This window comes from Carassius gibelio, chromosome A5 (genome assembly GCF_023724105.1).
Source record: "Carassius gibelio isolate Cgi1373 ecotype wild population from Czech Republic chromosome A5, carGib1.2-hapl.c, whole genome shotgun sequence".
NCBI lineage: Eukaryota > Metazoa > Chordata > Actinopteri > Cypriniformes > Cyprinidae > Carassius > Carassius gibelio.
Genome location: NC_068375.1, coordinates 38,880,863 through 39,025,041, shown reverse-complemented (window position 1 = coordinate 39,025,041; position 144,179 = coordinate 38,880,863). Strand labels below are relative to the sequence as shown.

Here is a 144,179-nt window from a genome sequence, read left to right as displayed (position 1 = left end):
TATCCCCAGTTGAGGTCAACAGGTGCCCATCTCCACTGTAAACAGTGTTGGTAGGGCACTGCTTCCCCCTCCTGAGGCGTCGAGCAGTTTGCCAGAATCTCTTCGAGGCCAACCGTTAGTCTTTCTCCATGGCCTCACCGAACTCCTCCCAGGCCCTATTTTTTGCCTCCACGACTACTCGGGCTGCAGTCTGCTTGGCCTGCCAGTACCTGTCAGCTGCCTCCTGAGTCCCACAAGCCATCCATGCCTGATAGGACTCCTTCTTCAGCTTGTAAGCTTGTCAGCATCCCTTACTTCCGGTGTCCACCACCGGGTTCAGGGATTGCCGCCTCGACAGGCACCGGAGACTTTACGGCCACAGCTCCGAGCAGCCGCAGCGACAATGGAGGTGGAGAACATGGTTCACTTGGACTCAATATCTCCAGACTCCCTCGGGATCTGGTCGAAACTCTGCCGGAGGTGGGAGTTGAAGATATCTCTTAAAGGGGGCTCGGCCAAACATTCCCAACAGACCCTCACAGTATGTTTGGGTCTGCCGAGTCTGTCCAGCTTCCTCCCCCACCATCGGATCCTACTCTCTACCAGGTGGTGATCAGTTTACAGCTCCGCCCCTCTCTTCACCCAAATGTCCAAGACATATGGCCAAAGGTCTGATGACATGACCACAAAGTCGATCATCGACCTCTGGCCTAGGGTGTCCTGGTGCCACGTGATGGACACCCTTATGCTTGAACATGGTGTTCGTTATGGACAAACCATGGTTAGCACAGAAATCCAATAACAGAACACCGCTCGGGTTCAGGTCAGGGGGGCCGTTTCTCCCAATCACGCCCTTCCAGGTTTCACTGTCACTGCCCACGTGAGTGTTGAAGTCCCCCAGTAGAACAACGGAGTCTCCAGTCGGAGCACTTTCCAGCACCCCTCCCAGAGACTGCAAGAGGGCCGGGTAGTCCACACTGCCGTTCGGCCCGTAGGCACAAACAACAGTGAGAGACCTATCCCCGACTCTAAGGCGCAGGGAAGCGACCCTCTCGTTTACCGGCGTGAACTCCAACACATGGCGGCTGAGCTGGGGGGCTATAAGCAAACCCCACGTCACTCCTTCTGGCTAAGCGTGGCCGGGCCTTCCCCCATGGGCGCTCAGGCGCTCACATACGAGCCCAAACCCCTGGCTCCAGGGTGGGGCCCCGGCTGCGCCATGCAGGGCGACGTCTAGGTCCTTGATGTGTATGTTAACATAAGAGGTTTGTGAACTGTTCTTAGTCTAAACAGTGTTTTATGAAATAAAAAAATCACCAGTAGTTTTCTGTGAGGGGTAGGTTTAGGTGTAAAGGGGCCATATGATGTTGCTAAAAATGTTTATGTAGTTTAAGATAAAAAAAAACACAGTGTAGTGTATCTTTCAACATGGATCGGATATTCATTCAGTGATTACTTCTTGCTAATCACTGTGACTCCATTGTGAAAAAGGCCCAGCAGAGGTTGTACTTCCTTCGCCAGCTGAGGAAGTTTAACTAGCCACAGGAGCTGCTGAAACAGTTCTACTCAGCCGTCATTGAGTCTGTCCTCTGTACTTCAATAACTGTCTGGTTTGGTTCAGCAACAAAATCAGACATCAGAAGACTGCAGAGAACTGTTCGGACTGCTGAAAGGATTATTGGTGCTCCCCTGCCCACCCTTCAAGAACTGTATACATCCAGAGTGAGGAAAAGGGCTCAGAAAATCACTCTGGATCCCTCACATCCAAGTCACCCTATCTTTGAACTTTTGCCATCTGGCCGGCGCCTCAGAGCCGCAAACACCAGAACAGCAAGGCACAAGAACAGTTTCTTCCCCCAGGCAATCTACCTCATGAACAGTTAAATGTTCCCTACTTATGCTTATAAACGTGCGATATCCTTATATTTATTTGTTAACCCTCCATCCTAGAACATTCCTGCATCTCACTCAATCCTATTCCATTATCATTTATAGCACAATTGTTTATACATTTATTTATTTGCCAATTTGTAAATCTCTCTCTTTTTTTTTATATTTTTATTTTTTTTTGTCTGTGTGTTGTTGTCTCTGTGTACTGGAAGCTTATGTCACTAAAACAAATTCCTTGTATGCGTAAGCATACTTGGCAATAAAGCTCTTTCTGATTCTGATTCTGATTCTAATAAGAATGCACTCCTGCTTCACTTGAACTTGAGCCAAAAAAACGATTAATCGTATTTTTATTGTGATAACGATATTTGTACCACAGATATCCACCAAATAGTACAATATCAGGAATTTCAAAGGCTGAAGACACAAGCCGCAACTGGAAATAGAAAGAATAATTTGTAGCATTGAGTATTTTGCTGCCACAACCGACTTATGTTCAAGTACAACTGCAGAACCATATTTACCGTAGCTTGACTGTTCATTTCATTGACAGCGAGTTTGAGATGAAAAGCAAGCTTTTGCAAACTTCATTTTTCCCACAAGACCATGCGGCAGAGTGTATTGCAGCGGGCCTCAAAGAAGCGATCTCTGCTTGGAGTTTGCAGGAGAAACGGACAACGCAGCTAATATGATTAGGGCAGCATCTGTAAATAACTGGACGAGGCTAGTAATAGTTAGAAGTTAGTAATTTTTCTGATATTACAGAGACACCTAGAGTCATGAAGTATAACGATCGTATTTATTTTGACAAATCATCATATTACAGAGATTTATAAATGCTAAAGAAAAACAAGCTATTGACTGGTCAAAAACCATTAAATGTGAATGTATGTGCATGCATGTGTGTATAAGCAATTTAGAATAAGTCAGTGTGTACTAATATATAGTTAATAATAGTCTTATGTTTATGTGTACTACATAATTATGAAAAAAAAGATTTAGTGATGTTTACAGATGCACTGTCTGAAGAAAATTAAATCAGTGTGTCATTTGTAAAGCAGGTTCTTCATCTTTTCAACTTGTTAATCTTGAAAGTTAAGAAATTGACCTGTCAAGAGAAATAAAGTGTAAAATCCTGGAGTACCTAAATGAAAAATACAGCGACCCACATATCCAGGCTCTTCTGGACATGGCATCTACTTTGGATCCACTTTTTAAGATGAGATAGTCTCCTGAGGACAACAAAACATCAATACAAGCTAGACTGAAAGCTGAGATGCAAACTGTGGAAATGATGGTAATTAAAAAAAGAGGTGCACTGAGATTTATACAGAGATTTGTGACTCCTTAAAATGAGTTCTATATGTCTTTCGGCAAAGAAATACTTGTGCATACCAGCCACAAGCTCTCCTTCAGAGAGGGCTTTTAGTTCTGCCGGAAATGTAGTCACTCGCTTGCTATCTTCCCTAAAGCCAGATCAATTTGACAGGCTTGTGTTTTTAGCCAAAAATCTGTATAAAATACGTACTTGTTGGCATATAATTGGGCAGTAAAAAAAATGTGTTTCCATTCCATGTGATAAAAACTTCAAGCAAAATAATCGTGGTTATCACTTTTTCTTTTATCGTGCAGCCCTACTGCAGTACACTACAAAGTGTTCAACACCTGTTATAGATGATGTGTAAATGCATGAATAAAACATTTAGAAAGCTTTCTGCATCCCCCTAATCTAAAGTGTAAACTATTCATCATTTATAAATGTGTTACACATCATTTGGAGATCTTTCTTACCTGTTACAAATTATTTGTATATATGTACAAGTCATTTATAACATTTTCTGAGTCCCATAATCTAAAGTCTAATGTTTATTGAGATGACTATTCAAAACAAATTTGACATTAGCGCGTAACCAATGCCAGTGTTTCCTGTCATAGCTATGCAAAGATTTGATTTCAAAAACAGTATCATAGCTGTTAAACTATACCTTATGAATTAAAATCTGTATTTAAGCTGAAAAAGATCACAAAGTAGAAATAGCTGTTAAAGTCTGATGGTGGCTGTGCTTTACAGTTGAATTATTATAATTTTAATTCAAGTGCTTTTATTGAAATTTGCCAAAATGTAATTACATCTGTTATTAATTTCCATAATTACTTCTACATTTACAATTTTGATTCTATAACCTTAACACCTAAACCTTTAACACCAAACCTGTCATTAACCTTACACATGCACATAATCAGGAGACTGTACCTAACAATTAAACATTTTATATAAAGACACCTTATATAAAGTGGGAGCAAAATAGTGTACATCTATAAGCAAATTAGTTTTACCTATAAATAAATTGTTTTATTTATTTCTACTCATTTTGTGGTAAGATATGACATGGGTATGTGTTTGAGAGGTTTTGTGAGAGTCGCCCAGTGAATGTGAATGTTTAGGATGTTAAAGATATTGTACTTCCAACCATTCAGAAGAAGCAGTTCTCGTAGTTGTGAGATGCAAATAAATGTGTAATATATTTTTGTGTTTATAGAGTGACTGTGTTATTAAAAATTGTCGTATTGATGTCAAAACAAATGTGACAAACACAAACCTCTTGCTTTTATATAACATATTTCAGTTCAAGTTACCTTAGTCAAAATCGAAAAACTTTTTTTTTTTAAGTGTAAAACATTTGTGAAGTGAGTTTGATATTGTTCAGTAAACACACTGACACTGGAGGACTTGAATGCAGTTTAATATTGAGGATTGAAAGTATTTCAGTAGTTCCTCTCATTACATGTGTCGGTTATTAAATAAAGACAGACTATTTCTGTGTTCAGAAGGGCTTCAGCGGGTCATCAAAGGTTTTATTGAACTGTATTCCAATCACACTCAGTTTCCCTCCATTACAGGGAAGAGCCTGATGTGTCTTCACATGAACACACACTCCATCCCCATGTTCATCAACCAGCACCTGACAGAGAGAGAAATAAATTCTAATAGACAGACATCTGTTGACTACATTTAGGCATGTCCAGCAGTGCTACAAAGTTGAGATAATTTTGTGCAAATGCAAGCAGCATGTCTTGATGCATATTAACTTTAAGTGAGGATGGACAAATAACTTGACTCATCACTTCTGGTTAGGTCACACTTCCACAGTTGACTAGTTGATACTGGGTAGTGTGCAATTTATGCCTTGACTTACAGTGATAAAATCACTAGCTCATAATGCATAATAATGCAAATAAACAAAAACACTCACTTACCTTGACCACATAGTTTGTTCCATTCACAATCTGAGACGAGAAGACCACAGGAATGTAAGTCTTTCAATCGGGTTTATTTTTAATCTGATCCTCTATCGGCTTTTTCATCTGAATAAACAGATAAACATTCTTATTAATATGGTAACACATTACAAGAAGATACATGTATCAACAGTTAATGTAGTTAACTTTAATAGTAAACAAGTTATATTTTAATCATAAAAAATACATATAAGACATGTTTTGAATATTGTACATCACTTTTGATGAGCTCAAATCTTCCAATAAACGGTTAATCCAGAGCGATTATTCATCTGTGTTATTGAAGCTGAATTTATCGTATAAAGTTGGCAGTTATCATTAATGTAGTGGAACATGGACATAAAAAATTGTGAATTTAAAAGGGAAATGTGTACAAAAACAATACTACAGAACCAGAAAAATCCCATAACAAACAGTGTGTTTAGTATAGCAGTGATTTTCTGTCTCATACCTCAATGCAAATCTTTATCACTTCTAGAGTGACAGGCTTCACTTTGGTCCAGGCTCCAACTCCACATTCAAGTTCAACTTCAACTTCAGTCATGACTTCACCGGCTCTAACTTCAGCTTTAGCTTCTGACATGACTGAAGTGTACTGATGATCAGTGTAGAGAATCTGAAGTGACTTCAATCAGTCTGACTCCCACACATTTCAAGGCAAGATTTCAGATTTAAATATCTGTAAATTATGTCCATAGTACTGCCTTAACTGTATATTTATTGTACATTTGTAACATATTGTAGACACTGTATATTTTGTACTTACTGCTTATTGCACTTCTGGTTAAATGATAACTGCATTTCGTTGCCTTGTACCTTACATGTACAATGACAATAATATTTAATCTAATCTAATCTAATAAACATCTGAAATCACAACTGAAACCTTGCTTTTGGCTATTTTCTGGGGATAATCTTGAGGAAGTTTATGAGAAAAATTAATTTTGTAACCCATGTAACCCAGATTCCATTTATTTCCTTCTATGACTTCAAAATGAATTGAGGTCATTGTGTGTTCAGTTACACAGATTTTTACTTTCACACCAGGAAGAGCATTTTTAATCAGCAGTTCTTTATTGAAATTTGATTTTAAACATGCAGAAGTGTTTGGGCTGTAGTAGGCCTATTGCATTTCATTAGAATAGCCTTTGTGTTTAAAGTAGAACATAAAAATAATAATTCTTACCAATCTTTAACTCAAACGATATAATAATTTACAACAATAAAAAACTGAGTTACTAAATAGTCCATGAGGCTTGTGTGAGAGTTACGAGCAAATGTATTAAATTGCACCAGTAATGTAAAATATAATAATGTTTTTTTTTGGCCCCTTACATAAACATTTATTCATTTAGCAGACACTTTTATCCAAAAGTGACAAATGATGACATGCAATTTATCTTAATGTCCTGATTGTGACAGCTGAACAACCACTGCAATCATAAATATCTCACTAAAGAAATATTTTGCTCACAGATCATTATTAACATTTTCTAAATTATTATTATAATTTTTTTTTTTTTGCTGAAAAGACATAAAGGAAGCAGTCATCCCAGTCGTGTGCGTGGAGAGGTATTCATTCAGAAAGGGAAAAGACAGAAAGATGTGGAGGCAGACATTTGTAGCGGTCTGTTAGTTTAACACTTTTATCAAACATTAATGCAGTTATATTTTACAAAGCATTTGTTTTTTCTTAAACTCGTAATATCTAATTATTTTGGTTAATATATAACTAATATTGGAAAGGTTTCCGTGACCTCTCACAAGGTCTCGGCAAAGAGTCTCACGATTTATTATAAATAATCATGCATGATGGGATACACTTAGCCTCGAATAATGCCCCGGAGCGGTATTCGAGATAGTGTGGGTTTAGTGTGCGTTAAGGGCACTGTGCTTTGGCATTATTGAGACCTTGGACAGTCATGTACACACACCACACACTCTCAAGTGGCCAAGACTGCAAATGTGTGTATTTAGACAAGGCAAGGCAAGTTTATTTATATAGCATATTTCAGACACAATGGTAATTCAAAGTGCTTTACATAAAATAAAATAAAATAAAAAAGTTAATTTAAAAACTTTGAAAACGATTTCAAAATTTATTTAAGAGGTTTAAAATTAAATTAAAACAGTTAGGAATAGAAAATGATTATACATGATTATACATAAAATACAGTGCAATCAATCCTAAATGTAACTGGAATCCAGTGTAAGGACCTGAGGACTGGTGTGATATGCTCAGATTTTCTGGTTCTAGTCAGAATCCTGGCAGCAGCGTTCTGGATGAGATGCAGCTGTCTAGTCAAGTCAAGTCACCTTTATTCATATAGCGCTTTAAACAAAATACATTGCGTCAAAGCAACTGAACAACATTCATTAGGAAAACAGTGTCTCAATAATGCAAAATGATAGTTAAAGGCAGTTCATCATTGAATTCAGTTATGTAATCTCTGTTCAGTTAAATAGAGTCAACGATTTCGCTGTGGATGAAGTGACCCCAACTAAGCAAGCCAGAGGCGACAGCGGCAAGGAACCGAAACTCCATCGGTGACAGAATGGAGAAAAAACCTTAGGAGAAACCAGGCTCAGTTAGGGGCCAGTTCTCCTCTGACCAGACGAAACCAGTAGTTCAATTCCAGACTGCAGCAAAGTCAGATTGTGCAGAAGAATCATCTGTTTCCTGTGGTCTTGTCCTGGTGCTCCTCTGAGACAAGGTCTTTACAGGGGATCTGTATCTGGGTCTCTAGTTGTCCTGGTCTCCGCTGTCTTTCAGGGCAATAGAGGTCCTTTCTAGGTGCTGATCCACAATCTGGTCTGGATACGTACTGGATCTGGGTGACTGCAGTGACCCTCTGATCTGGATACAGACTGGATCTGGTGGCTACGGTGACCTCGGAATAAGAGAGAAATATTAGCGTAGATGCCATTCTTCTAATGATGTAGCAAGTGCATCGGGTGTTATGTGAAGTGTTTCCGGTTTACCTAATTAATGCAGCCTAAAAATCCTTTAACGGATTTGGATATTAAAATCATATTAGTATATTATGTGTAAGCCAGGTTAAAAAGATGAGTCTTTAATCTAGATTTAAACTGCAAGAGTGTGTCCGCCTCCCGAACAATGTTAGGTAGGTTATTCCAGAGTTTAGGCGCCAAATAGTAAAATGATCTGCCGCCCGCAGTTGATTTTGATATTCTAGGTATTATCAAATTGCCTGAGTTTTGAGAATGTAGTGGACGTAGAGGATTATAATGTAAAAGGAGCTCATTCAAATACTGAGGTGCTAAACTCAGGGATTTATAAGTAATAAGCAATATTTAAAAATGCTAGAAACGTGGCTTTCTAAGGAAAGATTGTGATCAAATAGCACACCTAGGTTCCTAACCGATGACGAAGGATTGACAGAGCAACCATCAAGTCTTAGACAGTGTTCTAGGTTATTACAAGCAGAGTTTTTAAGACCTATAATTAACACCTCTGTTTTTTCAGAATTTAGCAGTAAGAAATTACTCGTCATCCAGTTTTTTACATCGACTATGCATTCCATTAGTTTTTCAAATTGGTGTGTTTCACCAGGCTACGAAGAAATATAGAGCTGAGTATCATCAGCATATCAGTGAAAGATAACACCATATCCTGATGATATCTCCCAAGGGTGACATATAAAGCGTGAAGAGTAGCAGCCCTAGTACTGAGCCTTGAGGTACTCCATACTGCACTTGTGATCGATATGATAAATCTTCATTCACTGCTACGAACTGATGGCGGTCATATAAGTACTATTTAAACCATGCTAATGCACTTCCATTAGCCGCATTTCCACTGTCGGGCCAGTGCGAGCCAGGGCTTAAAGCGGGCCGGGCGGGGCTCATAGCTCTGGGCCAGTAGCACCGAGGCCAGAATAGCGCAGGGTTTCCACAGTGGAGCCTGAAGCACCGCTGCACGTCACTAAAACACGCCCTTTACATGTCTCTCAGAACAACGTCACGAAACCTCAAAATTTCATCAACAAAGAGAAGTTATCAGAAAACTAAGAAATAAGTCACTGGAACATGCGCGATCACAAAACGAACATGATAAAAGCGGCCGTTTGTTTACATGCTTTATATATTCAAATTCAAAAGCATCGATGTTTTAACTATAGAATAAGTGATACATTGATCATATTGATTTAATTTATCAGGACTCAAAATTAAATCACACATAAATGCACTTATTTCTATTTTATTTATTTATTTAGTTTTAATGCTCATTTAACGCTTATTCAGTCAAGTCTGTTTCTTTTTGTTTGTAGCCACAGTAGCCGTCACATTTAGAATGAATTATAATATCTTTATTTTTATCAAAGCTCCAGAACAAAAAACATTATGGGCCCTATCTTGCACCCAGCGCAATTGACTTTGTACACCGACGCATGTGTCATTCCTATTTTGCACCCGCGCAAAGCGCGCTTTTCCCTCCACAGAAGCACGTCGCTAAACTAGTGAATGAACTTGCGCTCCCTGGGCGGTTCAGCGCAAAAAAGGAGGCGTGTTCCGGTGCAAACAATCCCTGGTGCTATTTTGCTGTTCCATTAAACAATTGCGCCACTGACCAGAAAAAACCTAGTCTAAAGTCAGTGGCGCGTTGCGCGTTGTTCATTATGCTATTTTAAGGGCGCATGCTTGACCATAATGTATAGCGTGCACAACGCGCATACACTTTGCTCATGTTATCTACACAGATGCAACAGTTATTTTTGCAAATCATAAATTGTTACACTAAAAAAATATTAACACATGAGATGACGGAAGAGATGTGAAAAAATAGGCATAAATCTAGCTTACAAATTATTCAGGCTAATTGTAGTAATTAAGGATCAGACCTGTTTGAGGTCATATATGTATATAAGGACATCTGACAAATTGGTTTGTCCGTCAAGAACCAGGAAAAAAAATCGATGAAATAATTGTGGCTATTTCCTCCCACGCCTGTTTAACCGACGCTGTTTTGGGTGGGTTTCTCCCATCCCCATACAACACAACTTCTCTGTCTCTCACTGCTCTTACAAGAACATCAGTCTCCTCGGCTGTGAACCGCTCCTGGCGTGCGCCTGGTAAATACGCCATAATAATAGCAATCCATAATGGAACTTGCGCACCTGGTTTAAAGGGAATGTTGGATGACGCTCTGATTGGTTTATTTCACGTTACGCCCAAACCACACCTATGAATAATGAAGCTACTTCAGACCAACCCATTTCAGATTTGCGCCGGGCGCAAGAGTCATTTATCCCGCCAGGAAAATTTATCCCGCCCACAAACTTACTTGCGCTTCGCGCTTTGACACTTGCGTTTCAGATCGTTAAAATAGGGCCCTATATTTTTTCATGATAGGCAACGTGAGCTTAACTCTCGAGACGAGGCTTGTGACAGATAATATAAGTTACTTAATAAATACATGATTGTGATAGAGAATAAGAAGCTGATGTCTGATTTCTTCAAGCGGTCATATTTTACCATGTTTAGCCTACTATGGTAACATGTTTAGCGTGCATCTTTTTCATCTCTTATAAATATTTCTGCCTTGTACAGGATGGTGATTATAATCCACATTGGATCAAGTTATTTCAAACACTCGCTGCTGACTGAAAGTGAGTTTTGAGCTTGACTTATTTAAAAAAGTGTTTAATGCTGGTGTTAAAGCTGTTATCTTTCTGAAATGATCCGCGCTGACGCTCTCTAGATGCTGAGAAACTCCTTTGTTCATAACCCCTCCTCTAGCCCCAGCTGGCCCGCTTTGGCCCAAGGTTTTCGTCGGGCCAAAAAACCCTGGCCGTTGGCCCCGAGGAAGCCCCGGCGAGGCACGATCAAGCCCCAGAAGTGACAGTGGAAACGCGACTGGCCCTGGCACGCACTAGCACGCCCGGTTTCAGCTCGATAGTGGAAACACGGCTATTGATGCCAACAAAGTATTCAAGTCTATGCAAAAGAATGTTGTGGTCTATTTGTGTTAAACGCAGCACTAAGATCCAATAAAACTAATAGAGAGATACACCCACGATCAGATGATAAGAGCAGATCATTTGTAACTCTAAGGAGAGCAGTCTCAGTACTATGATACGGTCTAAATCCTGACTGGAAATCCTCAAATACAATTTTTCTGTAAGAAGGAATATAATTGTGAGGATACCACCTTTTCTAGTATCTTGGAGAGAAAAGGGAGATTCGAGATTGGTCTATAATTAACTAGTTCTTTGGGGTCAAGTTGTGGTTTTTTTTGATGAGAGGCTTAATAACAGCCAGTTTGAAGGTTTTGGGGACATATCCTAATGACAATGAGGAATTAATAATAGTCAGAAGAGGATCTATGACTTCTGGAAGCACCTCTTTTAGGAGCTTAGATGGTATAGGGTCTAACATACATGTTGTTGGTTAAGATGATTTAAAAAGTTTATACAATTCTTCCTCTCCTATAGTAGAGAATGAGTGGAACTGTTCCTCAGGGGATCTATAGTGCACTGTCTGATGTGATACTGTAGCTGACGGCTGAATGGTTGCAATTTTATCTCTAATAGTATCGATTTTAGAAGTAAAGTAGTTCATAAAGCCATTACTGCTGTGATGTTGGGAAATGTCAACACTTGTTGAGGCTTTATTTTTCGTTAATTTAGCCACTGTATTGAATAAATACTTGGGGTTATGTTTGTTTTCTTCTAAAAGAGAAGAAAAGTAATCTAGCAGTTTTTAATGCTTTTCTATAGGATAGGTTACTTTCCTGCAAAGCAATACGAAACACCTCTAGTTTTGTTTTCCTCCAGCTGCGCTCCATTTTTCAGGCTGCTCTCTTTAGGGTGCAAGTATGCTCATTATACCATGGTGTCAAACTGTTTTCCTTAACCTTCCTTAAGCGTAAAGGAGCAACTTTATTTAAAGTGCTAGAAAAGAGAGAGTCCATAGTTTCTGTTACATCATCAAGTTGTTCTGAGGTTTTGGATATGCTAAGAAATTTGGATACATCAGAAAGATGATGGTGATGGTTCTTCCATACCTGTCACAAGAAGTAGAATCTACAATTTTGGCTATATGAAGTTTGCACAGAACTAAATAATAATGAACTAAATAATATTATGGCGCATAATAATGATCTGAGATATCATCACTTGGCTGAATAATTTCAACACTATCAACATCATGGGCCCCAGTTTGTCAAGTATAAACACTAAGACTATTTGCCATATTTCTAGAGAGAAGAGTGGCGCATAATAATGATCTGAGATATCATCACTTGGCTGAATAATTTCAACACTATCAACATCAATTCCATGTGACAGTTTTTAAATCTAGAGTATGATTTCGACAATGAGTAGGTCCTGAAGGAGTTCAGAATGTCTATAAATGCTGATCCCAATGCATCTTTTTCATTATCGACATGGATATTAAAATCACCAACTATTAAAACTTTATCTGCAGCCAGAACTAACTCGGATGTAAAATCACCAAACTCTTTAATAAAGTCTGTATGGTGCCCTGGTGGCCTGTATACAGTACCCAGTACAAACATAACAGGGGATTTATCATAAACATTTGTTTCTCTGGATAATGTTATATGAAGTACCATTACTTCAAACGAGTAGGGAAGCCTGCCCTCTGAGAAATCCTGAAAATCTTGTTATAAATTGAAGCAACTCCTCCCCCTTTGCCTTTTAGACGCGGCTCATGTTTATAACAGTAATCTTGGGGGGTGACCTCATTTAAAATAATGTAATCATCAGGTTTTAGCCAGGTTTCTGTCAAATGTGATCATCTGATCAGTGATCATATTATTTACAAAAAGTGTTTTCGTAGAAAGGGATCTGATATTCAATAAGCCAAGCTTTATCATTTGTTTATCCATATTGCTTCTGTTTTTTATTTGTTGAACCTCAATTAAATTGTTAACCTTAACTTGGTTTGGACGTTTTTTGTATTTTCTAGTTCGTGGAACAGACACAGTCTCTATAGTGTGATATCTAGGTGAAAAAGTCTCTATGTGCTGAGAATTAACTGACCTCTGTGACGGGAGGCAGCTAGCAGACGGTCGGTTTAGCCAGTCTGTCTGCTTCCTGACCTGGGCCCCAGTTAGTCAAGTATAAACACTAAGACTATTTGCCATATTTCTAGAGAGAAGAGTGGCGCCACCCCAGGAGGGATGAACACCATCTCTTTTCAAGAGGGTCTGGCTGCAGGCTTGCACTTGCACTCTCAGACTTGCATTCTCAGACTTGCACTCTCAGACACTTGCACTTCTGCTAGTGACATCACTTGCAGTCTTTTTTTATTTTGTTGAATTTTTTTTATTACTTTTTGTTTGAATTTCCCAACATTTTATAACAGTAGCCAGGTGGCGAAGACAAGAAAAAAGAAACTAAATTACAATGTCACTTGCAATCGCTACTTGCACTCTCTGCTACCTGTGACGTCACTTGCAATCGACACAAATCGTGCATGTTGCCAATGGAGACAAGATGCTGTCGTGGTGATTAAATGATTAAAACTAATTTAGTACTATGATGTACAGGGTCCTGCAAGAAAAAGACAAGACCGGCAAATCCGTGGCCAGAACAGAAGAATATGAACGTTTGCGCAAAGTCTCTCGCTAAGTGTAGAAAAAAACACTTAACATGGCTTAATATATTAAGATGCTATTAAATTATCAAATTAAATATAAAGTTCATTAATATAATGAATATGTATATAGTATTTTCCTCACATACCGCAAAATGTGGCATAACGGACTAAGATGATAAAGGCCATACTCAGTATTGCTTCTCATTTTGGTCCAAAAATAGCAAAAACTACGACTTTATTCAGCATTGTCTTCTCTTCTATGTCTGTTGTGAGAGAGTTCAAATCAAAGCAGTTTGTGATATCTGGTTCATGAACGAATCATTCGATGTAACCAGATCTTTTTGAACCAGTACACCAAATCGAACTGAATCGTTTTAATCCACAAATGACTTAAGCTGTTCACTTTTTTAATGTGGCTGGCACTCCCTCTGGGCTCAAACAAACCAATATCCCAGAGTAATTCATTTACTCAAACAGTACACTGACTGAAGTGATGTGAAGAGAGAGATGAACACCGAGCCGAGCCAGATAATGACTCGTTCACAAGTCAAGAACAGGTTGCATCGGTTTTTTGGATCGGACAGTTCGATTCAATAAACCGGTTGAAGAAAACGGTTCACCGCTTCTGTTGCGCTCGACGTAATGATGTCATTGGCGATGATTGCAAAGCCTTCGGTTTACCTGGGCTCATAACATTAGCACAGAATCAGTTCAGAATCAATCACCAAAAGAATCAGTTCGGTTCAGATGCTCTGTGTGTCAGTCTGCTTCACGCTGAATCACACATGCGAAGTATCATCAGCTCCTCGGTTCACGAATCGGACGCGTCTGACAGAAATGGTTCTTGACTCAAGAACGAGTCAGTCTGTTGTTCGTTATCTGGCTCGGCTCAGTGTTCATCTTCAGTTCTCTCTTCACAGCAGTTCAGTCAGTGTACTGTTTGAGTAAATGAATTACTCCGGGATATTGGTTTGTTTGAACTCAGAGGGAGTGTCAGCCACATTAAAAAAGTGAACAGCTTAAGTCATTTGTGGATTAATGCTTATTGGAGACGCGAACCGTTTAAAACAATTCAGTTAAATTTGGTGAACTGGTTCAAGAAGATCCGGTTACATCGCATGATTCGTTCGCGAACCGGATATCACAAACTGCTTTGTTTTGAACTCTCTCACAACAGACACGGAAGAGAAGACAATGATGAATAAAGTAATAATATTTGCTATTTTTGGACCAAAATGTATTTTCGATGCTTCAAAAAATTCTAACTGACCCTCTGATGTCACATGGACTACTTTGATGATGTTTTTCATACCTTTCTGGACATGGACAGTATACCGTACACACAGTTTCAATGGAGGGACTGAGAGCTCTCGGACTAAATCTAAAATATCTTAAACTGTGTTCTGAAGATAAATGGAGGTCTTACTGATTTGGAACAACATGAGGGTGAGTTGTTAATAACATAATTATGATTTTTGGGTGAACTATCCCTATAAGCGTTTTGTTGTATGGGAGGACAAAGTTTGTGCATTGTGTTCATAGCCATCTGCTTACCTTGTAGTACTTTAAATAATAACTATATGTCATATTTGGTATTTTAATTGAACTTAATGTACCTTAATACATTATGCCATATTAAGTGTTTGTGTTTTCTACAGGAGGAAAACGCTTAATGAAAGACTTTGTGCATTGCGTCATATTCTGCTGTTCTGTGGCCACGGTCCGGGCTTGTCTTTTTCTTGCAGGACCCTGTACATTATAGTAGTAGGCCTACTAATTTAGTTTTAATCATTTAATCACCACCACAGCGTCTTGTCTCCATTGGCAACATGCACGATTTGGGTCAGCCAGACCCTTCTCTCTCTTTTCAACAGGTCAGGTCTGCCCCAAAAGCTTGTCCAATTGTCTATGAAACCTATGTTATTCTGTGGGCACCACTTAGACATCCAGCCATTGAGTGATGACAATCTGCTATGCATCTCATCACCACGGTAAGCAGGGAGGGGACCAGAGCATATTACAGTGTCTGACATCGTGCTTGCAAGTTCACACACCTCTTTAATGTTATTTTTAGTGATCTCCGACTGGCGAAGTCGAACATCATTAGCGCCGGCATGAATAACAATTTTACTGTATTTACGTTTAGCATTAGCCAGCACCTTTAAATTTGCCAAGATGTCAGGCGCTCTGGCTCCCGGTAAACATTTGACTATGGTGGCTGGTGTCTCTATATTCACGTTCCGTACAATAGAATCGCCAATAACTAGAGCACTTTCATCAGGTTTCTAAGTGGGTGCATCACTGAGAGGGGAGAACCTGTTTAATGTTTTGATCGGAAAAGAAGAGCGGTGTTTTGACCCATGACTACGCTGCCTCACCGTCACCCAGTTGCCCTGCTGCAGGGGCTCGGTTTCCGGAACTGAGCAATGTACATGAATCCCTGAGCTAGACGCATCCAAAGCCGTATCTAGAGCCCTAACATTCTTACTGTCCTCAATTAAAGTTTGGATGCATGTCTCTATTTCTGAATTCTTTTCTGTCAGCCTAACTATTTCCCTGCATTTATCACATGTGAATCCCTCATCAGCAGAGATGTATAGTAACGAAGTAGAACTACTTCACTACTGTACTTAAGTACTAAAAGGCGGTATCTGTACTTTACTAGAGTATTATTTTTTTCTCCTACTTCCACTTTTACTTCAGTACATATTTTCACTGAGTTTAATACTTTTACTCCGATATTTTTTTTATGTGCTGCATCGTTACTTGTTACAATTATAAAAATGTTACGAATCATTCCATTACAAACCCACATTACCACTGCCAGAACTGTAGATGGCAGGTTTGATGAAGCTGGCACATCATTGAGCGAAGACTGCGCGTGCTGACTGAACTGCTGTGAAGAGAGAGATGAACACCGAGCCGAGCCAGATAATGACTTGTTCACGAGTCAAGAACCGGTTGCATCGGTTTTCGGATCACCAGTAGTTCTTTCTGACAGTTCGATTCAATAAACCAGTTGAAGAAAAGAATTCACCGATTCTTTTGCGCTCGACGTAATGGCGTCATTGGCGTTGACTGCAAGCCTTTACCTGGGTTCATAACATTAGCACAGAATCAGTTCAGAAGTGTGTCGGTCGGCTTCACGCTGAATCACACATGCGGAGTATCATCAGCTCCTCGGTTCATGAATCGGACGCGTCTGACAGAAATGGTTCTTGACTCATGAACGAGTCAGTCTGTTGTTCGTTATCTGGCTCGGCTCGGTGTTCATCTTCAGTTCTCTCTTCACAGCAGTTCAGTCAGTGTACTGTTTGAGTAAATGAATTACTCCGGGATATTGTTTTTTTTCAACTCAGAGGGAGTGTCAGCCACATTAAACAAGTTAACAGCTTAAGTAATTTGTGGATTAATGCTTATTGGAGACGCGAACCGTTTAAAACGATTCAGTTCGATTTGGTGAACTGTTTCAAAAAGATCCGGTTACATCGAATGATTTGTTTGCAAACCGGATATCACAAACTGCTTTGTTTTTAACTGTCTTACAACAGACATGGAAGAGAAGAAAATGCTGAATAAAGTCGTAGTTTTTGCTATTTTTGGACCAAAATGTATTTTCGATGCTTCAAAATATTCTAACTGACCCTCTGATGTCACATGGACAGTAGACCATACACACAGCTTCAATGGAGGGACTGAGAGCTCTCGGACTAAATCTAAAATATCTTAAACCGTATATCAAAAATAAACGGAGGTCTTACGGGTTTGAAACAACATGAGGGTAAGTTATTAATGACATAATGCAAATTGTGCGAACTAACCCTGTAACCGTTTTTTGTTTACAAAAAGTTAGTAAAAGGAATTGTGATTGTTCTTAGGTTAATAATTTGAAATAGTAAAAACAATATGTTCAAACTTTTGACTACTTTCTTTAATAACTACATAACACAATACTTGTACTTTTACTTTCAGTACTTGAGTAGTAAATTTTAAAATAGACTACTTGCAATACTTAAGTACAAAAAATGTTGAATACTTGAATACTTCTACTTAAGTGTGGTGCTTAAAGAGCACTTCAACTTCTACTCAAGTCACTTTTTTGATAGAGCACTTGTACTTTTACTCAAGTCTGGGTCTCTAGTACTTTATACATCTCTGCTCATCAGCGACAGAGATAAATAAACTGTAAATGTGGCAAGAGGTGCAAATAACAATAGCAGGAGAAGCCTAATGGTCTAATGGTCTTCTTGGGAAGGCCGGTGAGGAGCCCATTACAATAGTCCACCCTGCTTGTGATAAAGGCATGAACAAGTTTCTCCAAGTCTTGGCTGGAAACAAAACATCTAATTCTTGCTTTGTTTTTTAGATGATAGTATGCTGATTTAGTTACTGCTTTGACATGACTACTAAAACTAAGGTCTGTCTCCAGAATCACAACAAGATTCCTGACTTGATTTTTAGTTGTTATAACGCAAGAGTCAAGATATGCATTCACCTTGAAAACTTCATCTTTGTTTCCAAATGCAATGACTTCAGTTTTATTCCTTGTTTAACTGAAGAAAGTTCTGGCACATCCAACTATTAATTTCATCCTTACATTGGCAGAGGGAGTCAATGGGGCTGTAGTCATTTGGAGATAAGGCTAGGTACATCTGGGTATCATCAGCATAGCTGTGATAGGCAGTTTGGTTCTTATTTTATTATTTGACTTAGTGGAAGCATATACAGGCTACACAAGAGCGGTGCTAGAATTGAGCCTTGTGGGACTCCACATGTCATGGACATCCACTTAGACACATGCTCTCCTATACTCACATAATAGCCTCTTCCCTTCTAAGTATGACCTGAACTATTTGAGTAACATACCAGAAAGCCCAACCCAGTTTTCCAGTCTCTCTAGTAGTATTTTATGATCGACAGTGTCAAACGCAGCACTGAGATCTAGCAATACCAGCACTTATATTTAAGCACAGAATTTAAGCGAGTATCATTTATTAACTTATTGGGTCTCATTCATGAAACACGAGCAGAATTAATTTTTGTGTAAATCGCGTGTAAAGTGGTTTTGGCGTAAATTTTCGGATTCATTAAAACATTCGTATTTTCCAAATGTTAGTTGGTACGAAAGAAATCTACACCTGCTCCCAGCCATGCGTAAATAGTGAGTTTAACGTCTGAACGTTTTGCTCATTAATACGGCTGCATTTTAATTCACCTTAATCGGGTACATATTTACACAGCATTTTGAAAAAAATATTTTATATATTAATTACATACGGTTTTTCTTTTAACTTTTATTATGAGAGCCAGTAATAGGATTTGTAATATGCTGCCAAACTTCCTTTTTTAGGACCTGATACGCCACTAGTACGCTTGAAAATAAAATTTGGCGTTTTGAATGAACTTCTGATAATAAAACTTCAATTTCTGCAGCTGAGAAATGTTTCTTTTTCAGTCGCTTTTGAGAAGAAATGTTGAAATCCTTCGTTTGGTGTCATAATATGATGCTCATATATAGTTGTCAGTCGGATTTAATAGGCGGGATTTATGGTAATTGAGAGTGAGCGTGCACGCGCGTCCCATTTACGACTGATTGGAATTCATTAACACGCACACACATTTCACTATCACATCTGGCGTTTACGAAGTTTTTGTGAATCAGGAGAAGAGTTTTCGGGAAGTTCTCTTTACGCGCAAATCACTCAGAGATTTACTCGTATATTTACGAATGTTTCATGAATGAGACCCAATGAGTGCTGTCTCTGTGCTGTGATGTGGTCGGAAACCAGATTAAAAATTGTCCAGGTATCCATTTGAGTTTAAGTATTTGTTTAGCTGATTAAAGACTACCTTTTCAATAATCTTCCCTATAAAAGGAAGATTTTATATTGGTCTATATTTGCTCCGTATGGTGTTATCAAAATTGCCTTTTTTCAGAAGTGGTTTAACAACTGCAGTTTTCAGGGAGTTTGGAAAAGTCCCAGAAGGAAATGAGGCAATCACCACTTCTAAGAGATCTGGTTCCAAACAGTTAAGTTCAAGTTCAAGTTCAAGTCTGCTTTATTGTCAATTTCCACATGTACAGTACATACAGAGAATTGAAATTGCGTTACTCTCAGATAACATTAACATTAAAGCTTAAAAGAAATCTAGATCAAATATAAAATGCAGATACAACTATACAATAAGGGAATGTAAAAAAAAGGCATATAATAAAATTAAAATTAAAGCTAAATAAAGCAGCGCAAGGCAAATGACAGATATAGTGCAAATCAATGAAGTGAACAACAGTGCAGATAAAAGATTTTTAGTGCAAAAAAATCCCTTATTAAAAATATCTTAAATATATTAAGTCTGATTAAAGTGACAAGTGACAAAGGGCTCAAGAGCAGTTATTTTATTTAACTGACTGATGAGGTAGTGAATTGACGTCAGTTCCATGCTGAATGAGGTAGTGAGCAGACCAATGCTTCACAAAGTGACTAGTGCATGCCATCATATATTTAGTGTGTGTGTGTGTGTGTGTGTGGGGGTTTCATAGTTCAGTGGTGACTGGGGCAGAAGAGGGGAGGGGGGGCAAGTTCAGGAGTGAGTTCAGCTTCCTGACAGCCTGGTGGATGAAGCTGTCCTTCAGTCTGCTGGTCCTGGCCTGGAGACTCCACAGTCTCCTCCCTGATGGCAGCAGGCTAAAGAAGCTGTGTGATGGGTGAGTGGGATCACCTGTGATGCAGAGGGCTTTGCGGGTGAGACGTGTTCCATAAATGTCCTGGAGGGAGGGGAGAGAGACACCAATGATCTTCTCAGCTGATCTCCCTATGCGTTGCAGAGTCTTTCGGCAGGACGCGTTGCAGGCGCCATACCACACAGTGATTCAGCTCGTCAGGATGCTCTCGATGGTGCCTCTGTAGAAGGTGTACAGGTCCCACTTTATATTAGGTGGCCTTAACTACTATGTACTTACATAAAAAATAAGTACAATGTACTTATTGTGTTCAAATTGTATTGTAAAACACTTTTGCGGCTATTGAGGTGGGATAGGGGTAAGGTTAGGGAGAGGGTTGGACGTATGGGTAAGTTTAAGGGTGGGTTAAGGTGTAAAGTATGGGTCAACAGTGTAATTATAAATGTAATTACAGAAATTAAATACAGATGTAATTACATGTAGTTTTTTAAATATAAGTACAATGTAAAAACATGTATGTACAGAATAAGTACATTGTACTAAATTATTAATTAAAATGTAAGTACATAGTAGTTAAGGCCACTTAATATAAAGTGGGTCCGGTGTACATGATTGGGGGTGGGGCTCTGGCTCTCCTCAGTTTGCGGAGGAAGTAGAGACGCTGTTGTGATTTCTTGGCCAGTGCTGCTGTGTTTTCAGTCCAGGAGAGGTCCTCTGTGATGTGCACACCCAGGAACTTGGTGCTGCTCACTCTCTCCACAGGTTAAATGGGTAATGGTAAGGAAGTTATGAAAGACAATTATACAGGTTCCCCTTGACTCTCTGTAAGCATTTTCACTATCATAAGACGTGGTATATGTGGGATCCTTTTAAATGAGTAAATTAGATGAACTACATGTCACTTGATGATGTTGGTTTATTTTAAATTGATATAATTTACAGCTCAAAGTATTGTAAAAGTATTACAATTCTATTTACTTCTATAATAAATAATATCCTTCTAACGTTTAAAACTTGTGTGAATTGTGTTTCAACTCTGATGTGCAATGTTTTGTTTGTGTGACTGAATCAAGTGACTCATGTGACTCATGTTTTATTTCTCATACAAAAAAGTATTTGTTTATTTTACTCAAAACAGATTGCTGAATGCCACTGCGCCTATATTTTATTAAAGTTCAAACTGGTGCCAATAAATTGCTTGACTAATAAGCACCGCCTTTCTTGAGAAATACGAAGGAAGAAGAGGGTAAACATTGTTGGTAGTGTTGGCAACTATGCCAACACGATCTCACACAGGAGTGAGGAACAAGGAGATGCAGGAGTATTACCAGGGCTCAAATTGAGGGGTGATGGCATCCCTTGTTCAAAAAAAGTGACAAAAACCATCCTCCCAAACATACCCTTTTGATTAATAATAGTGTTTATTTTGTAAAATTTAATGTGCAAATTAAATGTTAATATTCTATACTTATTCGTGAACTAAATAATGGCGACAGTCTCCACTCAATAACTGAGAGGCTAATGTATATTTCACTTTAAAGCTGTCACAAACCCGATCTTTGAACTTCCATACACACGCCAATCAGACATTCACCTAGGACTCCATTTCCCAAGATCCCCTCTGATTAGACACTCACCTGTTTCCAATAACCCGGAAACTATAAAGGTTGCTCTCACTCACATACACATGCTCAGTATTGTTTAGCCTGGCTACCTTACCACATTTACATTTAATAATTTAGCAGACACTTTTATCCAAAGCGACTTACAAATGAGAACAATAGAGGCATCCAGACCAATGAGAGAACAACAACACTATACAAGTGCCATGACAAGTCTCACTTAGTCTAGCACAGAACACTGTGCTGAAAGGTGCTCCACGCATTCTGTTTATTATTATTTTACTAATACTAGCACTTTTCTTTCTTTTCTTGTCTTTTATTTAAAAAAAAATAGACTCAGACTAACTGAGACTTGTCATGGCACTTGTATACTGTTGTTGTTCTCTTGTTGATCTGATTGCTTCTATTGTTCTCATTTGTAAGTCGCTTTGGATAAAAGAGTCTGCTAAATTATTAAATGTAAATTATTTACAGGCCTCCAAAATATTCTCCAGCCTTTGATGAAGAGGTCACAGAAATGTCATCAATGATTTCCTCAGAGTTTCAATTGTTTTGCTATTGCAGAGGTTTTTAATATTCACATAGATAATGCTGAAAACAAAACTACAAAAGAAATGATAACGGTTCTAAACACTTTTGACCTGATTCAGCATGTGCATGGACCCACCCACAAAGGTGGACACACTCTAGATTTAATCATCAGTAGGGGTCTAAACATTTCATCCATTGTTATTAAGGATGTAGGACTATCTGATCACTTCTGTATTTTCTTTGATATATTGATCTCTGCTACCACTGAATCTAGATCGGTCTCTGTCGGAAGGAGATGCATAAACAAGAACACAAGTGTACTATTAATGGAGGCTATATCTTTAACACCAAGCATTTCTGCAGACTCTGTTGATATTCTCCTTGATTCCTTCAACTCAAAAGTTAAGAATGTTATTGATGATATTGCTCCACTAATATTCAGTAAGAAAACAAACAGACAGAAATCAGTTTGGAGAAGATCAACAGCACTTCAGACTATGAAAAGACAATGCAGTAAAGCCGAGCGGATGTGGCGGAAGACAAAACTTGAAATTCACTATAGCATCTATAAAGACAGCCTTCATGCTTTTAATGTGGAACTAGCCACAGCTAGACAGAATTTCTTCTCAAACCTTATAAACAGTAACTTAAATAACACTCGTACTCTTTTTGCCACTGTTGAGAGACTGACAAACCCCCCCCCCCAAGTCAGATTCCCAGTGAAATGCTCTCAGACAGCAAATGCAATGAGTTTGCTTCCTTCTTTTCGGAGACGATTATCAATATCAGGAAGGCAATTGGCACATCCTCAAGCAATGCAGAGGTCAGACAGATTTGGCCACAATATCAAAAAGATACTATGTCTAATTTTGAAGCAATTGATAGCACAATTTTGGCAGAAATAGTGCGGCACCTAAAATCGTCAAACCTGCTATCTTGACACACTTCCCACATCTTTTTTCAAAAGTGTGCTTAAATGTTAAGAAGCAGATCTCTTAGAAGTGGTGAACGCCTCGCTTCTTTCTGAGACATTTCCAAACTCCCTGAAAACTGCAGTTGTTAAGCCCCTCCTGAAAAAGAGCAATCTTGATAACACCATTTTGAGCAATTATAGACCAATATCTAATCTTCCTTTTATAGGCAAAATTATAGAAAAGGTAGTTTTTAGTCAGCTGAACAAATACTTTTTTCAAGGTGAAGGCATACCTTGACTCTACGGTTATAACAACTAAAAATCATGTCAGGAATCTTGGTGTGATTCTGGAGACAGACCTTAGTTTCAGTAGTCATGTCAAAGCAGTTACTAAATCAGCATACCATCATCTAAAATCACTGCAAGAATTAGATGTTTTGTTTCCAGTCAAGACTTGGAGAAACTTGTTCATGCCTTTATCACCAGCAGGGTGGACTATTGTAATGGTCTCCTCACCGGCCTTCCCAAAAAGACCATAAGACAGCTGCAGCTCATCCAGAACACTGCTGCCAGGATTCTGACTAGAACCAGAAAATCTGAGCATATCACACCAGTCCTCAGGTTCTTACACTGGCTTCCAGATTCATTTAGGATTGATTTTAAAGTAATTTTACTCATCTTTAAATCACTCAATGACCTAGGACCGAAATATATTGCAGATATGTTCACTGAATATAAACCTAACAGATCACTCAGATGATCATTGGGATCGAGTCAGTTAGAAATACCAAGGGTTCACACAAAACAAGGGCAGTCCACCTTTAGTGGAATCAGCTTCAAGAAGAGATCAGATGTGCTTAAACATTAGTCACATTTAAATCAAGTCTCAAAACTCACCTGTTTAGCTGTGCATTTGTTGAATGAGCACTGTGTGATGTCCGAACCGATTGCACTGTATTTTACGTATTAATGTTATTTTATGTAAAATCATTTTCTATTTTTAACTGTTTTAAATTCATTTTTAAATAAGTCAATTTTATAATCATTTCCAAAGTTTTAATATTGCTCCTTTTTATTTATTTTTATTTTTCTTCATGATTATTTTAATTTATTTTATTTTAAGCACTTTGAATTACCATTGTGTACAAAATGTACTATATAAATAAACGTGCCTTGCCTTGCCTAATGTTGTATAAGGCAACTCAGTTGAGTGGCCACATTTGAAGCAAGATTGTTTGTTGTCCAAGAGGTCATTCTGTACAAAAAAACATAAAGAGTTGGTTGAACACAACTCGCTCAAGTGTCTTTGCAATGAATGGAAGAAGGGATACCTGTCTGTAGTTTTCTAGAAGTGCTGGGTTTAGAGATGGTTTCTTAAGCAGTGGGCTTACCCGAGGCTGCTTAAATGCTGAGGGAAATGTACCAGAGTAAAGAGAGGTGTTGATAATGTCAGTAAGTGAAGGTATGACTGAAGAAGAAATGTCTTGAAGGAGGTGAGTGGGGATCGGATCTAGTGGACAAGTAGTAGGATGACTGTAAGTGATAAGTTTGGAAACATCCGTCTCTGAGAGTGGAGAAAAGGAGAAGAGAAACTGTGTATTAGCTGTTATGAAGTTATCATCAGTCTGCAGTGCAGAGAATTGGTAACTGATGGTTCTTGTCTTATTTGTGAAGAAAACTGCAAAGTCATCGGCTGTAAGAGTCGATGAAGGGGGAGGTGGAGGCGGACAAAGAAGAGAAGAGAAAGTTTTGAAAAGTGTGAAAGAGTCAGAACAGTTAATTTTGTTGTGGAAGTAATTTTTGTTGTGGTTACCAAGCACTTCCTAGTTTCCTGTTTAGCAGTCTTGTTCCTTGCCTCGTTGTCTATATCCTCACCCATTTATCTTTCTGCTGATCGTTTGCTGCCTGCCTTGATCTTTTGCCTGTTTTTGGATTTTTCTCTTGCCTTGCCCTTTGGACTCTGTTTGCTGATGTATGGCCTTTGCCTGTCTAAATTCACTCAGTGTTTGATTAAAAGCTGCAATTTGATCCTACCTTGCTTACTACACCCTCATTATTACAAAAGCTAAAGTGCTACTAAGAAACTACTAGTGATCTGGACCGTTATTTTAAAGTGGAAAACATGTTAACCCCTCAGTAATTTTTTTTTTTTTTGTATCTGACACATATTGTACAGTCATACATTTGTGTGAAGCACTAATGATATTTTACCAGTAGGTCTTTTGGAGTAGGATAAATATTGAACTGACATGAAACAGTGCTCATAATTGTGAACTAATTCAATCATTTTTTAAGTAAAATATAATTTATATTATTGTTCTATGTTTAAGTTTGAAATAAACAAAGAATATTCATCCTTTGGTAAGAGTAGTAGTCACAATTTTAAAATGTAGCCGATTTATTGGCTAATTGGCTAATTTATTCACTAATTGTGAATTAGTTTCCACAAAGAACCCAACTGTTCGCTTTTAAGACTGTTATAATTAGCAATTAATTGGTTATCCTTTATTAACTGGTCATAGTTCGCAACAAGTTCTCAATGAGGATATTTTTATTTAATAATTATGAAATATCTGATAAGGAACTACCTTTGTTTTAAATTTGCAACTACTTAATGCTTAGTTAATCTTTGTTCTCTATTAGTTAATAGTATTATCTTAAGTGTTCAGGTAGTACTACCTATTACTTCCTGAAAAGTTAACAATGGAACATTATTCTAAAAAATCCTTGTAGTTTCCTTGTAGACCCGTGTGATTTCATACGTGTCAAGATTTACAGTTTAGTTTCAGAGCCCTATAAAAGAGCATCTTCTGCCTGATCCAAGAGACATCAGCTGCTGAGTTGTTATTAAAGTCTGAGGTCTTTACAAGAAAAACAGTGAGTATATAATTTAAAGCTCTATTTAATGTATTTTCCAAGGATGTGACAAGGAGTTGACTTCATGGCTGAACAGCCCTAATATTGCCATTTAGTATTATATTTCGAAGTATCTTTAATTAACTAAAATAAATTAAAATAAACAAAATACGTTTTTTATCTTTTCATAACAGCAATTAATGTATAAGCGGAAACACTTATATGTAGCTTAACTTCACACAAATCTTTTATTCTTACTTTTGTTTATTAGTTTATGTTTGGACTAGTTTTGCACTTGTACTTGACATCTATAATGTCGACTTAGAAGGTTGGATGGATGGGGGAAAAATCTTACCATATTAGCATTCTTAGGTACACATTAATTTCCGAAGTATTCAGTGCACCTGACTATTTACAGAAGATTTTGACCATATAGTTTTCAAAATGTCAACCCTTGTTTTACAGATGAGTGCATCCAAACATCAGGAAAGGTAATTAGCGTCTAAAAAAATATATATATTTTTGATGATTAATGACTTTAGACTTAATTGTATTGAAATGTAAAATATCCAGATATGTTGAATAGCGGCAAGAGATGTTCAGTACTGGTCAGTCTGTCTGTGTCTTTGCAGCAGTAGTGAGGTGAGAATCAAACACTCTCTGAATAAGGATGAGGAAGACTTTATAGTCAACAGAAGAAAATCTGTTCCAACCCTGGAGAACCTTGGGACACACTACAGTCAGGTTAAGCATCCTATGCTCTACTGTTTATCTGCCTGGCTATTCCTTCTTGAAATAATATTGCTAATGAATGCAGACTCAGACTGTGTGTATTTCAGGATGCAGTGCAAAACATTGCATTACTGGGTTCTGGAGGAGGACAAAGAGCCATGGTGGGTTTGCTGGGATCCCTGGTTCAGCTTGATAAAGAGGGTCTTCTGAAACGCATCATTTATCTGAGCGGAGTCTCTGGATCCGCCTGGTACAAACCCTGAGAAACCACAAACACACACACACACACACACACACACACAGAGAGAGAGAGAGAGAGAGAGAGAGAGAGATGTCAAAAATTACAGCAGCATGTACTTCAGTCTTGTGGAAAGCTATTTTTAAAAGTAGTGTATTACAATGTTGCGCTACTCCATACGAAAGTAGCTAATTGTATTTTTATTTATTTATTTTTATGGAAAGTAATGTGCTTCATCACTTTTTCATTACATTTTCTCATCTGGGCTGGACTTATCTGTTTGTTTTTAACATAAACAGAGTATTATTATTATTATTATTTTAGCAAATGTAAAACTAAAACTGAAATGAATAAACCAGTGAATAAACCTGTCTGAAGGAAATGTAAATTCATGTCTGTACTGTAGAGGAGACAGCTCAAACAAACTCTAGCAGCTGTGGTGCCATAAAAATAATGTTGCGTATGTCTAAAATAATTTTTTCATATTAGTACGGTTGAACTAGATTAGTGAATGTCAGAAATGAAGAAACTAGCTAATAAAATAGGATTATATACAGAAAGACTATTCAACTTTTAATTATTACAGGTTTGAATCATATTCTGAGCTTGTTTTTCACCAGATTTATTCATTTTGAAGAACACCAAATCTGTCTTTGTGCAAGTGATGAGTAAATGCATGTTCACATTTAGTCTTGATTTACAGTAATCATGTACTGTATATACTGCCTCTGCACTTACTGCCGAAAACAAAGTAACTGGTGTTACTTATTTGAAAAAGTAACTCTGATATTTTCTTGGAAATTAAAAAATTATGTGATTATTTTACTGTTAAAATAAGTTGCTGCTTTAAATTTTGAATTACAATCAACTTATTACATTAAACTGATTTGTGTAACATAAATGAAAATGGTTTAACTTACAGTATGTTCATAAAAACGTTGTCATGATTCAATAATTATATTTACAGTTTAGTTAATTGAAAAAAGTCATCTGGTTATGTATCTTGCACTACTTGTTATGTGTTAGCCACAACACTGTTCTTCTCTGAAGGTGCATGGCCTCCTTATACCAAGAACCAGACTGGTCCACCAAACTAGAGACTGTGAAGGACAAAATCATCAGGAGACTCAGCGGTCCTGCAGTCAGCTGGGGAGACGCATTTGCCAAACTGAAGAAATATTACTATGAGAAAGACCACTTCAGCTTGACTGACGTCTGGGCAGTGATGGTCGTCACAGAATATGTGAAAGAGGTCTGTAAATATTCATAACACAACCCTCCATGATTTACGTGCTACATGTTGAATGTTTTAACAGACTGTTATAGAAGCATTCAGCAGTAACAATGCTGTAACATTATACAGATATGGGTGTCGGACTCGGAAGAAATAAAAAATGTGGGTGTAGCTGTAGTACTGTAGCTAGCCTAGCAAAAACTTACAACATACTGTAAGTGTAACTGTATAATTCAGTGCTGCAGCAAAGACTACATGATGTCTTTAAAAGCAACAGGCAAACAAATGATGAACATTAACTTAAATAGCAGCCGGTTTAGTGACAGTATGTGAGCACACAGCCAGACCCACCTGGGACCTGTTCTTCGCATGTCGGTAACTCAGTTAGCTGGATCTGGTTGTTGATGATTTGGCATGATCTTGGATTATTTGGTGTTCCGAAGCACATCCTGGACTTGCTGTCATAGCAACAGGTCCATAAGCTTAAACCAGCTTGGGATCAGGCTTATTTCATGTAAACAGTATTCAGTTGCATATTTTCAATTGTAAATGATATTTAAAATCTATTTCTGATCCTTACAAAGATCCAGAAATTTGTTAAGTTTCTCATCAGGTGTCTTTTTTAATCATATGATGTAATTACGTTGTCTCCTTGCCGCCAGCCAATCACTACATTGCTGATCGTGGTTTCGTACATCTGCCCTTCACGGGGAACATGAGAACATGCAGTATACAACTCAATCCAGACATTTTAATCAGATCCGCAAATTCATTTGAAGAACCAAATTAGCCAGAGATCAGTTATCATGATTAGAAGATCTTGCATCTTTCCAATCATCTCAGATGTACAGTATTCAATTGTAAAGACATGAAAAAAAAAAAAAAAAAAAAAAGTAAATATGTAAAATGAATATGTCATAACCCACACGAACTACCAGCATCAGATATAAAAGAGCTTTAGGAAGTTCTGATTAATGCTAGATCTGGGCATGAGCACAGGACTGAAACGGACTGAAACAGCCTTAGAGATGAAAATTAGAGACAGAAAAAGAGAGAGGGACGTGGGTCAAATATCATTGGTCTTAAAAAGTGGGTGGGTCTTTGTTCACTCACATATCTGACACCCAGATTACAAACTATATCTACCTGGCATTATTTGGTATAGAAAACATTTACTCAGATACGTTCCTCTGCAGAGGATGATTTGAAGAACCTCAAACTGTGCCTTGAGAACCGTTAGATCATGTCTCTTCACCAGAAATATCAGATCCAGCCCCCGACACCATCCTGTCAGAAAATATCTGTTTTGTCTGGAACAACTAGTTAGTGGAACTAACTACCAAAATCTCTTAACAGCAAGTCTTGTCTGGTACTCAACACTGCATTAGCAGTCTTCTATCAGCCAGGAGTTTACTGAGTAAAGACAGAGAAGAGCAGAAGCAGGAGACATAGTGATGATCATAAAAAACAGTTTGTTGGATAATTTTATTTTCATAAGGTATTGAACCTTATGAAAATAAAATTATCCAACAAACTGTTGGATATAAGACTTCATCTGACCAGCACAAATCCAGCAAGTGTTAATACTTGTGAATAAAAATATCCCTTGAAACCACACTGACAAAAAACTACTTTGAAAATAATATAAATCAATGAATGAATCAACAAATAAATAAATGACAAATATAATATAAATGAATAATTTAATGAATATAAAAGAAAGCAAGCAAAACAGTTTAAACTCTCTTGAACCCACCATACACACACAGATAGGATCATAAGATGCTTCCGAATCTTTTCATTTATATAGTTAAAGACTGTAATTACTTTTCCTTATAGAGAGAACTTGTTGAATGTGTTTCATCCTTTGAACTTGTTTGTGATTTATTAAGCTGTCCTAATATTCTCTACTATAACCTACAAAACATATCTTCTCTTCAGATTGACGAATGCAAACTCTCAGAGCAGTGGAACCAGGACAGTAAAGACCCGTTCCCCATCTACACAGCGATCGACAAGCAATGCAAACAGCTCAAGGACGATAAAAGTCTGTATTGATGTACATTTCTAAGAAAGAAAGTCAGAGAGTTACAGTTTGTTTCAGCTGTTATATGGAGGTGTTTTCTGTCAGCAGATGCCTGGTTTGAGATCAGTCCAGTTGAAGCAGGTTATTCTCTCACTGGAGCGTTTGTGGAAACATCCAGCTTCGGCAGCAAGTTTGACAAAGGCTCAAAGACAAAACAGCAGCCTGAAGCTGACATGCTGTACCTGCAAGGTAACAACCGAACAGATCAGTGATGTACTGGTGATCAGCTCTATAGTAGTTGCTGATTTTCAAGTCAGAACTGAAATGCAAATAATGGCATTATGACTAGAAATGTTTAGGGATCAACAATTTGTGTATTTAGAGAGCTAAATTCAACAAAATTGAAAATTTCAAAATACTAAAAAACTAACACCCTACCTAGGGCAAAAAGCCACTTGGGGTACACAAAATTAACACTATTCCAGCCATCCATGACATTTTAATAATAATAAAAATAAAAAAAAAAAACTGCCATACAAAGAACCTCTTAAGGCCCTGTATAGTTTTTTTTTTTGTTTAGTTGGGGAAAGGATTCGAAAATGACATTAAGGCTGCAGTCCGTATGTTTTGCCACTTTGTCGCCATCTCTGCTTGAAACTTGGAATTGGAATTGTTTGTTGAATTGTAATCTTTATGTGGGTTGTGCACTTTATACAGTCTATGGTTGTGCATTTGCATGGCTCCTCTGTGCAAATGAATCTAACGTTTTCAGGCTCTGTGGCTGTCAGCAAAGACTACCGAATATACAATGTCTTAAAGTCACCGCACTTGTGTGGATATTTACTGTACTTCAGATTCACAGATTCTGTCTTAATGTCCAAAATTATAATTTTTAAAAACAGAAAATGTCATCTGATCGAGCAAGTTAAAATCGTCCGCCACTTTTGTTCTGACCTATTGAGAAGAAAAAGTGCTAAATTATTAAATAAATTGTGCTACCAATGGTGATTACTAAATCGAATGATTGCTTAGCTCGTATCACATAAAATCGTGCAAATTAAAACCGTGCTCATATCACATAAAACCGTGCAAAACAAAACATCAACATCTAATATTGTTATAATTTGACATTAGTGGACATTAATCTTATGAGTTTTAGCAGATGTTGGGTTTTGGTTACTTCATACTATAACTTAAATCCAACAAAACATCAATCTCAGCTGTCTTCATGTTCAATGTCAAAATGACATTAGACATTGTCCTGAAGTTTAATTTTGGTCGCTCAATGTCTTATGGCCTGCTAGGTGTTTGCGCTATATTTGATCACTGTAGACTGTCATAATACTATTTTTTATTTTATTTTTTAGATTAAATGTATTTGTTATATTTGTTTAAACTTCCTGTTGTCTGTATGATGTTTTCTACAGCTCTGTGCGGCAGCGCTTTAGCTGATGGAAAGAAGATGGTTAAATTCATCTGGAAACAAATAAAAGGTGCAGTTCAGTTTGTTCTGAAGATTCAGTTCTGACTCAAACTAACAGTCAGTTCTTTGTCATTTGAACTTTGTAATGTGCTCGTTTTGTTTCTCTTCAGATTTTTTACATCATGTACATCCAATTCTTGAGGAAATGGGGAAAGGTAAAGCATTTCTCATTGTCTTTCTTTTTTAAAGTTAAATAAGTTAAATAAAGTTAAATGTAAAATATTTGTTAAAACATTTTGGGGTGAGTTCATGTTTGTTCATTGTGTTTTCTTCGAAAGACCCAAATGACCCACCTGCAGAAAAGTATTTCCAGGTGCTCATGGATCTTGTGGACATGAATCTCTCTGTTTTGAATGGCACTGATCCTTCTGCTTATGACGAATCCATCAGAAAAACACTGAAAGGTAAGCTTTTACTATGTGCTTGAACTCATAAACAAAGTATTTGGTCCTAGCTATCATAACTCTCCCTAAACAGATAATTTTTTTAAATGTTATTGAACACCATCATTCCTCCATGATCCACCATTAAGATTTTTATATTGATCCATAATAAAATCATGCTGTGTTGAACAGACATACAAACTGTTCAGTGGATTGAATGGTCGTATCAGATCAAATTTTTTTGTATTTTTGTTTTATCAGTTGATTGATTTGAGGTACAGAACAGTCTATTAAATGGACTGTATGTCCCTCACAACATGAATATGCCTGCGCTTCATAGTTATCAAATTAAAACCCTGCTGTTTATTGACACTGATTTAAAGAGCCAGTAAGATGAAAATTCTAAGCTTCCTATCACTGTTTATAAGTCCTGTACATTAGGTTTAAATCCATCCAAGGTTAAAAAACATTGTCATTTTGTCAAAATATCATTTTAAAATTACCTCAATTCTCAGAGATCCCCAAACGGTTCGCGCGAAGCTGTTCAAAAGATTCAGTTTCCTTAAACCCCACCTTTCGGTAGCATACTGTGTTCTGATTGGTCAACTAACATAGTCAGGTTTGATTGGTTGTTCCGCACACACCTCCACGGTAAACTATGCGTTAGCATCTGTTTGGGGTGAATTATGTCTTATTCCTCTCACCGCGAAGCAAACAGTAAAATAAAAAACTGGAACAGTCTCTCACATAACGAAGGGACATGAAAAACAGACATCGCTTTGTTTTCATATAGATTACTTCATCACAGAATATCTGTTTTCGGCAGCACTTGTTTAGTTTTAAAGTAGACATGTCAAGCTTTCTATAGATATCTCTCTCATGTCTCTTCGTTGAGTATTCACAGAGTTACACTTCATTTTAATGACGTGTTTGTAAATGAAGATCAGCGCAGAGAAAGGCTGCAGACAGCGCACATACTGATAAGACGCTCAGGAGAAAACAGACACATAACTTCATAATCATACTTCGCGTTGTGATTCTGAGATGCTCGTTGTTCTAAATAAAGTTGGTAATGAACCCTCTTTTATGGCCAAATGCTTTGAAAATCCCTCTGTACTCACCGAGATTAGAAAAGCAGTCATCAGTGAAATGTTGTGAACACAACAAAAGGGATTTGTTGTACTGCTCTGGTATTGTGGTGAAAATGAATTTTAGCCATTGGTTCTTCTGATCTTCATTCTTTGGCAGTGAAAATAAAACAAACTTGCCTTTACAATTAAAAACACACTGTCTCCTCGACATGATGCTATCACACCAACCAGAGCGTCTGTGTGTGTGTGTGTGTGTAGGGGGGGGGGGGGGGGGGGCAGGTCAGAGTTTTGTTTCTCCCAAGACGGTAGGCGGAGATTATTATGCAAAGTGTTCCAGTGACGTACATAGAGATGGGCAAAAGATTTGAAATCTATAACGAATCTATTCAGCAATTCAGAGTCGACTCCTTACTTTAGAAGCCAATAACTTTATAAATTGTGTACTTTTTGGTTTAATTACTTTGCACATTGTTTAAACTGATGGACAGCTACATCATACACTGTAATACAGGTAATTTTTGATTTCCCATCTGTGTGGCTCTTTAAGAATACATTTTAATTTTCAAAATGTGAAATTCTGTTAAAAATAAGACACATTCTTAATCATATTTGTGTTTTACATGTAGTTTATAGTCTATTAAATGTATTTTCTGTAAAATAGAAACAGTAAAAATATTATGAAAAATAAATTATCAGTGGAAATGGACATGGAAGCATTAAAAAATAACAAACCAATATTTGGCCAACAAAAATATTGATTAGCTGTAAATTATGCTTATAGAAACTAGAATTTTATGTTGTCAGATAAGAAGATTTCATGATATTCAACTAATTTTATTTATTTTTTATTATTTTTTTAACAGAGCTGATTTTTCAAGTGGAAAAACTGGATCTCGCTAATAAAGAGGCAGCAAAACTATATATGGAACGGTACACCATGGACGTGTGCAACCATTTGAGTGATCGGTTCAGTCTCTGGCCATTCGGTAAGTTAAAGTCTCTTTAATATAATAAATATGATGTATTTCACTTCAGATTTTCTAGCAAGATTAATATGTCTACCACCTCGCCAAAAAAAATAATTTTCATCTGTTAAACAGCCATAACTGAACATCCATTTTAAACCAAAAGTGTTTTAAATAATGCCTCGTTCCATTTTACCAGAGGCTTCTAAAATAACCAAATAACAAATCAGGCCACTTGTACCCATTCCTGTAATAATTACGACCAGGTGTTATGTCCTAATCATCTGCTGACATGAAAACAAAGGGAGGAACGGAGCCCCAAACATGGCATGCAGGGGAAAAAAAATTGTTTAAATTAGTAAAATGTGAGCATGAATTTTTTTATTTTTTTTTTGCATATCATGTGCGGTGCACCATGAGAAAAACAGAAAGGAAAATAACTGAACACTGAAGAAGCTTTACTCTGAAGAGTGTTTGTATTACAGATGTTTGCATCAGCATTGGTAAATGCATGGTTCAGTGGATTTGGGGCAGGAAATATAACTTTCTCCATGACATGAAAGGTAAGAGCAGACATATTTGTTAACTTAAATAATAAACATACATACAATGCTGTGGTCTCACTCCAATACTGTCAGATGAAGCAGTGCTTCCTGTTCTTCTGGAAAGTGAGACGAGAGACTATATAGACGCCGCACTGTTGATCAACTCACCCTACTTCTCAATGCTGAGAGAAGAACGAGACATTGACCTCATCATTTCCCTGGATTTCAGTGATGGTGATCCTTTCATGGTATTATTATATGCTTGTATAATTTTCATAATATAATAAGGCACATAATCTGATAAAAGTTCATTTAAAGGAATAGGCAAGGCAAGGCAAGTTTGTTTATATAGTACATTTCGTACACAATGGTAATTCAAAGTGCTTTACATAAAAGAAAGTAAAATAATCATGAAGAAATATAACAAAAATATAACAAGCAATTTTAAAACTTTTAAAATCATTAAAAAAATTACTTGATTAAAATGAATTTAAAAACCGTTAGACAATGATTTTACATAAAAAAAAAAACAAAAAAAAAAAAAAACTGAAAATACAGTGCAATCAGTTCGGAGATCGCACAGTGCTCATTCAACAAATGCACAGCTAAACAGATGAGTTTTAAGTCTAGATTTAAATGTGACTAGTGTTTAAGCACGTCTGATCTCTTCTGGAAGCTGATTCCAACTCTGGGCGGCATAATAACTTAAGGCATAGTAATAAAATTTCTTGTTGAATAGATCAACAATAAATTTAAATTCATTCATTATTCATCAGGAGATTTTTTTTAAGAATTAAATTCTGCCCCCAGAGTTCAATTACAAAGAAAAATGCTGTGTACCATTTTAACAGAAAAAAGGAAACCATTTTAATTTTAAACATCTTAGAGATAGTTTTCTGTTAGCATTTCTTAGTGGGGGTTTCTCGACTTCTGCACAAACTCGATCTAAAGTTTTCAGTACACATACATGTTCAACCGAAATATCTATTTCACCCTTTTAATACAGTAATATGGTTGTGTTGCTTTTCCACCGCAGACATTGACACAAACTGCAGATATTTGCAAGAAACAAAAGATCCATTTCCCCGATGTTCCAGAGTTTTCTGAAGAAGAAAAAAAAAACCCAAAGGACTTCTATGTGTTCGAAGGCACAAACACTCCAACCGTGATTCACATGCCTCTGTTTAATGTGGTCAACTGTGGAGGCAAGTTCAGATTGTCTAGTTGAATAAAACTGAAATATATGTATACTACTCTATATGTTTAAGTGTTTTACTGTCTCTTCAGGTGATATTGAGATGTGGAGGAAGAAATATAGCACCATGCAAGGCCCTTACAACCTTAAGATGATCACTGATCTCATGGAGGTCGCTGGAAAAAACATCTCAAACAACAGAAAGAAACTGCTGGACTATATGTTGCGTAAAAATACTCCAGTCTAAACTAAACACACCTAAATTCAATACACATTTGAGTAAAGGCTAAACTGATCTGCATATCAGTCATTTTACAATAAATAGTTTAATTTCTTTAATCTTAATCATCACTTAATCATAAAAAATAAATAATCTTAATCATAAATCAGCATAACTTTTTCTGCAAAATGTGATTTAATTGCTCTTTAATATGTTAAAAATGCTTCTACATGTTTCAGTCTAATTCTTAATTGCTTAAGCATTAAATATCATTAATTGTTTATCATTAATGATCAACCCAACAATAGCAGACTAGATTAATACCATGATTGTTGATTAAAAAGACACTGTATTACTTTGCTTCTGTTCTAATGAACTAATAAACTGTTCTCTCTGAAAGTAAGGTTTTGTCCTATTCATTTAACAGCACACATTTAAAGGATAATAAAAATGACTTGTCCTGGATGTTTATTAGTGAATTCAGTGTTCCAGTTATGCTAAAGCACACCAGCTAGTGTGTATATCCGAATAACCTTTCGACTAAAGACTAACAGGTTTTGCTATGTGGCATGACACCACAAAGAAAGGGCAGAGAATTTGTGATCACAAAATGGACAAAACAGAGCATATCCTCCTCATATACTATAGGTTTAATGAGTGTTTCCAGATATATGGTTTCAGTGGTATCTAAAAGGGCTTTATGGTATATTGTTAATAAACACATTTATTTAGTTCAAATACAAATTAACAAAAATGCTAGCTTATAAGTTTTGTTTTTAATTTGGCCAATATTTTATTACTTCCTTACATTCAAAAGGCCTACATAACTACATGAAAGGTATTCACCCAAAAATTAAAAATAGTCCATGATTTACACATCCTCAGGGCATCCTATAGAGAATAGGAATCTATGTCACACCCTGGAGGATTTCGCCATGTTTTAGGTCACGCTCAAGAGCACAGTGTAAACACATGCAAACCCCCACAGAAAAACCAAACTGTTTACTAATATATAAATCTCTTTGAATAATAATAAAAAAAGCTCTGTTGTTTGTCTGAGAGGCTGCAAATATTCAATATTCATATACTAATACACATGGATACTATAGGATATCTGCTAAAACACTTTGGTTTGATTAGCTATTTTTTAAAGGGGAGAATACATAGCTAAATCTCAAACAGTGGATCATTTATCATTGTTACGCATCGTCATATTGCCCAGTAAAACTGCTCAGTGTAAAGAATTAAGCCAGAGGCAACAGAGCTTACTAGAAGCTGCTTAGAAACGATACGTATTGCGGGTGCTATGCAAATAAATATCTTGACTTGAATGAACCAAGATTTCGGCCGGAGCCCGACAAGTAGATTTTGATTGACAGCTTTTTAAAAGCCCGAACCTGTTTACAGCCCGACATTATTCAAATGTGCGCACGCACACTCATTTATACATGTTTTAACATAATTTATTCACGACTAACGTAGGAAGTTGGAATAAAGAAATAAAATAAGTCCTCTGTAACATTGTAATATCTCAGCACTCTAAATAGGCATAGGCATACACTTAGCCTATAAATAGACCAACACACCAATAAAAACGAGTCTTTCTGAACAAATTAAATTAGGATAAATTCTAAATTAAGATGGGTTTTGGCAATAACAAAATTAAGATAAAGGCTTGGGCGGATTTGCTCCGCCACTAGCTGACATTTGATAAAAGAATAATGCCAACATTAGCCTATATACTCTGTGTACATTATGCCTTTAAGACTCAATTAATACTTAGTTATCATTTGAAAAACGTTTACTTACAGAGATTAGGCTAAGCCTATGTTTTGTGGAGGAAAATGATTGAATCCACTGTAGATGTCTTCTGCGCGTTCCTGCGCTCACTGATGGTGTTTCATTATTCACTCATTATTCTCATTATAAACACAGTCAAAACTTTTCCACACCTCAGACTTTGCTTTAGCTACTCAGCATTCATTTTCGCATCTTTCTCGCGCTAATCGAAACACATCACATGACCGCTCGTTCACCTCGCAAACCGGAGCGCAAGCCTGAGCCCGTGTAAAATTATATAAATTAAGCCCGATCCCAAAACGAACTAAAAATTAACGTTAATTGATCAAATAATAAAAAAAAAACAATTGAACATGCAGCATTATTTTATTTAGAAAACAAAAAGGCAACTGAATAAGTCTAGAATCAACCCAGGTTGCTAGAATAAACAGAATTCAAAATGACAAACAAACACAAACTTGGACATGCTGTAATAATTTATTTAGAAAATAAATTAAAAAGTCAAATAAATAAGCCTAGAATAAACAGAATACAAAATGACAAACAACTAAACAAATAATACAATAAAAAAAATTTCATTGGACATCTATCAAATTAAATTTACCAGAGTTATTGTTATTACATACAAATATAATAAAATGTTTTTAAATACATGATTTCATTTCTGTGCCATGAACAGTGATATAGGTAGGCCTACATTATTTACAATGGCAGATCTAGAGTTTTATTCAGGTAGCCCATAGATCATGTGAAAAAGAAATTCTACTGTTACTGCTTATGTCACATTACCCAACATTAGCTATATCCCATATATACCCATGGGATATATTTCATTTGTAGGCCTATAATGTGCTATAATTAGTACTTTCTTTATTTGTTCTTATTTTATTACTGACTGTTTACTTGTAATTTTTTTATTCAGTACAAAGTTTGAAATCATCTTGTGCTACTTCAACAAAATGACCCCACTGTAAAATCAAAAATAAAATAAATGAGCAAAACGTTGTGAGATATTGTCACAAATCTGGTTTATGGTCTTATGTCCACTTGCCATCGGAGGTCGCCCTTCCATCATTTTGATTGTGGCACCACACTGGACTACAGTTCCCATCATCCATAGCACTTATACAGCTAAATGCACTAATCACACTACACACTTTAACACACACTCAGTTCCTGTTCAGATCGCAGAGTATTGTCTAGTGTTTATCATTCACCAAGTGATAGCTGCTTTACAGAGTCAAATTTCTCGTTCTAGTTAGGGCCCGAGCACCTCTTGGAATTGCTCGTCGTCTTCTTCTCCAAAATGTATAAAATTTTTGAGGGCCTAAACATGCTCCACAACTCACGAAACTTTGCACACATGTCAGAACTGGTGAAAATGTACATCTGATATGGGTTTCATATCATATCATATCATATCATATCATTTTTTAAAGAGATCTAACTTGGTGATGTAACGAGCAGAACCGATTTGATCAACACAATCCTCTATTCGGGGGAAGAGGAAAAGAGTCAGACTTAGTGATACTATTCAGTTTGCGGTAGTCAGTACAAAAACGATAGGTTGAGTCAGACTTTGGAACGAGCAAGCATGGGGTATTTCAAAAAGTGTTCTCTCCTCCCGCACAAACTCAACATATGTTTGTTTGCCTGATTTCAATAAGTTCCGGAAGCACTGGCGGCAGTGGCGGATCCAGAGATTTTTTCCTGGGGGGGGGGGGCATGAGGTTTCAGGTTTCATAATTTAAAAAGCTACGGTTTTCATTGAATGTATTTTGTTCTCTACACTACACACAAAGAGCTAGACTAACATTAGACGCTTATCTGACCTGACGATCATAGAAAAATTCAATGAGACAACAAAGTATTTAGGATGTAAATAATGTAACAATGTGGTTGTTGTAGTGTTAACTGTCTGCTGACCTCTAAACTCACTGCTAACTGCTTATCAACCTCTCTTCTCCAAGACACTGCTTACTGCAGACAGAAAAATGCACTGTGCAGCCTGCCCAGGCTGCTGCCACTGACAGTGTTGACAACTTCTTTCAGTAAAAGAAATGGAAAAAAGAGAGACCTCGTGCGGCAGCACCAAAGACTAAGGTTTGTCCAAGAAAGTCACTAGATTCGTCTTTAGGCGCTTTTTGGGAAAAAATGTGGATAAGGGGGTCTGAAAAGTCGCTAAATCTAGCGACAAAGTTGCTAATTTGGCAACACTGGCGAGATACGTGACACAGTCCACTGACTGGTGAAATTTCGATATTTCGAGTCAACGACCTGATATTTTTATTGGCTACTGAAGTACCATAAAAAGTTTTTAATATCAATTCAAATTGTGGGCGTACTCAGTAACGAACTATGATTTAAAAGTAACGAAGTAGATTATTTTGCTTGATTTGTACAAGTAAAAGTATAGCTTTAAAAATATACTCAATGTACAAGTCTCCGTAAAAACTACTTAATTACAGTAACGTGAGTAGTTGTAATTCGTTACCTCCACCACTGCTGATGACCAAATGAAGGCTCCAAACATAGATATGTATAGCTAAATATGGGCCGCTGTACGTATTCTGTACAGGAATGTTGGTGCATCTCCACTACAACTGTAGTTATATACATGTATGAATAATATATATCTTCAGTAGACTTAAGAAGATGCTTTTGCTAAACTAGTACAATACAACAAGACAAAGCCGTTAGCTAACAAGGCATTTAGGTTTTTTTCAGGAATTTTAATTCTGGCACTAGATGGTGGTTTTGAAACCAAAGTGCCTTTAAGGGTATTCTATGATCTTTGTTAATAGACCATTCCAAGATGGCGGACATGTCTACACGTCTGGAGCAATTGAGTGTAGCATCTGCCTAAAGATATCTACGGCTCTAAAGTCCAAATTTCTCTGCTTGAACACTATAGAACGGAGATTCTCTAGAAACAAATGCATCTCCTCACATCGTGGCGTTTGTAATTATTTTACAATAATGAGCATTTGTACTGTTTGAAATCAAATGACCAGGACAAAACATTATTTTCAGATAGCAGTTTATTAATTCATTGAAACACAAGCAATCATAGTTGTAATCACGTCTGTGGTATGGTTGATTTGATTATTAATGATCATCTATTTATTGCTTAATGAAAGTTAAGCATTAAGAAACAGACTGAAATGTACAGAGTGGTGTTTAACATGATACACAGAAAAAAGCTGTGATTGGCCGATAAACCCCGCCTCTTATTTCTATACAAGTCTTCTTCCTCAAATCGGTCTGAATAAACAAATTATAGTGTTATTGAGAAGCCTAATTAAAAGGTAAGTAAAAAATTCAGTTATATGTATGTCATGTCACATTCTTTCTTTTTTTTCTCTTATTAGAGAGAAATCGCCTCAGTGAAATAAAAGTATATGACACTTACTATGTTTATTGAGCTTTGATGACTGATGATCCGAAAAAATTTTTCTACTGAAAAGAACTGCTGATTGGCAGTTGACAAATATGCATGGAATATGAAATATGAAAAAAGGGTATGGAATTTAATTACACACCGAAACACACACACCCATTAAAACAAACAGTAATGACTTATTATTCAAATCATTATTCATGTCAATTTATGACTGCTTGAATCTGCTCCAGCAATTTCTCTCTGTTGTTTGAGATGTTTTTTCCAGCAACCTCCATAAGATCAGTGATCATCTCAGCGCTGTAAGAATCTTGAAGGGTCCCATATTTGTCACGCCACATCTCAATATCACCTGAGGAAATAGTAAAACACTTAAATACGAGAACATAATTGATTTCACTTTATTATATTCAACTAGACAGTCTAAACTTGCCTCCACAATTGACCACATTAAACAGAGGGATGTGAATCACGGTTGGAGTGTTTGTGCCTTTGAACACATAGAAGTCCTTTGGGTTCTTCAGGTCTTCACTGGGGATGTTGACTTCAGGGAAAGGGATGTTTTGTTTCTTGCACATCTCAGCAGCTTTTCTCACTGTCTGCAGTGGAAAAACATAGTAGAAACATTTCAGTTGAAATATAAGTGGTTATTCACTGAAATCATAAGTCTGAGATGAATGGGAATGCTAGTGGATATTCTCTCCAGGTATTATAGACAGATATTGTTCAATTTAAATCATATGCACTTTTGTTTAAATGGTTTTCTTACTTTCTTTTTTTTAACAGTTTAAAGGGTCAGTTCATCGAAAAATCATAATTATGTTATTAATAACTCAACCTCATGTTCATACTCCGGGATATTGGTTTGTTTTAACTCAGAGGGAATGGATTAATGGATTAATGCGTATTGGAGATGCAAACCGGTGAACTAGTTCAAAAAGATCCGGTTACATCGAATGATTAGTTCGCAAACCGGATATGACAAACTGCTTTGTTTTGAACTCTCTCACAACATACACGGAAGAGAAGACAATGCTGCATAAAGTCGTAGTTTTTGCTATTTTGGTACCAAAATGTATTTTCGATGCTTCAAAATATTCTAACTGACCCTCTGATGTCACATGGACTACTTTGATGATGTTTTTCTTACCTTTCTGGACATGGACAGTATACCGTACACACAGCTTCAATGGAAGGACTGAGAGCTCTCGGACTAAAATCTAAAATATCTTAAACTGTGTTCCGAAGATAAAAGGAGGTCTCACGGGTTTGGAACGACACAAGGGTGAGTTATTAATAACATAATTATGATTTTTCAATGAACTATCCCTTTAAATGATACACCGTACTTGTAATTATCTGTAAATGTTTTGTAAGGTTAGTGTGACCTCTGGTAGTCACGATGAATGTCATGAAGAAAAAGCAGCACGATTATTCCTGTTGTTTTCTGAAGAAAGAAAGTCATACAGGTTTGAAACTACGTAAGGGGGAGTAAATGATCATTTATAGGTGATCTATTCCTTTAACTTTTATTATAGTGAAGGAGTGGATGCCGAGTTGCCATATCCTTCATACTGATATTAATTGTATTATTAGATTATTTCTTGTTTGACTATTAATGAAATTATGGCAAGAGTGAAATGTGTAACCTTATGTGAGCTAATGAGATATTCAAGAATCCTGCTTTATGCTGAACTTATACTCTCTAAGATGATAGCTTCATAGTGTGAACCATACTGACAAAATAGCTAGGGCTAGGTGGCCTTGAAGTTCTGATAAGTTATCTGTGTATGTGTGTTAGCAGGGGCGAAAATCTCATCTAAATGTTGGGGGGAAACCAATAAAACAGGCAAAATTGTACTTAGGAATATGTGTACAGAGAGGAAAGCCTTACTATTGCATGGAGACCGTTCCATTATTGTATAATATATACAATTGTTATTATTATTATTATTATTTGCTTAACCACTTTAAAATGGCTTTTTGGCAGCTTTTAGTCAGAAACCATAAAGAAAATATATTCAATATCGCTACTCATTAAAAATACTTGGTAAATTATCAGCCCAGCCTCTCCGGGAGACGTTCAAACCATAGACTGTATAAAAACAGGTTCAAACTAATAGCATCTAATTTATGTCTCTATGATGGTTGGTTGATATTCCAGAAGGGAGGCTAGCATCCTCTGTGATGTTACTTTTTTCAGCACTCCTCAGCGCTGAAAGTGAACACTTGATGCTGATTTGTTCCCCTGGCCTCCCCCTCCCCTTCTCTTTCACTTAGCGGTTGTAATTACATCAGCAGATTCGGCACATTCGCGATAGAAAAGCGGAGCTTTCTTGTAATGGTATTACAACTGTGAAATTACAAACAAAAATATATACATTCTGAGACATGAACTGAAATGAATAGTGAATTTTATTAACATTAAATCTTCCTCATTTTCACCTCAAAATTTAAATGCGCACCTGCACTAGTCTAATCTAACATACAAGACTTGTATATGCGTACACTATGGGTGTGTCTAAGACGTTATTAAACAAGCTAGGTAAATGACTGTATAAAACGCTGTTATAATCGCTAACAGCGCAAACTACATCAGTGACAATAGTAAATTGGTACTCAATAATATTTTTTGGACACGACTTATTAATGACTCAGCATCATCTATATTAAAGAGAAAATAATCATGTCATCCGATGTTTAATGTGAATAAAGTAAACTAGACTTACGGAGTTTCACAACAACTGAAACACATTGTTTTCTCGCACCGGACTGTGTGTGTGTTTGTGTTGGTGGTGGTGAGGTAAAAGGAGAGCAGGCAGTGGACCAAAGCACTGTGAGGCAAAGCAGGGAAACTCGAGACGTTTAAAACTTTTTTTGTTGATGTTCAGTTTGCATTTGTATTGTTTTACTACTTACACAATTAGTTTGAATATAAATCATTATATTATTTACAATACACATATTTAAATTATATTTGGGGGGGGCAACCCTCAGATAGGTGTCACGGTTGGTAAACCATGATCTCGGGGTTTTGCACTTTGTGGTGAAGTCTGTGTGTTTTGCGTCTGCACTAATTAGCTTGTGGACGTCTCCGTTAATTGTCATCAGCAGCAGCTGTCACTCATCACTCTCCCTCTATTTAATGGCTTGTCTCACGTCTTGTGTTTGAGAGCGTTGTTTCATGTTGGTAACTGTTCTTTACTTCTGTGTTGTTCTGCATCTGGATGTTCGTGTATTCCCCCGGAACCTCATCCACTCATCGCACCTTCACAAGCATCACCACTTAGCTTCGGCTCGATTCCCCGCAGTTCCTGTGCCATCCTCTCCTGCTGCCTACTCACCACCACCATCTGGATTACTCACCATCTTCCACCATCTTGTCGTTTTTCCAGCGTTGTTTGTATTCTTGTTTGTTTTGTTTTGTTTTCATTAAATATTGTTCATACTCGCAGTTGTTTCCAGCTTCTCCTTCACCCAGTCGTCATAGAACGCTCTTACTACAATGGAAGCAGCGAGCACCGCCTCTTTATATGACTTTATCCACCACAGCGTCAACCGTATGGATCAGCAGCAGGAGAGCATCGCTAACACCGGACGTGCTATCCAAGCGCTGGTGGCACAGGTGTCCAAGATCACCCAACAGATCCACCAGCTCACCTCTCCCACTTTGCCCATCGCACCGCCTGCGCCGCCCGTACCCCAGGAGACCCCCCAGGATCACTTCCGGCCAGAGCCGCGACTTCCGACGCCAGAAAACTATTCCGGTGAGCCAACCTTCTGCAGAACTTTCCTTAATAAGTGTTCCATGCACTTTGCCTTACAGCCCTGCACCTTCGCCACAGAGGAATAGATGGTTGCGTTCACTCTGACTCTACTGTCCGGCAAGGCCGTTCTATGGGGGACGGCGGTGTGGGAGAACCAACATCCGTGTTGCGCCTCGTTCCACACCCTCTGAGATGAAGGGGGTTTTCAATCGAGCCGCGGCCGGCAGGGCAGCCACACACCAGCTCTCAGACCTACATCAAGGGACCTCCTCTGTCACAGGTTACTCCATCAGGTTCCGCACCCTGGCGGCCACGTGCCAGTGGAACGAGGCGGCACAGTGGGATCGATTGCTGCATGGGCTGGCCGACCGTGTTCAGAAGGATATCTACCTCCTCGAGCTGCCCCCCACACTCAACGGTCTCATCGACCTAGCCCTGCAAGTTGATGCGAGGATTAATCATCTGGGTAGACAGACCAGTCCTACACGCCATCCCATCTCTCCAGAAAGGGGCCGCTCGAGTCGAGAGAACGCGGTCGATCCCGTCGACGACCACAAACTCATGCAGGTGGGTAGAGCTCGGCTGTCCCGGAGGGAGAGAGAGAGCGGCGGAGGTCCCAAGGATTATGCTTATACTGCGGAGGCTAAGGACATACCATTTATTCCTGCCCGGTAAAAGAGCCAGTCCGGTAGTAAAAATGAGGCTACTATCAGGTGGTATCTCCGGTGGGAAGTCCTCAACAACATCACCGACTCTCCTTCCGGTGAAACTGCGGTGGGAGAATCACACACACAACTGTCAGGCCCTTCTGGACTCCGGAGCCGAAGATAATTTAATCGACTCACTCCTTGCACATCACCTGAACATTCCCGTCCTGCCTGTGTCTCTTCCCCTCCATGTCACCGCACTCGGCTCACTTCAGGCAATCATTGCGAAACCATATCCTTTTTTCTCATGGACTCCCCCATAGCTCCCATTGTCTTAGGTCACCCCTGGTTAATGAAACATAATCCACGAGTGGATTGGGGTTCCAACACAGTCACATTGTGGAGTGAAAGTTGTCATTAGTCATGTCTGGTTTCAGCTTGTCCTATTGTCCCTGTCGCTGTCTTTCAGAAGGAGAACATGGTATTATCAAACGTGCCCGTAGTGTATCTGGACCTGAAGGAGGTCTTCAGTAAGTCCCATGCTGCTTCTCTTTCTCCACATCGTCCCTACGACTGTGCCATAGGTAAATCTCCGCCTAAAGGCAAATTATACTCTCTTTCAATTCCAGAGAGGGAGGCCATAGAGAAATACATTTCTGATTCCTTGGAATCTGGGTTCATCTGCCCTTCCTCTTCTCCAGTGGGGGCGGGATTCTTTTTTGTGGGTAAGAAGGATGGTTCTCTGCAACCTTTTATTGACTACCGAGAGCTGAACAACATTACGATAAAGAACACCTATCCATTACCACTCATGTCTTCAGCTTTTGAGAGGTTACAGGGAGCATGCGTATTCACAAAATTTGATTTACGCAATGCTTATCAGATGGTCCGCATCAGGAAGGGGGATGAATAGAAAACTGCCTTTAATACCCCTAGAGGGCACTTTGAATACTTGGTGATGCCATTCGGGCTCTCCAACTCACCAGGGGTTTTCCAAGCACTCGTTAATGACGTGTTGAGAAATATGGTAGATCAGTTTATATATGTTTACCTGGATGACATACAGATTTTTTCTTCATCTCTCCAGGAACACGTTCAACACGTCAGACGAGTGCTCCAGAGATTGCTTGAGAATGGTCTTTTTGTCAAGGCAGAGAAATGTCTATTCCATGCACAGTCATACATATACATATGGACCCTGACAAGGTTAAGGCTGTGATAGATTGGCCATCTCCAGATTCCCGTAAGGCCCTACAGTGGTTTCTGGGGTTCACCAATTTCTATCTGGGTTTTATTCGCAATTTCAGCCAACTAGCATCACCTCTGACGGCTTTGGCCTCTCCCAGTACTCCGTTCAGGTGGTCAGACGCAGCTGAGAATGCGTTCACTAACCTCAAAAGCCACTTCGTTTCGGCTCCCATCCTTGTGGCCCCTGAACCTACACGGCAGTTTGTGGTGGAGGTCGACGCATCAGAGGTGGGGGTAGGAGCAGTGTTGTCCCAACGTGCTGCCTCGGACGATAAGGTACATCCTTGCACGTTTTTTTTCCCATCGTTTATCTCCTGCTGAACGCAATTATGACATTGGTAACAGAGAATTGTTGGCCATCAAATTAGCTTTAGAGGAGTAGCGTCACTGGCTGGAAGTCTCAGGGGTACCTTTTATGGTTTGGACCGATCATAAGAATTTAGAATACATTAGAACTGCCAAAAGACTCAATTCCAGGCAGGCTCGGTGGGCACTTTTTTTCCGGTTGCTTTGACTTTACTTTATCGTACCGCCCGGGTTCCAAAAATGACAAACCTGATTCTTTATCACGTCTTTTTGATCCCTCCACTCGCCCGGTGACTCCCGAGTGTATTTAACCTGAGAAAGTAATGGTCTCAGCACTCGTATGGGAAGTCGAGACGAAGGTTAAGACGGCCTTAGAAGGGGTAACGCTTTCCTCCGGTTGTCCACCGAACTATTTATTTGTGCCGGAGGAGTTAAGATCCAAAGTCATTCAGTGGGGTCACTGCTCTAAAGTTGCTTGTCATCCAGGGATAAGTCGAACTAATGGGTTAGTTAAACAATGATTCTGGTGGCCACTTATAACTCGTGACGTCCGCGATTTTGTTTTGGCTTGCTCAGTTTGCGCCAGTGGTAAGTCATCTAATCCTACTCCTGATGGGCTCCTTCAACCGCTGTCTGTCCCTTCGAGACCCTGGTCCCACATCGCACTAGATTTTGTTACCGCCCTCCCACCCTCTAATGGCATGACGGTCGTTTTTGACCGTAGTGGACCGGTTCTCAAAGGTGGCACATTTAATTCCCTTGCCCAAATTACCGACAACCAAGGAGACAGCGGTCACTGTCCTAGATCACGTCTTTCGGCTTCATGGCCTCCCGGTAGACGTGGTTTCTGACAGGGGATCTCAATTTATATCAAAATTTTGGAAAGAATTTTGTAAATTGCTAGGAGCGTCAGTTAGCTTGTATTCGGGTTATCATCCCCAAAGTAACGGACAGTCTGAGTGAGCCAACCAAGATTTAGAGAGGACGTTGCGATGTTTGGTCTCCAAGAATCCTTCTTCCTGGAGTCAACAACTCTCTATGGTGGAGTACACTCACAATTCATTACCAGTGTCAGCCACGGGCCTTTCTCTGTTCCAGTGCAGCTTAGGTTACCAGCCACCATTTTTCCCAGTCTGGAATCTGAAGTCGCGGTCCCCTCCGCTCACGTGTTTGCCCGCGAGACTCTGCTCCGGATGAGGGAGCGCACTAAGGTCAAAGCCGATCACCACCGGTCAAAGCCTCCCGTTTACATCGTGGCTTTCTACCAATAACATTCCTCTGCAATCCGTATCTAACAAGTTAGCTCCCAAATGTATTGGCCCATTTACTATCACCAAGATCATTAGTCCGGTGACAGTCCACCTCAAACTACCTCAAGCGTACAGGAGGATACACCCCGCCTTTCATGTGTCCAAAATGAAACCTGTGTTTTATGCACGTATTAATCCGCCTACTCCGGTTCCCCCGCCACCGCGCCTCATAGATGGGGAACTGACTTATTCGGTTAATCCCATTCTGGACTCGAGACGGAGGGGCGAGGATTCCAGTACCTGGTGGACTGGGAGGGTTACAGTCCGGAGGAGAGAAGTTGGATTCCTGCTAGGGACATATTGGATCACTCCCTTATTGATGATTACAATCAGCAGGTAGGCCCTTCTGGCAACTCCAGGAGGCGTTCTTAGAGGGGCGGGGGGTGGGTGTACTGTCATGGTTGGTAAATCATGATCTCTGGGTTTTGCACTTTGTGGTGAAGTCTGTGTGTTTCACTGATTAGCTTGTGGGCGTCTCTGTTAATTGTCATCACCAGCAGCTGTCACTCATCACTCTCCCTCTATTTAATGGCTTGTCTCACGTCTTCTGTTTGTGAGATCGTTGTTTCATGTTGGTAACTGTTCTTTGCTTCTGTGTTGTTCTGCGTCTGGATGTCCGTGTATTCCCCCGGAACCTCATCCACTCATCGCACCTTCACGAGCATCACCACTTACCTTCGGCTCGATTCCCCGCAGTTCCTGTGCCATCCTCTCCTGCTGCCTACTCACCACCACCATCTGGATTACTCACCGCCTTCCACCATCTTGTATTGTCGTCTTCCCAGCGTTGTTTGAATTCTTGTTTGTTTTGTTTTGTTTTCATTAAATATTATTCATACTCGCACTTGTTTCCAGCTTCTCCTTCACCCAGTCGTCACAATAGGGGGGGTCCGGACCCCCCCGACCCCCCCCCCGTGATTCCCGCCTATGTGTGTTAGTATCTGTCTGTACAGTGAGAAGCTAAGACAGTCCCTGGACAAACATGCAACTGCCAATGTCTAGCATATCAGATATACGTCTTTGAAGAGACGCATTGCTTTTGACCTCAGAACACTTGTCACCAAAATAGTTGTCAGAAAATATGTTTGAATCATTTACATCCATATGTGGAAACTTTATATAGGTTTTGGAACCAATCAGAATTTTGCACATTGATGCAATTAGTATACCTTTCAGGGTATAATTGTTGTTGATTTTGAGTTGTACACAGAGCTGCCTACGAACTCCATAGAGAGTACTGAAGCTGACTTCTGCTGATGAAACTTCAAACCATGTTCTTCAGGAAATTTGTATTTAATCGAATGCATCATATCTGGTCCTTGGGTTTTAACTGTACATTCCCCTACAATAGTTTGTGTTATATGTGTGTAAAATACCATAAAAGGATCGCCTTCACTGAAATCCAGGGAAATGATGAGATCCACGTTTCTTTCTTTTCTCAGCACTGAGAAGTAGGGTGAGTTCAGCAACAGTCCGGCATCTTCATAGTCTCTTGTCTCACTTTTCAGAAGAGTAGAAGGCACTGTTTTATCTGGAAGAATCACAGCATGAAATCAGTATATTTGTCACATTGAATTACAAATTTATTATTTTTATTTATTATTAATTATTTCAATCTGTACTCACCATTCATTTTTTGAAGAAAGTCATATTTCCTGCCCCAGATCCACTGAGCCATGCATCTACAAATGCTCATCCAAACATCTGTAAAACAAATGCACAGTGGTTCTTAAATTTAGCAAATGACGTTGTTGTTGTTGTTTTTTCATTCTGCATATTGTTTTTCAGGTTTTTTGGAGATTATTTTTTATGTTTATTTCGTTTCTTTAGCTTTATGTTTTAACAAAAAAAATATGTTGTGGCATTAGTCTGTTTTTGAAGCTTTCAGAGTAAAGCACTTATCAGTTGACGCATTAATCTGGTAAGAAAAAAAAAGACATACATAGTACAAATCCAATAGATTGTACAGCCAATTCAACCTACCGAAAGGCCAGCAACTGAACCAACTACTCAAATTATTACACACATCTTCAGTGTATTGCTTCATATACAGTGTTGCATCTTGTTTATCAGTGATATTCAGTTTTTCTGTAGGAAAAATCAGCTGACGTTTGCCTCCACTGAGCTCTGCAAAAAAATGGAAACTTGTGCATTATTTAGTTTTAGTTATCAGACAACATATAGTTCTAGTTATTATTGTTAAATAACTTTTTTGTGTCTATTCAGAAACTGATTTGTAGACTCTTAAATTAACTAGACTACTCTACTCTATTTGAATTGTAACACTCTTACCATTCAGTGTTTTTCTGATGGATTGATCAAGATCTGAAGGATTTTTGCCATTTAAAACAGCGAGATTCATGTCCACAAGATCCATGAGCACCTGGTAACCATCTTTTGCAGGCGGGGCTTTATGGTATTCTGAAGAAAACACACAATGAACACACTGCAGAATGTCTTGAATGTAAGTGATTTAGATCCCCAAATTCACGACGTTCAGATATCAGAAGTTGCCCTCAAGCAAATATATACATTTAAGATGCTTGATTTGAAGCTATACTGAATTTGATGGCATTCTCATGATCTATTAGATTACACTTTACAGTAAGATGCATGAGCAATATGTTACAGTATTTATTAAGTTAACAATGTTAGTAAAAATATAAGTTCATTGCTAGCCCATGTTTGCTTAGATCCATCGTATTATATTAACAGATACAACTTTTGATTTTAATAGGTATTAGTAAATATTGAAATTAACAAGATCTAAGATTATTAAATGCTGTAAAAGTATTTTTTATTGGAAAATTGAACTTTATTGGAAAATGTTACTACAGTATATATTTATAACTAGCAAGTGATATAGAATTAATTATGGGACACTATCAGTCTTTAAAATCAGATTACAGATTATCATCAATATAGCTCATGTTTCGTTTTTTCACCTTTATAGAGTTTCATGTTGTATTTGTCAGCAGGATGTACGAACAAGGCTGCGTTTCCATTAAGCTTCTTAAGCCTAAAAAGTTTGCAAAAATGATCGTACGACTGATCTTAATATTAGGGTTTCCCAAAAGCATCGTAACTTAAGTAGCACTTGAAAAACATTGTAGATCTACAAGTGCTCTGGAGTAATTGTAAAGCCCTAAGTGCATCTTAAGAAGACAGATTTATGCGGTCACCTTCAGGACATTCGGAAGATTACAACTTTCATTTTATTCCAGTGCAATGTGATAATAATATAGGCTAAGGATTTGATTGCACTTAATTGTACACTTTATAACTTTTTTATGAATTTATAAAGGAAATAATTTTAAAAAGTAATGTAGGAAATATGCTTCAAAGATTGGGAAAAGAAATCTTCAGTGACATTGTGTGTGTGTGTAAATACAGTCATGGCCAAAAATATTGGCACCCTTGGTAAATATGAACAAAGAATGCTGTGAAATTTCATCTGCATTGTTAATCCTTTTGTAAATCTTTTATTTTAAAAATTCCCCCCAAAATTTATCCTTTCATTGGATAATAAGAATTTAAAATGGGGGCAAATATCATTATGAAATAAAGGTTTTTCTCAAAAACTCCTTGGACAATTATTGGCACCCCTAGAATCTCTTATGAGTAAAATATCTCTGAAGTATATATTCCCATTCATATATACAATTTTTAGCCCTCCAGCATAATTATAAACATGAAATTATCCAGCAATGGCTTCCTGTTTCACAGAAATATAAAGAGGAGGGAAAACAAAACCCAAATTCCCTTAATCATCTATCACAATGAGAAAAACCAGAGAATATATTTCTGATGTGCAGCAAAATATAATTGAGCTTCACAAATCAGTGAAGTGGCTTTAAGAAAAGAGATAGAGCAGTGAAAATTCCCATTTCCACCATCAGGGCAATAATTAAGAATTTCCAATCAACATAAAATGTTACGAAACTGCCTGGAAGAGGACATGTCTACGCCCTCTGTTCCTTCGCAACCCAGTGATGTTGATGTCACCTTACCAGAATGGTTTGTTTTTTATACCACAAGACCGGATGTGCCAAAAATTGAATGGCCGGGTTGGCCTTAGCATTGAGGACTGGGTTGAGGAGGCCCAGGCTTGCATGCGTGCTCGTCACCTCTTTGATGCCGATAAGGCATTCTACTTGTTTGAACACTTAGAAGGAGAGGCCAGGGAAGAGATTAAGCACCAGCCAGAGGTAGAGCATAAAGACCCAGACAGAATTATTTTAGCTTTACAGGAACTGTATGGTTGTGTACAGTCACGTTTCATTGCAGGAGGCCTTTTTCTCGAGAAAACAATGGGAGGGGGAGAGCTTGTTGGAGTTCTACCTTGTCCTGGTGGGTCTCCTTGAGCAAATGAAACAACGATCGCCGCATGGTATGCAAAATACACATATTTTACTGCAAGACCAAGTTTGCCGAGAATGTTTTTTAATTAAAACAGTTGATACATTATTAACCTACGTTAACATTGTTGGAGATCCGTAGCGATGCCCTTAGATGGTAGAGAGAGGGAAGCACAAGGGCCCGAAGTCATTCTGTTCCCTCTGCTCATGGAATTCAATATGGGTGCAAGGGAATCCATTTGTTGGTGTGAGTAGTTCACCTTGGAATTCAGAGTTGGCTGAGTTGAGGGATATGCTGAAATGCCAACAAGAACAGTTAACTAAACTTGGACAAATTTTTGTCCAATAGCAGACCCCTCAGTCGTGGAGTCAACCTCCCCAGCAGGGGCCTGTTAGATGTAGAAGGTGTCAAAAGCCTGGTCATTTTGCTGTAGATTGTGATGGGGAACGTGCCCCTTCTTGTGCTCCGCTTCCCTCACGCTGACTGCCCTGGTCATACTGCGTGAGTGGGATCAGTTGCTGGAGAAAGAGGGGGTTTTGCATAGTCAGGTGTTTCGTTCTAATGGCGTTGAAGAGATTCTCCAGGTAGTTCTTCCTGCTGTCTTGCATAAGGACATTTTGACACAAGTGCACCAGGGACATGGGCACCAAGGGGTCGAGCGGACCACTGAGCTGCTGTGGCAGCGCTTCTACTGGCCAGACTTGACAGTTGATGTAGCCCAGTGGTGTCAGGAGTGCGAAAGGTGTCAGGTCGCCAAGGATACGCAGCAGGTTGCCCGCAGCTTTATGGGTCATTATTTTTAGCCTCCAGGCCAAATGAGATCTTGGCCATTGATTTTACTCTAATGGAATCATCTCGCTCGGGGCTGGAAAGTGTCTTGATGATGACTGATGTCTTTACCAAGTTTTATGTCTTTACACCCTTGTAGTTCCCACCCGAGATCAGCGAGCTGAGACTGTGGCCCACATACTGGTGGTGGAGTCGTTCTACAAACGGTGGTGGAGTCGTTTTGCATTATTGAGACACTGTTTTCCAAATTAATGTTGTTCAGTGCTTTGACGCAATGTATTTTGTTTAAAGCACTATATAAATAAAGGTGATGATAAGTTTGCTGCCCTGGTCACATTCATTCTGACCAGAGCAGCAGTTTTGAGTCTTCCCTAATACAACAGCTCTGTAATCTTTATCAGTTTGAGAAGTCCCACACTACACCATACCACTGGCAATGGGTAGTGCAAACGTTTTAACAGGACGCTGCATAATATCCTGCACACCTTAATCACTTCTGTTTGGGTGAGCGCGCATCTCTCTAGGAGGTATGTACCTAGCTGTTGGGCTGATGTTGTTGCTAGTATACATGCTCCATTAAAGTGGGGATGTATATGTTTTAGCCAGACTAGGGTTTGGATTTGTGCGATGTTGCTTTGGGTGCAGGCTGGGTGCAGGCTGTCCTCACAGTGCAGCTCATGCGTTTGATCAGATGGAACATCTGTGCATTTGCGGTTTGACTACACAAGACTATACAAGGATCACAGCTGGAGAATTGCAGAAAATAGTTAAGTCTCTGGGTCAGAGCGTTTCAATAAAAATTATCCTAGCTCATCCAAAAACTCCAGCATATTCACTTATCTGACTGGACTGGAACTTTAAATATGACTGGGTTCTATGGTCAGATGTAACTAAGAATGAGCTTTTTTAGCAGCAAACACTCAAGATTATTTTGTTTAGGTGTTGTGGGCCTATATTTCTGCTGGAGGTCCTGGACATCTTGTTTAGATACAGTACATTGCATCATGCATTCTATCAAATAGCAACAGATAATAAGTCAGTAAGTGACTGACTCTGTTAGAAATGTTCTAATGGGCCATGTTTTGAGCTTCCAACTGTACAATTTCATACATAAACCTTAAAAACAACATAGAAATGGGTCACTGAGCACTAAACCAAGCTTCCGCTATAGCCATTCCAGACCTCTGACCTGAACCCTACGGAAAATGAGAGGAGTGATTTCTAGCCTCATCAGCTATTATAGAAGAAAATGTAGCCCTTTGAAACTGGCAAAAAAACTATTGAATAAGATGATGTCCTTAATTGTGGGCATAATGTATTAGAGAAAAAAACATTTGGATTTCATAATGATATTTCCCCCCATTTTAAATTCTTATTATCCAGTGAAAGGATACATTTTTGTGATAAAAAAAAAAAAATTGATCAAAAGGATTAACAATGCAGATGAATTTTCACAGCATTCTTTGATCATATTTGCCAAGGGTCCTGAAATCTTTGGCCAAGACTGTATGTGTGTATATGTGTGTGTGTGTGTGTGTACACACACATACACACACACATATATGTATATATATATATATATATATATACACATACACACACATGTATATATATATATATATATATATATATATATATATATATATATTATGATGTAGAGTAGGCTAGTATATTATACACTTTACCATAATATAAAATAATATTATATTCAAGTTGTTTGGAATGCAGCATTAGGTTAACATTTCAATAACTGATTGTGAACTAATTATGAGCCATTCTATTAGGTAGGATTTCAGCCCTTTTTTCAAACGGAGAGCACAGCTTGACAAGCACAGCTATGTGCGATTACTTTTAGTGCATTTTTGGTAAATGCACGTGAAACTTTAACAAACGTTTTTGTAAAATGACTAGTAGGAAATATAATATAATGTAATATAATAAGTAGGCTACAATACAACATTATATTACATTATATAATATTATATTATAGTGTATAATATTATACTTTATACAATACTATATAATATACATTATTTCCGGGTCCAATACATGGCTGGTTTTCATGTCAACAAGTCATTGACAGATTTTTTTATCCCCCAGTCTTTATATATCCCCCAATACACGATTACTATTGCGTTCCCTCGATTTACTGTTACGTTCTATGTCTGCACAATTTATTTATCGAGTGAACGCAATAGTAAATCGAGGGAATGCAATAGTAATCATGTGCACGTTTTAGTACATTGAGGGAACGAATTAGTAAATCGTGCACATGATTTAGCCTTATATTTTTTCCTGCATGTCATGTGCAGGGTTCCGTAATAAAGTGTACTATAAAGCACAATCAAATCCTTAGATTATAAGATTATTATCACATTACACTAGTATAAAGTTAAAGGTGCAATCTTCCGAATGTCCTGCAGGTGACCGCATAAATCTGTCTTCCTACGATGCACTTAGTGCTTTGAGATTACTCCAGAGCATTCTTAGATCTACTATGATTTTCAAGTGCTACTTAAGTTATGATGCTTTTGGGAAACAGACCGTAATATTAAGATCAGTCGTGCAGGTGTTTTTACGAATTTCTTAGGCTTAAGAAAGACCCAAAAGATAAAATGTATCCATAAATGAATGCAGTAATGCAAAGAAATGCTTTACCTTCCATAATTTCCTCAAACATCTCCAACTGTAATAAATGTTTAAAGAAATCTGGGGAGAAAGTCAGATTTAATCAGGGTTCACATTATAATGAAATGATTTACTTCAGGCAGAAGTGAATCTTAAAATGCCACTTCACCTTTTATTTTTTGCCAGAGGATTTTCTTATTCTCGTCTCCATCAGCTACAGCACTGCCACAAAGAGCTGCAGAAAACACATTCCTGTTTAAAAGCGTTTAGAATTAATTAAACAAAAACATAATTTTAAAACAAAATATGCTATATATATGTACAAGTGCTGGTCATATAATTAGAATATCATCAAAAAGTTATTTCACTAATTCGATTCAAAAAGTGAAACTTATATATTATATCCATCCATTACACACAGACTGATATATTTCAAATGTTTATTTCTTTTAGTTTTGATGATTATAACTGACAACTAAGGAAAATCCCAAATTCAGTATCTCAGAAAATTAGAATATTGTGAAAAGGTTCAATATTGAAGACACCTGGTGCCACACTCTAATCAACTAATTAACTCAAAACACCTGCAAAGGCCTTTAAATGGTCTCTCAGTCTAGTTCTGTAGGCTACACAATCATGGGGAAGACTGCTGACTTGGCAGTTGTCCAAAAGACGACCATGGACACCTTGCACAAGGAGGGCAAGAAACAAAAGGTCATTACAAAAGAGGCTGGCTGTTCACAGACCTCTGTGTCCAAGCACATTAATAGAGAGGCGAAGGGAAGGAGAAGATATGGTAGAAACAAGTGTACAAGCTATAGGGATATCTGCACCCTGGAGAGGATTGTAAAACAAAACCCATTCAAAAATGTGGGGGAGATTCACAAAGAGTGGACTGCAGCTGGAGTCAGTGCTTCAAGAACCACTACACACAGACGTATGCAAGACATGGGTTACCAGGAAGTTTTAGAGCACTTCATGCTTCCTGCTGCTGACCAACTTTATGAGATGCAGATTTAATTTTCCAACAGGGCTTGGCACCTGCACACAGTGCCAAAGCTACCAGTACCTTGTTTAAGGACAATGGTATCCCTGTTCTCAATTGGCCAGTATTTGGGTATTGTGAAGAGGAAGATACGATATACCAGACCCAAGAATGCAGAAGAGCTGAAGGCCACTATCAGAACAACCTGGGCTCTCATAAATCATTATAATTAATCAAAAAAATTATCATCATCAAAATTAAAAGAAATAAACATTTGAAATATATCTTTCTGTGTTTAATGGATGAATATAATATACACGTTTCACATTTTGAATAGAATTAGTGAAATAAATCAACTTTTTGATGATATTTTGATTATATGACCAGCACCTGTATAATGCAGGGGTGTCCAAACTCGGTCCTGGAGGGCAGAGTCCTGCAGAGTTTAGCTTCATAATTAAACATACCTAAACCAGCTAATTAAGGTCTAAGGCATACTACAAACTTCTCAGCAGGTGTGTTGAGCCAACATGGAGCTAGACTGTGCAGGACACTGGCCCTCCAGTACCGAGTTTGGACACCCCTCTGGGAAATACCTAAGGTTGTGGGTTCGAGTCTCGGGCCGGCATTACCATGTCTTAGGTGCTCTTGAGCAAGGCACTGAACCCGCAACTGCTCCCCGGGGGCTGCAGCATAAATGGCTGCCCACTGCTCCGGGCGTGTGTTCACAGTGTGTGTGTGTGTGTGTGTGTGTGTGTGTGTACTTTGGATGGGTTAAATGCAGAGCATGAATTCTGAGTATGGGTCACAATACTTGGCTATATGTCACGTCACATTTTTTTTATACTTCAACTTGTCATTTGTTCAGAATATATATATTCTTTTCTGAATTGGGAAGTTTTATGTTGTAAAAATTGCTGATGTTAAAATTATATGATTTTTAACATTTCTATACCTGTAATTTTGCAAATATTATTAAGCTCTCCTGTGACAGAGTTCGTTACCTTGCAGGTACAGCATGTCTGTTTCAGGCTGAGGTTTTGTATTTGAGCCACTGTCAAACTGGCTGCCGAAGCTGGATGTTTTCACAAATGCTCCAGTGAGAGAATAACCCGCTTCATGTGGACTGATCTCAAACCAGGCATCTGCTGACAGATAACACCTCCATATAACAGCTGACACAAGCACATTACCTCACTTTAATTTTTTCAGACACCAACACAGACCTTTCTCCTCCTTACTCTGTTTGCATTGCTTGTCAATCACTGTGTAGATTGGAAACAAGTCTTCACTGTGCTGGTTCTGCTTCTCTGTGAGTGTGTGTTCGTCAATCTGAAGAGAATATATATATATAGCTATAACATCTCAGAGAAACCTATATAATAGGGTCCATAAGTACGTTGCCTCTAAGGTGACGTTCAGTCCACTTAGTTTTGTCGTGGCCACAATCATCATTTTGTCAAGGTAACGACATCCTTATGTCGTGGCCTCAAGATGTTGAGGGAATTGACAGCAATTTCTCGTGGCCATGACTTATGTTGAGGGAAAGACATATTTTTCTCGCGGCCAGTAGTTTAATGTGTAAACAAACCTGTGTGACCATAGCAACCTTGATTATCAGAGATGGATTCATTAATATTTTATTTTGAATAAAAAAATCATTATATTATTTATTATAGAAATTATTTGACTATTAAATTATAGGCTGACTATATTACGTGGGATCGTCAGCATTCACGTTTATCATGAATAAATAAAATACTGTACATAAAGTGCATGATATAAAATAGGCCTACAAGAAAACATTTTTATCCATCCAACAGTCTCGAAAGCCCATTAACTGATTGTCACAACACGCTTATTTGTCTCAGAAGTATGCCAATAAAGTTTTGACGTTATGATTGTATTTATTCCCATGTGTGATGATAAATGAGCATGTTATTTTATTATTTACAAATGAAACGTGAAATGTGAAAATGTGAATGATTAATTCCTCAATGAGTATGGTTAATGAGTATGCCCCCAATTATTATTGTGGGTTCCTCTCAGGTGTGTTTGTCATGTGTCCATGCCATGTGATGTTCTATTTAAGCTGCACCTGTACCAATAAACAAATGATTGTGTGTTCTCACTGCAACCTGTGTGAAGCCTGTTTGTCTTTAGCCGGTATCTAGCCAAACTCTGAACTTAACAGGTTATGGGCCCAGATACGCTGACGTTTGTGCAGATACGGCGTGAGTAAGGAGATAGTTTGCACATTTAAATTAGCGTCTCAAGGTTTGGAGTACCAGCACCATGAGCAAAAGGACAAATTCACGTTGGTCTCGTCTTGTGTTCGACGGAGACGAAAAGAATTATGAACTGTGGGAGACAAAGTTTTTGGGCCATCTACGGTTGCAGAAATTGAAGGACATCATTTTGAATGGGCCCGCCGTGGGTGCGGATGCAGGCGCACTGGCTGAGGGTGGATCAAAGAATGCTGAAGCATATGCTGAACTGATCCAATTCCTCGATGACAAAAGTTTGTCCCTGGTCATGCGAGAGGCTGCGGATGACGGGCATGGAGCACTCAAGATCTTGCGGCACTATTATGCTGGTAAGGGTAAGCCCCGCATTGTGAGTCTCTACACAGAATTGACTTCCCTGCAAAAGCTGAGTGGTGAGAGTGTGACTGACTATGTCATTCACGCTGAGACTTCAATCACAGCGCTGAGGAATGCTGGAGAAGTATTGAGTGATGGACTATTAGTTGCAATGGTTTTGAAGGGGCTGCCAGAATCATTCAAGCCTTTTTCCATTTTTGTTACTCAAAGTGCTGAGACTCTTTCTTTTGCAGATTTTAAGACAAAATTGGGGAGTTATGAGAGCACTGAAGGTATGCGCACAGCTGTGGCTGAAGACAATGTAATGGGGGCCCAGGCGAATTCAAGGAAGGCCAGTGCCCCAGCAGGTGTAAGGGTGCGGAGCACTGAAAGTGGGGGCGTTGAGTGTTTCCGTTGTGGCCAGAGAGGACACAAGGCAAGAAAATGTCAGTGTGATCAACAGCTTACAGCCAGGGTAATCGTACCATCAGCACCATACTCACCACACCAGAATGGAACTGCTGAGCGTAACTGGAGAACTCTTTTTGTTACCCAAGGAGCTATGGCCGTAGGCGGTCCAGACCGCAGCGGTGGTGAGGAATAGATGTTTTAACAACCGCACCAAACAGACACCTTATTTTATGCTGACAGGAAGGAAACCCAATATGTCCAGGATGCAGAAGTTTGTTACGGTGTGTTTTACATATAGGCAGGACAGGAAGAAGCTAGACTCAAGGTCTGACAAAGGCATCTTTGTTTGATATGATAAGAACAGCCCAACCTATATGGTCTATTATCCTGACAGTAGAAAGGTGATGAAACCCAGGTTGGTGAGGTTTAGGTCCAACATTGAGGGACAAGACACTGATGACGTGTCTGATGATGATGACATTGATATGCGTTATAGCACAACCAGACCTGACTCTGATAAACCCAAGCAATGTGACATTCTAGAGAATAGGCTAGGCCCAAACCAGATAAGCCTACAGTCAGCTGAGGTTAAGCCAGAATCACATTCTCCAGATACCCTGAGTAGAGAGAGGAGATACCCTGGTAGAGAAAGAAGGTGGCCAGATTTCTATGGCGTGGAGAGTGATCAGGTACAGATCAGCATTGATTATTCCTATAGGATGGTTTCCAATGTACCTCAGACTTTTAGAGAAGCTGTGACTTCATCCAACTCAAGGGAGTGGATAGATGCAATGGATGAGGAGATGAAATCACTAAGGGATAACACCACATTTATTTTGACCAACCTACCTGAGGGCAAGAAAGCAGTGGGGGTAGATGGGTGTATGCTATTAAAACCAATGCTGATGGATCTGACAAATATAAGGCTCACTATGTCGCCAAGGGGTATAGTCAGGAGTTGGATGTAGATTATGGAGAAACTTTCTCCTACTGCTAACCTTACCAGTGTGAGAGTGTTGATGCAGAAAGCTGCTCAGGAGAATTTAATTCTCCATCAGACGGATGTTAAAACTGCTTACTTGCATGCATCTGCACCTGTACCAATAAACAAATGATTGTGTGTTCTCACTGCAACCTGTGTGAAGCCTGTTTGTCTTTAGCCGGTATATAGCCAAACTCTGAACTTAGCAGAAACACTATAGTATTTATAATTATGGTCTATTAATTAGCAGAAATAAAATGAAATATGTTTAATTTAAAATGCATTCCAGCAAAAAATCCATTCAGCATAATCAAAGCTTGATTTACATGACTAGCATTCATGCTATTATCAGAACTTTAAGAGATTGAAATGAAGGGGAAAATGTATATAAACGAATATAAAAAAATATAACCAATACACTGTTAAAAATGGCTGTAGAAAATGTAAACATTTTGACAGTAACAAGCTGTTTTCCATGAGAATAGTGCATTCTGGATAATATTTGTCATTTTCGAGAAATATATGCTGCCGTATATTGTTAATTAACAGCATTCAAAGTTGACACTCAGCGGCTGTGTTTCAAATCACACCCTACACCCTCAAAATTCCCTACATGAGTTTACTAATATATTCAACCTGAAAACTAATGAGTGAATTCAGACACTGATGAACAGCTGCTGTTAACAAGCAGAATCATTGAAGAAAAGAGAAACAAGAACTACAACTGACTTCAGCCACAGCTTTAGATGAAATCAACTGAAGATTTAAATAATAAACACACAGTTTTACCAGCTTCACACATTACTAACCAGAGGTGCGTTTCCTAAAACCATAGTTGCTATCTAAGTTAGCAATTTTGTTGGTTGCAATGCAATTTCCCATTGCCAACCATCTAAGCTGCTAACAGGTTAGCAACTATGGTTTTGGGAAATGCACCCCAGACTGACAATCTTATTGAGAGTTTCAGCGATTTAGATGATGATGTTTAATTATTTTGTTTGATGCTACCATTGTGGACATCAGTGTTTGCTTTAGTTGCGCTCCTGACCCTTTACTTGTATCATTAGTATTTGTTTGAATGCTATAACTGTGTCTTTAAGGTACATCTGTTATAGCAAAATTTTTGTGTTTGGTCAAGGGATGCTGATTGTTCCTAATATCTATAATTGAATAGACTTAGTGTTGCTGGATTCATTTGGATCTTAGTTGTTTGAGAGGACTGTGTATGCTTCTCTTGTGAGAGTTACAGTTGAAAATTGATCATTGATCAATTGATCATTGATTGAAAAACAGTTTGGGTTTAAAACATTTTTACTACAATGTCTTTAACACTCAAAGAGAGACATCAACAATCAGCATATGAAACACAAAAATGGTGACAATCACACACTTCATGATGCAAGGCGTGCTTTGTACCATCAAAGGACAAAACTCATTTGTGACTCCCAGCATGCATTGCAGCATGATAAATTATGCCACTGAATTGTCCACTTATTTTCTTGAATGCTTACAATGTGCTGGTATTTTTGCTTCTGTTTTTGTCTAGAGATTTAGTAGCATATTTTGTGATGTTCAGTTTTCTGATTTAAGGAGAAGACGCAGAGCTAAGAGCCTTAAAGGTCCCGTTTTTTGTGCTTTTTTGAAGCTTTGATTGTGTTCACAGTGTGCAATATAACATGTGTTCATGTTCAGCGTGTAAAAAAACACAGTATTTTTCACACAATTCACCTATCTGTATACCGCTGTTTTCACTGTCATAAAAACGGGCTGATGACTTCCTTGTTTTATAAAGTCCCTTCTTCAGAAATACGTAACGAGTTCTGATTGGGCCAGCGGTTCCTGTGTTGTGATTCGACAGCAGCTGAGTGCACGCTGCCCTCCTGGAAACGTGATTGGGCTAGTTTTGGACTAGTTTTGAGAAGCAAGTGGGTAGGATTTGTTTTGAAAACCTGGCAATCCTGAATAACCCTGAACCATAGACAGTATAAGAACGCACGTGCTGGAGATGTACTTATGATCATAGGAGTGTTTTTACTGACGAGATGCGCATGAAAATCGCATTCGATTTTTATCGAACATCTATTTAGCAAAGCTAAACAGCGTTGACCTTTGTGTAATAAGTTACAGAAACTGTTAAACGCACAAACTTAAATAATAAAATACAATTACCGGTTGTGGTCCATAAACAACGCCTTCTCCAGACAAAGAGGGAACTGCTCCATCTTTCAAGAATAATCTTTGTGCAAATCCGGCATTAAACTGATTAAGATTGAGGAAGCAGTCCTCAGCAAAACGTGCTGCACATAGTTTTACATGTGGATTATAATTTTTCGGGAACTGAGTTAAACAAAAATTGTTACCATGAATCTCCAAGTACAGCGTCCCTGGGAAGGCCAAACAAAGATGATTGGACTCCGAGATAAAAATAACAGCATTTCGACGACATGGCGACAAACAAAACGCAAGTCTTCCTCTTCTCCATCGGAGTGCAACAAGACCACGCCCCCTTTTTTGTTGGTTAGTCAAACAACTGTTTTAGTGATGTCATTACTGCAGGAACTAGAGGGATGTAGCCAAAACAGGTTGTTTTTTGTAGGCGAATTCTGTTAAATAAAATATCTCACTTGGCATTAAACTTTGAGCATTAGAATTTTACAGATATTATTTATACTCTAACAACAACATTACACACTAACTAAAGTTTTAAAGTTTTAAATTGAGTTATTCACATATTCTTATTCTGTGACAATTTATTTACATTATGTGATGTTTTATTTTAAGTTGTGTACATTTTGGGATTTTTTATTGAAAAAACAAAAAGGTTCTATCTACAGAAGTCTATGGAACACAAAAACTTTGAAGCTCAATATCTCAAAACTGCTCAGAATGCAGATAGAACCTTATAATTCCAAGGGGACGAAATGTTAATGTAGTTAATAAAATCTTACTTGTATCACACTTGAGGTTGTTCATTGTTTGCTCATAACTGAAGTCCCCAATCATGCAGATTTGCAGAGTAGTATTGTGCAGTAAGAAAGTTATATTCCCTAGCCAGAAAATTTACATTCTTAGAATTGACAACCATTTGACACTGAGAGGTCACATAAATACTTACAGTGGATCTAAATATTTATAATTAATCATAAATGATAATGATTGATTATTCATGTTTCCCCTTTGAGCTGATTCAATACAAGTTCATTGTCACAACAGGCCAAAAAACAAAAACAAAACAAACAAACAAAAAAACATTAATGTTAAAAAGTCACGGTTGAAGAGCCCAACAAATGTACAGTAAACACTGATCTCGATCATGTTAGTAAAACAACATTAAACATCTGTAACTCTCAATAAGATCTTCTGTAGACATATGAAAGAAACAAAGTCAGACTGGTTACTAATGTGAAGCTGGTGAAGCTTTTTTAGCAGTTGTTTAATCAGATCTTGATAGATTTAATGTATTTTATTTCAGTAGATTCATCTAAGGCTTTGGCTGAAGTCAGTTGTAGTTTTTGTTTTTCTCTTTTGTTCTGTGATTCTGCTTGTTATCATCAGTTGTCCATCTCTAATGCTCAATCATCACTTAGGTAATCACAGAATTATCTCATTAACTTCACTGATTGAGTGTTTCTCTAACACTCTTTAGTGTGCAAACATTTTAATGTTCATTTAAAACTGATGATTTTGTTGTGGGGTTTAAAGGGTTAAAAATTTAAGTAAAGATTTAAAGATTTAAGAAAAAATCTGCATGAAATTTAATTTAACAGTAATAAACTGTCTCAGGTTACGTATGTAACCATAGTTCCCTGAGTAGGGAATGAGACACGTCCTCTAGGGGGCGCTTTGGGGAACACCTCGTTGTGACCCGTGTCTAAAGCATACATTGAAAAGACACCAACTTGTTGGCCGGCGACAGCCTCCGACGTCACTACTGGCGCGACTATAAATCAGCACCGGGAGAGCACATCATATCTTCTTCGTCTGAAGCTTGCGTCCGAAGCATGGCAGGGAGCTAGAGGACGCAGTATCTCGTTCCCTACTCAGGGAACTATGGTTACATACGTAACCTGAGACAGTTCCCTTTGCGAGGGAACTTTGAACTGCATCCTATAGGGGGCGCTTTGGGGAACAGTATACCAACGCCACCATGCTGAGTGGAATGCAGGCCAGAATCATGGCAAACACTAAGTACCAACTCTACCATTTCCATGGGAGTTGCCCCTGGGACGTTTAGACGGCTGTCTGGGACAGTACCCCTTACGGCCAAAAGGCCTAAGCTACATACCCAACTTAATTGTTAGGGCCTCAGCCCAGGGTAGAGCTGAAGAATCTTCAGCTCGGAAATCAGGAAAGATTCCTTTAAAGGGATACGGCTAAGAACCTATCATTTGTACCAAGTCTTGCCTGTCACAAAGGGGCTACCGCTAACTTACGCATAAGCTTGCTGAAAGAGCTGTCTCAACAGATCTCTATCAGCAACACCCTGTTTAGATAGGTATCCGAGGATACATAGGTGGAGTGGCGCCCAAGATGAACGGGGCTTTTACCAACTCAAGAACTCAAGGAAAGGCACGAAGCAACCGGCCGAAGCCCTCACCATGTAGGATTTTAGAAAGAACGCAGAATACTAGCGTGCAAACTTACCATAGCATGGATTTTCAAATACTGTTCTAAGGAGGGGTTCTCGTGGCACTCTGATAGAGCAGCTCATAGATGGAATATTGCATCTCAAAACAGTATGATTGAGAGTCATCAACTCGATTTATGGAAACAATACTGGAGCGCTCTGGGGAAAAAACAGAGAACTCCGTCTCTGCGTAGCGTAGCGCGTAACCCTTATCCCTCTTTAAACCATTCAGACAGATCCACCTGTATTCTCACGAGCTCATTTTCTTCCACGCCTCAGCTTGGACAGATCCTGAACCGCGGGAAGCAGATGGCTTGCCTTTTTTTTCTTTCAGAAGAGAGACGAACGAGAGCGAAGCTTTTTCCATTAAAAAAACACTCACAATGCACGCAGATTGCCTCCTCAAAGACCTTGCGTGCTTGCTCTTCACCCAAACAATTGACGCAAAGATTGCGTGTTTCATCGGGTGTCAAATAACGCCGACACGGATGCACACATCGTCTTAACGCTTGCTAGTTGTCGCCATGATAAACAGAGAAAGATCGCCCTTACCGGTTCTTTCAGATGCATGCTTCAAACAAAACAGTCTGTAAAGATGAAGAAGATAATGACGTGCTCTCCCGGTGCTGATTTATAGTCGCGCCGGTAGTGACGTCGGAGGCTGTCACCGGCCAACAAGTTGGTGTTTTTTCAATGTATGCTTCAGACACGGGTCACGACGAGGTATTCCCCAAAGCGCCCCCCTAGAGGACGCAGTTCGAAGTTCCTTCGAAAGGGAACTGTAATTAATTTACGGCAACAATGTGTAGAAAAGGTTTTTCTGTAGAAAAACAGTTATTTAGTGTCAATGGTGCTCCCAGCAAATAACTGTTTTTCTACAGTTTGTTGCCATTAAGGAATAAAACAGACTTAAGATCCCAATTCATGTATGTTTCCTACAGCAGTGGATAGTGAATATTTATGAGTAGTTACAGACCTCTTTTACATATTCTGTGACGACCATCACTGCCCAGACGTCAGTCAAGCTGAAGTGGTCTTTCTCATAGTAATATTTCTTCAGTTTGGCAAATGCGTCTCCCCAGCTGACTCCTGGACCGCTGAGTCTCCTGATGATTTTGTCCTTCACAGTCTCTAGTTTGGTGGACCAGTCTGGTTCTTGGTATAAGGAGGCCATGCACCTTCAGAGAAGAACATACTGCTCTCAGTTTTAACATTCAACCCAATTCAATCTCTGTGTTTGTGGTTTCTCAGGGTTTGTACCAGGTGGATCCAGAGACTCCGCTCAGATAAAGGATGCAGTCCAGAAGACCTGCTTTATCAAGCTGATCCAGGGATCCCAGCAAACCCACCATGGCTCTTTGTCCTCCTCCAGAACCAAGTAATGCAAAGTGAGGCACTTTATCCTGAAAGGCAAGGCAAGGTAAGGCAAGTTTATTTATATAGCACATTTCGTACACAATGGTAATTCAAAGTGCTTTACATAAAAGAAAGTAAAATAATCATGAAGAAAAATAATAACAAAAATAAAACAAGCAATTTTAAAACTTTTAAAATTGATTAAAAGATTTAAAAACAGTTAGAAAATGATTTTATATAAAAAATTAAATAAAACAGTGAAAATATAGTGCAGTCAGTTCGGACATTGCACAGTGCTCATTCAGTAAATGCACAGCCAAAAAGATGCGTTTTGAGTCTAGATTTAAATGTGACTAGTGTTTTAGCACATCTGATCTCTTCTGGAAGCTGATTCCAACTGCGGGCAGCATAGTAACTAAAGGAGGACTCCCCTTGTTTTGTGTGAACCCTTGGTATTTCTAACTGACTTGATCCTAGTGATCTGAGTGCTCTGTTTGGTTTATATTCAGTGAACATATCTGCAATATATTTCGGTCCTTGGTCATTTGGTGACTTATATACAGGTAAAAGTACTTTAAAATCAATCCTAAATGTAACTGGAAGCCAATGTAAGGACCTGAGGACTGGTGTGATATGCTCAGATTTTCTGGTTCTAGTCAGAATCCTGGCAGCAGCGTTCTGGATGAGCTGCAGCTGTCTAATGCTCTTTTTGGGAAGGCCGGTGAGGAGCCCATTACAATAGTCCACCCTGCTGGTGATGAATGCATGAACAAGTTTCTCCAAGTCTTGGCTGGAAACAAAACATCTAATTCTTGCAATGTTTTTTAAATGATAGTATGCTGATTTAGTTACTGCTTTGACATGACTACTGAAACTAAGGTCTGTCTCCAGAATCACACCAAGATTCCTGACTTGTTTTTTAGTTGTTTGACCCCTAGAGTCAAGGTATGCATTCACCTTGAACACATCTTTGTTTCCAAATGCAATGACTTCAGTTTTTTCCTTATTTAACTGAAGATAGTTCTGGCACATCCAACTATTAATTTCATCAGTGCATTGGCAGAGAGAGTCAATGGGCTGTAGTCATTTGGAGATAAGGCTAGGTAAATCTGGGTAGGCAATTTGGTTCTTTCTCATTATGAAAAACACACATTTTGACTTGGGAAATATTTGATGCTTGTCAGCAACAACACCATTTTTTTATCATTTCAAGAAAGATCAGACAGGCAGATATTAAGGGTTTAACGGTACACCAACATGTGGGCTTAGTATCATAGTCATAGTAGGTACAGCAGGGGAAAAAACTAATTTTTTTATTTTTTTATTTAACAGTGGTTTACTTACCAAAATAGTGTTCGGTCTTTAAATAAATTCAATTATAATATATATATATTTTTCTGAAATGTACCTCAGCTAATACAGAAAAGTACAGAGCCCAATTACTTGCCCATTTCAATAAGTTATAGGTTACAAGTAACAAAAGAGCTCAAACTATTAAATTAAACTATTCATTTATTTTATATATGATAATAAAGACTCAAATAAAAAGTATGCAAACATGTAAATCATACACAATGTAAATTGTGTCCTGCCCTCTGGACCCAATCCCCTCACACCTTCTCCAAGCAATCTCTCCTACAATCTTACCAGCACTCACACACATCATCAACACATCTCTCTTCACAGCCACCTTCCCCACTGCATTCAATCAGGCTTGGGAAACCCCACTGCTCAAAAAACCTACATTAAACATTTCACTTACAGATAGCTACATACCTGTCTCTCTCCTTCCATTCATAGTGAAAACCCTTAACCCTTTTTTTTTAAACCAGGTTTCATTTTTTCTTTCACAGAACAACAAACTGGACGCTAAACAGTCAGGTTTCAGGAGTGGTCTTTCCACTAAGACTGCACTACTGTCAGTCACTGAAGTACTGTGGATTGCAAAAGCTGATTCCAAATCATCAGTCCTTGTTTTGCTGGATCTATCTGCTGCTTTTGACACAGTATATCATCAGATCCTCCTGTCTGCCTTCTCATCACTGGGCATCACAGGGATTCCGCTTCGCTGGTTTGAATCCTGTCTCACTGGTAGGTCTTTCAGGGTGGCTTGGGGAGGGTAGTTATCCAAAGCACATCAGCTGGTCACTGGGGTTCCTCAAAGATTAGTTCTTGGACCCCTCCTCTTCTCCATATATACTCGGTCTCATCATGCAGGCACATACCTTCTCCTACCATTGCTATGCTGATGACACACATCTCTATCTCTCATTTGAGCCAGATGATCCAACGGTAGCTGCACGGATCTCAAGCTGCCTGGTGGACATCTCGGCATGGTTGAAAGAACATCACCAGCTACAGCTAAACCTGGCAAAGACTAATCTTCTTGTCTTCCCTGCCACTCCAACTCTACAGCATGATTTCACCATCTAGCTAGGTTCTTGTACAATTACCCCATCAACTTTGGACAGAAATCTTGGTGTAATCTTTTATGAGCAGCTGACCTTCAAAGACCAGATGGCAAAGACTTCCTGTTCTTGCAGGTTTGCATTGCCCAACATCAGAAAGATGTCGATGTCAATTTTATTTATATAGCACTATTAAACACAACCATGGGTTGTCCAATTGTTGAACAACAACAATAAAAACATTGCAATAAGACAATTAAAAAGTATACCATAAAACAGTACAGTAGAAAATTATCAGTTTCAAAATGCCAAATAAAAAAGGTAAGTTTCAACATAGATTTAAAAACAAATAGTGAAGAGGGGCTGGTTTTCAGTCAATAAGTCAGAAAGATAGGTAGGAGCCAGACTGTTTAATGATTTAAACACTAAAAGAAGAATTTTTAAATTAACTCTTTAGCGCATGTGTAGCCAGTCTAGCGAACATAAAACCAGTGTAAGGTGTTCCTGTTTTTTGGAGCATGTTAAAAGCCTAGCAATTGCATTTTGAACTATCTGCAAGTGAGATAGGGCTGACTGACTAATCCCTACATATATCAAATTGCAGTAGTCCAAACTAGATGTTATAACAGCATGCACTACTTTTTAATAATTTCTAATAGATAGAATGGGTTTAATTTTCGTTAGTAGTCAAAGCTGAAAGAAACAGGATTTAACAACTGAATTGATCTGTTTGTCAAATTTTAGACGATCATCAAAGATAACAACCAGATTTTTTTCAGAAGGCTTCACAAATAAGGTTATATCGCCTAGGGTTTCTTTAGGGGCACTAAAAGAATCCGATGGGCCAGCACTCATGTCTAGGATCACTAGCACAGCATCATTCCCAAGGTCACCAGTTAATAAAATAGTACGGTTTCAGTCGAGTAGTGTTTTACAAAACCTGATTGAAAAGCTTCAAATATCGTATTTTCACCCAGAAGGTTTTGCAGTTGTTGCAGAACTACTTTTTCTAAGATCTTTAAAATTAAAAGACAAATTTGAAATTGGTCTATAGTTGGCTAAAACAGAAGGATCTATGTTCAGCATCTTAAGCAAGGGATAAACTGTAGTATGTTTTAACTCATCAGGTTCAATACTAGTAAACCCAGCAACTCTCTTCCTACTCAAATCAGACACACTGAATCCCTTAGTATTTTTAAATGCCCTCTTAAAATGTATTTTTTTCCGGTTAGCATATATGTGATATGTTTCTCTGATGGTCAATCTCAATGTATGTTAATTTGTTTTTTATTGATTTTTTTTTCTGTATGCCTTGGTAAAGCGCTTTGAGATGTAACTTTTAAAGGCGCTATAGAAAATAAAGTTTATTATAGTATCCAAATATCGATTTATCATGGTCACAAAATAGGAACCCAAAGGTCTTCTGGTCTGGACTGGACTGGTCTTCAACAAGCCCAAAAGAACCCATGTTACACCTCTGTTTATCTCCTTGTACTGGTGACAGGTTGTGGCTCGCATCGTTCAAGGCATTGATGCTTGCATATACTGAAGAACAGCCACAGGATCAGCTCCCCTCTACTTCAACTCACTTTTATGAATCTACATTGCCTCCTGAAGTCTGAGATCCTCTAGTGAGTGATGCCTCATGGTACCATCATGGAGGCTCAGAATCACTTTCCAGAACATTCTCGTTCCCCATTCCTGGCTGGTGGAATGGTCTTCCCACCTCTATTCAGAATTTCAATGCCAATGAAAATAAATAAATAGAAAACAAGCAAAAAAAAAAAAAAAAACATTTGTCTTTCTCTTTATTTATTCATTCCCTTTCTAGCTTATACTCATTTGTTATTACAAACACTGGTAACACTTTAGAATAAGGTTCCATTAGTTAATGTTAGTTAATGTATGAATTAACATGAACAAACAATGAATAATACATTTATTACTGTATTTATTCATCTTCGTTAATGTTAGTTAATGAAAATACAGTTATTCATTGTTAGTTCATGGTAATTCACAGTGCATTAACTAATGTTAACAAGCACAACTTTTGATTTAAATAATGCATTAGTAAATGTTGAAATTAACATGAACTAAGACTTATAAATGCTGTAGAAGGATTGTTCTTGCTTAGTTCATGTTAACGAAAGTAGTTAACTAACATTAACTAATGGAACCTTATTCTAAAGTGTTACCCAAACACTTCCTGTATCTGTTTGCCTCTTTAAAAAGAATCACTTCATGTATTCCCCAATTGTAAGTCGCTGTGGATAAAAGTGTCTGCAAAATGACTAAATTTAAATGTAAGGCAATTTTTAGAAAAATGTGTAAGTACATTTAAATTTATTCATTTAGCAGATGCTTTTATCCAAAGCGTAAGTACAAAATTATGTTTATATTCTACTCCGGTTGTTTAATAATAATCATTTACACAATGGCTGTCATAACTTGGTTTCATGACAGATTTATTTAAACATATGCTTATATTAAATAATTAACAGGTTATGCGTACAGAACCGAAAGACCTCTACCAAAAAATGTCGGTATGTTACACTGCTGATACTAAACATATGAAGTAAGATGTTTACCTGACTGCAGTCTATTTGGAGTTTCTTCAGGCTGTGAAAAACTTTTTTTCTCCTTTTGACAACAAACTCCTCCTCCTTCATATGTAGAGAGTGTGCGATTCTCACCTCACTGCTCCAATGGAGATATAGACAGACATACTAATATTTCAGATATATTTTTTTAATATTAGATTTGAATAGAGTTAACTTAATTATGAACAGATCGCAGAATGATCCAGTTTGTAATAGACATTGACTGTGTCTATGTAGGATTTATGTACAATTGAAATTATTCAACCCCCTGGAAACCTGTAAGGTCTATTTTGGGTTTTGTTTCTGGTTTAAGTTTTCATGTTCCTGTCTTGTGTTTTCCTACCCTGTCATATGGTCCCTTGTCTGTGTTATGTTCTGATGGTCCTTTGGTTCTTGTTTCCTTATCGGTTGGTTTGTGTCATGTGACCCCTTTTGTTCTATATATATATAGCTCTCATATTCCCATCGTTCTTTGTTGTGTATTAATGTTGTAACCTGCTGTCTGTGAGTCTAGTCTGGTTTTGTCAAGTCTATTCAAGCCTGGTGAAGACTTTTTGGGATTTTGTTTTGTCTTAATGTTAAATAAACTGCACTTGGGTTCATCACAACGCTCGTCTCAGTGGATTATTCATTACAAGACCATAATAATTTACAAATGTAATCTTTTCTAAAGATTCAGATATTTATTTATTTATTTCAATTGCATCTATAACAGTTTACTAGCAAATTAAAAGTGATAATGTAAATATATATATTAATAACATAATGGTTTTGAGGTTTGAGATTTATTATTATTATTATTTTTATTTATTTATTTTTTTTTGTAATACAGCTATGTCATAATTATTAGTCTGTTCAAAATGGCTGTTTTTAAGTTGCTTATTTGTACAGTGTGGTACAAAATTGTGTTAAAGCACAATTAAGCATTAAGAACATTCTGGATTTTGAGTATCAGGCTATTTTGGCAAGAATTGTGAATTTTTTATTTTATTTTATTTTTAATTAATTAATTAATTTTTCAGTGCAGAGACTGAAGCTTGATGATCAATGGACTATCTTGCAGGACAGCCTTCCCTAACTACACACACACAAAAAAACGACGTCCAAATCTACTTATGCTTACTTCAGGGATCCATCTTAGAATTTAAATTTATTGAAAATATTTGGTAGCAATGTGTAAACCAAAGATTATCAGAAGCTTCTAATCTCTTACAAGCAGTGTTTATTTGACTTTTGGTGGTTGAGTAATTCTGTACATGAATGTTTAGAGCCAGTTAGATTTTTTTTTTTCATTTTTCATTAGCTGTATGTTCACAGTATAAATCAAATGTGTGTTAAAAAGCTTTTTCAAATAGTTTACTGATGCTTTGCTTAAATTGTTTTCATAAAACTTTGCAGGCAGCAGCAAAATATCTTGCAGCTCAAGGGGGTTGAATAATTATAATGACGTGCACAGAGTTTATCTTTGCTGGAATCTGAGCAGGATTACAGACCTTTCCTGGAGTTTGGATGAACTCATCTGTAAAACAAGAGTCAACATTCAAGTTACACAATGCTACCTAAATTATTAAACCAGTGTTTTTTTTGTTTTTGTTTGTTTTTTTTTTGTTTTTTTTTTATGCAAGTAGCTAAAAGTGGTAGTTCTAGACTTAACTAAAAACTAAAGCAATAATCCCCAAGAAGCTGGTTTTCAGTGAATTTATAACAGCTAAGGGATATTGTTAAAACCCCCTTTGCTGTTACAAATTCACTGTAAACCGGGGGTTATTGCATTCATAAAACAGTTGTTCCATATATGTAGCAAGATTTTACAAAACAAAACAAAGCAAATAAAATGTAAAGATATATATATAAAAAAACATTATTCTTCCACCAAACAATGTAGTTGCCCAGAAACTGTTGTGGTTGCCACAAATTGGATGCCAAGCAATACACAGATGCAAAAATAAAGACGGTTTGTAGAATAATTAGCTCAGCTAATCAGAATCAAGGACTAGAACTAACCATTTTGTAAATTGTGTAAGTTATTGGTATTGACCCAGTTTTATTTAGAAATTAAAGCTCATTATTGAACAATACATTAAATTTACATTTAGTCATTTAGAAGTCGCTTTTATCCAGAGCAACTTACAAATGAGGACAAAAGAAGAAACCAAAACCAACGACTTTTAATTGCCTGTTGTTGAAGCTTTAAAACATATACTCACTATTGTTGTCTAGTCTTGAAAATTCTCTCAGAAGATGCTCAGATCCTCTGCTCAGAAATATATTATCTCTTTTATAGTATTCTAAATGAGGGGTGGAGATGTTGAATGTGGACTTCAGACAACAGAAAAACAAAAGTTCTTCCATGGAATTTCTTTGTAACTGGAGGTAGGAGTGGGATGAAAAAACTTCATGTGAAAATGAGGTAAATGTTAAGGTCAAGGTGGTATTTATTCTCCCTTAGGAGAAATAAAGAGAACTGGTGCAAATCAGCACACAAAAAACAGATAACATACAATCCTACATCATAAAAACAGTACCATGTAAATAATTAATTACTTAACAACACCCCTCAGTAATCTGAGATAACTTCTAACAATTTTTCTTTATCTTCCCTTTTACACATCCTGACCTAATTGGATAATTAATTTGACAGAGAATGGCACAAATTCATATTTATCTTGATTATTCCTACATAATGGAACCTTGTATCTTCTGCCAGAATTCATCAGCACATACTCAGGATACAAACAAATGCGAAAAGTCCAGTAAAATGTTGTTGGTCTGCTGGATCGTACACAACTCAAAAATGCCACTGACTGACTAAAAATATTAGTGCGCTGTCACTGAAACAAAAAAGATTTTCACAAATTTGACATTATGCTTAGTGTTTTGTTGTTTTTATTATTATTGTTAATATGGAAAATAATTTATAGATTGTGTCATGGTTAGTTATCGTCCTAATGATTTACCTGAGGTAGGCTATAATCAAAGTTAAGCATTTTTATAATATTCTTATTTTACCTGGAAACTCCCTAAAATGTGTCATTTAATAACTTTGCAACAATCTATCTGTTATGCCATAATAAAAATTGTTATTATGATTATTCTAAGCCATTCCTAATTGTTTGCTCAATCATTCAAAAACAGTTTTAATAACAAAGTGAAATCCGTTTTGTATTTTTTTGTGTGCTTTTTTTACAAACATGAACTGCAATATAAACATTCTTAATCCTTTTTTTTCTCAAAATAATACATTTAGTAGACAAAATGCACTACATAACAATTTGTAGTGAAACTTTAAAACTGGTTAAATAATGCAACATTTGTATCAAATAGTATATGTGTTTTTTTTTTTAAATATATATTTAGCATTTGATTTGTTTTACTATTACAGTGATAAAGTACACAATCTGTTCGGTATCATCCATCATCTGCACTGGATAAAAAATAAAACAAAAAACAACGTTTGCATTATAATACTGCTTTACTTATGTTCTCACTCTCACATCCTGCTTTTATGGTATTACTTTGGGATTATTATGGTATTTTATTGGGATTTTTTTCTCTTATTATAGCTTGCCTTATGTAGTGTGTCTGATTAATGCAGTGAAGCTTTCTGAAATATTAAGAGGAAGGTCACTTTGAATATTCACATTGAAACTTGGTGTGGAACGTCCAGAGAGAGAGAGAGGAACAGTGAAAAAGACTAGATTAAACCAGTGCACTTTTAATGTAGTCTAGAATTGGGAAAATATGCACTATAGGGAAAATGTATCTGCTTAGCCATAGAAGGGTGTGTATGTAATATTTTAAACAGGCGCTGATTATTTGACTTGCCTGTTTTGATGTTGATTTATCAGAAGAGTCTCAGTGTATGTGAAGGTTTTAATTTGGTGGTAAAAGTCTTTTTTGAAATGCATATCAGCAATTAAATCAGTTTCCTTGGAACTCACACATAATAAACTCATGGATTGTATATTAACCCAGCATTTGTAATTCTGTTAATCATTATTTGTAGTATAAAAGTTTGAGTTAAATAGTTGTAATAATTTTACGATTACCAGTGTTTATGATTACACGATTGCTACTTTTAACACAAAGGCTATTCTTATTAAATGCAATAAAGTTTTAATGCAGCCCAAACACTTTAAGATCAAAGTTCAATGAGGAAATGCCAAATAAAAAAAGGTACCTTCCTGTTTCCACAATCACACAGATTTATGTAACAGAACATGTACTAAACTGAATAACCTGTTAATTCATAAAAGGTCTATAATAAATGTCACAATTTTATATTATTGACATTAAATTAACAATTGCCTCAAAGCGTAAATTGTACATGTAAAAAGCCTTTCTACATTTTATCTCACACAGGTGTTGCTACATCTCCAAGTGCATGTGATTCAAATGGGTTCAAGAGAAGGTCCATATCTAACCCCACCCCTAATCGTAACCCCACTGACTTGAAGGTCTCTGCCTACTTTTGGCATAAGCTCCTCCCACTTTCACAGAGGCAAAAAGATGGCGCTACATCAAAGTCCATCCAACAGTGTCCATCTGTACAAAAAACCAATGACATTTGACAGTATAATGAAATCACTTTTAAAAAATGTATGAAATGAGAAAATGTTTAATTATTTACACACACACACACGCGTGCACACACACACACACACACACACACAGAAAGATGTTTTTTTTTTTGTTGGTGATAGGTATAAATACACCATTGTGAAAATTAATGAAACAATAGTGAGAGTGCAATTTTATTTTTACAGAAACATCTGTAAATCTATATACACATCATGTTATATAATTGTCACGATTACAGTCTACTAACTTCCGTTCACTCACCACCTGAAGTCACCCACACACTACATGGTCTCTCACTACAAAGACTGTTCCACTATACCCTAGACTACTCTACTTTTCCAATCATCTATTGCACTGATTTCAAAGTGCTGTAACCAATCACATGCTCACCTGAAAGCTATTGCACACACTATATAACATCCACCCAGATTCTGCTGAAGTTACAGAGTTTTGTTTTGCATGTTTCACTCTCGTAGTGTTAGCTGCTTTACCGAGCCATTCCATGTTTTCTGATTATTGCCTGTTTATCTTGGATTAACCCTTTGCCTTTCTGTTTCGGACTGTGTTTGCACCTGACCATGTCTATTGCTCTTGTTATTGGATTTCCCCTTGTATCTAGCCCTCTGTATATTGTTCACCGATCATTGAACCAAGGCTTGTCCTAGGAATACTTTATGTCTTGCCTGTTATGTATCTGCTTGCCACTGTTTGACCCATGCCTCTTATGACCACATCTCTTATGAATAAAAAGCTTGCAAATGGATCCACACGTCTCTCATCCCATCAGCCCCGTTACAATAATATTAAAATTCTACATTATATTTTATTTTCTATATAGTAATGTATTTCCTATATTATACTCTATTTTCTTACATTGTTTCTTACATAAATTATTCTTATTTTCTTATTCTCTACATCTTACAAAATTCACAACACCGCTCCCAAAAATTTATTTTATAGTTTTTGTGTATTTCGTGTAATGAAATGTATTTTACGTTGGCCTGGGCTGGAGTCCGCGTCCTCCACAGTGAAATCCGATCCAGCAATCCACAGTGCAAAGTTGATGTATTTCCTCAGCGACCAGCACGGATCAGAATAAGGTTTAATCACACAACATTTCCTCCATGTTTTATTTTTTACAAGTAAATCCCCTTTGTTTAGTTAAGTTAATTTTCAATAATTAAAAGATAAATTAAATTACTGTTTTATGTGTTTAATGTTTAATGTGCATCTCAGAAAACAGAGACGTGGTCAAAAAATATAGAGGGCAAGACATACATTGCTTTTACATAATTTTTAACCACATTTTACCATACCCAGAAAAAATATCAAAATCAGGGGGGGGGGGGTGTATTTTAAAATCTATTATTTAAGGCTTTAGTATTTTATTAATTAATCGAATGTCAATAAAACACAAACAAAACATTTAGTAAGACCTTTTTAAATTGACAGCAAATGCTGGTTGGTATGTGTTAAAGTGACAAAAACCTCATACATTTTCAAATACAGTTTTTTTGGCTAAGCATATACATTTGAACTAATACAGATATTTTCCAATTCTAGACTACTACATTAAAATTGTGCTGGTTTAATCTGGTCTTGACCTTCCTCTTAACATGTCAGAAAACTTCACTGCATTTATCACACACACTGCACAAGGCAGGCTACTGTAAATGAAATAATGTTATCACACAATCATGAAGTGAAAGTGTAAGTATTATGTGAGATAATGTGTGGTCGAGAGGAATGCTGTAGCTCTGCAGAAATAACCTGTTGTAACATGCAGAAATAAACATGTTAGCATTATATATCTCACTATAGGAAACAGCACATAGAAGTATGTTTTGAAAAAAAAAAAAGGACTTTAATTTGTAGCAAATAAATACAAGATTATCAAAATGTTGCACCAAAATGTGTTACACTCACTGTATCACTGGGCAGTAGTTTTTTATTTACATTCTAAATTAGATTTAATTTGTATATTTTCCATTTTAACTTTTAACGTTTTTTATAGTTCTATAATTTCTTATTGCAGTTTTAGTTTACTCTTTTAAATTTAAACTAATTCAAAATGAGAAATGTCAGAGACATATATTAAAATAAGAAATGTTGTCAGCTAAAATGATAAATAAATAGACTTTTTGTAATATATTTTATTTCACAATGTTTAATTCAAGTATTATTATTTTAGTAAGTATTATAATACTTTAGTATACTTTAGTAAGTATTATTTTATTAATAGTATTATTACTATTATTATTATTTTAGTGTCACAACCCTCGGCTGGTTGTTAAGAATTACATTTTAAAGTTACATTTTTCATATGAATTGACCAGGATGATGGAGAGGAGACAAATTGTTGAATAAATTTGTTACAGTATTTTTCTTTTGTGCACTAAAAGTATTCTCATAGCTGTGTGTAATTGTGGATGAACCATTGATGTCACATGGATTATTTTACAGATCTCCTTGTTAGATTTCTGGACCTGGACTTGTCTATGCAAGGTTAGACAGCTCTCAGATTCCACCAAAGTTATCTTAATTTGTGTTCAGAAAATTAACAAAGATCTTACGAGTTTGAAACAACATGAGGGTGAGTAATTAATGGCAGAATTTTCACTTTTGGGTGAACTAACCCCTTTAATGTGACCTGAGGACAAAAGCTGAAATATGTTAAATCAAAATGAAACTGTGGGCAATAAAAGTTGTTTTGTAAATTATAATCTCCAGTCATGACTTTTAGATAAATGCAATTATGGATTAAATGTTATTTAATCCGTGCAAGTCTAACGTGCAACATTTCACAACAAGTCCCCACATGATTTTTCACTCCTCCCATCGTCTTATTATCAGTTTTTTGTTTTTCATCCATGTTCATCCCCTCCACCCCCCATGATGATCCAGAGCCTATGAAAGATCTAACGTCCGATTCGAGAGACAAACTGCTGTTGTTATCACTGAAACGCAGAAGACTACACAAAAACGGTGAGTATATGTTTTTAAAGCTTTTATAACAGAGCAACTAAAAAGCTTAATGTCATTTTATTTAGAGTGACAACAATAATATAAATTAATTTAATTCAAATTAAAACTTGACCAATACCAATTACCTGCAAGCAAAAGACTATACTAAAACAGTGCCCTAATAATTAACATTTGGAGTATGACTTGTGTAAGTAATATTTTAAGAGTTTATAAAAGTTTTTCCCTAATAATATTTGAATGATAGATTTTTACTTAAATGTTAACTCTATTGTTTTACAGATGAGTGCATCCAAACTTCAGGAAAGGTGCGTAACCCTGCTCAGATTTCTAGTACGATGGAAGCTGTGCACTTTATTATATATAAATACTGCCCTGCATAACCTACATAATGTCTATTACAAACTCGATCATTCTGTTAATGACTTCAAAATAAACTTTAGTTAGTTGTATTTAAATCTAAAATCAAAAATATATTAAATAGCACAAGTCCATAACATGGGATGTATTTCGTGAACTGGGAGCCTAGAACAACATTTTAATCCAAGAAATGTAGTCTTGACCATATCTCTACAACTAAACCTAACGTTAACCATTAGTTTTCCTTAATATAAGAAGAAGTGATGTACAAGCAACAGAGACTGATTGTAAGCGTAAACTTCCCACAAACTATAAACTAGTTCTGCAAGTATGACTGGTTAATCACAAAGTTGTTCCAGGGTCAACAAAGATGTTGATCCAGGAACATATCGTACTTGGTAAAATGGGGTTCTGCTGATTTTTGCATTGGTCCAAACAAAAACTGCAGACTGGATAATTGAAAATGCACATTCATTCTCCACCAGTAGGAGGCGCTTTTGGAACGTCACACAGCAGTGCCAGGCAAATGATCAAATGAAAATGCCATTGAAACTTTTTTAAGCCAATTACAAAAAGGAAATTATACATTTAAAGCTAAGGATCATATCAACCACAAAAGTAACTGCTCTTGCATCCTCTAACTGGGTCATTCTCATAAATTAGCGGCATTTAAAACAATAAACATTTAATACACACTGTTGCTCAGGATTTATTTACAGCTTCAGATGCATGATATTTTAATTTGCTACAAGCAGGAAACACAAGAAGCACATTCAGCGCAGACATGCAGGAGGTTGTCATCATAATTAACACCTAAACAGCAACCGCTTGCATGTCCGCACTAAATGAGCATCCCGTAGGCCTACTGTATATGAAAACCATTATTTTTATAAAAAATTAAAATGTAATTATGAATTTTTATCTCACAGTTCTTACTTTTTTCTAAAAAAAGATTCTTTTATTAAAAGAAATTAAAACAAAATAGTGAGTTTACATCTTGCAATTCAGAATTTTTTTCTCAGGATTGTGAGATATAAATTCGCAAATCTCACTTTTATTTGTCAGATTTTTCCCCAAGTTTTTCCCGAATTCTGACCTTTTTTTTCTGACAATTGTGTGTTTATATTTTGAAATTCTGACGTATTCTCTCAGAATTGTGAGATATAAAATCATGTCTCTTGAGATATAATGTCAGATTCTGAGGGAATAAAAACTGACTGTATTTTTACAGTTGCATAGATGTGAGATAGACAGGTAAAAAGTCACAATTACTTTTTCATTATTAAGGGGGATTTGCCCCCCTCAATCTGGTGGTTGTGGTCCTAAAATAGTAAGTGATATTAAATTCAGCACTGATCTGTTTGTCTGTCTTTATGCAGCAGTGAAGTGAGAATCGCACATTCTCTACATACAGATGAAGAGGAGTTTGTAGCCAGAAGGAGAGAAACTGTTTTTCAAAGCCTGCAGAAACTCAATATACACTGCAGTCAGGTAAAACCTCTTCATATATCTGCCTGCTATTGTTTCTTTAAATTTCCTACAAATCTTTTTGTAGCTGATCAAGCGTGTGTATTTCAGGATGAAGTGCCAAACATTGCATTACTGGGTTCTGGAGGAGGACAAAGAGCCATGGTGGGTTTGCTGGGATCCCTGGATCAGCTTGATAAAGCGGGTCTTCTGGACTGCATCCTTTATCTGAGCGGAGTCTCTGGATCCACCTGGTACAAACCCTGAGAAACCACAAACACAGAGATTGAATTGGGTTGAATGTTAAAACTGAGAGCAGTATGTTCTTCTCTGAAGGTGCATGGCCTCTTTATACCAAGAACCAGACTGGTCCACCAAACTAGAGACTGTGAAGGACAAAATCATTGAGAGACTCAGCGGTCCTGCAGTCAGCTGGGGAGACGCATTTGACAAACTGAAGAAATATTACAAGAAAGACTTTTTCAGCTTGACTGACGTCTGGGCAGCGATGGCCATCACAGAATATGTGAAGGAGGTCTGTAAATATTCACAACACATCCCTGCATGATATACAGTAATTACAGTCAGTCTTAAAGTGCTGTATAATTTGTTGATCATGCAATGCCGAGGAACTTGAAACACATAAACTGTAAACATACTGTAATTCAGTTCCTAGCAAGTGGTTTGGAAACAAGAAAAACAAACAATTTTTAATAAGACAAACATTTTAAGGAATAACGTACAGTCATTATAGATTTTCTCCAATTAATAATTATGTGGACATAATTCATTCTAGAAACAAGACAAACTCTTCAACCATATTACTGTAGCAGGCCTATTATTACTGAAGTCTCAGTAAGTCTCACTTTAGTCATGTCTGTCCTTAGAAAATTTTGAGTCTCCCACTTGTAATTGCGATTTTGTGGTGATGTTCATGTGTGATCAAGTGCTAAATAGTAACAGATTAAATGTAGTCTGGATTACGCAATTAGATAAAAAAAATATACTTTTAGATTAAACAGTTTTTTTTTTAAATACTCATGATCAGACTAGTTAATTTTTATTGTTAACATGATTATATATTATTCACACAATGGCAATAAATTATTAATAATTTATTAATTCAAAAATCATTTGAATTTTAAGAAGTGTTTTCTCAACATTTCAACATTGCATTAACTACTGATGAACACATTAATTGGATTATTTATGTTTTTGGAATAAAGTTTTTTCTTTTTAGCGCTATACTTTTTTTTTACGATCAAATTGTTGCAAAGCAACTTTGAAGAAAATTAAGTTTCTACAATAATTAGTAGTAGCTTATCAGTGGTGACTGTCAATTAATATACATATGGCAGAAATGTACGGAAAAATCTATTAAAGACAAAATCTATTAAAGACAAAATCAAACAGATGATGAAAACTATTAACAGCAATTATTATATGATGCAATCAAACTTAAAGCAAAGTTTGGTAGTTCTGTATGTTGTTTCAGGTCCTCTGAGGGGTCAGTATAATTTCTTCAGGTGATCTGGATCCAGACTGGAGATAGTTACCATCGGATGTCAATCCCGGGGCAAAACAGAGAAACAAAAATGAGACATAATTAGCATAGCTGCTAATCCAACCAAGCAAAATTTATTTGTTTAACCCAATCTAAAGAATACTTATGTGCATTTGATCAGATATAACTGCAGTACAAGATTATGAGATGCATTATTTAAATGCTTGTCCAAAAATATGTGTTTTTAATCTAGATTTAAACAGAAAGAGTGTGTCTGAACCCCGAACGTTATCAGGAAGTCCATTCCAGAGTTTGAGAGCCAAATACGAAAAAGCTCTAACTCCTTTAGTGGACTTTGCTATCCTAGGTACTATGTGATGGGTTGTAGCGTGCAGGAGCTAAACCATTTAGGGACTTATAGGTAAGTAATAATAATTTGTAACTGATACTGAACCTAATAGGTAGCCAGTACAGAGACTGTAAAATTGGGGTAATATGATCCTGGACTCTAGCCACTGCATCTTGCAGTATCTGTAGCTTGTTTGTTAAAGAGACAGGACAACCACATAGCAGGGCATTACAATAGTCCAGTCTTGAGGTCATGAATACATTAACAAGCCTTTTGCATCAGAAACAGATAACACGTTTCGTACCTTGGCAATGTTTCTAAGATGGAAGAATTCTGTTTTTGTAACATGGGACATATGATTTTTAAAAGACAAGTTGCTGTCTAATATTACACCCAGATTTTTGACTGTAGAGGAAGTAACAGTACAATCGTCTAGTTGCAAATTGCAATCCAAGAGATTATGTGTACTTTTGTATGTTTTTTGGACATCTTATCTGAATTTAATAAGAGAAAAGTATTGGTCATCAAGTCTTTTACATTTTAACACTCTGTAAGCTTAGATAATTTTAAAGTTTCATCTGGTCTTGTTGAGATATATAGTTAGGTATAATCAGCATAACAGCAGAAACTAATCCCATATTTTCAAATTATATTACCAAGGGGCAACATCTATATTGAAAATAGCAGAGGACCTAGGACAGATCCTTGTGGCACTCCATATTTTACAGGTGATAAATGAGATGACTCCCCATTTAAATAAATAATGTTGTAGCAATATAACAGGTAGGAACTAAACCATCTTAAAGCCTGCCCTTGAATACCTGTATATTTTATTTTCTATGATTGTAATCAGTCTATGAGAATGTCATGATCTACTGATGCACTGAAATAATTCATAAAGTCATTACTATTAAACTGTGAGAGAATATTTAGATCAAGTGGCATCTGAATATTTGTTAATCTAGCCACTGTTCTAAATAAAAACCTTGAATTGTTTTGGTTATTTTCTATGAGTTTGTTGATAGGGCTTTTATCCATTTGCACTCAAGACTATGAGTTTGTTTCTTGAGATAATGGGTAATACTGTTGTACCATGGCACAGTACGTTTTTCTCTAACCTTTTACAGTTTGATGGGGGCAACAGCTTCTGATGTATCAGATAAGGTAGTGCCAATGCTGCTAGTCATTTTGTCTAGTTCATGTGTATTTATGGGTACACAGGGCAGTTGAAATCAATCAGGCAGTTGTATCTGTCTTTACTGACTGTTTTTAGTTTAAATGTTTTGTCAGGGTTTGCTAGTGTGCAGGAACAAAAGGGTTCGGAGACGATGGAGAGTATCAAGAGAAACAATCTTTATTTAACCAAAATAAAACACTCAGTGGAAGGAACAAACACGTAGCACTGGGGTTGACGTTAGACACTGGACAGGAAACAAGGGGCAGAACAGACTTTATATGCAGAACTAAATGAGGGGAACTAGACAATACACACCTGAAAACATTAGCTTAATCAGCACAGGAGAAGCTGGATCATGGGGAGCACATGGGGAGCAAAACCTAAGAAACGGAACACAGGCAGTCCAAGGGGAAGACGGATTCTCACACTTTTTGTCAGCCATAAATATATTTTAAGTACTCCCTGAGATTGCAAGATAATAAGATAAACAATGTGTCCATGTGATGCAGCTGACACAGAATAGCATATGCTGTTTATGTTAAGTGGATATTATCCAAAGTGGCACCAGGATGACGTGGTGGAGACAAATTGTTGAATAAAGTCATTATTTTTGTTTTCTTTGCATACAAAAAATTATTCTTGTGTTAATGGTAAAATAATTAAACATTTTTTTTTCATTTGAAACTTGAGTCAAAAAGTAGTCAGATTACATTACCTAAAATGTGTGATGTAATTATACAACGATTAAATTACCTTCAGAAATTGAATAAAAACACTGTACGTATACCTGTAATGTGGGTTCGTGTTTCTGATTCATTGCTTTCATGTCTATTATTTTGGAGTTTAGTCTTGGTCCTTGTTCTGTCATGTTATTCCTTTGTCTGTGTGTTATGTTCTGATTGGTTCTTTGGTTCATGTGTCGTAACATGATAAAGTAAGCAAACACCGCTTAAGTGTCTCTAACGGAAGCAGAAAGTGTCTGGCATGACGGCTCCATTTTCAACTCCGCCTCCAACTGCAAGCGTTGTCTGTAGCTGTGCTTCAAGTCGAACGCACCTATTGGTTTATGGCCTGTCATGGTTCTCAGTTCGGTTTGTTCATTGGTTAGTTTGTGTCATGTTACCCTGATTGTTTGCTATGAGTAGCTATAAGTAGCTGGGAAGTCATGGCCTAATGGTTAGAGAGTCGGACTCCCAATCGAAAGGTTGTGAGTTCGAGTCTTGGGCCAGCAGGAATTGTAAAACCCCAAGACTAGCTGTTTTGTACTCTTACCCCATTGTCTAGCCATCACTATTCAGCCCTTGACAAAGTCACTCAGAACTTTTTGCTTGTCCATTTTAATTCCTGTTTCCAAAACACACACACACACACACACACAATGAATGTGTCTCAAAGCATTGTATTTATGATGGTGTTAGCAGAAGAACTGCTAACGTTTTTCTTCATCTTCGGATGTTTCCAGCAGTGAGATGAAAAATTAAATATATATATTCTCTACAGATCGACGAAGTCACACTCAGAGATCAGTGGGACCACCTCAGTAAAGATCCATTTCCCATCTACACAGTGATTGACACGCAGTCCAAAAAAGAGAAGGAGAAAGGAGGAGGTCTGTGTTGGTTTGTGTAAAAGAAATAAACTGTGTTATTGTGCTCGTGTCAGCTGTTATATGGTGTAGTCTTCCGTCTGCAGACAAAGATGACCCCTGGTTTGAGATCAGTCCACTTGAAGCTGGTTATTCTCTCACTGGAGCGTTTGTGGAAACATCCAGCTTCGGCAGCAAGTTTGACAGAGGCTCAAAGAAAAATCCTCAGGATGGAATGGACATGCTGTACCTGCAAGGTAACAAACTGTCACAGAGAGTTCATTAATATTTGGGTTGCACTTTATTTTTACAGTACGTGTACTAACATGTACTTATAGTGTACTTACAGTGTATTTATCTAAGAATGTTCTGGTAATACAAGGTAACTACAGTGGGGTAGGGTTAGGTTTAGGGGTAGGTTCAGGGTTAGTACCTAGTTATTACATAGTTATTGTAATTACTATAATAAGTACATAGTATGTACATGAGGAACAGGACTGTAAAATAAAGTGCTACCAATATTTGTGATATCAATGTACACTGAACTTATAATGTTTGTATCAATGCGGACAACATTAAAATTAGAAATGTTAAAAATAATTTAAAGCTGTTTTAACAGCTTTTTTTTTTCAACATAAAACTTCTCAATAAACAGTAATGTAAATAAAAGATAATTTATGCTGAACAATTTAAGAGCTCAAATGTGACAAACCATCCATTAAGACTTATGTTATAGCCATTTTTTTTTATTTTGGTTTCATTTATTGTAAACACTTTTAAATGTATTTTCTACAGCTCTGTGTGGCAGTGCTTTAGCTGATCGAAGCGAGATCTTTAAATACCTCTGGCAAAAAATAAAAGGTGAAGCTGCATTTGAAGATTAAGTTCTGTCTAAAGTTGACAGTCATTTGATTATCATGTGAACTCTGATTGTAATGGATGTCCCCCCCCCCCAGATCTCTTTAAAAATTTAACACCTCTAATAGAATCGGACACGTTTGAGGAAATGATGAAAGGTACCGTATTCTTTGTATTTCTGCATTTATTTGTAGATAAGTTTATATAAGATGTTTTGTTAAAGAATAAGAAAATAATAATAATAATAATACAAAAATATATGTTCAATTATATGTTTTTTAACTACTTTTTGCATATATATCATGAGAATGTGGTGTGTATGTTTGCTTGTTCTTGTAGGAAACTCCTGATATCTGAACATTATGATTTTGAGCATGTAAAGCACTTACATTCAAGACATTCTGCAGTGTGTTAATGTTTGTTTAATGTGTGTTTTCTTCAAAAGAACCAAAAGCCCCACCTGCATACAAGTGTTACCAGGTGCTCATAGATCTTGTGGAAGTGAATCTCGCGGTTTTAAATGGCAAAGATTATTCTGCTCTTGTTCAGACCATCAAAACCACACTGGAAGGTGAGATGTTCCTAAAGTCTGCTAGAATTCATGTAGAGATGTCTTGTTATTTTTAGCTAATTTGAGATTTGAATGTATATATATATATATTGTTTTAAAAATAAGTTGTTTTAACAAATTGAAGGTCTTTTGGTTCTTCAGCAACATTTCAGTAGAAGAACAAGAAGAAAAAAAAAATCGATGGAACAACAAAAACTGTATAAGGCAACATGCAAAAACATTTTTTGGCCATTAAAAATAGTAATTAACAGAAGATGGACAAACTAGTCAATTATATACCTCAATAATGTATGTTTCCCTCATTTGCAGAGCTCGGTGGAGGCACAAATCACCTGATTATCCCAGGGGAAAAAACTCTTGCTGAAAAACAAGCTGCTAATTTTGATGTGAAGAAATTCACTGAGCATGTGTTAAAGGATTTGAGTTGTTTATTCAGTTCGGATTCTTTTGGTAAGTTGAATTGTCTGTACAGTTGATTCGTATTGCACTTCTTTTTTTTTTTTTTTTCTATCCAGATTAATGCATAAACCAGGAAGTGCTTTAGATTCAATACAGCTTCGAATTTGCAACAAAACATGTTATAGCAGACTGATGCCACAGAATAACATTTGCGAATTAAAGATGATTATGGCCAAATAAATAAATACAATTATTTAATTAATTAAAAATAGTGATCAGGAATATTTAAAGGGTCAGTTCAACCAAAATATGAAAATCTGACTTTCATTTATCTTCCAAGCACAAATGAAGATCATTTTAATGAAAGCTGTGATATTTCTGTCCCTGCATTAAAAATGTATAATCAATGAAAGCCGTAATTGAAACAAAAAATTTGACTAATCACAGAGCCCTACATCAAAAATGATCTCCAAAGAATCATACAGTCAACTAAAAAACAATATACAGAATATACAAAAACTTCAGAAATTAGGAACCATTTACTATATTTAAGAACCACTGTGTATTTTTATATTTCAGATCTTGTGTGGAGCATTTGTAAATGTTTGACTTGGTGGATCTGGGGCAGGAATTATAACTTCCTCCACAAAATGAAAAGTGAGAACAGACCTGCTATTACCTGGAAATTCAATGTGAATAATATAATATACAGACTAATTTCATGCTGTGCTCCCTCAGACGAAGCAGTGCCTGCTGCTCTTCTGGAAGGTGAGACGAGAGACTATGAAGATGCGGGACTGTTGCTGAACTCACCCTACTTCTCAGTGCTGAGAGAAGAAAGAAACATTGACCTCATCATTTCCCTGGATTTCAGTGATGGCGATCCTTTCAAGGTATTATACACCGGGAGGCTTGAGACTCTCCCAGACACAACCCCTGTGTACTGCTCAGATTTGGAGAGACACAGAAGAGAGGAATTGTTGAATGAAGTCATTATTTTAGTTTTCTTCATGTACAAAAAGTATTCTCGTCACTTCATAACGTTAAAGTTGAACCACAGATGGCAGCTGGACTATTCTGACAATGCTTTTCATACTTTCCTGGACCTTGGCACTGATATTTATTTGACAGTCTATGGGACAGTCTCAAGCCTCCAGGTTTTCAGCAAAATATCTTAAATTGTGTTCTGAAGACAAACAAAGCTTTAAACGGTTTGGAATGACATGGGAGTAAGTGATTAATGAAAGAAAAAAAAGAAAAATTGAGGAGGTAGTATCCCTTTAACATCAATTAAAAACAAAAGAAAAAACTTGACTGAAATTCTTCACATTTAATAAGGGTGAATCAATATTTAATACACACATTATAGTATTTGTACCTGAATACTAATGATATCTGACAGATACCATGTCTGCTGAGAAAGAGACCCCAAACTAGATTGGCCTAGAATACAATATCATGACACCAGTACAACTGTTGGATCTACCTGCAAAAGTTAAAACACTGATGACTTTCGTATATTGCATTTATTGCTAGAGCTATTGCGTGTTTTACTAATGACTCTTTGCTTGTATTTGATGTTATTAAAATACTTTTATAAAAAAAAAAAACCTTTACCTAGAGAACCTGGAGAGAGCATCTGATAGCATTCCTATTCAATCCAACCTGACAATTTCAGTAAATAATAAATTGAAACTTCAAATGAAATGTTTTTCTAGCCCTTTTAATAAAGTGATACTGCTATGCTATGCTGTTCTATTGCAGACAGTGAATACAACTCAAAAACTGTGTGAGGAACTAAAAATCCCTTTCCCTGGAGTCAACCGTGCCAGAGAAAACCCAAAGAACCCAGAGGGCTTCTATGTGTTCAAAGGCACAAACACTCCAACCGTGATTCACATCCCTCTGTTTAATGTGATCAACTGTAAAGGCAAGTTCAGACTGTCTAGTTCAATAAAACTGAAACATTGGCTATGTTCTCATTTAAGTGTTTTACTCTTTCCTCAGGAAATATTGCGGCCTGGAGGAACAGATATGCCACCTTTCAAGGTTCTTACAGTCGTAAGATGATCACTGATCTTATGGAGGTCGCTGGAAAAAACATCTCAGACAACAGAGAGAAACTGCTGGAGCAGATTCAAGCAGTCATTGACCAAAAAAGACACGAATGATGTCAATCTGAATACCAGTGGCATGTAGCACTCTGAAATTGCTTGTTTATATATTCATGTTCCAGTAACACTTAATAGACACATTTTTTAATTAAACATGACTTATATGTACTATCAAAAAAAAAAACTAACTGTAACCGTAAAATGTAAAATGCTCTGTTTATTAAAATAGAGGATACATTTCATGAGAGATCATTTATACACGTATTCCAAAATAGTAGCTAAAAGAATTGTATGAAAAAGTTATAGTCATGCACATTTTATTTGTTAACCGATGTTAAGCTGTTAATTTTAATGGTCATCTTATGTTTGGTCTACATACCTTTATTTCACGAAGCTGATAAGCTCTCAATAAAAACACCCATACACATGATGTTTTCTAGTAATTTCAAGTCTGAATGTGATGTAACTGTAACATTAAATCCACTGAAGATGAGTTGAAGTGAGAACCCAAGTGCAGTTTAACAAAGATAAAAACATAATCCAAAAAGACTTGATTTGAACAGGCATGACTTTGCAGTAACAGACTAGACTCACCGACAGCGGGTTACAGCATTAAAGCTAGACCAAGAACAAAGGCAACATGAGGCATCACAAAAATCTATGTGAAATATACTGCAACATAAAATGTGATATACAGTATTAAATAATACATTTCCATATACTGGAAACTATTTTCAATATACAGCAATATATGCATTGACAATATACGGCTATGTATTGATACATACAAATTAGGGGTGTAACGGTTCACAAAATTCACGGTTCGGTTCGATACGATACACTGATGTCACGGTTCGGTTCGGTTCGGTTCGATACGTTTTAGATACAGCAAAATGTAAAAACATCTCAACTTTTCAGAATGCCGCAAGCGCACCGCGGGTCATGTGACAAGAACTAACCAATCAGCTTCATCCTTTCCCGTAACAACGTTGAGAGCTCAGCCAAGATGAAGGAACAGCTGATCATAGTTGTATATGGATTGCAATTTTGAAATAAATTTAGTAGCAGAGCTACTGCAAGCGATTTTTAGAGCTGCAAATCCATTTATCCTTCGCTGAAATTTCCGCGTCTCATGGAGAGAGCACGTCATTGTTGCTTAGCAAAGACAGACGCCTCATGAGCGCTTCTGCCCGAGCGCTTTGGAAAGGAGGAGAAAGACGCGCTTAGCGTTTTCCATGCGTTTTTAGGCACGATATGTGAACGGCCCCTAAGGCGCTCGCTCACTCAGCACGCGCTGAAGGCTCGTTGCAAAATGTCTAATGCATTTAACAGACCAGAAATATAAGATCCTAAAATAACCAACAGGTCTGGTGTTTGGGTTGGATTCCCTGTAAGCTATAGTTTCTAAATGCTGCAGGGATAGTTTGCTGCGTGCATGTTTCTCCTTTTTTTCGTCTTTTCCCAGATAGTACTGACGCATATATCCCAGATATTCCCGCTGGTGTTTTTTTTTTTTTTTTTTTTATTCCCGCTGGTGTACCCTGTCATGTTGCAGATGCGACATACCGTTGTTTTTTTATCCACCACTCTCTTGCCATCACCATTATAGCTTAAAGGGAATCCAAAGTGCACCCAAACACCAGACCTGTTGGTTATTGGAGGATCTTCTCATTTCTAGTCTGTTAAACGCATTGGCTATTTTGCAACGAGCCTTCAGCGCGTACTGAGTGAGCGAGCGCCTGCTGAGTAGCCTAACATAAACATATAAGATGGTGTTTTTTTCTTCTTCGGGAGTGTCAGGGGCGTTGCCTGTTACGTTGTTTGGGTTATTGGGCTACCTTGTTGAACGCATATCATTATATTTCTCTCTCTCTCTCTCTTTTTTTTTTTTTTTCAAATATAATTAATTACTCCAACGAACCGTTCGGTATACATAATGCGTACCGCGTACCGAACCGAAAGCGTCGTACCGAACGGTTCTGTCATGATTCTGCCCTCGTGTCCTTGATTTTTCCTAGTCTTGAGGCAGGATCATGACAGACCCATGTTTTGTGTACAAGCGCATGGCCTTGTCTTTGGGCCATGTGCTTGTGTTGTCTCGTTCCCTTGCCCCGCCCCCCTTGTTAACCTAGTCGTGTCTTGATTGTCCTATCTGTAACACCTGTCGTGTCTTGATTAGTACCCCTATTTAGATCTCCTAGTGTGCTCTGTCTTGCGTCGGTTCATTGTGTTACTTATGTGTTTCTCAGATGTGTTCTACTTATGTGATCGTGTGTGAGATTGTGCTGTACCCTCTGAAGTCCTTGTATTACCGTGAGTGTTTGTAGTTAGTGTCAAGAGTTTGTTTGTCTTATCAATCCTGCCCTGTTAAGTTGTTTAGTTCCTGCCCTAGCTGTTGTTTTCCCCCTCGTGGGTTTTGTTTTCCCTTTTTTGTAATAAACCCTTTGTTTGAGAATCCCTGTCTGCACCTGAGTTCCTCCCTTACCACCATACCTGACAGAATGAACCGACCCCCAAGGAACTCAGCAGACAGGAGGCAATGCTGGATGGCATCAGCCAGCCAGCGAGATGGTTTTGAGGGCTCTCGCCTTGTGGTGTTCCGGGGGACCAGGGGAGGTCGTTCCGGAGCGAGCGGGCGAGAGGAGGAGCCCCAGAGGTCCCCACCTACCCAGCTGCTGGCGATCCCGGAGGGTCGTGTCCTGGCCGTGGCAACCCTGGGGGGTCAGGCAGGCCCCTCCCAGAGTCCTGAGGTGCCCTCCTCAGCCAGCAGTCTCCCCATGAAACGAGGGAGACGGTTTTCATGGGAGTCGGCTTCAGAGTCTTCGGCGTCCGAGTCTGCCCTGTCCGAGACCAAACTCCCCCAACCCGCCTCTGACCCAGCTGTAGCCTCTGCACCGCGCCCGAGGAGGAAGAGGAAGAAGAAGGGGCCTGCCGGTCCTGTGACCCTGTCTCCTCCCGAGTCAGCAGCGGTGAGCGTGCCTGAGCCAGCAGCGGTGAGCGCTGGCGTGCCCGTGCCAGCAGCGGAGAGAGCAGGCGTGCCCGTGCCAGCAGCGGTGAGCGCTGGCGTGCCCGTGCCAGCAGCGGAGAGAGCTGGCGTGCCCGAGCCAGCAGCGGTGGGCGTGCCCGAGCCAGCAGCGGTGGGCGTGCCCGAGCCAGCAGCAGTGAGCGTGCCCGAGCCAGCAGCAGTGAGCGTGGCCGAGCCAGCAGCGGTGAGCGCTAGCGTGCCCGAGCCGGGAAAGAAAGCTGTATGCAAGTCGGCAGTCGTGAGAGCGGAGGAGAGAGCCGCGGCCGACTCTGCAGCAAAGACTCTTGTACAGTCGGTTTCATCTCATAAGGAGATGCCTATTGTCCTAGCTGCTAAAGCATTTTCTGATTATTTGTCCCGTCTTGTCCAAATTTTAGAAATCCCCGTCAGTCCTGTCTTGTCCCCTGACCCTGTCCCCAGAAGTCCCAAATGTCCAGCCGTTGTCTCCCCGTGTCCTGTTGATGTGGCCCCGTGTCCTGTTGATGTGGCCCCGTGTCCTGTTGATGTGGCCCCGTGTCCTGTTGATGTGGCCCCGTGTCCTGTTGATGTGGCCCCGTGTCCTGTTGATGTGGCCCCGTGTCCTGTTGATGTGGCCCCGTGTCCTGTTGATGTGGCCCCGTGTCCTGTTGATGTGGCCCCGTGTCCTGTTGATGTGGCCCCGTGTCCCGTGAGTGTTGCCCCGTGTCCCGTGAGTGTTGCCCCGTGTCCCGTTGATGTGGCCCCGTGTCCAGTAGATGTTGTTGCCCCGCGTCCCTTGTCTGCTCCTGTCATGTCCCCCGTCAGTAGTCCCGAGACCCCTCCCCGCCCCTCACCACCCAGACCTGCCCGTACCCCCCGTCGTCAGCCTTCGTCCTACCCTCCTAAGATTCCTACCCCTCCCACCCGCCCTGGTCTGTCCCCCATGAACTTTGTGGTCCCGCCCCCTCCCCTTCCCTGTTTGTTTTTTTTGATTTGTCACCCCAACCCTGCTGTTGTGTACTCTTGTTTGCCGTTGTTATTATTTGTCATGTCTTGTTGGTTTGTGTCTGTGTCCCAGTCTGTCATGTCAGTCGTGTCCCGTGTTTGATGTTCCCTTGAGGAGCATCTGGAAGCCGCTCCTTAAGGGAGGGGTTCTGTCATGATTCTGCCCTCGTGTCCTTGATTTTTCCTAGTCTTGAGGCAGGATCATGACAGACCCATGTTTTGTGTACAAGCGCATGGCCTTGTCTTTGGGCCATGTGCTTGTGTTGTCTCGTTCCCTTGCCCCGCCCCCCTTGTTAACCTAGTCGTGTCTTGATTGTCCTATCTGTAACACCTGTCGTGTCTTGATTAGTACCCCTATTTAGATCTCCTAGTGTGCTCTGTCTTGCGTCGGTTCATTGTGTTACTTATGTGTTTCTCAGATGTGTTCTACTTATGTGATCGTGTGTGAGATTGTGCTGTACCCTCTGAAGTCCTTGTATTACCGTGAGTGTTTGTAGTTAGTGTCAAGAGTTTGTTTGTCTTATCAATCCTGCCCTGTTAAGTTGTTTAGTTCCTGCCCTAGCTGTTGTTTTCCCCCTCGTGGGTTTTGTTTTCCCTTTTTTGTAATAAACCCTTTGTTTGAGAATCCCTGTCTGCACCTGAGTTCCTCCCTTACCACCATACCTGACAGGTTCAATACGAATACGCGTATCGTTACACCCCTAATATATATATATTTAAAATTAAGAAATAAATATAATTTTTATTTATTCTTTGTTTAATATATATTGCACATAGATACTCCCATATAAGTGTGAATGTATTGAGAAACATATATAGTGGGGATCGAAAGTTTGGGCACCCCTTGCAGAATCTGTGAAAATATGAGTAATTTTCAAAAAATAAGAGAGATCATACTAAATGCATGTTATTTTTTATTTAGTACTTTCCTGAGTAAGATATTGTACATAAAATATGTTACCATTTATTCCACAAGACAAAACAAATGCTGAAATTATTAAAATAACCCTACTCAAAAGTTTGGGAACCCTTGGTTCTTAATACTGTGTGCTGTTACCTGATGATCCTCGACTGTCTTTCTGTTTTGTGATGGTTGTGCATGAGTCCCTTGTTTGTTCTGAACAGTTAAACTGAGCAGCGTTCTTCAGAAAAATCTTTAAGGTCCTGCAGATTCTTCAGTTTTCCAGCATCTTTACATATTTGAACCCTTTCAAGCAGTGACTTTATGATTTTGAGATGCACCTTATCACACTGAGGACATTTGAGGGACTCAAACACAACTATTTAAAAAGATTCAAACATTCACTGATGATCCAGAAGGAAACAAGATGCATTAAGAGCTGGGGGGTGAAAACTTTTGGAATTTGAAGATCAAGGTAAATTGTACTTAATTTGTGTACCGGGAAACATACAAGTATCTTCTGTTGCTTATGAAGGGCAGAACTAAATGGAAAACAATTATATTTCAACAAAAAAAGACAAATTTGGCCATCTTCATCGTGTTCAAAAGTTTTTAATGCATCGTGTTTCCTTCTGGAGCATCAGTGAATGTTTGAATCTTTTTTAATAGTTGTGTTTGAGTCCCGCAATTGTCCTCAGTGTGATAAGGTGCATCTCAACATCATAAAGTCCCTGCTGGAAAGAGGTCAAATATGTAAAGATGCTGGAAAACTGAAGAATCTGCAGGACCTTTCCATGTCTCCCAACTACGTGGTGGCGCTATGCCGAAACTGTGAAGGTCAGGTCATGGTTGTTATAACACACACCAAATTTGATCCAAGGAAGATAAAACAATTTTTTTTCTAGCCCTCACGGTTAAAAAGTTAGCATAAACTTGAGTGCAACTTTGAAGTGTTGGTGGCACTAAATGTTTAAGTTACAGACTTTAAATTGGCTATGGTTAATGTTGAGACTGTTGTCTATCTGTGTGCCAAATTTCATGACTTTCCCACAAGTGGTTCAGCTGGCTGCCATAGACCTGTGAACACAAGAAGAAGTGCGCCTGACTCGTAAACAGCAAAGGCAACTGGTATGAATCTTGGCACACCATATTGGCAGGGTGCCATGCATCACAAGGTGCTGCTACTGTAAGGGAGTAATATGATATTATAAGTGAAATTCCTGTAAATATTCATTGAAGAGGAAAGTTGAAGCCTGAAATAATTCTGTTGAATCAAACATATTGAACATGAAGCAATAAATACAGTACTCAGAATACAGTAAATTAACAAATTCCTCAATAAAATATTACTCAGAAGACCAATTAGGATTAATTGGAGATAAAAAGTTGATCTGATTGATCGGTTCCCAAAGAAGTATGTCAGAAGTATTCAGGGAAATTAGATGTTGTGATAACATGCTGTGTTGCAAAAATGAGCACACCCTCTGAAAGTACAAAATAGTACAAAATAAAATCTTTCTGCGTACTTTCACATCAACAGGTGAGCAAGTTGAACTAAAACATTTAAATAAAAGGCAATTACATAGACCACTGAATCATACTCAGACTGACCACTTGCGAGAGAACTGTCAGGAGACTTATGTCTTTGCACAAAGAGGACAATGGGACAAGGGAAATATCAAATCATTGATTGGAGTATGAATATAATACAAAAGTAACTCAGAAACTCTAAAATAAAGGATTTGGGAAAATAAATTCATTTAGAGATAAGTGATTTGTTTTAGTTTTGCTGGGAAAAGACTGGGAAAATGCCAAGCAAGTGCATAGTTGTGGTCCATATCGGAACTGCCTACTGTAGTCAAAGCAAATTAAACTCGTTTAGCTTTTTTCAAGGCCCATATTTCTAAAAATAGACCTATGGGAATCCATACTCGAAAAATGACATAGTGCTGCTCCAGGAGACTGCTTCCCACAGTGAAAGCAATTGTTTGCTTTGTAGTCATGTTTTAACTTGATCTGAGACACTGTATGCATCCTGTGGTGACAGTTCTTTAGTATTATCACCCTACCTGAACACTCTTGAGTAATTTTAGGGGATTTTGAAGTTGAGCAACACTTCACATGAAAAATCAGAGCGTTTAAGGTCATCCTCCATGGCTTTAACAAAATTGGCTATTTTATCATTTTACAAACACTAATGATAAATTTCTCTGTTTTTAGAAGTATATGTTTAACAAATAACAATTATATATATATACTCTTTGTTCAGACCACCATGGTTTTAAAAATGCAGTAATACCCTGTTCAACAATTCACATCAAGTCTACACATGCAGCTTTTTCGGATGTTTTCTGTTTTCCTTTTCATTGAATTGCATGTTCATTATCTCCACCCCTCATGATGACCCAGAGCTCTATAAAAGAGCATTTTCAGCTGATACGAGAAACAACAACTGCTGCTTTTATTTATCGGTGAATCTCAGGATTTACAAGAACAGTGAGTACATCACTATTATAGTTAAAGCTTTTGCAACATGGCAACTATAAAGCTTAAAATGAAATTAGCTCTGATTAAAACTTATTCCAATAAGTTTTTTTATTTATTTTAACCTAAATATCAACTCTCCTGTTTTACAGATGAGGGCATCCAAACTTCAGGAAAGGTTTGTAATCCTGCTCAGATACCTACAAATTTAAGCAGTGCACATTATTATATATGAGTGCATTACGTACAGAATTACAAACTTGATCATCATGTGAACAACTTCAAAATAAACTTTAGTTAGATGTGTTCAAATCTTAAATCTAAATTATATTAAATAGCACAATGCCATGAATGTAAGTGTGTGGACGAGGTTTATTCTTACGGTTCTGCTAATCAGATATTGTTTAGAAATGTGTAGATTCATATTGAATGTCATTTGTCCTTATTACTTGGAGTCATGATAAAGGATTGTGCAATACATTGATTTACAAACTGCAGTGCTTTACCAGTACTCTACGTCTGTGTTTGGCTAACTCTTATGCCATTATTCTTTGGGTCTTTACTACCAAGCAGATGGTCCAGTTTGCTACCATAAGTGTTAAACACCATTTTTCCCCTCTTATTCTTTATTTTTAGAACTGGGGAGCACTGTTATTTTTATAATAGGATTGTATTATTTGATTGTCCGTATTCCAGTACTGGAGATGGGCGTTCCTTTTCTGACATGCTCTGTTCGCAGTTGACCAATCACAACAGACTGGGTCATCGGACCAATCAGAGCAGAGCAGCCTCATGCAAAGGAGGGGTTTGGAAAGATGAATCTTCAAACGAATCATTTGAGAGTCATTGAGAAAAAAGCACAAAATTTAAATGCATATTATAAGAAAATGATTTTTTTTTTTTTTACTTGCATGCATGTGAACATGTTTTTGGTGGTTTCCAAAAACTAATTATGAACAATTCAAATAGCATAATAGGGTCACTTTAACATTTCTATCATAACAGTTGTCATATGTTAAATGTTTGGCTACTTACATTTTACCTCACACTCTCTGTAATGTAACTTTTAAAACTTTAAAAAAAATATTATTATTATTATTATTATTTTAAATCAAAGATCAAATATTGGATGGGACAATTTGGCAATTTCTAATTATATCTATGCAGGTTAACTTTTGACCCTTAAATAGCAAGTACAAGATGTTAAATTCAGCAATTCTGGGAAAAATTTATTATTGAGAGGAATCCCCCCCCCCCCCCCCCCTCTCAATCTGGTGGTTATGGGCCTGAAATAACAGTGATGTTAAATTGGTCTGTCTATCTTTGTGGCCAATGCAGCGGTGAGGTTAGAATCGCACATTCTCTACATAAAAATGAGGAGGAGTTTGTAGCCAGAAGGAGGGAAACTGTTTTTCAAAGCCTGCAGAAACTCGGAAAACACTGCAGTCAGGTAAGACAATCTTATATTTTATATATCTGTCCACTATTCTTTTTTGAAATGACCAACAAATGGTGTTTTATATCATGTTTGAGCAAACAAGCGTGTGTATTTCAGGATGAAGTGCCAAACATTGCATTACTGGGTTCTGGAGGAGGACAAAGAGCCATGGTGGGTTTGCTGGGATCCCTGGTTCAGCTTGATAAAGCGGGTCTTCTGGACTGCATCCTTTATCTGAGCGGAGTCTCTGGATCCACCTGGTACAAACCCTGAGAAACCACACACACAGAGATTGAATTGGGTTGAATGTTAAAACTGAGAGCAGTATGTTCTTCTCTGAAGGTGCATGGCCTCCTTATACCAAGAACCAGACTGGTCCACCAAACTAGAGACTGTGAAGGACCAAATCATCAGGAAAATCAGCGGTCCTGCAGTCAGCTGGGGAGACGCATTTGACAAACTGAAGAAATATTACTATGAGAAAGACCACTTCAGCTTGACAGACGTCTGGGCAGTGATGGTCATCACTACATATGTGAAAGAGGTCTGTAAATATTAATACCACAAACCTGCATGATTTGGAAGTCACATCCAGTCTTAAAGTGCTGTAGTTTTAATAGTTAGTTGATTATGGGATCAGTGGCGGCTCCAGACAATTTTGATTGGGGGGGCAATGGGGGGGTCCTGGTCTTTTCAAGGGGGGGTCTCATGAAAACCAACAAAAAATACAGTGGACATGGCTAATAACTGCATATTTCTGCTACTAAACAACAAAAACACCTTTGCAATGTAAACAAATGACAGGCTACATTTGTAATTCATATCCTTCACACTGCACTTTCATGTCAGGTATATTATGCATTTTTATTGACATTGATATTTTTACATTTATTTCCAGATAGATATTATTGAGTTTACAGGCTAAAGTGGTCTTGCTGTTGTAAACACTGTTGCTATTGTAGAAAAAATATTTTCATCACATCATTATATTTTAATTCATTTCTGAATTGTTTTTATTTTTATAATGATAATTCAGAGAATGAGAAAATCTGAATAAGCCTTACCAGTGTTGTGATAATTATTTTTACGTGTTAAAAATAAGTACTGTAATATAATAAGTTTATTCAAATAACAAAAAAGACCAGACCCCTTGATGCCTGTGAAACTTTTCTCCCTCAAACAGCACGCTAGTGTTACTTCTACACTACAGGCTACACACATAGACAGTAAAAGAGGCTACATAAACAACGTATCTGCATGTTCTCACATCACATCGTTCTTGTAAAATAATAATAACTAAATAAACACCAAAATCACTTCGCTGAGAATGAAACACCACTTACCAGCTGCCACGATGTTGAAAATATCCTCTAGCAATTAAAAAATGCGCGTGCAGCATGAGGAATCTTCCCGGTTGGATGAGGTCGTAGTCAGGTGAACGGTCATCATGTTGGTCATTTTATTTACGGCTAAATTATTATTAATAAATTGTACTAATATTATGATTGGGCGTGGGCAGGCATTCACAAAAGTTTATGTTATTACAAAAAAAAATTGAGGAAATTTTGCTTTGACAAAAGGGCACTTAAGGGGCAAAGGAGCAGGTGCTCAAGTGAACCGGTTCTTTCGGACAATTCGATCAAATAAACCAGCTGAAAAAAAAAATGGTTCACCGGTTCTTTTGCGCTCGATGTAATGCCGTCATTGGCGATGATTGCCCTTCATTCAAGCCTTTGGTTTACCCGCGCTTATAACATTAGCAAAGAATCAGTTCAGAATCAATCACCAAAAGAATCAGTTCGGTTCAGATGCGCTCTGTGTCAGTCTGCTTCACGCTGAATCACGCATGCGCAGTTATCATCAGCTAATCGGTTCTCGAATCTGACACGTCCGACAGAAACGGTTCTCGGTTCAGTGTATGAATAAATGTCGAAATAATTATTATTTATTATTGTTCTGCGTAGTTTGAAGAGAAACATTTTTGGATCTTTATCCCGAATATATATATTTTTTAATCAGGAAGAGGCTGGGGGGTCAAATGGGGGGTCAAGGCATTTTTTGGCAGGGTCTTGAGACCCCCCAAGACCCCCCCTGGCGCCGCCGGTGTATGGGATGCCAAGGAACCTGAGACACATACTGCAACATACGGCTGATGACAAACTACTGTAAATCGACCTACTATAGGCAAAATACAAACAAATTCTGAAATCACATTGAAAATCTGAGACTGTATAATTTAAGTGGTAGTTATTAAACAAATAAATATTTAAACAAATAAATAATTTGTGATAACTATAAATTATGAATGTAGATTATCCTGCTTATTACACGTGTCCTGCCTCAATAGTAAATAATTGGACACAAATATTGATTTGAATTGAAACATTTTATGAGCTTCCGCAAATAAAAACAGTTCCTAGCAAGTGGTTTGGAAGCAAAATGAAGAAAAAACATAAAATAAGACAAACAATTTAAGGAATAATGTTGTTACACCACATATTTTCACCAATAAATTATGATTCATGAATTATTGATTTGAGTTTAAACTGCTTTAAAATCTTACCTATTTATTTTGGTATAATCCCTTTTAGAAAGATTAAAACGAGCTCCTCAACAGTATTGTAGCTCATATGTTTAGCTGCAGGTTGGGCGTGATGAAAGGGCTTTACAACTGGTTGGAAAAGCCGCGGCCTTCCTCTTCTTTTTGGTTTTATGTCAGTTGATAGTTCAATTTGCGAAAGCTGTTCTACATGAAAGCTTAAATGCTATTCACTTACAGTTTAGCAGGTAAAACAATATGTGTGTACCTTTTTACCTAGTCGTCAGCTTAGATGGTCATCATCCCTAAACCCAATTCCGTTCTTTTTATCATCACCACAGAGCGTTTGCTTGAGTCTTTTTCTATTGTATTGACTTCACTTGATAAAAACATGTCATAGAGGCAGTCATTTTAACCTTATTCCTTGTATGATTTACAATTTGATTATTTCCTGTAATTTCATTGTAAGTGCGTGTGAACTAAAAACACCAATGACAATTAAAACTTTTTAATAATCTTCTGTTAATTGGATTGGCATTAAGTAATTTAGCAACAACACACTGTTATCCAATGAAACATTTTTTCAGTAATTACACTAAATTAGCCAATGCATTCTGCACATTGTCCTCTAATAACAAAACACTGTTCATTGCAAAAATAAATAAATAAATAAATAAAATGTAAAAAGTAAAAAAAGTGATGTCAGTGACGTCGCAAACATAGTTACTCGATGCACGGATGGCAACTGGCAAACGTAGCTACCAGCAAGAAGCTCCATTCACCAATAAGAAACCTTTCAACCCATAGCTCCTTTAAAAACAATAATTAACTAAAAAAAAATGTCCTCTAGATTGATGAACGGACACTCTCAGATCAGTGGGACCAGCTCAGAAAAGACCCGTTTCCCATCTATGCAATAATGGACAAGCAAAGCAAACAGGAGGAGGCACAAGGTTTGTATCTGAAAGAAAGTGAGTTTTTGTGATCATGTCAGCTGTTTTATGTTGGTGTTTTCTGTCTGCAGACCCCTGGTTTGAGATCAGTCCACTTGAAGCGGGTTATTCTCTCACTGGAGCGTTTGTGAAAACCTCTAGCTTCGGCAGCAAGTTTTGCAAAGGTTCAAAGAAAAAAGACCATCCTGAAACAGACATGCTTTACCTGCAAGGTAACAAACTCTGTCACAGGAGAGTTCATTAATATTTTTAAAATCAACATGCACTGAACAGGGAATTTAAGGTGAAATATAAACAATATTACAATTAGATATTTTTCAAATTAATTAAAGCAATTAAACACCACTGTGAGTTGCTGTTTAACAACAAAGTTTCTCATCACACAGTGATTTAAAAGAAAGATAATTTATGCTGAACAATTAAATGGCTTAAATTAGATACATTAAACTGTTATATTTCACATTTTGTTTTGAAAGCAATATGTTATTTGTTTCATTTATTGTAAACACATAAATGTATTTTCTGCAGCTCTGTGTGGCAGCGTTTTAGCTGATGGAGACGAGAATAAGAAATTCATCTGGAAACAAATAAAAGGTGAAGCTGCATTTGAAGATTCGATTCTACCTAAAGTTGACAGTCATTTCATTTCATGTGAACCCTGATTATATTTTCTCACAGATTTCTTTCAAAGTTCAATAACTATAAAAGAAATGAAGATGCTTGAGAAAAGGAGTGAAGGTAAATCATTTATTTGCAGTTCTGCTTAAGTTCCATCTTTGGAGTCTACTGAACAACCATCATAGCTAACAATAAAACGATTAGGCTAAGTACTGTGACAAATGTATTGCTCATGCATCTTATTGTACCTAATAAATCATGATAATGCCATAAAATTCATTTTAGCGTCAAATCAACACATATTAATTGAGTATGTCTGCTTGTGAGGAACGTCAGATTTCTGAACACGGAAAGAAGATGGAAAATTCCCCGATTTGCTCAGTGCATTGACATAAAAAGTAACGCTAACAATTGTTAAAAAAGTTGCATAAGATACAAGTTGGCATTTGTATCAAGATTCATCGTTTCTAAAATATTTTCAACAGTACAAACAATTTCTTTACATATAATTAGTGAATGCACTAAAGTGACTAATAATCTTTGACCCATATTTTATATGCAGATAGATTTTTCCTCTCTAAACTGTTTCTCATGTGTGTTTCTCTCATCATTACTGAATAAGACGCATCACAACAGCACAGCATATCATATTGCTCATATTTCCCTAATAAGTACTTTTCACAGTGCATAGCTGCTTCAACATCTCCTTTTATGTATTATCACAATTTATTTATTACTTATGTTAATACTCATCAGTATTTATGTTATGTTATATTATAGTAAAGTTAAAATCGTATCGCTGGATATTCAAGTTGAGGTTGTCGCTCCACTACATGTGGAGACATACAGTGGGGAGAAATGGACCACAGTGTTACATAAATACAGACATACAACAATGAAGTAAAACGGAATAAACCTATAAACAACTAATCTACTGACAGATTTGACTATAAATAAACATAAATATTAACCTATACATCAACTTTTCTTCAAAAGATCCTAAAGACCCATCTGAGGAAAAGGGTTTCCAGGTGCTCATGGATCTTGTGGACATGAATCTCGATGTTTTGAATGGCAAAGATCCTTCTGCTCTTGATCAATCCATCAGAAACACACTGAACGGTAAGAGTGTGTTACAATTCATATAGAGGAGACTAGTTTAGTTCATCTTAGAGTCACACTTACTGCAGTGAATATTTAGCAGGGTTCAGTTTTTGAATACAAACTACTGAAAAAATGATTTAACATTTATGACTGTAATTGCAATTACGGTGTCAGATCACTAGAACTACATAATGTACGTTTCCCTCTTTTAACAGAGCTCAGTGGAGGCAAACGCCGGGTGATTTTGCCAACAGAAAAACTGAATCTCGCTGATAAAAAGGCTGCAGAACTGCATATGAAGCAATACACTGAAGATGTGTGTAAGAATTTGAGTCTTTGGGACAGGTTTCCTTTTTTGGGTAGGTTGAATTGTCTTTACAGTGTGTATGATTTCAACAGTATATTGTTGTTCTCTTTTGATTTTTCAATGCATAAACCGAGAAGTTAGTAGAGCTTTCAATTAGCAACAAAAGGTTTTAACAGACTGATGCCAGAGAAGAACTTTTGCGATCATGACAAAAATCATAATCATGATTAAAGGACAGTTCACTTATCATTTACTTACCCTCATGTCGTTCCAAACGCACAAGACTTTCATTCATCTTCCAAGCAAAAATGAAGATAAATTTAATGAAACCTGAGAGATTTCTTTCTCTTCATTGATAGCCTGTTCACACAAAACTATGATTGAAACTAAAATGTATATAATTGCACACACACCTACTTTACAGCACCTACTTTTTCATCTCCAAATATGGTCACTAGAAAAACAATATACAGAATATTACAGTATAATTTATTTTTATTTCAGCTCTTTTCTCGAGCATTTGTATATGCATGACTCAGTGGACCTGGGGCAGGAAATATAACTTCCTTCACGAAATTACAGGTGAGAACAAGTCTAATAATAACTGCCAATTCCGTGTGAATTATATAATAAACAGACTTATTCGCTGTGCTCCCTCAGATGAAGCAGTGCCTGCTGCTCTTCTGGAAGGTGAGACGAGAGACTATATGGACGCCGGAGTGTTGCTGAACTCACCCTACTTCTCAGTGCTGAGAGAAGAACGAGACATAGACCTCATCATTTCCCTGGATTTCAGTGAAGCCGATCCTTTCAAGGTATTATACAAACATATGGCACATTCTATAATTAAAGTTAAAGAAATAGATAGCCTAACCATTTACTTCCCCTCATATAGTTCCAAACTATATTTCTCTTTTTGTTCGGTAGAAAAAAAAAGGAGATTTTTTTATTTTTATTAATATTGCTGCTTTTTCCTCATGACCACGAATGGACATACTAACCTTAAAGGAACACTCTGACTTTTTGGGACTTTAGCTTATTCACAGTATCCCCCAGAGTTAGATAAGTCCATACATCATTTCTGTGCATTCTGTAAGTGTTATTTGACGCACCCACTGCTAGCCTAGCTTAGCACAAAGACTGGATGTAAATGGATAATGGTAGCATAGTAATCCCAATAAGTGACAAAATAATGCAAACATTTTCCTATTTACATGTTGCGATCTGTATAGTCACAGCGTGTACAAATAACAAGGCTATATGAGACAGAGACCATTTTTAATCGTATAAATACTGGGAACTATATTCTCACTAGGCGCAGGAGCATAGCTAACGTTACTTAGGCGGAGTGGCTACTTGGGCGGAGTGATTAACACAGCACCCGAGACGCCCTGTTGATGGTTCCGTAAACACAAAACAAACGTGACTAACTAGCTAGACGTGACTCGTCATCATGGCTGACTTTGAGGAATTGTCAGACTCAGAGGAATTTTACTGTGTATCAAACCAAGATCCAGAACCATATAGTTTTGAGCCAGAATACACAGACGAGGAGTTACAAACTTTGGAAGCTGTAAGACAAGATGCAGAACAGATTGATGTCGAAGGGAGAATCAGAACGAACACAGACTGGTGGTGTAAATGTGGAACATGCCAACCTATGCCGACAGAAACTTTTGATTGTTTCCACTGTCCTCATTTGTAAGTCGCTTTGGATAAAAGCATCTTCTAAATGACTAAATGTACATGTAAACTGAAATCTCTGTCTAACGCGTTTGGTTAATTAATGCTGTGTAAAGTGCTTCAAAGTGCTTGTGTTGCTTTTCCACTGCAGACAGTGAGAGAAGCTGCTGAGATGTGTAAGAAGCTAAACATCCCTTTTCCTGAAGTCAACATTCCCAGTGAAGACCTGAAGAACCCAAAGGACTTCTATGTGTTCAAAGGCACAAACACTCCAACCGTGATTCACATCCCTCTGTTTAATGTGGTCAACTGTGGAGGCAAGTTTAGACTGTCTACTTAAATAAAATTAAAATATAATATGTTTAAGTGTTTTACTTTTTCTTTAGATGATGTTGAGACCTGGAAGAAAAATTATGCCACCTTACAAGGTTCTTACAGCGCTGAGATGATCACTAATCTTATGGAGGTTGCTGGAAAAAACATCTCAAACAACAGAGAGAAACTGCTGGAGCAGATTGATGCAGTCGTCGGGTAGAAAGGACAAAACTAATGACAGTCATTGTGAAATGAGGCAAAGTCCTCACTGTTTGTTTACATGTTTTTATTTTACTTTTTATTTTCAGGTAAAATTATGTTCCAGTTAGACTTAATGTTGATACATTTTCCAGGTGAAATAACTGATTTAAAGTTGTTCTTTAGTCAACTTATATTCAGACCATTGTTTCACCAAACTATTTTATTGAAAACCACTGATAACCACTCACTCATTTAGTCGACATATATCTATATAGTTCATAGGAATCAGAATGTAGGTGGGCCCAGAGATAATCAGGTGGGCCTAGCCTAAAATGCATCTGTTATTAAAAAAGTCTAACATAACTATACCTGCTTGAACACACCACCGTTTAATTAAGCATTAGCCTGTAATTATGTCATAGGCAGTGTTTTCATAGGAAAATGTAGACTCCCTTACTTTTGATGGTATAATAATGTTTCTGCTTTGTATTCAGTTCAGCTACATCAATTACTGGATGCCTTTGTCCGTATTAAGGATTTCCAGGCATGTCATAAGTCGAGTATGAATGAAACATACATAGAAACATAGGAGAGTGTTTAGCACTTAATGTTCACATCGCCTCATTTTGGATACGAATAAAGTGTAATGCGCATAAAGCCATGCATACCTGGTCTCTTTGCATTTAAACCTATATTTATCCACACTGGACCTTGAAACCTCTATGTGAACACACTTGTCAAGAAAAAAAGTGCGGGGGCAAATTTATGTTTTAATATGGCTAATTTCCACTTATGGTTTGGTACAGTACAGTACTGTACATAATTACTCCCATTTCCACTGTCAGAAGTTGTGAATGGTACCAAAATAGCGAACCTTGCCATACTACTTTTTTGGGACCCTTTCGTAAGGGTACCTAGCACAAGAGGACTGTGCCTAAAGAGCTAGACACAGATGCTTTACAGAGAATCAGCACTTGCATGTGTTACAGCCATAGTGGCGTAAACAGAAAGAACTGAAAGTTTGAAGATTGTCACCATCAAGGGACACAGACCAACGAGTTTATGAAGAAGCAGTGGCAGAATCGTTATGGCCACCCCTCTGCTGGCTGGTGGGCTGTGAAATAAAGTATTCAAAAGATCACAGGAAAATTCACTTTTAATGTAAAACTTCAGAACAAGCTTGTTGTATGTAGGTTGTTTGCAAGCCAGTGATGTAGCTCCCAATTATTTGCAAGCTAGCAGAATTGATGCTACATTCAGTACATAGGGCATGTAGCATAAAGCTAATGTAGTTTGCAGCCCTCATCCTTTTTAGGCTTTTCTTAAAACCAAAACAAGAACAAGTACACGTGTGATGAATGTGTAAAGAAATATCACTAGTGATTAATATCACTAATATCACAGTAGATTAACTGGTTTTAAATATAGGAAATCTGAGTGTGGGCAAGACAGGACAGTCTTGCCCACACTCAGATTTCCTGGCCACTGAACCCCACTGCCTGGAAGCAGCTCACCTCTCTCACGTGTCAAGTCTCTGGTCTCGTGAGTCTCTACCTGGCGACTAGACTGGTGACATTTGTGTTTCACTTGAAGCTACGGGTTTCCTGCCTACTCTGTGCTTGAGCTCGTGGTCATCTTGGACTGTCTCAGTGGTCATCCCTCCTGCCCGTATTATTGTCTGCCCTGCCCATCTGTTTGAACCATTTCACTGCAAATTCCACCAGTTGTTCCAGTCTATGTTTTGTTAATAAAATACCCTTGTCTGCTCATTTTGCATTTGAGTCCCATTCTTGCAGATCCCTGACAGTTTCCTGAGCCTTCGAAATGGTCTATAAGCTTGGTTCACTAGGCTACACAATCATGGGGAAGACTACTGATCTAACAGTTGTCCAAAAAGCCCTAAATTGACATCACTCACAAGGAGGGTAAGCCACAAACATTCATTGCCAAAGAAGCTGGCTGTTCATGGAATGCTGTATCCAAGCATGTTAACAGAAAGTTAAATGGAAGGAAGAAGTGTGGAAGAAAAAAATGCACAACCAACCGAGAGAACCACACCATTATGAGGATCCTCAAGCTAAATCGATCCCCTGAGGAGCACTTCCACTCATTCTCTACTACAGGTATAGGAGAGGAAGAATTGTATAAACTTGTTAAATCATCTAAACCAACAACATGTATGTTAGACTCTATTCCATCTAAGCTCGTAAAAGAGGTGCTTACAGAAGTCATAGATCCTCTTCTGACTATTATTAATTCGTAATTGTCATTAGGATATTTCCCCAAAACCTTCAAACTGGCTGTTATCTCATCAGAAAACCACAACTAGAACCCAAAAAAACTAGTTAATTATAAACCGATCTCGGATCTCCCTTTTCTGTCCAAGATACTAGAAAAGGTGGTATCCTCACAATTATATTCCTTCTTAAAGAAAAATGTTATCTGTGAGGATTTCCAGTCAGGATTTAGACCGTATCATAGTACTGAGACTGCTCTCCATAGAGATGCAAATGACCTGCTCTTACCATCTGATCATGGTTGGATCTCTCTATTAGTGCTATTGGATCTTAGTGCTGCGTTCATAACTATTGACCACAACATTCTTTTGAATAGCCTAGAAAACTTTCTTGGAATTAATGGAAGTGCATAAGAATGGTTAAAATCATGTTTATATGACCACCATCAATTCGTAGCAGTGAATGAAGAGGTATCATATAGATCACAAGTGCAGTATGGAGAACCTCAAGGCTCAGCACTAGGGCCATTACTCGTAACGCTTGTTAAGCATTAACATGTTACATGTTAACCTTGGGAGATATTATCAGGAAACACGGTGTTAGCTTTCACTGTTATGCTGATGATACTCAGCTCTGTATTTCTACACAGTCCGGAGAAACATACCAATTTGAAAAACTAACGGAATGCATAGTCGAAATAAAATAAAACTGGATGATGTTTAATTTCTTACTGCTCAATTCTGAAAATGAAAAAAAACAGAGGTGTCAATTATTGGACCTAATATCTCTTTATGTTATAACTTAGAATGCTGTCTACGACTTGATGGCTGCTCTGTCATCACTTAGGAACCTAGGTTTGCTATTTGATAGCAATCTTTCTTTAGAAAGCAACATTTCTAGCATTTGTAAAACTGAATTTTTTATCTCAAAAATATATCTAAATTACAACCTATGCTCTCAATGTCAAATGCAGAAATGTTAATCCATGCGTTTATGACCTAAAGGTTGGATTATTGTAATGCTTTATTGGTAAGTTGCTCTGCACGCTTAATAAACAAACTCCAGCTAGTCCAAAATGCAGTCTTACTAGAACCAGGAAGTATGACCATATTACCCGGTTCTGTCAACACTGCACTGGCTGGCTCCCTATTAAAGATTGTATATATTTTAAAATCTTGCTTATTACTTATAAAAACCTGAATGTTTTAGCACCTCAGTATTTGAACAAGATCTTGTTACAATATGGTTCCCCATGTCCGCTGTATTCTCAAAACTCTGGCAACTTGATTATACCTAAAATATCAAAGTCAAATGCGGGCGGCAGATCCTTTTCCTATTTAGCACCTAAACTCTGGAATAACCTACCTAACATTGTTCGGGAGGCAGACACACTCTTGCAGTTCAAAACTAGATTAAAGACTCATCTTTTTAACCTGGTTTACACATAACATACTAATACGCTTCTAATATCCAAATCCATTAAAGGATTTTTAGGCTGCATTAATTAGGTAAACCAGAACCGGGAAAACTTCCCATAACATCAGATGTACTTGCTACAATGTTAGAAGAATGGCATCTACGCTAATATTACTCTGTTTCTCTCTAATTCCGAGGTCACCATAGCCACCAGATCCAGTCTGTGTCCAGATCAGAGGGTCACTACAGTCACCTGGATCCAGAATTGAATTGACACCTGGACGACCGGGACAAGAACACAGGAAACAGATGATTCTTCTGCACAATCTGACTTTGCTGCAGCCTGGGATTGAACTACTGGTTTCGTCTGGTAAGCCTCCACAGTCACCGGACCTGAACCCAATCGAGATGGTTTAGGGGTGAGCTGGACCGCAGACAGAAGGCAAAAGGGCCAACAAGTGCTAAGCATCTCTCGGGGAACTCCTTCAAGACTGTTGGAAGACCATTTCAGGTGACTACCTCTTGAATCTTATCAAGAGAATGACAAGAGTGTGCAAAGCAGTAATCAAAGCAAAAGGTGGCTACTTTGAAGAACCTAGAATATGACATATTTTCAGTTGTTTCACACTTTTTTGTTATTTATATAATTCCATATATAATGCCACATGTGTTAATTCATAGTTTTGATGCCTTCAGTGTGAATCTACAATTTTCATAGTCATGAAAATAAAGAAAACTCTTTGAATGAGGTGTGTCCAAACTTTTGTTCTGTACTGTATATTGTTCACAGAGACATGGCTTAGCAAAAGCACTCCAGACGGTGCTATTCAGCTCAATCAGCTGACATGCTATCGAGTGGACAGAGCTCTCGTCGAGGGAGGAAAAACCCGCAGTGGAGGGGCTTTGCGTTTACATCAATGATGCATGGTGCCGCGATGCTTTTGTGGTCTGCAAACACCGCTCAACCCTGGTGGAGTTTATGATTATTAAGTGCTGGCCGTTCTATATGCCGAGGGAATATACTGTCATACTATTCGTTTCGGTTTACATCCCCCCAAACAACAACAGCAACAGGAACAGTGCACTAAATGAACTGTACCAGCACATCAATGAGCAGCAGACAGTCCAACCTGATGTTTTTCTCATCATAGCTTGGGATTTCAACCGTGCTGACTTAAAGAGTGTGTTTCCAAAAATACACCAACACATTAACTTTCCAACACGAGGTAATAACATTTTAGACTTTGTTTACACCACACAGAGAGGAGCTTACAAAGCCCTCCCCCTCTCCCACCTCGGAGCCTCAGACCACATGACTGTCATGCTAATAGCTGCATACAGACCGCTCATTAAATTTGTCAAACCAGTTCAAAAACAGATTCAAGTGTGGCTGGAAGGATCATCAGAAGCTTTTCAAGACTGCTTTGTAACAACTGTCTGGAATATGTTTAAGCAGCCTGCCGCATACAATAACACCACTGACCTCCAGGAGTACTCAGAGACTGTCACTGCCTATATCAACAAGTGTTTTGATGATGTTACAGTCACAAAAACCATCACTGTCCAGGCCAACCAGAAGCTGTGGATGACAGGGAAGGTCTACAGACTCTTGAAGATGCGGAACGTTGCCTTCAGATCTGGAGATGAAGTGGGCCTGAATACAACCAGTACTCAGTCAAGCTGTTGTTCCCACATGTTTCAAAACTATCACCATCATTCCAGTCTCGAAGAAGCCGTCTCCATCCATCTTCAATGACTACTGTCCTGTTGCACTTACTCCCATCTTCATGAAGTGCTTTGAACGGCTAATCATGCACCACATAAATCTATCCTTCCCCCTCCCTGGACCCCTTACAGTTTGCATATCGGTCCAACCAGTCGACCGATGATGCCATCGCCACTGCCGTCCACTCAGCACTCACACATCTGGACAAAAAGGACTCATACGTCAGAATGATGTTCAAAGACTTCAGTTCAGCATTCAACACAATCATACCTCAACAGCTCATTCACAAAATGTTCCAGCTGGGGCTCAACACTTCGCTGTGCAACTGGCTGTTGAACTTTATGACTGGAAGACCTCAAGCAGTACAGGTCGGCAGCAACACATCCAGCACCATCACACTGAACACTGGGGCCCTCCAAGGATGTGTACTGAGCCCCTTTCTCTTAACTCTGCTGACCCACGACTACACACCGTCATACAGCTCCAACCTCTTTATTAAGTTTGTAGATGACATAACTGTGCTGGGTCTCATTAGCAACAAGGATGAAACAAACTACAGGAGCGAGGTGAGCCGCCTGACCGGATGGTGCAGGGGCAACAATCTCTCTCTGAACATGGAGAAGATGAAGGAGATTGTTGTTGACCTCAGGAGAGTGCACACTCAGCATGACCCTTTGACCATCAATGGTGCGACTGTGGAGAGAGTGAGCAGCAACAAGTTCCTGGGTGTGCACATAACAGAGGCCCTCTCCTGGACCGACAATACCGCAGCACTGGCCAAGAAATCACAACAGCGTTTCTACTTCCTCCGCAAACTGAGGAGAGCCAAAGCCCCACCCCCCATCATGTACATCTTCTACAGAGCCACCATCGAGAGCATCCTGTCGAGCTGCATCACTGTGTGGTATGGAGCCTGCAACACGTCCTGCCGGAAGACTCTACAATGCATAGTGAGAGAAGCTGAGAAGATCATTGGTGTCTCTCTACCCTCCCTCCAGGAAATTTACGGAAACCGTCTCACTTACTCTGCATCACAGATGATCCCACCCACCTATCACACAGCTTCTTCAGTCTGCTGCCATCAGGAAGCAGACTGCGGAGTTTCCAGGCCAGAACCAGGAGACTGAAGGACAGCTTCATCCATCAGGCTGTCAGGAAGCTGAACTCGGTCCCGAACTTGCCTCCCATCCCTCTTCAGCCCCAGGCACCACTGAACTATGAATCACCACTGAACTATGAACTATGAATTAGTGTTATCTGTAGGCACCGAGGGTCTGAGAGTAACGCAATTTCGATTCTCTGTATGTACGTACTGTACATATGGAAAAATTGACAAAAGCAGACTTGACATGACTTGACTTAAACTGAACTGAGCTACATGATGGCATCACTCAATTCGTGGTGGACTGCCTTTGACTGTCATTTTGCATTATTGACACACTGTCTTGTTTAAAGCAATATATAAATAAAGGTGACGACATGACATGAGAGCAAGTTTTGTATTTCATTTGTAAACCAAGGTCCTAGAGTCTGGAGGAAGGGTGGAAAAGCTCATAGCCCAAGTTGCCTAAAGTCCAGTGTTAAATTTCCACATGATTTGGGATGCAATGTCATCTGCTGGTGTTGGTCCATTGTGTTTTTTTGAAAACCAAAGTCACTGTACAACAAGCGCTACTCTACATCTACTACTCTACAATCATCAGTGGCAATTTTTTTAAATATAAAAAACGTACTTACAGTCTGCAACGTACTGAGTCAGAACAGCCAGGAGATCAGAAAAACAGTCCTCCATAAAATGTATTGCACACATCTGAATATTTGGGTTGAAATGTTCTGGAACATTGTTGTAAATACAACTTCACCACTGATTTCTAGTTGTGTCCTCTTTTGGAAGGCCAAACAAAGTACTAAGTTGTACAAAGTACAACAATACTTTAAAGCTATATAAGCAGTAGAAACAAACTTTATGAGACAGTTGTCAGATATAAATGCATGCTTATATAAATGCTTTTTGAAATCAAATGACTAGGACAAATTTTAGGACAAAATTTTCCACGACAAAACCATATTTTTAGAGAGTAGTTTATTAATTCATTACAGAAGCACACATAGTTGTTATCAAGTCTGTAGTAGGCTATGGTTGATTTGCTTATCATCTATTTTTTGCTTAGTGAATGTCAAGCATTAAGGAACAGACTCAAACTTGCAGAAATGTATTTTAATATATCAAACAGAAAAGGGCTGTGATTGGCCGATAAACCCGCCTCTTATTTCCATGCACCGCATCCTTGAATATATGGTGTTAATGAGAAGCCTAGTTAAAACGTAAGTCAACAGTTCAATTAGACGTTGTCACGTCACATTCAGACTTGAAATGGCTTGAAAACACTTTCTTCTAGCCTATTAAGGAGAAATCAGTTTGGGGAAATAAAATTACATGACAGTGTTATTCAACTCATTAGTTGTGTCCTTTCTGCCCAACAGCTGCACCTATCTGCTCCAGCAGTTTCTCTCTGTTGTTTGAGATGTTTTTTCCAGCGACCTCCATAAGATCAGAGATCATCTCACCCCTGTAGGAATCCTGAAAGGTGGTATATTTCTTCCTCCACATATCAATGTCATCTGAGGAAAGGGTAAAACAGTTCAATGAGAACATAATTGATATATATATATTTTCAACTAGACAGTCTAAACTTGCCTCCACAATTGACCACATTAAACAGAGGGATGTGAATCACGGTTGGAGTGTTTGTGCCTTTGAACACATAAAAGTCCTCTGGGTTCTTCAGGTCTTCACTGGGAATGTTGACTTCAGGGAAAGGGATGTTTCGTTTCTTGCACATCTTAGCAGCTTCTCTCACTGTCTGCAGTGGTAAAGTTTAACAGTAACACTTCATTTGACAAACATTTGAGTTGAAATTAAAGTTGATATTCACTGAAATCATAAGTCTGAGATTAATGGAAATGCTCTCTCCAGGTATTATTGATAAATATTTTAAAAAAGAAATCATATACACTTGTTTTAATGGTTTTCTTTCTTTTATATTTTCTTATTAATAAAATGATACACAGTATTTGTAATCATCTGTCAATGTATTGTAAGGTTAGTGTGACCTCTGGTAGTCACGATGAATGTCATGAGGAAAAAGCAGCATGATTATTCCTGTTGTGTTCTACTGAAGAAAGAAAGTCATACAGGTTTGAAGCGGCGTAAGGGAGAAGAAATGATTATTTATATGTTATATGTTATATGTGTTATATGTTTAATGTGTTATATGTTCATATATAATACCATAAAAGGATCGCCTTCACTGAAATCCAGGGAAATTATGAGATCAATGTTTCTTTCTTTTCTCAGCACTGAGAAGTAGGGTGAGTTCAGCAGCAGTCCGGTGTCTTCATAATCTCTTATATCACTTTCCAGAAGAGTAGAAGGCAAGGTTTCATCTGAAGGATCACAGCATGAAATGAGTGTATTTTTCACATTGAATTACAAATTAACAAACGGGTCTATTCTCACCATTGATGTTTTGGAGAAAGCCATATTTCCTGCCCCAGATCCACTGAGCCATGCATTTCTGAATGCTTGTCAAAACATCTGTAAAACAATTGCATAATGGTTCTCTTGATGTTTCACTGCCTTTACAAAAAAAAAAATTAATGTATTCAAGTGTACTATTTGTATACTTCTTTAGAATAAAAATAGGAAAGGATGCTTTTAGTTTACTTTTTATGACCTTCTCAGAAATGGGGTTTATGTCCTCCTCAGAAATATACTTAAAATGACATTTAAGTATACTTGACTTATACTTAAAAAAAAGTCTAAATATATTTGAGCTATTTTCGTGCTCCTATAATCCATGTTTTCATTGTTATACAGTAGAGGGCGCTAGTACACATCTTCTGTATAGAATAGAATTCGGACCTCGGAATTTCCAAAAAAACAAGTGAAGAAAAAGAAACAAAACACACTAACACATGTAATCTAACATTATCCTCTGACATGAAACAGCATCAAAACTTTAACTGTCACACACCTGGACTCATTTAGTGTGTTTTGCCCGTGACCCAGTTTGTGTCTTCGGTGTTTAGTTTGATTAGTTCCCAGGTGTGTCTATTATCTTCCTCATGTGTTCCATGTCCCTGTTAATTTAGTTATTCCATCCACCTGTGTTTCCCCATTATCCTTTGTACTTAAGCCTTGTCCTTTCAGTTCTGTTTTGTCGGGTCTTCACTTGCTACTTACGTGTGTCTACCTCTGTGCTCCATGTTGGATATCCCCTGTGTTGGATATATTAAAAACCTTATTCCGTTTATCCTCGACTCCGTATTCCTTCAGGCAGCGTAAACCGTGACAGAAGACCCGACCTAAAGAAGAAAATAGAAAACTGCGTGTTTTTTTCCTCCGTTTTGTTTTTGTGTTTTCAAAGTCTTTTTGTTTCGTAGTGTTCTATGGATCCCCTCTATCGTCCCGAATTCCTCATCCTCCTGCTGAAGCAGGAAGGACGTTCTCTCGAGGACCATACCAGACAGTTTCTCCTATTAGCTAATGCCACCAGCTACCCGGACGACGCGCTCTGCACCTTCTACAACACCAGCCTGAATTTTCTGTTTCTCCGCTGGTTCCGCCCAGCTCTGAATCTTCTGTTTCTCCGCTGGTTCCGCCCAGCTCTGAATCTTCTGTGTCTCCGCTGGTTCCGCCCAGCTCTGAATCTTCTGTGTCTCCGCTGGTTCCGCCCAGCTCTGAATCTTCTGTGTCTCCGCTGGTTCTGCCCAGCCATGAATCTTCTGTGTCTCCGCTGGTTCCGCCCAGCCCTGAACCTTCTGTGTCTCCTGTATTCCCTCCCAGCCTCCCTCTCCCGCCTCCTCCCAAACCTGCTGGTCCCTCTACTCCTTCGCTGGTTCCATCCAGTCCTGATCCTCCTGTCCTTCCTCCCATCCTTCTCCTCTCTCCTCCTCCTAGACCAGCCAGTTCCTCGCCATCCCTGCTGGTGCCAGTCAGTCCCGCAGCTCACCCTCAGTCCGCGCCATCGGGGCGCGGTGGTTCGCCGCTGGACTGCCAGTCTCCAGCTCCGCCTTGGCGTGTTAAGGCCCTGTCTCCGCCTCCAGCCTCCGAGCCCTGGACTCCTCCTCGGTCCTTCGACCCAGCGGCTCCGCCTTGGCTCTTAGCTCCCTCGTCTCCACCGTGGCCTGTCATCCCACCTGCTCCACCGGGCTCCCTCGTCCCTCCGGCTCCACCTTGGTCAGTCGTCGACCATCCGCCGCCTCGGGACTCCACTCCTCTGGTTCCACCTCGTCACTCCATCCCTCCGGCTCTGTCAGGCTCCTCCTTCCCTCCGGTTCCACCTCCATCCTCGGTCACTCCGGCTCCACAGCGGTCTGCCGGGACCCCGCCTCCACCTTGGTCGCCTGAGCCTTCAGCTCCACCTAGGCCCTCCGGATCCTCGTCGTCACCCTGGCTCTGCGGCTGTGCTGCTCCATCTTGGGCTCCTCACCCACCGGTGCAGTCTCCGCCTGTCGGCCCCCTGGTGTCGTCGACCCTTCCTTCACCATGGCTCCTCCCGCCGTCGACTCCACCTTGGATCTCAGTCCTGGCTGGTCTCTGGTGGACCATCTGGCTCCTCCTGCTCCTGTCTCCTCCCTGGCTCCTCCTTCTGTGGTCCCTGTCTGCTGGCCCCCTCCTGGGAGTCCGTCCTCCACCGGAACCTCCTCCCAAGTTCCCACCCACGCCTCCCCCTGTTGTTTCTACGGTGCGAGGACGCACCTACCGGGAGGGGGGAGTACTGTCACACACCTGGACTCATTTAGTGTGTTTTGCCCGTGACCCAGTTTGTGTCTTCGGTGTTTAGTTTGATTAGTTCCCAGGTGTGTCTATTATCTTCCTCATGTGTTCCATGTCCCTGTTAATTTAGTTATTCCATCCACCTGTGTTTCCCCATTATCCTTTGTACTTAAGCCTTGTCCTTTCAGTTCTGTTTTGTCGGGTCTTCACTTGCTACTTACGTGTGTCTACCTCTGTGCTCCATGTTGGATATCCCCTGTGTTGGATATATTAAAAACCTTATTCCGTTTATCCTCGACTCCGTATTCCTTCAGGCAGCGTAAACCGTGACATTAACATTATGGAATAAAATGTAAAGAGGTAATAATTACAGTCAAGCTTTGGGGTGTTGATAAACTCCACGTGGGTTTTGATTATCATTCTGAATCCAATTCTTTTTTTTTTTTTTTTTTTTGGTAAACCTCCACATTTAAGTGTTAAAATGTTTTTGTTTACAAGCAGATACTCTGTTCTTTATTTTGATGTTTTTTATGTTCAGATATTCATATAACAAAGTATTTACAAATTAAAACCTAAACAGGGGACATAATAGTATACTTAAAGTACTGTATAATGTAAAGTTTACTTAAAGAAAACGTATGAGTATACTTGCAGTATAAAACTACTAAACTAGTAGTTTACTGAGACTATACTTCAAAGTGTACAAAGTATTTCATTAGTAAACTATCAATATATCTATTATTTCACTTTTAGTATAATTGCAGTACAAACTACAAACATAGGGGTAAACTAGTTGTGTACTGTTAAGTTTGCTACTGTTATACTGTTATACTTAAAAGTATACTTTTATATACTAGACAGTGGGCCAATTTAGTCCCAAGGAGTATTGAAACAGTACACTTAAAAGTATACTTGCTACATTAAGTGTATACTTGAAGTTTACTTAATAAAATTTACATTTATGGGATGCTTTTATCCAAAGTGACGGGCGCTGCATTCAAACTTGAAGTCTACGACTTTTTGGTAAGGTTAGTTTTCTACAGATTTATGCTTTAAAGCACCTACATAACAGGTTGTCTAAAGAAAATGATATTTTGAGCCATCAATCTGTTTTGAAAATCTTAGAGTTAATGCTTCTCTATTTACACATTAATCTAATTAGAAAATCAGAAGTGAAATACATTATACAAATCAAATACATTGTAAAGATGTCAACTTACCAAAAGGCCACAAACTGAACCAGTTATTCAAATTCTTACACACATCTTCAGTGTGTTCTTTCATATAGCATTCTGCAGCTTCTTTATCTTTGAGATTCAGTTTTTCTATAGGAAAAATCAGCTGACGTTTGCCTCCACTGAGCTCTGTAAAAGAGAGAAACATGTACATTATCAAGTTCTTGTTATTTGGTTATACGACTGTACTTTGTGTATCTTGTGTTAATACGATTTTTTTGGGGGGAAAAGAAAAACTGGTGTTTTGACATGACACCTTGAAACATTTTAAATATAGGTAGATGTGAAATACTGCTTTTTTTATTTTAAATGGTATGTTCTGCCTTATTTTCTTTCATTCTGCCTTTCAACTGACAAAAGGATCTGGGTGATCTAGGACATTACGAACCACTGAACAGTTTGTACATCTGTCTCTCACGGTTTGATTTAAATGGCATCAAATTATCCTCTCTGTGTTCAATAGACCCATATTTTTTTTCTGGACAATTACAATTATTATGAAATAATAAGTGTGATAACCGGACTCTAAAATGAACTAAAAAATAACTAGTCTTCTTTATATGAATTTTAACACACTCTTACCGTTCAGTGTGTTTCTGATGGATTGATCAAGATCTGAAGGATCTTTGCCATTCAAAACATCGAGATTCATGTTAGCAAGATCCATGAGAACCCGGTAACCCTTTTCTGCAGATGGGGCTTTAGGATCTTTTGAAGAAAACACACATTGAACAAATATGAACACACTGCTGAATGTCTTGAATGTATGTGCTTTAGACCCCCAAAATCATCATGTTATCATGTTAGATATCATGTTAGATTCCCACAAGCAAACATACACACAATGTGCTTAAGCCATTTAAGATGCTTTGATTTGAAGCTAAAAGGTATCTGATGACATTCTCATCATCTATTCGGTAACACTTTACAATAAGATGCATTAGCAATACATTTGTTAAAGTATTTATTAAGTTAATTTTGTTAGTAAAAATACAACAGTTATACAACAGTTCATTATTAGCTCAGGTCCATTAAATAGTATTAACAGATACAGCTTTTGATTTTAATAATGTATTAATAATTGGTTAAATTAACATGGATTAAGATTGATAAAAGATTTAGAAGTATTTTTCATTTGAAAATGAAACTAAATTGTGAAGCTTCTTTCTTTTCAGATTCTTATAGCTTTATCATAAAAGGCTGTATATTATCGTATTGGGAGAAAACCAGTAGTTCTATGTGAAATCAGACATTTGAGCTCCCCCATAATACTACGTTTATATTGTTACGGGTTAGCTGGTGTGTAAGGAAGGTGCCCGAGGAAGACGATATACCAAAAGGTACTTTTAACGATCGAGGGAGAATAAGGGCACATCCAACATAATACATAAACTTAACTCAGGATACAGCATTACAACAATAATCACAGACGAGGAAGAACTAAACAGACAGGGAATTTAAGCACACGGGAGGTAATCAGGGAAATGGAGACAGGTGGGGATTAATCAATTAACAAAACAAGAAAAGGAAGATGACCAAATAACAAAACAGAAAGTCACTGAATGTAACATATATCAAGTGATATGGAATAAATTATGGATTATTAACAGAGCTGGGGGGATTAATTTTTGCCTCTTACAGACACAAATTGTAGTCAGTAACGTAATTCATTACAATACACACTTTAGGTAATATAATCAGAGTACTTTTAGATTACTTGTGATCTTTTGACCAATGACATTGATTTAAATAGAATATAAGTGTACCATATTGACAAAAAAATACAAATGTAAAAAAAATACATTCCATTAATTGTTATTAACAATTAATTAAGAGTTTGACCTTTCATTTGGCAGTGGGAAGCACGAACAGAACAGTAGAATCAAAAGATAAAACTTATCCATAAATAAATGCAGAAATAATTTACCTTTCCCTGTTTCCTTGTTGCTCGGCCATTTAGGAGATAATTTTTTAAAGAAATCTGGGGAAAAAGTAATATATAATCAGGGTTCACATTAAATGAAATGACTGAATACTTTAGGCAGAAGTGAATCTTCAAATGCAGCTTCACCGTTTATTTTTTGCCAGAGGAATTTCTTAATTTCATCTTCATCAGCTAAAGCGCTGCCACACAGAGCTGCAGGAAATGCATTAATGTTTAAAAGTGTTTACAATAAATAAATTAAAAACATGATTTTAAAACAAAATATGCAATATAACAATCTAATGCATCAACATATCATTTGAACCCTTGAATTATTCAGATTATTATTTTTTTCTTAGAAATCACTCTGTAAATATCACTGTTCTGTTAAAATTATAAAAAAAAATTGCATTTCTAACTGTCCAGTAACAGAGATTGTTACCTTGCAGGTACAGCATGTCCATTTCATCCTGAGGTTTTGTCTTTGAGCCTCTGTCAAACTGGCTGCCGAAGCTGCATGTTTTCACAAACGCTCCAGTGAGAGAATAACCAGCTTCAAGTGGACTGATCTCAAACCAGGGGTCATCTTTGTCTGTAGACAGTAAGACACCACCATATAACAGCTGACACGAGCACAAAAACTCACTTTAATTCTTTCAGACACAGACCTTCCTCGTCCTTGCACTGTTTGGATTGCTTGTCGATCACTGTGTAGATTGGAAATGGGTCTTCTTTGTGCTGGTCCCACTGATCTGACAGTTTGCATTTGTCAATCTGAAGAAAAAAAAAACATCTTAGAGAAACTTACAGAATGGAGTCCATAAGAGTGAGATTTTGTAAAGAGAATGAATACAATTAAATCACCAATTTTGCTTAAATTCAGTTCAATTCATACTAGCCTTTAAATCTCAGATTTTCAATCCGGTTCCAGACTTTGGACCTTGTTGCATGTATGTTTGCTATAGCAGAGGATGGTGAATAGTTATGAATAATTACAGACCTCTTTCACATATTCTGTGACGACCATCACTGCCCAGACGTCAGTCAAGCTGAAGTGGTCTTTCTCATAGTAATATTTCTTCAGTTTGGCTAGTTTGTCTTTAAAGCTGACTCCTGGACCGCTGAGTCTCTCAATGATTTGGTCCTTCACAGTCTCTAGTTTGGTGGACCAATCTGGTTCTCGGTATAAGGAGGCCATGCACCTTCAGAGAAGAACATACTGCTCTCAGTTTTAACATTCAACCCAATGCAATCTCTGTGTTTGTGGTTTCTCAGGGTTTGTACCAGGTGGATCCAGAGACTCCGCTCAGATAAAGGATGCAGTCCAGAAGACCTGCTTTATCAAGCTGATCCAGGGATCCCAGCAAACCCACCATGGCTCTTTGTCCTCCTCCAGAACCCAGTAATGCAATGTTTGGCACAGCATCCTGAAATGCACACAGTTTCAATTGGGAAACTTGGGTTAAACTAATTAATATTACTTGGTTAGAACAGCATCTACGCTAATTATGTCTCTATTTGCTTCTCTTTTTTGCCATGGGTTTGACATCCTATGGTAATTAGGTTTACACAAGCTCCAATCTGGATCCAGAACACCTCTGAAGAGATGAGGTCACCATCTTAGAGACCTCAGATGATGCCAACCCTGAATCAAACAGAACTACCAAATTTTGCTAAATGTTTGATTGCATCATATAATTGCTGTTGATAGTGTTCTTCGACTGTTTGATTACATCTTTAAATAAACTTAAATTTAATAAAATGTTGATCAGCAACAACGCCATTGATCATTTTAAGAAAAAACAGTCAGGTTTAACCATAGGTTAAAGATAATAACAATTAACAACAGACTCAGCCCAAACAATTAAATTCAACTGGCATTTATTTTTTAGATCCAGATCCGTTTTCAAACCGCCAAATCCACGTTACAGTCATTTCTGTTTCAGTGCTCTAACATAGATCCAGCCCGGGCCCGGTTTCAGTAGGTGGGAACATTAATCTCAAAGCAGATTTGGGCCGTATCTGTGGAAACGAGGATGCTGTACCCAGTTGAAAAAACTAGCATTTGCTGGTTAGGTATGTTTTGATGTTGGTTTATGCTGGTCCTTTGCTGGTTTATGGTGGTCATGTGCTGGCAAAGGACCAGCATAAACCAGCATCCCAGCATCAAAAAATAACTAACCAACATATGCAATTTTTTTTCAGCAGAATAACCAAATATATTTTCCTATCTATATCTTAAAAGATAAATATATTTAGTAAAAATAATTGGTAAAACTTTACAATTAGGTGTCAGTGTAGGATAAATCTGTTAAAATCTGGCTGGAAGGTGCTTAATCCACTCTTCAACATCAATTCCAGCACACAGACTGGAGTGAGTTTGTTGTCCAGGCCACCACAAACTCTCAGATCGACATTGACATTTACACCAACTCTGTCCTGGAGCATATCAACAGATGCGTGAGCAGTGTGACCACACACAAATTTTCCCCAATCAGAAGCCCTGGATGAACAGTGAGGTTCACCTCCTGCTCAAAACAAGAGATGCAGCCTTTAGGTCTGGAGACAAACAGAGGATTGAAGAACACTTCACTTCAGTATGTGGCAAGGCATACAATCATCACAGATATCAAACCACCTAACTCCGTGCCCCACTCCAGCTCTGCCTCCCTCCTTGACGAGCTCAATCACTTTTATGCTCGTTTTGATCAAAATAATAAGGAGATCTCACTCAAAGCTGAGCATCAACCCAGTGAATAGCCTCTCACAGTCTTCCACATCAGATGTTTACCATACTCTGTGTAAGGTGAATGCACGGAAAGCAGCTGGCCCTGACAGAATACCTGGTCGTGTGCTTAAAAAGCCTGTCCGGAGCAGCTGGCTGAGGTCTTCACAGACATTTTCAATCTGTCCCTGGCCCAAACAACTGTCCCCACTAGCTTCAAAACCTCACCATCATGCCAGTACTGAAGCACTCCACTGCCTCGGTCCCAAACGACTTTCCTTCCTGTTGCACTCAACCCCTTTATTGCCAAGTGCTTTGAGAAACTGGTTGCATCCAACTTAAAATGCTGTCTCCCTGCTACATTAGACACATTCCAATTTGCCTATCGCCACAATCGGTCAACAGAGGACGCCATCTCAACGGCACTTCACTCTGCGCTCACCCAACTGGACAGTCAAAACACAAATTTGAAAATGCTATTCATTGATTTCAGTTCTGCATTTAATATGGTAATCCCCTCCAAATTGATCTCCAAGCTCAGCCAGCTTGGAATAAGCACACCCATCTGAATTTGGATTCTAGATTTTCTGACTAACAGACCTCAGTCTGTTAAGTTAGATAACCCCTCATCCTCCATCATCACCCTGAGCACCGGCGTGCCACAGGGCTGTGTATTGAGCCCTCTCCTGTACTCCCTATTCACCCATGACTGCGTTCCTGTTTATGGCTCCAACATCATAATCAAATTTGCAGATGACACCATGGTTGTAGGTTTGATCAAGAATGACGATGTGTCAGCCTACAGAGATGAGGTGCAGCACCTGGCTGTGTGGTGTGTCACCAACAATCTAGAACTAAACACCCAGATGACAAAGGACATCATTGTGGACTTCAGGCGGACTAGGAGTCATGCACACACACCCATCTACATCGGAGCTCTAGTGGAGCGTGTGTTGAATTGCAAGTTCCGTGACATCCACATCTCTGATGACCTCACCTGGTCCCATAACACCTCCACCCTTGTCAAAAAGGCCCAGCAGCGCCTTTACTTCTTACGGAGTCTTAAGAAAGTTCACCTGAGTCCCAGGACCCTTGTGGAATTCTACTGCTGTACCATTGAGAACATCCTCACAAACTGCATATCAGTATGGTACAGCAATTGCTCCACATCTGACCACAAAGCACTCCATCGGGTGGTGAAAACTGCTCAACAGATCACCGGCACCCAGTTAACTTCCATCGAGAACATTTATCGCAAGCGCTATATGGGCAGGGCAAGAAACATCAAGTCAAGTCTGCTTTATTGTCAATTCTTAAACATGTACAGTACATACATACAGAGAATCGAAATTGCGTTATTCTCAGACCCCCAGGTGCATACAGATAACATTAACAGTAAAGCCTAAAAATCTAGATTAATTATCAAATGTAGATACAACTATACAATAAGGGAATGTAAAAAAATACATATAATAAAATTACAAAAATAAAGTTAAATAAAGCAGTGCAAGGCAAATGGCAGATTTGACAAATGGCAGAGTGCAAATCAATGAAGTGAACCATAGTGCATTTAAAAGATTTTAGTGCACAAAAGAAAGCTTATTTAGTCAGATTAAAGTGACAAAGGGCTCAAGATCAGTTATTTTATTTAACTGACTGATGATGTAGTAGAATAACGTCAGTTCCATGCTGAATGAGGTAGTGAGCAGACCAATGCTGCACAAAGTGACTAGTGCATGTCATCGTATATTGGGGGGGGGGGGGGACCTGGAGATGTGGGATCTTGGTCATAGTTCAGTGGTGCCTGGGGCAGAAGAGGAGAGGGAGGAAAGTTCGGGAGGGAGTTCAGCTTCCTGACAGCCTGATGGATGAAGCTGTCCTTCAGTCTGCTGGTCCTGGCCTGGAGACTCCGCAGTCTCTTCCCTGATGGCAGCAGACTAAAGAAGCTGTGTGATGGGTGGGTGGGATCACCTGTGATGCAGAGGGCTTTGTGAGTGAGACAGGTTCCGTAAATGTGCTGGAGGAAGGGGAGAGAGACACCAATGATCTTCTCAGCTGCTCTCACTATGCGTTGCAGAGCCTTTCGGCAGGATGTGTTGCAGGCGCCATACCACACAGTGATGCAGCTCGACAGGATGCTCTCGATGGTGCCTCTGTAGAAGGTGTACATGATGGGGGGAGGAGGTAGAGACGCTGCTGTGATTTCTTGGCCAGTGCTGCTGTGTTTTCAGTCCAGGAGAGGTCCTCTGTGATATGCACACCCAGGAACTTGTTGCTGCTCACTCTCTCCACAGTCGCACCTTTGATGGTCAGAGGATCGTGCTGAGTGTGCGCTCTCCTGAAGTCAACAACAATCTCCTTCATCTTCTCCACGTTCAGAGAGAGATTGTTGTCACTGCACCACTCGGCCAGGCGGCTCACCTCGCTCCTGTATTTTGTTTTATCTTTATTGCTAATGAGACCCACCACAGTCGTGTCATCCGCAAACTTAATGAAGAGGTTGGAGTTGTGTTAGAGTGTGCAGTCATGGGTCAGCAGAGTGAAGAGGAGGGGGCTCAGCACACATCCTTGGGGGACCCCAGTGTTCAGTGTGATGGTGCTGGATGTGTTGCTGCTGACCCGTACTGCCTGAGGTCTTCCAGTCAGAAAGTCCAACAGCCAGTTGCACTTTGTAACCTGTATTTTCAATTTCCCTCTGCCCTTGACTGACATACTGTACAGGAATTGAATGAATGGATCATGTGGTATATGCTGATGAGGCACACATGCAGTACTGTATATAAAATATAAAAACTAAGGGAAGTTGTCACAAGGCACTGGAGCGGTGGTGAGGTTCCTATCGGAAGCCATTTTCTTACAAAACAATTCACTACACAGACAAATCCACTATTAAATGTATTGCATTTATTAATATTGCATTTTCATACTACTACTACTACTACTACTTCTGCTAATATATATGAAATGTATATGAATTTATATGAAATTTATATATAGGGTCACAATTCAATGAAATTGTGTATAACTGTTCATTAGTAGTTACTTCATAGTTATTTTTCTTGGACCTTAACTAGTAGATAATTAGTAGTTCTTCAGGAGGTATGACAGAATACATTAGTTATTGATTAGCTAACTGTTACTTAACACAATCAAAATTGTATTACATACTGCTTAGTTAACACATCTTCCTTAGTAGTTAACACTAGTGTAGTTACCTGTTAGTTCTACAATAGTTCTTCATTACTTATGCAGTAAGTAAGAAACTTGAAGCTGGCGAGTCTGAGGGCTTGCATTTCCCTTGAAAAATGACACTGCGGAAAACTATTACATCTAAAACCAATTCAAGCACACATTTGAAATAACTGTTGCATAACAATTTCCCTCTGGTAGTTCAGGTTATTTTCATTCTCATGAGAATGGTCTTTTTTTAAGTGCATTAAATATTATGTATAGTAATTACTTGATTACAATACTTGTACTTCTTGGGGTAATGTTTTATATACATTTTAATTTAGCTTTTTGTGTGATGTTCAGTTATTGTCTATAAATTGTCATGTAGAATAAAAGGGGGTCAGATGTGAGCTGGATCTGGGCCACCACTATGTTGCTGTTTGGGGTGGCTTAAGGACACTTATTCTGACACAAGTCACCCTTCATTTACTTGTTAATTGTAACGTAGAAACATGCATTTTGTGTAAAGCTGCATTAAAATATGTATTGTGAAAAGCACTTCACAAATAAATGTGAATTGAGTTTTAGATATGTATTCTACTAATTTGTGTGTGAAGGCCTATATATATACTGTAGATATAATATTAGCTGGTCCAGATCCAGCATGATACTGGACCAGATCAAGAACATAGCTGGACCATATCTGGCTCACATTTGGGCCAAATCACCATTATGATTGGGGGCTGGCCCAGATCTGGTCCAGATGCGGAAAAACAGATCCGTGCCAGTATTGACCAAAAGACACCGGCCCAAATCCATTGCAGAGACCAGGCCCAGAACTTCTGAAGGGTGTAGGCCAGATGATTTTTGTGTAATCTGGGATTACACCGCTAATAGTAAACATAAAGTATGATATTTTTTACCTTACTGCAGTGTATCTTGAGTTTCTGCAGGCTTTGAAAAACTTTTTTTCTCCGTTCAAATACAAACTCTTCCTCCTTTGTATGTAGAGAGCGTGCAATTCTCACTTCAACACTGCAATGGAGACATAGACAGACATCCTGATATTTCATAAAAAAAAATTATTTAGATTTGCAATCAATTAACTTTGAAATTAATTATGAAAAGATCGCAGAATGATCCAGTTTGTAATAGACATTAACTGTGTTTAGTGTTAAATTATTTAACCCCCTGGCCTGGCCATATGGAACTAGGGACTTTGTCCTGGTACTTGTGTGTTTCCACCGCAGGCACCAGGAACTAAATAAAGTTCCGGGTAAAAAAATGCCCCTCAGAAAGTCCCTGCTGCCGAGGTGGTACTTTTTCAAAGTTCTGGAACTTTCGGGGGCGGGACTTAGGCGCTAAACATCCACCATTTATTTGGATCATTTAAAAATATTACTGTTATTGTGTCATGAAACGTAATTTTAAAAGTATTTCAAGTAACAATGTAGTTGTTTAAAACTCAAATCTGTGGTTTATTTATAAAGACAGCACCTATTTAAAACAGTTTTTCACCGATCTCGGAGACGGTGAGCTCCACTCGATCAGCGGAAGCTCAGTGATCATCTATCCGTCGAGATCAGCCTCACCTCGGCTAGACCTTCTGATATTTGCCGCTAGCTTTGATGTCTCTTTAGTAGTTAAACATAAAATATAATTTGTTTTGGGTAAATCTAACAGGTTATCTTTGGTCTGTATTCAGTTTATCTATATGTTAAAATGAAAATAAAAAAAATATATTATTTTGTTTCATTGTAATGGCTGTATATATCATTAATTGATTTGCCCTATATCTGTCATTTGCCTTGCACTGCTTTATTTAATAATTTACTTAATAACTTAACTTTATTTTTAATTTTATTATATGTCTTTTTTTATCATTCCCTTATTGTATAGTTGAATCTACATTTTATATTTGATCTAGTTATTTTTATTTTTTATTTTTAGGCGTTTGTTATCTGTATGCACCGGGGTCTGAGAGTAATGCAATTTTGATTCTCTGTATGTATGTACATGTGGAAATTGACAATAAAGCAGACTTGAACTTGAACTTGAACTTGAACTTGATGTACACATCTCTGAACTAAGTATATTTCTGCAGCTGTTTCATGTTTAAATGAAAACGAAAGGAGGCAGTTGTATTTTATTTCCTATTTCGTTTTATTGTAAATGTAGAGTAAGGAAAATTGCAGTAGCCAAGGCGATGTTATCAAGTACGTGACTGTACTACAGAATTACAGGATTTGCGTTGTCGCGGACATCACACTCTCGAGTCGAATGCGCAAAGTCTAAACTGTATTGAGAAACGCGCACAGACCTACGTCACCAGACTATTTGCCTAATCTTCCCGGTACTTTAGACCGTGGTGGAAACACAGAAAGCCACAGGTCTGGGGGGAAAAGTTCCTGGGAAGAAAGTTCCTGGTACAAATGTTCTGGGTAATTTCGGAGGAAAAGCGGCATAACATAATTGAATTACATCAGTTTGAGCTATTGGGCTGATTGTACTGCAAACACCAGACGCTTTTAAGAGCGTGTTGAACTTGTAGCTCACTCAAAGATACTAGATGGAGCAGAATGATGTAGCCTGACAGTTTGCCTGCCCTGGACCAGGTTAGTTTACCAGCAAAATTGCCAGAGTGACTGATCTTGACCTATGGTAATTTTGCTTTATGAAACCAGATCAAGTTAAAGTAAGTCAGACTAACTGAAATAAGCCTGGTTTATTTGGTAAACTTGTTTTATAAAACAGCCCCCTGGTGGCCAACTAAGGCACACCAGCAGAACAGACAGAAGCTTCTTAGCGCTTAAAATGTAAAATTTGCACAAAATGTGACTTTTGGTGGTTGATCAATTTTGTACATGAATTTTTAAACCCAATAAGATTTTTTTTTTCATTAACTTGTTGATCAATGTTCTCAGGTGTGTGTTAATAAACCTTCACTAATAGTTTACTGATGCTTAGTATGAATGATTTTATAAAACGTTGTTATTGGCAGCAAAATTTCTTGCAGGTAGAGGGGGTTGAATAATTTTGATTGCAACTGTATAATGCTGGAATCTGAGCAGGATTACAAACCTTTCCTGGAGTTTGGATGCAATCATCTGTAAAACAAATCAACATTTAAGTTACACAGTTCTACCTGAAACTTATTGAACCACTTAAAAAAAAAAAAGGTAAATAAATAAAGTTGCTAACAGTGGTATTTAATTTTTTTTCTTTACATTACATCTACATTAAGTCATTTAGCAGCAGGGTGACCATTCTCACCTTCTCACACGCAACGTGCCATGATTGGTCGATTATGTACAATACCTACCTGTATGTTATTGGTCAAATTACTTAAGATGTTTTAGGCAATATATATATAAATGGCACATATGGCCACCCTATTTAGTATCCAAAATAAATAAGCTTTCCATTGATGTATGGTTTGTTCAGATAGTACAATATTTGGCAGAGTTATTTGAAAATCTGGAATCGGTGGGTACAAAAAGATAAATAAAAAAATATATAGGGAAAATCGCCTTTAAAGTTGTCCAAATGAAGTACTTAGCACTGCATATTAATAATGATAATACATTTTGATATATTTACGGTAGGCAATTTACACATTAAGTGTTTGAATTAGCTGTTGTAAAAGCTTTAAAACATATACTCACTGTTCTTGTGTCGTGTTGTGTTGTAAATATGTAACACCAGCAGTTGTTTTCTCTCAGATCAGGCTGAAGATGTTCTTTTATAAGACTCTAGATCTCATCACAAAGGGTGGAGATGAACGTGGACTTAAGACAAAAAAAAAAAAAAGTTATTTGATGTAATTTATTTGTAACTGGAGGAGGAGGGTGGAGCAAAAAAGCTTCATGTGAAAACCATTATAAACTGTTTATAATAAAGTTCATATATTTATAATTGAATATTGATTTAATAATAATTGTATATTTAATATATTATAATATTACATTTTAAAATAAATGATTATTTTTAAAATGTAATTAATAATACATATTTATATCATATCTTCAGAATATCTTCAGAAATCCTTCTAGTATCAATGATGAAAACAGTTGTGCTGGCCGATATTTTTGTGGAAACCATGATAGTTTTTCATTTTTCTTTGAATAGAACAATTTAAAAGTCTTTGCTATCAAATTAATCTGTGTGAACAGTGTTTTATAAATCTTAAAATATTTGATAAGGTTTATAAAACAGAAAAATGACCAATTATAAACACAATTATAAACACATTAGAACATATTTTACAGAAAATATAAATTCTGTCAAACCCGTAAGACCCTTTTGTGCAGAACAGAAATGAAGATATTTTTAACAGATGAAAAAAATAAATAATACACACACAGACTTTAGGTCCACATCTGATCAAACTTAAGTAAAGTTAGTAACTTGTCACTTAGATTAACTTGTTCAAGTGTGCTGGACTAGGTTGGAGCAAAACTCTGCATGTAAGTGAACCTTGAGAGACATTGTTGAGATCTCCTGCAAAAATCTGTGATCAGGACTAAATGGCAAACAATACTGAAAGGAGAAAGACAGCCAATACAATCATGTTAAGATCAAAGTTAAAAGTTTTGATTCATAAATGCACAATATCTGAAAATGCACATAGATGAGAAGAAAGCAATGTGTTTAAAGAGAACTTTCAACCCACTGAAAAATAAGAAGCAATATTAAGTTAGACACATGTTTTTTAATTCTTATTATCATTCTTTAAATAAATGATAATTACCTTGTGGCTTATCAATGATTTGCAGTCTCTGAAAGAGATAATAATTCATTATGATACTGTTGTAAATGAATAATGCTCATTCCAGTTTAATTTTGAAAAATAAAAGACATGGAAACTGTAACAATGAACCAGGTAAAGCAGAACATTTATTTTGATGATATTCAGAAGTACTGGAGCCACAAAGTTAAAAACAAAAGAAGAAAGAACAAAGCCGAGGGAAACTGGACAAAACATCGGCTGGATCATCATGGGATTATTTTTAGAAAAGGAAAATAATAGGAATAGGTAACATGAAGTTCTGAATAGGAAAATTATAAGAATGCTAAAGTAAATTATTGATTTGACTAATTTTAATTTAGAGGTACAGTCTTTAGCAAATTACCTTTGAGATTACAGACCTCTACTCTAACATCTCAAAAGTTTGAGAAGCAGTTTCAAAATGTACATCCTGTTAATGCTGCAAACAGGTGTTGCTCAACAGTTAAAACTGCCACGTGTGTGTATCTTGTGTATGTTGTACAATCGTTTCACGATGCATTTTGCAACATATTGTGTTGCAAGATGATAGCCTACTTCTGTCCCATGTTATGTTATTATTTTATCTCAAGAAGTGTTATCTAGTTGAGAAACTGCTCAACTGCTTGTCCAATGACTTTAAGATGTTGTAATTTAGATTAAAGTAGAGATAGATTAGCTTGTTTCTTTGAAAAGATGCTGCAATAATTACAGTATTTCCCACAGACTTGTACTCTGTGCCGGCATATCTATGCAAGTTCCTTCTCTGCTAGCAGGAGGAGCTGTTGGATTGGTGGAGATCGAGCTTTCCCTGGTTAAACTGTACACAAAACAGCGATCTCACAAACGCTGCTTTATCAGGCATTACATTCAAGAAGAAATGAAAATGACATCCAACATTTTCTGAAGACAGTCGGTTTCCTTTAGAACTAAAGTGAGATAAAAACCATTTAGTCAAAACCTTTTAGAAAATCTTTTTGTGGCGGTCAGTTTTGATATTGTGGCAGTGTGATTGTCACAAATAAATCAATGTATGGGAAACATTGAATTCCATTTGAATTTCTGAAAGAGCTCAAAATAAATCAAATATAACAATTCATCATCAGTCAGGTAAAATTGTATCATTCCAATTACATAACGAAACAATTAGAAGCCAATTTAGAATGGATAATGCAATTGTGAATCACACTGTAGCTGCGAGGCAACCTGCTGCTGTACACGGTTTACTTTAACTATATGGAAAATAGCCAAGTGTTCCACAGAGGAGACAAGCAAATTTCTACATTTATCCTAATTTAACACAAGACACATGGTGTAAAATGCATAGCATCAACAACTTTTTACCTAAGTATCTCAAAGAACACTTACAGCTAACTTAACTAGCCTATGTGCACATGTAGTAGCACAAACAACTATACAGTGTGCTCTATGGGCACAATGTGTTTACCACAATTACATTTTTGAATCATACCTGACAGCCGAGAGACACACATCAGTGAGAGTTCTGGACCAGAGACTCTCACACACTGCATGGAGGTTTTTCTGACTACACATTAACCCAAAGTAATGTTTTGTGTCTTCCCTTATATACTCAGACCAGAAACAAAGAAATCTTCAAATCAGTTTTACAAGTTTAAAGACTTTTGGTTCTTGTGGCCCTAAAATGGGACACACCACTTCCTCAGCAGAAAAGTTTTTCAATATTTCTCATAATATAAGTGACTACTGAATAGCTGATACATATAGGTGATTTAGCAACATATAAAACCATGCAAATCATTTATCTAAATATTAGCCTGAACTGGTAAGATACAGTAGCATTTTTCTTTCCAAAATGGCAGCTATGGGGCTAAGTGAGCCAAAGGCTGTGGGGTAAATTGTTTCAGCATTTTAACTTACCCCACCATAAGGCACTTTAGTTCAGTTAAATCTCGGAATTATAAACTGGTGTTTTAATGTGATATTAGTGGTTTAGTTTATCAGTTATACATATTATTTGCAGTTTATTTGATGGGGATAAGTGAAGTGTATTTGCGGTTTTCACCCACCTGTTTGTGTTCACTTAAGTCGTATTTATGTGAGATACTCCACATGATGGAGGTTTTGACAGCTGTGTGTGCGTTTGACAATAAAGGTTCAATGGATGTTCCGGATTTAAATGCAAGCATGTCTGGAAGACACTGCATTAGCTGCCTTTACATGGACCCTACAAATCCGATTATAATAGGACTAGAAGCACAATCAGAATAAAAAAAGTCACATGTAAGGGGTGGTTTATTCCTTTTTTAATCCGAGTGTGAGAACATGTAAAGTCAAGTCAGTCCCCCTGTATAGATTTGAAAATCTATACAATGTTTGATAGGGAGCCAGTGCAGTGTTGACAGAACCGGGCTAATATGGTCATACTTCCTTGTCCTAGTAACAACTCTAGCTGATGAATTTTGGACTAGCTGGAGTTTGTTTATTACGCTTGCAGAACAACCACCCAGTAATGAGGAAAGGAAATATTGCTATCAAATAACACAAATAGGTTTCTAACTGATGACGAAGAACTGACAGCGCAGCCATTAAGTCTTTGACAGCGTTCTAGTTTATTACATGCAGAGTTGGTATGTTTCTCTAGGCCTCTAAGAAATATAGAACTGAGTATCATCAGTATAACAGTGAAAGCTAAACCATGTTTCCTGATGTTATCTCCAAAGGGTAACATGTAAAGCGTGAAAAGAAACGGCCTTAGTACTGAGCCTTGAGGTACTCCATACTGCACTTGTGATCGATATAATACCTCTTCATTCACTGCAATGAACTGATGGCGGTCATATAAGTATGATTTAAACCATGCTAATGAACTTCCATTAATGCCAGCAAATTTTTCTAATATATTCAAGCGTATGTTGTGGTCAATAGTGTCAAATGCAGCACTAAGATCCAATAGAACTAATAGAGAGATAAAACCACGATCAGATGATAAGAGCAGATCATTTGTAACTCTAAGGAAAGCAGTCTCAGTACTATGATACGGTCTAAATCCTGACTGGAAATCCTCACAGAGACCATTTTTCTCTAAGAAGGAATATATTTGTGAGGATACTACCTTTTCTAGTATCTTGGACAGAAAAGAGAGATTAGAGATCGTTCTGTAATTAACTAGTTCTTTGGGGTATAGTTGTGTTTTTTTGATGGCACTCTTAATAACAGCCAGTTCGAAGGTTTTGGGGACATGTCCTAATGACAAAGACAAATTAATAATAGTCAGAAGAGGATCTATGACTTTTGGAAGCATCTCTTTTAGGAGCTTAGATGGAATAGGGTCTAACATACATGTTGTTGGTTTAGATGATTTAACAATTCTTCCTCCCCTATAGTAGAGAATTGCTGGAACTGTTCTTCAGGGGGTCTATAGTGCACTGTCTGATGGGATACTGTAGCTGACGGCTGCATGGTTCAAATTTTATCTTTAATAGTATCGATCTTTAGTTAAATATTATCGACTTTCAGCTGTGAGTCCCATAATGGGGGGTTCTGGCTAACAGGTTAAGACTCTCATCAACAAACAACTGGTTTAGGGTGAGGGAAGGGTCACATTTACTACTTTTTTTTTTTTTTTAAGCAGCACTGCACAATAGTTCATGTGAAGGTCGTAGCTAAAGATAAATATTATGTAGTAGATAAATATTATGTGTGCTTTTTAAAACAGCATAAAACAACAGCTGGAAACTGCACATTCATGCAGTGTGCACATGTCAAAAGAGTGAATTCGATCAGAAGCTTTTGACATATAAACATATATCAACCTGATCACTTGATTTAGCGTTCATGTAAACACTATGTTTGGATTCGTCGATCAGAATGAATTCCTTCTGATGGAAGCAAAAAGTGTCAAGCACCTATTGTTGCAACATCGGTCCCAGAGAGAGTCTTCTCAAAACACTTCTTCTACTTGCTCAGATCATCCAGTCATACAGAAATTTGGAAAACAAGACAAAATACTTTTTTAAAAAAAAATAAGTCACTTAAAGAGGACTTGGAGCTGAAATAAGGCACTGTCTGGGAAAAACGGGACATCAGGTCACACTACTTTTATATAAAAGAGCCAATCGATCATCGCTAAAGTCGCACACTTAGGCCTGCACATGCTCATTTGCTTTTCTTTCTTTCTTTCTTTCTTTAATTATTTTATCTTTTTTAAGCTTTATGAGCATGAGAAACTAAATTTACTAGATTTATTAGATTTAATTGGTGATTTCAAATATGAAATTTAATCAAGAGGTGAACAACTTTGAGAATGAGATTTTTCCACATTCACATATTTTACAATAATGAGCATTTGTGCTGTTTGAAATCAAATGACCAAGACAAAACTTTATTTTTTAGAGAAAAGTTTATTAATTAATTGAAACAGAAGCACACATAGTTGTAATCATGTCTGTAGTAGGCTATGGTTGATTTGATTATCATTGATCATCTATTTGTATTGCTTATTGAATGTCAAGCATTAAGGAACAGACCGAAACTTGCCAAAATGTGTTTTAACACATCAAACTTATTTCCATGCACTGCATCCTCCCTTTTGTCTGAATAAACAAATTATGGTGTTAATGAGAAGCTTAGTTAAAAGGTAAGTAAAAAGTTCAATTAGACAATTAGTCACGTCATATTCAGACTTGAAAACACTTTCTTCTAACCTATTAGGGAGAAATCAGTTTGGTTAAATAAAATTACATGACACTTACAGTGTATACTAAGTTTTAATGACTGATGATCCACAAATAATTTGACTACTGAAAAGAACAGCTAAATGACAAATATGCATGGAATATGACATTTCTTATAGTTATTAGTTTGGAATAAATGCAAACATGACTGAAAAGCTCTAAATTGATGAGAAATATACTTTTTTTAGAAAAAATAAACAGACCATTAGTTAGTTGTTTTGTTCTCCTTGATATTGTAAGAAATATTTCATTTATTTTGTTTCATTTAAAAGATGTGTCAACGTGAAGTGACAAAGGGTATGGGTTTTACTTACACACACACACACACACACACACACACACACACACACACACATTAAATCAATCAGTAAGGACTTATTATTGAACTCATTAGTTGTGTCCTTTCTGCCCAACAGCTGCACCTATCTGCTCCAGCAGTTTCTCTCTGTTGTTTGAGATGTTTTTTCCAGCAACCTCCATAAGAGCAGTGATCATCTTAGCCTTGTAAGGACCTTGTAAGGTGGTATAATTGTTCCTCCACACCTCAATTGTATCTGAGGAAAGAGTAAAACACTTAAATGAGAACATAATTGATATTTCTTTTTTTTTTTTTTTTTGTCTAAACTTGCCTCCACAGTTGACCACATTAAACAGAGGGATGTGAATCACGGTTGGAGTGTTTGTGCCTTTGAACACATAAAAGTCCTCTGGGTTCTTCAGGTCTTCACTGGGAATGTTGACTTCAGGGAAAGGGATGTTTCGTTTCTTGCACATCTCAGCAGCTTCTCTCACTGTCTGCAGTGGTAAAGTTTAACAGTAACACTTCATTTGACAAACATTTGAGTTGAAATTGAAGTTCATATTCACTGAAATCATAAGTCTGAGATTAATGGAAATGCTCTCTCCAGGTATTATTGCTAAATATTTTTTTAAATGAAATCACTTGTTTTAATGGTTTTCTTTCTTTTCTTTTTTTTTCTTATTAATAAAATTCTACACAGTATTTGTAATTATCTGTCAATGTTTTGTAAGGTTAGTGTGACATCTGGTAGTCACGATGAATGTCATGAGGAAAAATCAGCACGATTATTATTGTTTTCTACTGAAGAAAGAAAGTTATACAGCTTTGAAACTACGTAAATGAGAGTAAATTACCGTTTATAAGTGATCTAATCTTTTACTTATATTATAGTATGTATTATATGTTCATATATAATACCATGAAAGGATCACCATCACTGAAATCCAGGGAAATGATGAGATCAATGTTTCTTTCTTTTCTCAGCACTGAGAAGTAGGGTGAGTTCAGCAACAGTCCGGCGTCTTTATAATCTCTCGTCTTACTTTCCAGAAGAGTAGAAGGCAAGGTTTCATCTGAAGGATCACAGCATGAAATCAGTTTATTTTTCACATTGAATTACAAATTTACAAATGGGTCTGTTCTCACCATTCAGGTTGTGGAGAAAGTCATATTTTCTACCCCAGATCCACTCAGACATGCTTTTGCTAATGTTCCAAACATCTGTAAAACAAATGCATAGTGGTTCTCTTTTGATGCTTTACTAGTTTTCTACAGTTTTATGCTTTAAAGTACCTACATAGTTAGAAAATCAAAAGTGAAACACATTATACAAATCAAATACATTGTTAAGATGGTTCAACCTACCAAAAAAAGTAACTACATTGAGGAAATAACACATAATATCACACGCTTTTTCAGTGTGTTCATCCATACAGGGTTTTGCAGCTTCCTTATCTTTGAGATTCAGCTGCTGTTTGTCTCCATCGAGCACTGTAAAAGAAAGACATTTGTACAGTACATTATTGAGTTCTTGTTATCTGGCAAGCTATAACTGTAGTTTGTGTTAATTAGTAAGTGTGATAACCGGAGTCTAAAATGAACTAAAAAATAACTAGTCTCCTATACAGGTGCTGGTCATATAATTAGAATATTATCAAAAAGTTGATTTATTTCACTAATTCCATTCAGAAAGTAAAACTTGTATATTGTATTCATTAAATACACGCAGACTGATATATTTCAAATTTTTATTTAAATTTTTCTGATTATAACTGACAACTAAGTAAAATCCCAAATCCAGTATCTCAGAAAATTAGAATATAACTTAAGACCAATACAAAGAAAGGATTTTTAGAAATCTTGGTCAACTAAAAAGCATAAAAATGAAAAGTATGAGCATGTACAGCACTCAATACTTAGTTGGGGCTCCTTTTGCCTGAATGACTGCATCAATGCGGCGTGGCATGGAGTCGATCAGTCTGTGGCACTGCTCAGGTGTTATGAGAGCCCAGGTTGCTCTGATAGTGGCTTTCAGCTCTTCTGCATTCTTGGGTCTGGTATATCGCATCTTCTTCTTCACAATAACCCAAAGATTTTCTATGGGGTTAAGGTCAGGCGAGTCTGCTGGCCAATTAAGAACAGGGGTAACATGGCCCTTAAACCAGGTTCTGGTAGCTTTGGCACTGTGTGCAGGTGCCAAGTCCTGTTGGAAAATGAAATCTGCATCTCCATAAAGTTGGTTAGCAGCAGGAAGCATGAAGTGCTCTAAAACTTCCTGGTATACGGCTGTGTTGACCTTGGACCTCACAAAACACAGTGGTCCAACACCAGCAGATGACATGGCACCACAAACCATCACTGACTGTGGAAACTTTACACTGGATCTCAAGCCACGTGGATAGTGTACCTTTCCACTCTTCCTCCAGACTCTGGGACCCTGATTTCCAAAGGAAATGCAAAATTTACTTTCATCAGAGAACATAACTTTGCACCACTAAGCCGCAGTCCAGTCCTTTTTGAAGCGAGACGCTTCTGAGGCTGTCTGTTGTTCAAGAGTGTCTTGACACAAGGAATGCGACAGCTGAAACCCATGTCTTACATACGTCTGTGTGTAGTGGTTCTTGAAGCACTGGCTCCAGCTGCAGTCCACTCTTTGTGAATCTCCCACACATTTTTGAATGGGTTTTGTTTCACAATCCTCTCCAGGGTGCGGATATCCCTATTGCTTGTACATTTTTTCTACCACATCTTTTCCTTCCCTTCGCCTCTCTAGTAATGTGCTTGGACCAAGAGCTCTATAAACAGCCATTCTCTTTTGCAATGACCTTTTGTGTCTTGCTCTCCTTGTGCAAGGTGTCAATGGTCATCTTTTGGACAACTGTCAGGTCAGCATTCTTCCCCATGATTGTGTAGCCTACAGAACTAGACTGAGAGACCATTTAAAGGCCTTTGCAGTTGTTTTGAGTTAATTAGCTGATTAGAGTGTGGCACCAGGTGTCTTCAATATTGAACCTTTTCACAATATTCTAATTTTCTGAGATACTAAATTTGGGATTTTCCTTAGTTGTCAGATATAATCATCAAAATGAAAAGAAATAAACATTTGAAATATATTAGTTAGGTGTAATGAATTAATATAATATACTTTTTGAATGCAATTAGTGAAATTAATGAACTTTTTGATTATATTTTAATTATATGACCAGCACCTGTACACACAACATTGTGCTAAAGCCATTTAAGATGCTTTGATTTGAAGCTAAAATGAATTCGATGACATTGTCATGATCTATTCAGTTACACTTTACAATAAGATGCATGAACAATACATTTGTTAAAGTATTTAATTAGTTAATAATCTTAGTAAAAATACAACAGTTCATTATTTGCTCAGGTCCATTAAATAATGTTAACAGATTAGGGGTGTCCCCAACTAAGGATTTTCCTAGTTGAAGCAGATTTTTCTAATCTTGCCGATATTCGACTGATAGTTGAATCATATGTTTGGGAACGGGACAAAATACATTAACAAGAGTCAAGTCAGACATTCGACTAACATAATTACTGATGTTAACATACAGAGAAAATGTGTAAAGAATACCTTGCAGATATAAACAGGGTAAATTAAGTTTTATGTTTTGATGAACAGATAGCTAACGCTTAACATCGGCGAAACCATAACAGTTTTATTTTATACGTTTTTTTACAATAGTGCTCTTATTATAACGTTAGCTTAAAACGTTAGCAGTTCATGTTCTGCATTTCTGTTTTGAGCTGCGCACGCTGAAGATGACTAGTAGAGTGACGCATTTGATAGCAAGTTTTAAATCAATGGGATTCAACTCATATTTTCATATAGAATACGCTTCATTATTTATACAGCATAACATTAATATTAAGACTTATAGGCTATTTGCAAAAAGAGACCGAATGCACATGAACATATGCGGGGCTCTGAATGCGAACTCCTTTTGTGGACGCGTTCTTTACGAAACAATGTGCAGAAACACGGCAGCTAAACTCAAATTCACAGCGTTTTAGTATACTGGTCTTCTCATTATAATAGTATGTATATAACAGTCCCAGTCATAGTTATTAATATTCTGCATTGTAGTTGTATTCTGCTCATGCTGTGCACCGAAGAGATATCACCATAGTACTACAATTAAGCACTTGACTCAAAACCAAATTCATCTTATATCAGGTAAATAATATATCCACGATATACATATAGACCGGCTGAAATGTTTTGAAATCACTTGTACCCTACATGTTCGAAAAAATCCATTCTCTGCCTGTGTCAGTTTGAGTCTTGGTAAAGTTTAAATCCCCGCCTCCAAGATGCTCCTCTTTCGGTCACGGATTATGGAAAGTGTAACATAAATCTATAGGTGTGAAGTGTATCTATCTTCGTGTAATATATATAAATATATGAGGAGACAGTAGATCGTCTTTAACTCGCTTTATTCAGCATGAAGCAACCGCATACACGAGAATCTCTCTTGTGTTATCTTCCTGTCTGTCTGTCACGCATACGTAAGCTCTGACGTATGCCCAATCACAGAGCATAACTGGTTCACGTGACATCTCCCCCTTTTAGTCTAAGGATTCATACAGTATTAAACAAAACAACTGTTTCTCAGAAACATACCCTGAAATTACTTTTCGGTATAAAACACAATATTTTCCATATTCTCTTTTTTCCAAAAATGTATTAAATAAACAAAAGAACTCTTATTCTATTTATCAATATTATTTAACTTGCTGTTTAAGTAGACATTAACAAAATACATCTGAACAAGCAAATATAAACAAACATTCTTCTCAGACCTTCCCTTTTGTCCTTCAACATAAGTGGTCTGTACTCATTTGTGAACATCACTAGTTAACTCATTTCTTCTGACTAGTAAGTTAACTTCACGGCAGGTTTCACAACACGTCCAGAGAGTGTTCTCAAAACTCTGGGTGACGATGTTATGCTACCAGTCTCTGAATTATTTTGAGTTGGACAGGTAGCTGATGTTATGCTGCCCGGCGGGTTGGAGACTTTTGGTGATTGTGTTGGAGAGTCGTTCCTTTCTTGGTTGACAATCTGCAGGTGCCTCCGGTTTCGTCTGATGGTGTCTCCTTGTGGCGTTTTCACCACAAACGAACGGGGAGTGGAACACGAAGCCTGAATCACCCCGGTGCCTCTCCATGTCTTTTCTGAGTCTGTTTTCAGTCGCACCCTGTCTCCGACCCCTAAGGCGGGAAGCTGCTTAGCTGAGTATCTCCTGTTATAGGTGTATTCGTAGGCCTGCTTAGCTTTGGCATCTGTCTGCCTGACTGTAGACAGATTTGGCCATGACGGTCTCAACTGATGGTGGAGCTTGGGGACTGTGGTTCGCAGTCTCCTTCCCATGCGGAGTCTGGCTGGGCTTTCTTTTGTCGGCTCCGTAGCGGTGTCCCTGTAGATCAGGAGAGCTAGCTGGGGGTCTTGTTGCCTAAGGATGCTTTTAGCGGTCCTGACAGCTCGCTCCGCCATCCCATTAGCTTGGGGATAATATGGGCTTGATGTAGTATGCTGGATGTCATACTTAGATGTGAAGTCCTGGAACTGCCATGAGGTGAACTGTGGGCCGTTATCCGTAATCAGCTCTTCAGGTATCCCGAACCGTATAAATATGCTCATCAGCTTACTTATAACTGCTTCACTCGTGGTCTGGGTGAGACTTAATACTTCAAGCCATCTTGAATAATAGTCAATAACAACCAGGAAGTGCTTTCCTTTAAACTCACAAAGATCTGCAGCTAGTTTTTGCCACGGGAGTTTCGGCCAAGGCGTTGTAATGAGTGGTTCCCGGCTTTGGCTTGGTTTGTGCTCATTGCAGTGTGGGCATGAGGACACTTTCTCCTTTACTGCATGGCTTATCTTTGGCCACCAGATGGCATCATTGTATCTCTCCCTGGATTTGTTTAGGCCTTGATGCCCATGGTGGATTCTCTCCAGCATCTCAGTTCTCATTATTTGTGGGATTACTATTTGGTTTCCCCTCTTTACCAGTCCATTATGTTCACTGAGACTACTTCTCTCCATAAAATAGTCTTGAGCAGGCCTCACAACATCCTTTCTGTATCGCGGCCAGCCAGACTTAATGTATTGTCCGACTTTCTGCAGGGTTTCATCCTTCTCTGTCTCTGCTTTTATGCGCTCCAGCACTGTTTTAGGCCTTTCCAGCTCTGCGATGGAGTCCACATATGCCTGGATGTCCTCACTCAGTTTTGTGTCGTCCACTTTTGACTCTGGGTGCCTTGACAGCACATCAGGTACTATCAGGTTTTTTCCTGGGATGTACTCAGCAACTGGGTTAAACTTCATTAGGCGGATCAGAAGTCGCTGACACCTTAGTGGAGTTTTGTCTAGGTCTCTGTGGTTGATGAGTGTCACCAGTGGTTTATGGTCCGTTAGTAGTTTGTAGCTTTCCAGACCACACAGATATAGATAGAACTTTTCTGAGGCCCATACACTAGCAAGACACTCCTTTTCTATTTGTGCGTACTTCTTTTCCGCTTCATTTAGTGTACGAGAGCAGTAGGCTACCGGTTTAAGTGTGCCTCCATGATTTTGCATCAGCACCCCTCCTAATCCATAACTGGATGCGTCAGCACCTACTACGGTGGGCAGTTTTGGATCAAAGTACTGAAGAACGGGTGCAGAGGATATCAGCGATTTTACTTTCTGAAAGGCTGCTTCTTGCTGCGAGTCCCACACCCATGCTACTGCATTCTTTAACAGCTCGTTAAGGGGATGAAGGATTTGTGACAAGTTGGGTATGTATCTGCCGACATAATTCACCATACCAAGTACTCTTTTTAACTCACTCACATTTGTAGGTGTCTCCAGAGCGGTGATGGCGGACACTCTTTCTGGGCTTGGAGTTACGCCCTCTTGACTGATGACCTGGCCCAAGAAGTGAATGGAAGCCTGCCTGAACTTACACTTTTAGCGGTTAAGTTTTAAACCAGATGCACGGATTGTCTCCATCACC

At 38.0% G+C, this 144,179-nt stretch overlaps 6 protein-coding genes across 6 annotated transcripts in view; 3 read left to right on the top strand and 3 right to left on the bottom strand.

Moving 5' to 3' along the window:
• Positions 1-26,824: 26,824 nt before the first annotated feature.
• Positions 26,825-36,855, top strand: LOC128015013 (cytosolic phospholipase A2 gamma-like). The gene is made up of 14 exons (XM_052598771.1): positions 26,825-26,850; positions 26,998-27,103; positions 27,199-27,341; positions 28,380-28,581; positions 30,505-30,610; positions 30,695-30,838; positions 32,017-32,082; positions 32,183-32,227; positions 32,351-32,476; positions 34,410-34,532; positions 34,997-35,074; positions 35,150-35,304; positions 36,093-36,261; positions 36,344-36,855. The coding sequence occupies exons 1-14, from the start codon at positions 26,825-26,827 to the stop codon at positions 36,496-36,498; spliced, it is 1,644 nt and encodes a 547-aa protein (XP_052454731.1). The 3' UTR covers positions 36,499-36,855.
• A 5,019-nt stretch (positions 36,856-41,874) lies between these two features.
• LOC128015012 (cytosolic phospholipase A2 gamma-like) lies at positions 41,875-74,195 on the bottom strand. Its single transcript, XM_052598770.1, has 14 exons — positions 74,170-74,195; positions 72,665-72,773; positions 67,573-67,715; positions 67,289-67,490; positions 58,931-59,042; positions 58,715-58,858; positions 56,895-56,960; positions 56,756-56,806; positions 51,242-51,370; positions 50,933-51,076; positions 50,576-50,653; positions 50,326-50,480; positions 42,105-42,270; positions 41,875-42,023 (listed from the first exon to the last, which is right to left on the bottom strand). Exons 1-14 carry the CDS (start codon positions 74,193-74,195, stop codon positions 41,875-41,877), a joined length of 1,674 nt encoding a protein of 557 aa, XP_052454730.1.
• Positions 74,196-80,150: 5,955 nt separating this feature from the next.
• Positions 80,151-90,680, top strand: LOC128015011 (cytosolic phospholipase A2 gamma-like). Its single transcript, XM_052598769.1, has 15 exons — positions 80,151-80,242; positions 80,522-80,547; positions 81,979-82,090; positions 82,178-82,320; positions 82,403-82,601; positions 86,597-86,705; positions 86,789-86,938; positions 87,477-87,542; positions 87,638-87,697; positions 87,985-88,142; positions 88,413-88,560; positions 89,089-89,166; positions 89,248-89,402; positions 90,274-90,439; positions 90,517-90,680. Exons 2-15 carry the CDS (start codon positions 80,522-80,524, stop codon positions 90,678-90,680), a joined length of 1,734 nt encoding a protein of 577 aa, XP_052454729.1. The 5' UTR covers positions 80,151-80,242.
• Positions 90,681-97,982: 7,302 nt separating this feature from the next.
• On the top strand, positions 97,983-106,978 carry LOC128015010 (cytosolic phospholipase A2 zeta-like). The gene is made up of 14 exons (XM_052598767.1): positions 97,983-98,008; positions 98,149-98,174; positions 99,335-99,446; positions 99,552-99,694; positions 99,777-99,978; positions 102,824-102,926; positions 102,998-103,138; positions 103,455-103,520; positions 103,605-103,664; positions 104,541-104,666; positions 104,864-105,007; positions 105,460-105,537; positions 105,616-105,770; positions 106,790-106,978. The coding sequence occupies exons 2-14, from the start codon at positions 98,149-98,151 to the stop codon at positions 106,976-106,978; spliced, it is 1,545 nt and encodes a 514-aa protein (XP_052454727.1). The 5' UTR covers positions 97,983-98,008.
• Positions 106,979-114,599: 7,621 nt separating this feature from the next.
• Positions 114,600-132,226, bottom strand: LOC128014909 (cytosolic phospholipase A2 gamma-like). Its single transcript, XM_052598614.1, has 16 exons — positions 132,121-132,226; positions 131,036-131,158; positions 130,452-130,477; positions 128,294-128,405; positions 122,759-122,901; positions 122,475-122,676; positions 122,143-122,248; positions 121,917-122,066; positions 121,622-121,687; positions 121,478-121,531; positions 120,133-120,258; positions 119,536-119,679; positions 116,054-116,131; positions 115,826-115,980; positions 115,232-115,397; positions 114,600-115,155 (listed from the first exon to the last, which is right to left on the bottom strand). The coding sequence occupies exons 3-16, from the start codon at positions 130,475-130,477 to the stop codon at positions 114,992-114,994; spliced, it is 1,692 nt and encodes a 563-aa protein (XP_052454574.1). The 5' UTR covers positions 131,036-131,158; positions 132,121-132,226; the 3' UTR covers positions 114,600-114,991.
• Positions 132,227-137,174: 4,948 nt separating this feature from the next.
• LOC128014911 (cytosolic phospholipase A2 gamma) overlaps positions 137,175-144,179 on the bottom strand; it is an 18,892-nt gene continuing 11,887 nt past the window's right edge. Inside the window, exons 10-14 of the mRNA XM_052598616.1 lie at positions 138,517-138,642; positions 138,298-138,372; positions 138,070-138,224; positions 137,480-137,645; positions 137,175-137,404 (exon numbers count right to left, since the gene is read on the bottom strand). Coding sequence (XP_052454576.1) covers positions 137,241-137,404; positions 137,480-137,645; positions 138,070-138,224; positions 138,298-138,372; positions 138,517-138,642 — 686 coding nt within the window. The 3' untranslated portion in view covers positions 137,175-137,240. The remainder of the gene's footprint in view (positions 137,405-137,479; positions 137,646-138,069; positions 138,225-138,297; positions 138,373-138,516; positions 138,643-144,179) is intronic.

Bases quoted from the DNA above. Each gene is read 5' to 3' on its own strand.
- LOC128015013 (XM_052598771.1), top strand. From the start codon at position 26,825: ATGAGTGCATCCAAACATCAGGAAAG. The intron at 30,611-30,694 runs GTCTGTATTGAT...GTTTTCTGTCAG, and splicing joins ACAGCTCAAGGACGATAAAA to CAGATGCCTGGTTTGAGATC. The intron at 32,477-34,409 runs GTAAGCTTTTAC...TTTTTTTAACAG, and splicing joins CATCAGAAAAACACTGAAAG to AGCTGATTTTTCAAGTGGAA.
- LOC128015012 (XM_052598770.1), bottom strand. From the start codon at position 74,195: ATGAGTTCATCCAAACTCCAGGAAAG. The intron at 72,774-74,169 runs GTCTGTAATCCT...CCATTGGAGCAG, and splicing joins TCATCCAAACTCCAGGAAAG to TGAGGTGAGAATCGCACACT. The intron at 67,716-72,664 runs GTAAACATCTTA...CTTGCCTTTCAG, and splicing joins TCCAAATAGACTGCAGTCAG to GATAAAGTGCCTCACTTTGC.
- LOC128015011 (XM_052598769.1), top strand. From the start codon at position 80,522: ATGAGTGCATCCAAACTTCAGGAAAG. The intron at 87,698-87,984 runs GTACCGTATTCT...TTTCTTCAAAAG, and splicing joins GTTTGAGGAAATGATGAAAG to AACCAAAAGCCCCACCTGCA. The intron at 89,403-90,273 runs GTATTATACACC...GTTCTATTGCAG, and splicing joins GTGATGGCGATCCTTTCAAG to ACAGTGAATACAACTCAAAA.
- LOC128015010 (XM_052598767.1), top strand. From the start codon at position 98,149: ATGAGGGCATCCAAACTTCAGGAAAG. The intron at 103,139-103,454 runs GTAACAAACTCT...TATTTTCTGCAG, and splicing joins AGACATGCTTTACCTGCAAG to CTCTGTGTGGCAGCGTTTTA. The intron at 105,538-105,615 runs GTGAGAACAAGT...GTGCTCCCTCAG, and splicing joins CTTCCTTCACGAAATTACAG to ATGAAGCAGTGCCTGCTGCT.
- LOC128014909 (XM_052598614.1), bottom strand. From the start codon at position 130,477: ATGATTGCATCCAAACTCCAGGAAAG. The intron at 128,406-130,451 runs GTTTGTAATCCT...TCTCCATTGCAG, and splicing joins GCATCCAAACTCCAGGAAAG to TGTTGAAGTGAGAATTGCAC. The intron at 120,259-121,477 runs GTAAATTATTTC...TTTCTTCAAAAG, and splicing joins CAACAAGGAAACAGGGAAAG to ATCCTAAAGCCCCATCTGCA.